The sequence below is a fragment of the Tursiops truncatus genome, chromosome 18 (assembly GCF_011762595.2).
Source record: "Tursiops truncatus isolate mTurTru1 chromosome 18, mTurTru1.mat.Y, whole genome shotgun sequence".
Lineage (NCBI taxonomy): Eukaryota > Metazoa > Chordata > Mammalia > Artiodactyla > Delphinidae > Tursiops > Tursiops truncatus.
The window spans coordinates 69,852,418-69,996,596 of NC_047051.1; the positions used below are offsets into that span (position 1 = coordinate 69,852,418).

The 144,179-nt window shown below is 41.0% G+C and overlaps 1 protein-coding gene and 1 long non-coding RNA gene across 4 annotated transcripts; one reads left to right on the top strand and one right to left on the bottom strand.

Annotated features, from left to right (window-relative positions):
* Positions 1-23,968: 23,968 nt before the first annotated feature.
* On the top strand, positions 23,969-83,256 carry LOC141277071 (uncharacterized). 3 transcript variants are annotated; one of them, XR_012327772.1, is made up of 4 exons: positions 23,969-26,948; positions 27,058-27,360; positions 32,947-33,139; positions 83,021-83,256. It is a non-coding gene; the product is annotated as an uncharacterized lncRNA (long non-coding RNA). The 3 variants fall into 3 exon arrangements; XR_012327771.1 differs by lacking the exon at positions 83,021-83,256 and adding an exon at positions 36,448-38,015; XR_012327770.1 differs by lacking the exon at positions 83,021-83,256 and adding an exon at positions 36,451-38,015 and having other exon boundaries at positions 23,970-26,948.
* A 26,862-nt stretch (positions 83,257-110,118) lies between these two features.
* Positions 110,119-128,067, bottom strand: SLC10A2 (solute carrier family 10 member 2). Its single transcript, XM_004319994.4, has 6 exons — positions 127,691-128,067; positions 120,817-120,935; positions 116,509-116,597; positions 115,141-115,316; positions 112,809-112,966; positions 110,119-110,276 (listed from the first exon to the last, which is right to left on the bottom strand). The coding sequence occupies exons 1-6, from the start codon at positions 128,065-128,067 to the stop codon at positions 110,119-110,121; spliced, it is 1,077 nt and encodes a 358-aa protein (XP_004320042.3).
* Positions 128,068-144,179: the final 16,112 nt, after the last annotated feature.

The following is a 144,179-nucleotide window of genomic DNA, read 5'->3' on the forward strand; positions in this document are numbered from 1 at the left end:
AACTTATCGTCAGCAAAAATAGATGCCAGAATGTAATGGAATAATATTTTCAAAGTGCCAAGGGAAAGCAATAGTTAGTAAAAATTCTATACTCAGTTAAACTGTATCTCAAGAGGCAGGGCAAAATAAAGAGGTTTAGAGATAAAGAAAGCCTGACTAGTTTTCCACCAACAAAACTCCTGATTAAAAACATCAGTATAAATTTACTTTGGGAAAAAGAAGATTGAATCCAGAAGAAAGGCATGAGATGTAAGAAAGAACGGCAATCATGTGGGTAAGTAGGAGGAGGACAAGAAAAATAGCCATGAATTTGAAGGGTGGTAAAGTCAGGATGCATAGTTGTGTAAGATGGGAAGGGGGTGTCTGAACTTAAATTATTCTAAGATCATCTAAGGTTAGATATACTGATTATCTTTGGACCTTAATTCTGCATTTGATTATGCTAAGGTAAACCCTGAAATTTCAGGGTGATTGTCCTTGTAGTGATGACTCAGCAATCCAGGTTTCTTCCAGTCTGGGACACCACTGCCTTTAGCCACGTGTCATTCAACTGGTGGTTGAATGACAGGATTTGCTGCTTAACTGAATATGGGGGTTGAAGGAGGGGGAAGTGGAATGGAAAGTGATGAAAGCCCAGGTGGACAGGGATACTATGGATGGTGAGAATGAAAAGGAGAGAGGAGGGAGTTTGGGCTGAGGGGAGGGTGGTGAGTTCCAATGGGATCTCTTGAGCTTAAAGTGCATTTCCAATAGGAGGCTGAACTTCAGCTCCCTGTGCTTGTTTCCTGTGAGTAATATTCTGGAGCATCTGGCGTTCCATATATACTGGTTCAATAATAACATTGCTGCAGATTCACCCATGTTTAATAGATATTTGTTCGTGGTTGACATGAAAGAATAACCATGTTCTGTTTTTCTTCGGTGCTTAATGCAGAGTGCTTTGTTCTCTGTCTTATCGCATCCTGGGCTTGTTGTTTTAAGGTCTCTATTTCTATGGCGAAGTTTTGAGCTGGGAGCCCTTGGATAGGCTACATGTGTGCAGATATTTTTGTGCTTGTTTTCTGTTAACTCTTTTTCTATGCTTTTTAACTTACTTTCTGCCATCCAGGGAGCCTTTCTGTTCCGTCGTGGGTGAAAAATACAAAATACAATTCCCAAGTGGATTCTGTTCTTTGGGTTGAACTTTGACCAGCGTGTGCAATCTTCTGGGGAGGGGGTCCACAGCTTTCATCGGTTCTTGGAAGAATCCAGAACCTAGCAACATTAAGAACCACTGAACAGAGGGGAGGGGATAGTAGTAGATAAAATGTTTCAAGAAATTATTAGATTTCTCTTTTGCATTTCTACTCTTCCTTTGTGGTTCTCCATTTTTCTCTGTAGAGACCCTGAGGTCAGTTAAGGAGCGATTTATGACTTGGTGAAAGAGCAGAAGAAGGAGAAGTTTCCACTGTTTTATTCTTTTTGTTCGGGAGGAAATACCTGGGTACTAAGTTTTTCTATGGTCTACCAAAGGGATAATGCCCCTAAATATGCCTACTATTTTTTTTTTTTTTTTCGATACGTGGGCCTCTCACTGTTGTGGCCTCTCCCGTTGCGGAGCACAGGCTCTGGACGCGCAGTCTCAGCGGCCATGGCTCAAGGGCCCAGCCGCTCCGCGGCATGTGGGATCCTCCCGGACCGGGGCACGAACCTGCGTCCCCTGCATCGGCAGGCGGACTCCCAACCACTGCGCCACCAGGGAAGCCCCCTACTATTTTTTTAATTAAAGTATAGTTGATTTATAATATTATGTTAGTTTCAGTTGCACAGCACAGTGATTTAGTATTTTTGCAGATTATACTCCATTAAAAGTTATTACAAGATAACAGCTATAATTCCCTGTGCTGTACAATATATCCTTATTGATTATCTATTTAATTTATTTATTAAAAATTTTTAAAAATTTACAAATATTTATTGAATAGCCATAACAGACAAAGAATAGTGGCTAAGAGGATTAAGCCCAGAATGAAAGAATGCTTGTGGAAAAGGAAAAAGACGTCAAGAGTTATTTCTAAATTAACCTCCTCAGAGCAAGAAGATGTGAGAGGAGTGATCACTGCTTGGGAAGATAACAAAAATTATAAGAAGGGAGAAGGCAGAACTACTATACTACCATTGCTTGCCTGGAAAGATCAGAACAGACCTCACAGGTGAGAAGATAGTAAGATTATTTATTTATTTATTTATTTAACATCTTTATTGGAGTATAATTGCTTTACAATGGTGTGTTAGTTTCTGCTTTATAACAAAGTGAATCAGCTATACATATAAGTATATCCCCATATCTCCTCCCTCTTGCGTCTCCCTCCTACCCTCCCTATCCCACCCCTCTAGGTGGTCACAAAGCACCGAGCTGATCTCCCTGTGCTATGCGGCTGCTTCCCACTAGCTATCTGTTTTACATTTGGTAGTGTATATATGTCCATGCCACTCCCTCACTTCGTCCCAGCTTACCCTTCCCCCTCCCTGTGTCCTCAAGTCCATTCTCTACGTCTGCATCTTTATTCCTGTCCTGCCCCTAGGTTCTTCAGAACCTTTTTCTTTTCTTTTTTTTTTTAGATTCCATATATATGTGTTAGCGTACGGTATTTGTTCTTCTCTTTCTGACTTACTTCACTCTGTATGACAGTCTCTAGGTCCATCCACCTCGCTACAAAATAACTCAATTTCGTTTCTTTTTATGGCTGAGTAATATTCCATTGTATATATGTGCCACATCTTCTTTATCCATTCACCTGTTGATGGACACTTAGGTCGCTTCCATGTCCTGGCTATTGTAAATAGAGCTGCAGTGAACACTGTGGTACATGACTCTTTTTTTTTTTTTTTTTAATATTTTCTCTCATTCTGTTGGTTGTCTTCACTTTTTTTTTTTAACATCTTTATTGGAGTATAATTGCTTTACAATGGTATGTTACTTTCAGCTTCACAACAAAATGACTCAGTTATACATATACATATGTTCCCATATCTCTTCCCGCTTGCGTCTCCCTCCCTCCCACCCTCCCTATCCCACCCCTCCAGGCGGTCCCAAAGCACCGAGCTGATCTCCCTGTGCTATGCGGCTGCTTCCCACTAGCTATCTACCTTACGTTTGGTAGTGTATATATGTCCATGCCTCTTTCTCGCTTTGTCACTGTTTACCCTTCCCCCTCCCCATAGCCTCAAGTCCATTCTCTAGTAAGTCTGTGTCTTTATTCCTGTTTCACCCCTAGGTTTTTCATGACATTTTTTTTCTTAAATTCCATATATATGTGTTAGCATACGGTATTTGTCTCTCTCTTTCTGACTTACTTCACTCTGTAGGACAGACTCTAGGTCTATCCACCTCATTACAAATAGCTCAATTTCTTTTCTTTTTATGGCTGAGTAATATTCCATTGTATATATGTGCCACATCTTCTTTATCCATTCATCTGATGATGGACACTTAGGTTGTTTCCATCTCCGGGCTATTGTAAATAGAGCTGCAATGAACATTTTGGTACATGACTCTTTTTGAATTATGGTTTTTTCAGGGTATATGCCCAGTAGTGGGATTGCTGGGTCATATGGTAGTTCTATTTGTAGTTTTTTAAGGAAACTCCGTACTGTTCTCCACAGTGGCTGTATCAAGTTACATTCCCACCAACAGTGTAAGAGGGTTCCCTTTTCTCCACACCCTCTCCAGCATTTATTGTTTCTAGATTTTTTGATGATGGCCATTCTGACTGGTGTGAGATGATATCTCATTGTAGTTCTGATTTGCATTTCTCTAATGATTAGTGATGTTGAGCATTCTTTCATGTGTTTGTTGGCACTCTGTATATCTTCTTTGGAGAAATGTGTATTTAGGTCTTCTGCCCATTTTTGGATTGGGTTGTTTGTTTTTTTTGTTATTGAGCTGCATGAGCACCTTATAAAGTTTGGAGATTAATCCTTTGTCAGTTGCTTCATTTGCAAATATTTTCTCCCATTCTGAGGGTTGTCTTTTGGTCTTCTTTATGGTTTCCTTTGCTGCGCAAAAGCTTTTAAGTTTCATTAGGTCCCATTTGTTTACTTTTGTTTTTATTTCCATTTCTCTAGGAGGTGGGTCAAAAAGGACCTTGCTGTGATTTATGTCATAGAGTGTCCTGCCTATGTTTTCCTCTAAGAGTTTGATAGTTTCTGGCCTTACATTTAGGTCTTTAATCCATTTTGAGCTTATTTTTGTGTATGGTGTTAGGGAGTGATCTAATCTGATACTTTTACATGTAGCTGTCCAGTTTTCCCAGCACCACTTATTGAATAGGCTGTCCTTTCTCCACTGTACATTCCTGCCTCCTTTGTCAAAGATAAGGTGACCATATGTGCGTGGGTTTATCTCTGGACATGACTCTTTTTGAATTATGGTTTCCTCAGGGTATATGCCCAGTAGTGGGAATGCTGTGTCGTATGGAGGTTCTATTTTTAGTGTTTTGAGGAAACTCCATACTGTTCTCCATAGTGGCTGTATCAATTTACATTCCCACCAACAGTGCAAGAGGGTACTCTTTTCTCTACACCCTCTCCAGCATTCATTGTTTGTAGATTTTTTGATGATGGCCATTCTGACCGGTGTGAGGTGATACTTCATTGTAGTTTTGAACTGCATTTCTCTAATGATTAGTGATGTTGAGCATCCTTTCATGTGCTTGTTGGCAATCTGTATATCTTCTCTGGAGAAATATCTATTTAGGTCTTCTGCCCTTTTTGGATTGGGGTTTTGTTTCTTTGATATTGAGCTGCATGAGCTGCTTGTATATTTTGGAGATTGATCCTTTGTCAGTTGCTTCATTTGCAAATATTTTCTCCCATTCTGAGGGGTTTTTTTGGTCTTATTTATGGTTTCCTTTGCTGTGCAAAAGCTTTGAAGTTTCATTAGGTCACATTTGTTTATTTTTGTTTTTATTTCCATTTCTCTAGGAGATGGGTCAAGATGGATCTTGCTGTGATTTATGTCATAGAGTGTCCTGCTTATGTTTTCCTCTAAGAGTTTTATAATTTTGGCCTTACATTTAGGTCTTTAATCCATTTTGACTTTATTTTTGTGTATGGTGTTAGGGAGTGTTCTAATTTCATTCTTTTACATGTAGCTGTCCAGCTTTCCCAGCACCACTTATTGAAGAGGCTGTCTTTTCTCCATTGTATATTCTTGCCTCCTTTATCAAAGATAAGGTGACCATATGTACATGGGTTTATCTCTGGGCTTTCTATCCTGTTCTATTGATCTATATTTCTGTTTTTGTGCCAGTACCATACTGTCTTGATTACTGTAGCATTGTAGTATAGTCTGAAGTCAGGGAGCCTGATTCCTCCAGCTCCGTTTTTCTTTCTCAAGATTGCTTTGGCTTTTCGGGGTCTTCTGTGTTTCCATACAAATTGTGAATTTTTTTGTTCTAGTTCTGTGAAAAATTCCATTGGTAGTTTGATAGGGATTGCATTGAATCTGTTGATTGCTTTGGGTAGTATAGTCATTTTCACAATGTTGATTCTTCCTTGATTATGTATTTTATACCTAGTAGTTTGTACCTGTTAATCCTATATCCCTAATTTGCCCCTCCCCGCCAGCCCTCTCCCCTTTGGTAACCACTAGTTTGTTTTCTATATTTGTGAGTTTGTTTCTGTTTTGAATATACAGTAGTTTGTATTATTTTTTAGATTTCACATATAAGTAATAACATACAGTATTTGTCTTTCTCTGACTTGTTTCACTTATATGCTATACTATTTTTGGTATCTCTAGAATGAAGTACAGATTGTACAAATTCAGCTTCCAAAGGATAAAAGCAATTATAAAATTCCTTACATTTGTTCATTTCTTTATACTTTTCAAATGTCATTTACCTCCATTGGAATGAACACAGGCTAGAAGAGTTGAAAGTGGCTTCCTGCTGCTTTATGCTTCTAGGCCTTAATTCGTTCTCTTCTCTCTATGAGAAATGTTCTCTTCTTTTATTCCACTTGCCAAACTCATTCTGGTCCTCAAGACTGATCTCAATTATCTCTCCTTAAACTTTAATAAGTTCCTGTTATTAAAGGTATAACTGTTTAATGAAAGAACAAACTCAGACCTTCCATCATACATCCCTGGGTATCACTGTCAGACACATCTGCATTTTCAGGACTTTGGGTTGTGTTTGCTTATAGATATCTTACTTTTAGGCTGTAGTATTTTATGTAGGTGCCTAAATAGAACAAAGTCCCTCAGTACCTTTGTTATCTTCCACTGCCTTTCATTAACAATTCCATTTTTCTGTTCTTTGCCTTCTCTCAACTTCATTTAGGATGTAAATATTTTATAAAAAAACATTCCAGATTTGTACAACAGGAAAGAAATGAATCGACCTGAATTTAGTGATGAAGATTTCTTGAGAGCCAGCATTCTGAGTTTTTCTTCAATGACCCAATTTACATCTCTTTGAAAGAGGAAAAGCAAAGAAGTCTCTTTTTCATTCTGTCTCTCTCTTTTTTTTTTTTTTTGCCTGTGCACATAATCACTATGAGTTTCTAGGCCTTTTACCTAATACCAGTACCACAAAGGCATTTTAAGATTGAATTCCACTGACATGATTCTGACTTTCACAAGACCCCGTGGAAATGATCTGTCCATTTTATCTTCTAGAATGATTTGACTCTAGCCCTTTCACTATGGTATGATAGGAGAAATCGAGGATGCTTTGATGGAAGCTTCCTTTTTCCTTCCATTCCTCTCAATGTGTGTCAGACCTTCCCACCTATGACTGGATGGCTGCAACTTCCTTAGGTGACCGCACCCGTGTGAGAAGGTGGGTCAGGTCCATTATGGTCACTGGAAACCCACAGTGCTAGAGAGACAAGTTAAGGTCAGGCAAGCTGAGGTCAGCACGGGTCTCGCTGGAAAGAGAGGTGTGCTGTCCTTAGAATGAGACTGGCAAGTCTGACCTGGGATTTGGCAACTTTGTGGACCTCAAACTTGACCTCAAACTTGACAAGCAGGTGGGAGAAAACTTCAGTAGGGCTGAGTACAGCTTGAAGAATACTCAGAAAGATTAGTAGCTTTGATAAGGAGGCTCTGTAGACTGAGGCCTTTTATCCAGGGCAATTCAGACCTATTTAGTTGGCCCTGTCCCAGGTGAGGACTTGCTGATCTTAAAGGGTCCTTATCAGCTAAGCAGAATCCAGTGCCTTTAAAAGGAAAGGCTTCTCTTTATCTAGTTGTACGTCTTCAGCAAGTGAATAAAGAGAGGAGGAGTACAGAGCTGGACTTGGGATTCTCCCAGGGGTGCTTGTTCTAGGGGATGGGGTGGGATTAGCCCTGGGGAGCGGGGAGACAGTGAGACGGATGGAGGAAGTTCTTTATTTATCCCCTGCTTGGGTTTCTCCCTCTGACACCAAGTCACCAAACGGAGCTAAAGGCAGAGGTTTGGCTGAGGGCACGTTGATACTTCCTATTTTCCAGTTTTCCTCAATCCACCCTGTCCCTCCAAATCTCTTCTGCACATCATTATCAGATAAGCCTTCCTGAAATGTGGTTTTCATGATCTCAAAAGCCTTTAATGACTTCTCATTTCTGTGTGCTAAATTCCAGCTCCCTTAGGCTGACATTCAAGAACCTTTTCTATCTGGCCTCAACCACCCCAATGATCCCCGACACAGACCTTCCACCTGGTGAAGCAGGCGTGCTCTCTGTTGCTTGAATACTCCATGGCAATTCCTGTCTTTCAGATTTGTTCATCCTGCCATCACCCACTTAGAATGCCTTCCTTCCCTGCCTCCACTTTTATGGAAAATCCTAAAGATAAGGGCTCACGTGCTCCCTGGTCCTTATAGCCCCCTCACATCACTCGCGATCTCTCTCAGGCTAGTTGGGTTCTTGGCATTCTTTCCATCCTGCGTAACTGAGTTTGGTGATTTATGGCGAGAGCAAATGAGTGGAAAGAAAGCAAAACATAAAGGACCATGAGGGAGAACTCTACTTTCCAGAAGTAAGCTGTCTAAACTTCCTTTTGCATCTTTGGCTTTGCACTTGTTCAAGATCCCCTGGGGATATTTTTGCACCACTGACTTTGAACAGGCTTCAGGGGCTCACGTGGCAGAACATTCTCAGGGTAGGCTTAGTGTCTGGAGTCTAGGATGTTCTCAGTGAATTGCAGCTATTGGTTTTCTTTCCAAGCATGCAGACACTCCTTATGTAATCTGGGCTCAAAGGTGTTTTCAGGACCCTTGACTCTCAGTGGAATGGCACATAGAGAGCAGAATAAGTCAGAGAGAAGTTCAGACAGTCCATACTCTAATCTCTGACATTCCCAGCTTGAGAGAGACCCGAGACAGAAGGTCTTGGAGGTGTGGGTCAGAAGGGTGGGTTGGCTTGGTGGTAGAAAGTTCTCGAGGAAACACAAGGATATAATTTAAATCCTTAGGCATGTTTGCAATGCACCCTCTGTATACACAGATCTCACGTGTGAAAATGAGAATTGACCAACTTTCCAAAACCTTAAGACAGACGGACTTTGGTCCAGAGAGGTCAGAATCTTCAAAATTGTTCTGAAGGCATTGTATAAATGCTTGCCTTAATGCAGCAGATGTTCTGTGGATAACATCTTCCTGCAGAGTTACATCAAATGGAAATGAGCTGTGTATTTTCTTAGCATCTTAGGCCACGATACCCTGTGTGTTTAACTGAAAACTCTTTAAGCTATAATGGAGTATCCTTAATGGATCATTTGGCATATGTGGTGATGCTTACATGAAACGAACTTCTAAAAAATGTAAACGAAACCTTTCAGAAGTCCCCACTAGGGAGCACAGTTGTATTGAAAGGTAATATAACTTGTGACATGAGACATCTTTTGTTAGTCTCTTATAGAAAGCATTCTTCTTTTTATTTTCCTGACTTCATTTTCTTATCGTTTTTCAAAAGAAATTTTATTATTTAGTTAAATGGAGCATCTTTGGATGTATTTGTTTTTTCCAGAAATCACATAGGAAAATCCGTCATGGTTTCCATCCAGCCCAAGTTATCGATACATATAAGTTATCTTTTATCCAGGTTTTCTCACCCATTATTTTTATAGGTAAAGTTTTATTTAGGGAAGAATGATGTTGTGGTGGCGGAGAGATAGGCTGAGACATTCAAATTAATTTACATTTTAAGGAAATGTTAAGTCTCTAAGTTGTAAACATTGGAAAGAGATTTTTATTCTAAAATTGTTAACTGCAGTAATTAATTTTTAACAGACGCTGGTCCTGACATATTTTTCATTAGTATGACTGAATTTAAAAGTCAGAATTTTGTGTCACATACATGTATATATGCATTTCTTTTAATGTGATAAAATTGGCATATTGTCTTTTTCATTATTTTGAGTAGAGGACAGTAGATTGCCATAGAAATCTCAAACAATTTAGGAAACTGTCCCCCATTTCTATTTGTCTCAATGAGGTTTGTGTGACTCTCATGCCACACAGGCTTAAGTTGAAGACAAAGTGCCACCCAGAGGTTCCTGTAAAATTTTTAATGCTCCATGTAGGAGACTGCAGCTGCAATTATAAGGAATTTCACAGTTCATTTTTCATTTGCTCATATATATACAGCAATTTTAAAAATATACAATCTGGACACATAACTCAGTAATATGACACAGTTACCCCAAAATATCTGGGCTATGTGAATTAAAAAATGTTCTTAATAACCTTGTATGTCTTTCTGAAGAACCTATAAAAAGGAATGATTTCTTTTCAGAGAGGAAAAGGATAATCAGAGAGTCCTGAGGGAAGCAGCTTTTCTCCTGGCTCTGCCTGGGACCCATCCATCTGCTGTCTTTTTCCTTACCTGTCTCCTAAAGCCAAGAGACTCATGTTCAATTTCTGTTGAGGAGCTCAGTACTTACCACCTTTAGGGTACAACCCATAACTTCTTGCGTAAGGTTCAGTTCAATTAAATACATGGGTCAGGACTGGAATTCTTCCTTGAGCAAGCTACTGGGTTAAGATTCTAGACTCAGGAGACCTCAGTGATCCTTGAAGTATCTTTTTGTAAAAAATGGCTCTCTTCAAGCCTGGAATCCAGAGCAAGTACTCTTGATAAAAAGCTGATGTTTTTTTTTTATTTATTTTTTGCAGTATGCGGGCCTCTCACTGTTGTGGCCTCTCCCGCTGCGGAGCACAGGCTCCGGACGCGCAGGCTCAGCGGCCATGGCTCACGGGCCCAGCCGCTCCGCGGCATGTGGGATCTTCCCGGACCGGGGCACGAACCCGTGTCCCCTGCATCGGCAGGCAGACTCTCAACCACAGCGCCACCAGGGAAGCCCAGGGCTGATGTTTTACTTGCCGCAAGCACTGTTTTATTTACCAGGCACTTAAGTAATGCTTACTCTTTGCCTGATGCCTGCAAAATGCCTTACAAATAATTAACTCATTTAATCCTCATAATAACCCTAAGACAGATGCTCTGACTATTCCCATTTTACAGATGAGTAAGTAAAACACCTAAAGTCACAAAGCCAGAAAGGGGCAGAGCCAGGCAATCTGCTCCAGAATCTGGGCCACAGTCTCTGCCGACATTATACCGTTCTGCCCCTCCCAGGCCATCCTTCTGGGCCCTAAAGGGTCACGTGCCCTGGCTGGTATCTCTAAGCCAGTCCTGGAGGATGGTCCTCCAGAATCGTCAGCTCTCCCGGGAGAAACGGACATTTACACCACACCTTTCCCCTTCACGTTACAATCCAGCCGCTGTGAACATCTTGCTGTCCTTTAACTCAGCGGATTTGCTCAGACCGCTGTGCATTTGCGTGCTACTCACTCCCCCCTTACAGGAGGGCTTTTCCCTCCTTATTCATAAGACATCCTCTGAGTCACTTTTCAAGATGTAGCTCACTTGTCACCTCTTCTGATTCTTTCCACCTTCTGGCAAATGTAGGCACAGATGCTGTACACACACACACACACACACACACACACACACACACACACACACACACACACACACACACACACCAACGCTTCCCATTCGATCATGGCCCTTCAGCCTGCTTTGAGTTCTTTCAGGCTGCATCTAGGTTTGAGGACTGGCTCAACAGGCCTTGGAGTCTGATAATTCTGAGTGGTAAGTGTGTGGCCCCTAATGAAACCCTAGAGAATTTCTCGAAAGCTGGCCACCCCTTGAGCAATGCCTCGTTACCATTCTGTGCTTGGCATACTCCTTCTTTGATGGGTCAGCCAATCTGTTGAAATAGCTCTCATAACCATAATAAATTGTTCTGGAATGCAGTCTCCCCAATACATTATATCATGAGGAAGACCTACCTGTGCTAACTTTGAAAGACATTGGTACTTATGAGCATTTGGCCAAAATGCTAAAAACAAAAGCGAAACCAAAAAAACCCAACCATTCCATGGAGAGAATATTAATTTCGTACTAAACATACCTATCATATCTTCATGAATACATAATATTAGTATTTCCATATGGGCTAGAAATACTAAATAGTTAATAGCTTCCCCAGCAATTTGTTTCTTGTTATGACGTCTCCAGTAATGTGTAATAGTTTTGGCAAAGTGCAATAACAATATATTCCTATAACCATAAAACTCTACAATAGTTCTTTAGTTAGCCTGGTTTTGATATTTGAAAAGTAGATATATTAATTTCACATGCAAACAGAGGATAAGAAAATGTCAAAAAATCAGTTTATAAATCAAATGTGTATTATAACAAAGTTGTTAATGTTTTAAAAGATTCTTTCCGTAAGTACCCTTAAGTATACCTAGGTTTACTAATTCCTGATTCTTTTGTTTTATTGAGATATAATTGATGTATAACACTATTAGTTTCAGGTGTAAAACACAATGATTCCTTGTCTGAATATATTGCAAAATGATCACCACAATAAATCTAGTTAACGTCCATCGCCACACAGTTACACATTTTTTTTCTTGTGATGAGAACGTACAAGAACTACTCTCTTAGCGTCTTTCAAATATACACTACGGTATTATTAACTGTAGTTGCCATGTTTATTTATTTTATGGCTAGGAGTTCGTACTTTTTGACTCCCTTTACCCATTTCACTCCTACTCCGTGTTTCTGGCAACTGACTATCTGTTCTGTGTATCTACGAGCTTTGGTTTGTTTGTTTTTACGTTCCACATATAAGTGAGATCATACGGCATTTGTCTTTCTCTGTCTGACTTAACTTCATATAGCATAATGCCCTTAAGGTATATCCAGGTTGTCACAAAAGGCACAATTGTCTCTTTTTTAATGCCATATGCCACATTTTCTTTACCCGTTCATCCATCAATGGACACTTAGGTTCCACATCTTGGCTATTGTAAATAATGCTGCAGTGAACATGGGGGTACAATTCCTCACTCTCTAATATGCTATAGTTAACCTTTTACTTCACTGGGAAATAAAATTTCTTAATAATTGTATAAAAAGGAAAGGAAATAAATATTTTGAGTCAAATAAGCTCCCAGGCTGGAAAATCTTGCCTTAAGGAGAACCTGCCCTCTGAGCCATTCATCTGTATTAAGGGCTTTTCAGGTCAAATCGAAACAAAAGGTGCTGAGAGATGGGAGTGTGGGGAGATTCTGATGTCACCATAGTCAAGTTCTTCTCAGGTGAACGATGTGAAGTGTGCTTGTGTTGTCTGGTAGGGTGATTTCAGAAGCAACTGAAATAACATGGAATTTTCTCTTTTCCTTTGTGAGTGAGTATGGGGCTATCTTCTGAGAAAAACCAAAGGGAATAAATAAATGATCAACTGCAAAGTTTGTAAAGATTACTTGAAGACAGTCTGTCAGAAAAGTTGCCTTTAGCTGAAGAGATTTGGATTTTATTCTTTGCGACTTGCTAAGCAGTTAGTTTTTGTCTTTGTCTTTTTGTTTTTTTCTGTTAAGTGTTTAATTGCAGATTCTGCTGGCTTTGATGAGGCCAGGTTTTAAAAGTAATTTGAAAAGTGGAATGAACACATTACTGTGAAATGAAGCACACAGTTACCAAGGATGGTTGACTTTTAACTTTTACCTTGAATCACTTCACTATTGAATTGAACATAAACTTCTTTTGTCAACAGATGAAATGAAGTGAAAAGGCATCTAGGTACCACATGTTTCTTCCCAGGGAGAAGGAAGCACCCTTACTGGTAACTGATGTAGTAACAAAGGGGCTCACGTTTTATATTTCATTTACTACAGTTCTTGAAAATGAAATTAGTTAAAAAGCTTTTGCAAATACCTCTCTTCTACATGATAAAGGCTTCTGTGGAAATTCAAAAGTTGCTATAGAAGGGAGGTCTGATCTCTTTGCTGGCACTTGCAAATTAGAAATTTTGCACGTACACTAAGTGTAGCCATGCAAAAAACCGCCGCCCATCTCAAGCTGAATTATTTCATCCAGTTCCTACCTGGAGGGCTTTTTTTGTTTTTTTCAGTGCAATTAATTAAGCAAACAGGACCAATGTTGGAACTTTTGACAGATTACAAGAGCAAATGCTCTTGCGTTGGGGCTTTCATGGGTCTTATAAGTAGACAGTCCTCATAAATCTTGCACAACAGGTCTTTTGATTCTCCCTCAAAAGCTTTATCCTCTTCCAATTGGTACTCATCATCATGGGAGGCTTGCTACTTACAAATTTCTCTATTGCTGTTTTCATTTCCTCTTCAGTAATAGAGGCAATCAGTTTCTCATTATCCAGAAGATTCAGTTTTGGCACTTTAATTTTAGCCAGAAGTTTCATAACCTTTCTGTTATCAGCTGCTAACTCTGATGCAAATATCAGTTTGGAGAGGAAAAAAGAAGAGAAACATTTTACATTACTGCTCTCTAATGATCAAATGTAGAACCTGCTGAAATAAGAAACTACGGTATTTCTGATTTTGATTCTTATTAAGATATCTGTTGCTCTTTACATTGGCAAACTTATTTATAAAATTTGCTAAAAAAAATTTAAGAAAATTGTAGCCTAAAACAGTGCTAGCCTTTTAACATTCACTGAATTTCTACTTTGGGTATAGAACCACATCAGGTCTTATCAGGATCATGCGGGACAGGTTTAGGTCCCAGGGGAAAAAATTTAGTTCTTTTCAGCAAGGGAGGAATTTTATTTTTTTAAACATCTTTATTGCAGTATAATTGCTTTACAATGGTGTGTTAATTTCTGCTTTATAACAAAGTGATTCAGTTATACATATACATATGTTCCCATATCTCTTCCCTCTTGCGTCTCCCTCCCTCCTACCCTCCCTATCTCACCCCTCTAGGTGGTCGCAAAGCACCGAGCTGATATCCCTGTGCTATGCGGCTGCTTCCCACTAGCTATTTTACGCTTGGTAGTGTGTAGATGTCCATGCCACTCGGAATTTTACTGATATAAAGCAGACTTGGGCCCCACCTGTAAGCACTGGTCTCTAGTAATTTTGTGCCAAACTCCACCCCTCCACACTGAATCGTTAGCCTGATGTGTTTTGAAGAATAAGAAGAATTACTATTTAGGAGAAGAGATAATATATGTGAAAAACAGGAAACTAGAGGAAAAAACTCAAGTGCTTTATAATTCAAATTATTAGACAAATTGTACGAAAACAAAGAAAGGGCTTTACTGTATACCCCCTTGGTATTCAGTGGTCCAGGGCACAATTTTTTTTTTTTTTTACATCTTTATTGGAGTATAATTGCTTTACAATGGTGCGTTAGTTTCTGCTTTATAACAAAGTGAATCAGTTATACATATACATATGTTCCCATATCTCTTCCCTCTTGCGTCTCCCTCCCTCCCACCCTCCCTATCCCACCCCTCCAGGCGGTCACAAAGCACCGAGCTGATCTCCCTGTGCTACGTGGCTGCTTCCCACTAGCTATCTACCTTACGTTTGGTAGTTTATATATATCCATGCCACTCTCTCGCTTTGTCACAGCTTACCCTTCCCCCTCCCCATATCCTCAAGTCCATCCTCTAGTAGGTCTGTGTCTTTATTCCTGTCTTACCCCTAGGTTCTTCATGACATTTTTTTCCCTTAAATTCCATATATATGTGTTAGCATATGGTATTTGTCTTTCTCTTTCTGACTTACTTCACTCTGTATGACAGACTCTAGGTCTATCTACCTCATTACAAATAGCTCAATTTCTTTTCTTTTTATGGCTGAGTAATATTCCATTGTATATATGTGCCACATCTTCTTTATCTATTCATCCGATGATGGACACTTAGGTTGCTTCCATCTCTGGGCTATTGTACATAGAGCTGCAATGAACATTTTAGTACATGACTCTTTTTGAATTATGGTTTTCTCAGGGTATATGCCCAGTAGTGGGATTGCTGGGTCATATGGTAGTTCTATTTGTAGTTTTCTAAGGAACCTCCATACTGTTCTCCACAGTGGTTGTATCAATTTACATTCCCACCAACAGTGCAAGAGCTTTCCCTTTTCTCCACACCCTCTCCAGCATTTATTTTTTCTAGATTTTTTGATGATGGCCATTCTGACCGGTGTGAGGTGATATCTCATTGTAGTTTTGATTTGCATTTCTCTAATGATTAATGATGTTGAGCATTCTTTCATGTGTTTGTTGGCAGTCTGTATATCTTCTTTGGAGAAATGTCTGTTTAGGTCTTCTGCCCATTTTTGGATTGGGTTGTTTGTTTTTTTTGTTATTGAGCTGCATGAGCACCTTATAAATTTTGGAGATGAATCCTTTGTCAGTTGCTTCATTTGCAAATATTTTCTCCCATTCTGAGGGTTGTCTTTTGGTCTTGTTTATGGTTTCCTTTGCTGTGCAAAAGCTTTGAAGTTTCATTAGGTCCCATTTGTTTATTTTTGTTTTTATTTCCATTTCTCTAGGAGGTGGGTCAAGAAGGATCTTGCTGTGATTTATGTCATAGAGTGTCCTGCCTATGTTTTCCTCTAAGAGTTTGATAGTTTCTGGCCTTACATTTAGGTCTTTAATCCATTTTGAGCTTATTTTTGTGTATGGTGTTAGGGAGTGATCTAATCTGATACTTTTACATGTAGTTGTCCAGTTTTCCCAGCACCACTTATTGAAGAGGCTGTCCTTTCTCCACTGTACATTCCTGCCACCTTTATCAAAATAAGGTGACCATATGTGCATGGGTTTATCTCTGGGCTTTCTATCCTGTTCCATTGATTTATATTTCTGTTTTTGTGCCAGTACCATACTGTCTTGATTACTGTAGCATTGTAGTATAGTCTAAAGTCAGGGAGCCTGATTCCTCCAGCTCCGTTTTTTGTTCTCAATATTGCTTTGGCTATTCGGGGTCTTTTGTGTTTCCATACAAATTGTGAAAGTTTTTGTTCTAGTTCTGTGAAAATGCCAGTGGTAGTTTGATAGGGATTGCATTGAATTTGTAGATTGCTTTGGGTAGTAGAGTCATTTTCACAATGTTGATTCTTCCAATCCAAGAACATGGTATATCTCTCCATCTATTTGTATCATCTTTAATTTCTTTCATCAGTGTCTTATAATTTTCTGCATACAAGTCTTTTGTCTCCTTAGGTAGGTTTATTCCTAGATATTTTATTCTTTTTGTTGCAATGGTAAATGGGAGTGTTTTCTTGATTTCACTTTCAGATTTTTCATCATTAGTGTATAGGAATGCCAGAGATTTCTGTGCATTAATTTTGTATCCTGCTACTTTACCAAATTCATTGATTACCTCTAGTAGTTTTCTGGTAGCATCTTTAGGATTCTCTAGGTATAGTATCATGTCATCTGCAAACAGTGATAGCTTTCCTTCTTCTTTTCCGATTTGGATTCCTTTTATTTCCTTTTCTTCTCTGATTGCTGTGGCTAAAATTTCCAAAACTATGTTGAATAATAGTTGTGAGAGTGGGCAACCTTGTCTTGTTCCTGATCTTAGTGGAAATGCTTTCAGTTTTTCACCATTGAGGACGATGTTGGCTGTGGGTTTGTCATAATTGGCCTTTATTATGTTTAGGAAAGTTCCCTCTATGCCTACTTTCTACAGGGTTTTTAATCATAAGTGGGTGTTGAATTTTGTCAAAAGCTTTCTCTGCATCTATTGAGATGATCATATGGTTTTTCTCCTTCAATTTGTTAATATGGTGTATCACGTTGATTGATTTGCATATATTGAAGAACCCTTGCATTCCTGGAATAAACCCCACTTGATCATGGTGTATGATCCGTTTAATGTGCTGTTGGATTCTGTTTGCTAGTATTTTGTTGAGGATTTTTGCATCTATGTTCATCAGTGATATTGGCTTGTAGTTTTCTTTCTTTGTGACATCCTTGTCTGGCTTTGGTATCAGGGTGATGGTGGCGTCGTAGAATGAGTTTGGGAGTGTTCCTTCCTCTGCTATATTTTGGAAGAGTTTGAAAAGGATAGGTGTTAGCTCTTCTCTAAATGTTTGATAGAATTCGCCTGTGAAGCCATCTGGTCCTGGGCTTTTGTTTGTTGGAAGATTTTTAATCACAGTTTCAATTTCAGTGCTTGTGATTGGTCTGTTTATATTTTCTGTTTCTTCCCGGTTCAGTCTCAGAAGGTTGTGCATTTCTAAGAATTTGTCCATTTCTTCCAGGTTGTCCATTTAATTGGCATAGAGTTGCTTGTAGTAATCACTCATCGTCCTTTGTATTTCTGCAGTGTCAGTTGTTACTTCTCCTTTTTCATTTCTAATTCTATTGATTTGAGTCTTCTCCCTTTTTTTCTTGATAAGTCTGGCTAATGGTTTATCAATTTTGTTTATCTTCTCAAAGAACCAGCTTTTAGTTTTATTGAGCTTTGGTATCGTTTCCTTCATTTCTTTTTCATTTATTTCTGATCTGATCTTTATGATTTCTTTCCTTCTGCTAACTTTGGGGTTTTTTTGTTCTTCTTTCTCTAATTGCTTTAGGTGTAAGATTAGATTGTTTTTTTGAGATGTTTCTTGTTTCTTAAGGTAGGATTGTATAGCTATAAACTCCCTCTTAGAACTGCTTTTGCTGCATCCCATAGGTTTTGGGTCATTGTGTTTTCATTGTCATTTGTTTCTAGGTATTTTTTGATTTCCTCTTTGATTTCTTCAGTGATCACTTCATTATTAAGTAGTGTATTGTTTAGCCTCCATGTGTTTGTATTTTTTACAGATCTTTTCCTGTAATTGATATCTAGTCTCATAGCATTGTTGTCGGAAAAGATACTTGATACAATTTCAGTTTTCTTAAATTTACCAAGGCTTGATTTGTGACCCAAGATATGATCTATCCTGGAGAATGTTCCATGAGCACTTGAGAAAAATGTGTATTCTGTGGTTTTCGGATGGAATGTCCTATAAATATCAATTAAGTCCATCTTGTTTAATGTATCATTTAAAGCTTGTGTCTCCTCATTTATTTTCATTTTGGATGATTTCTCCATTGGTGAAAGTGGGGTGTTAAAGTCCCCTACTATGAATGTGTTACTGTTCATTTCCCCTTTTATGGCTGTTAGTATTTGCCTTATGTATTGAGGTGCTCCTATGTTGGGTGCATAGATATTTACAATTCTTATATCTTCTTCTTGGATTGATCCCTTGATCATTATGTAGTGTCCTTCTTTATCTCTTCTAATAGTCTTTATTTTAAAGTCTATTTTGTCTGATATGGGAATTGCTACTCCAGCTTTCTTTTGGTTTCCATTTGCATGAAATATCTTTTTCCATCCCCTTACTTTCAGTCTGTATGTGTCTCTAGGTCTGAAGTGGGTCTCTTGTAGACAGCAAATATATGGGTCTTGTTTTTGTATCCATTCAGCCAATCTGTGTCTTTTGGAGGGAGCATTTAGTCCACTTACATTTAAGGTAATTATCGATATGTATGTTCCTATTCCCATTTTCTTAATTGTTTTGGGTTCGTTATTGTAGGTCTTTTCCTTCTGTTGTGTTTTTTGCCTAGAGGAGTTCCTTTAGCAGTTGTTGTAAAGCTGGTTTGGTGGTGCTGAACTCTCTCAGCTTTTGCTTGTCTGTAAAGGTTTTAATTTCTCCAACAAATCTGAATGAGATCCTTGCTGGGTAGTGTAATCTTGGTTGCAGGTTTTTCTCCTTCATCACTTTAAATATGTCCTGCCAGTCCCTTCTGGCTTGCAGAGTTTCTGCTGAAAGATCAGCTGTTAACCTTATGGGGATTCCCTTGTGTGTTATTTGTTGTTTTTCCCTTGCTGCTTTTAATATGTTTTCTTTGTGTTTAATTTTTGACAGTTTGATTAATATGTGTCTTGGCATATTTCTCCTTGGATTTATCCTGTATGGGACTCTCTGTGCTTCCTGGACTTGATTAACTATTTCCTTTCCCATATTAGGGAATTTTTCAACTATAATCTCTTCAAATATTTTCTCAGTCCCTTTCTTTTTCTCTTCTTCTTCTGGAACCCCTATGATTCGAATGTTGGTGCGTTTGATGTTGTCCCAGAGGTCTCTGAGACTGTCCTCAGTTCTTTTTATTCTTTTTTGTTTATTCTGCTCTGCAGTAGTTATTTCCACTATTTTATCTTCCAGGTCACTTATCCGTTCTTCTGCCTCAGTTATTCTGCTATTGATCCCATCTAGAGTATTTTTAATTTCATTTATTGTGTTGTTCATCGTTGTTTGTTTCATCTTTAGTTCTTCTAGGTCCTTGTTAAATGTTTCTTGCATTTTGTCTATTCTATTTCCAAGATTTTGGATCATCTTTACTATCATTATTCTGAATTCTTTTTCAGGTAGACTGCCTATTTCCTCTTCATTTGTTAGGTCTGGTGGGTTTTTATCTCGCTCCTTCATCTGCTGTGTTCTTCTGTCTTCTCATTTTGCTTATCTTACTGTGTTTGGGGTCTCCTTTTTGCAGGCTGCAGGTTCGTAGTTCCCGTTGTTTTTGGTGTCTGTCCTCAGTGGCTAAGGTTGGTTCATTGGGTTGTGTAGGCTTCCTGGTGGAGGGGTCTAGTGCCTGTGTTCTGGTGGATGAGGCTGGATCTTGTCTTTCTGGTGGGTAGGTCCACGTCTGGTGGTGTGTTCTGGGGTGTCTGTGGACTTCTTATTATTCTAGGCAGCCTCTCTGCTAATGGGTGGGGTTGCGTTCCTGTCTTGCTAGTTGTTTGGCATAGGATGTCCAGCACTGTAGATTGATGGTCGTTGAGTGAAGCTGGGTGTTGGTGTTGAGATAGAGATCTCTGGGAGATTTTTGCCGTTTGATATTATGTGGAGCTGGGAGGTCTCTTGTGGACCAGTGTTCTAAAGTTGGCTCTCCCTCCTCAGAGGCACAGCACTGACTCCTGGCTGCAGCACCAAGAGCCTTTCATCCACATGGCTCAGAAGAAAAGGGAGAAAAAGTAGAAAGAAAGAATTAGGAGAAGAAAGAAAGAAAGAAAGGAAGGAAGGAAGGAAGAAAGAAAGAAAGAAGAAAGAAAGAAAGAAAGAAAGAAAGAAACGAGGGAGGGAGGGAGGGAGGAAGGAAGGAAGGAGGGAAGGAAGGAAAAAAAGAATGAAAGAAGATATAGTAAAATAAAATAAGATAATATATAATAAAGTTATTAAAGTAAAAGATAATTATTAGGAGAAAAAAGAAAAGAAAAACATTTTAAAAAAAAAGAAAAAGAAAAAACGGACGGATAGAACAGGACAAATGGTGGAAGCAAAGCTATACAGATAAAATCTCACACGGAAGCATACACATACACACTCACAAAAAGAGGAAAAGGGGAAAAAAATCATAAATCTTGCTCTCAAAGTCCATCTCGTTAATTTGGGAGGATTTGTTGTCTATTCATGTATTCCACAGATGCAGGGTATAAGTTGATTGTGGAGCTTTAATCCGCTGCTTCCGAGGCTGCTGGGAGAGATTTCCCTTTTCTCTTCTTTGTTTTCACAGCTACCAGGTGCTCAGCTTTGGATTTGGCCCCGCCTCTGCGTGTAGGTCGCCGAAGGGCGTCTGTTTTTCGCTCAGACAGGACAGGGTTAAAGGAGCCGCTGACTCGGAGGCTCTGGCTCACTCAGGCCGGGGGAGGGAGGGGCACATAGTGTGGGGCGGGCCTAAGGCGTCAGAGGTGGCGTGACGTTGCGGCAGAGGCCGGCGTGACGTAGCGCCGGCGTGACGTTGCACGAGCCTGAGGCGCGCCGTGCGTTCTCCTGGAGGAGTTGACCCTGGATCTCGTGACCGTGGCAGTCGCGAGCTGCACAGGCTCCCCGGAAGTGGGTGTGGAGAGTGACCTGTGCTCGCACACAGGGTTCCTGGTGGCGGCAGCAGCAGCCTTAGCGTCTCATGCCCGTCTCTGGGGTCAGTGCTGTTAGCCGCGGCTCGTGCCCGTTTCTGGAGCTCCTTTAAGTCGCGCTCTCAATCCCTTCTCCTCGCGCACCAGGAAACAAAGAGGTAAGAAAATGTCTCTTGCCTCTTCGGCAGGTCCAGACTTTTTCCCGGACTCCCTCCCGGTTAGCCGTGGTGCACTAATCCCCTGCAGGCTGTGTTCACGCCGCCAACCCCAGTCCTCTCCCGGCACTCCGACCGAAGCCCGAGCCTCAGCTCCCAGCCCCGCCCGCCCCGGCGGGGGAGCAGACAAGCCTCTCGGGCTGGTGAGTGCTGGTCGGCACCGATCCTATGTGTGGGAATCTCGCCGCTTTGCCTTCCGCACCCCTGTGGCTGTGCTCTCCTCCGCGGCCCCGAAGCTTCCCCCCTCCGCCACCCGCAGTCTCCGCCCGCGAAGGGGCTTCCTAGTGTGTGGAAATCTTTCATCCTGCACGGCTCCCTCCCACTGGTGCAGGTACCGTCCCTATCCTTTTGTCTCTGTTTATTCTGTTTTCTTTTGCCCTACCCAGGTATGTGTGTGGGGGGGTTTCTTGCCTTTTGGGAGGTCTGAGGTCTTCTGCCAGCGTTCAGTAGGTGTTCTGTAGGAGTTGTTCCACATGTATTTCTGGTGTATCTGTGGGCAGGAAGGTGATCTCTGCGTCTTACTCTTCCGCCATCTTCCCCAGGGCCCAATTTTTTTTTTTCCTTCGGTACGCGGGCCTCTCACTGTTGTGGCCTCTCCCGCCGCGGAGCACAGGCTCCGGACGCGCAGGCTCAGCGGCCATGGCTCCCGGGCCCAGCGGCTCCGCGGCATGTGGGATCTTCCCGGACCGGGGCACAAACCCGTGTCCCCTGAATCGGCAGGCGGACTCTCAACCACTGCGCCACCAGGGAAGCCCCCCAGGGCCCAATTTTTAAGCTTAGTTTTTAAAAGCAATTTGTGTGAACATGTTTGACTTTCTGTATGACTTATTTGAGGAAATTGATTTTATAATTTGCTCTTATGAATTTGGTTTCTAAGCAATTCATTACTCCTTTCTTGGACCTGTGATCTGATGGTATCTCTGTCTGCTTTGGGGGAGTGTTTCATCGATTCTGAGGGCCAGGAGGAGACTTTGACACGTCAGCCAGGCTAGTGGGGCACCAGCCTCTGGGCTTGGGGCTGGGCAGGGACCACTCCTGTGCTCTCTGTTGGAATCTGTAGCTTTCATTAGTCGGAGAGGAAGCACGGGAACGCTAGAGTTATTAGGAAAAGCAGATGGTTTCCCTTGTCCCCTTGAGGGCTGCAGCTGCTTCATCTCGTCAGCCGGATACAAAGGACACAAGTCAGCGACACAAGGAAATATATTTTACTAAGGGGAGAGAGGCAGTCACCAGTTGTGTTGCCTCCTGTGCTTTTGCCTGTGGCTAAGCTCAAGGTGCCACCTCTTTTGTAATTCTGCTGCAGACAGTCCTGGCTGACCCTCAGCAGGGAGAGCAGGGGTGTGGTCATCTCAGAAAGAAGGTTCTGATGGGGGTGGGAGGTGGAGGGTGGTGACGACAAGGGGACCCAGGGAGTGTGGCCCAGCGGGGCTGCAGGGAGCTGCTGAGTGGAAGCGTGCACGCACATGAATTGGGTTCCCATCGTGGAAAGGCATTGTTGTAGGTGTGGAGGACACAGGTGGGTGGCAGGTGGTCCGCACATGTGCGAGATTCTTCTTGTGGAAATCGGAATAATCATGTGGGTGGCGCTGTAAGGGAGAGTCCCTGTCTGGGGGAGTGAGAGAAAGCTGTGAGCAGAGGTATCCTCTGCCGTGAGCATTCCTGTCGGAGCTCTAAGGACATGCAAAGGCTCGAAGTCCTGGGCATCCAAAATGTATTTGTGAAGTGCAGTGGCAACCTGGTGTGACTTCAGTGTAAGGTGTATCGGAGGGAGGGGTTGGGAAAGGAAGTGGAAATGTGGGTTGGGGTCAGAGAGTACAGAATCTTCTGTGAGTGCTCGTAGGTGTGCATTCTATCTGAAAGGAGTGGGAAACGTTTAAGCAGGGTTGGCACCATCAAATACCTGTTTGGAGAAGCTAACTCCGGTGACGTTGGAGGACAGATTGAAACTGGAGAGAGGCTGGGGGCACGGAGAATTATAAAGGTGTGTGGATGATCGATGCTGAGGGCCTGAACTAGACCATGGTGTTGAGTCGATGTACTGGATTTGAGATAAAATGATGAGTTAGAAGCGACGGGGCTTAGAAAATGGGACAAAAAAAGGAGAGGCTGACTCTGAAGTCTTGAACTTGGGGAACTGGGAGATGCTCCTGGCATGAACAAAAGGAAGGAATTGGACTGGATTAGCATGAAGACGTGATGCCCATTTATGGAGACCATACTCCACCTCAACCCAGATACAAAGACAGGTCAGCTTCCGGGATCTGAGCCTCCCCTGCTGTGACCACTATGTTAGAGCCACAGAAGACATCAGTCTTTTCTGTGCAATGGGTAGGAGGACATTGTCCAGCAAGGGCTAGTTTTTGTTGTTTTTTCCAACGGAAACTTAGGTTTTAGAGTAAGTTTAGATTTACAGAAAATTGAGAAGAAAATACACCGATTTTCCAGATACAGATGATGGTTCCACTTAGGATTTTTCAACTTAACGATGGTGCAAAAACAATACACATTCAGTAGAAACCATACTTTGAATTTTGAATTTTGAAGTTTGATCTTTTCCCAGGCTAGCGACATGCGATCCAACCCTCTCTCATGATGCTGGGCAGCGGTAGTGAGCCCTGGATCGCAGTCAGCCACGCGATCACGCGGGTCAACAACCAATACGCTTACAACCGTTCTGCACCCAGCCAGCCATTCCGATTTTCCCTTTCAGTACAGTGTTCACTAAATTACATGAGATATTGAACACTTTATTATAAAGTAGGCTTTGTGTTAGATGATTTTGCCCAACTGTAGGCTAATGGAAGTGTTCTGAGCACGTTTAAGGTAGGCTAGGCTCACCTGTGATGTTTGGTAGGTTAGACGCGTTAAATACATTTTTCACTTACAATGTTTTCAACTGAGGAGGGGTTTGTTGGGATGTAACCCCATTGTGAGTCGAGGAAGATCTGACTCGTCGCCTGGTTTCTCCTATTATTAACACCTTAGATTACTGTGATACCTTTGTTCCAATGAATGAACCAGTGTTAATGCATTAGTATTACTAAAGTCCATAGTTTATTCAGATTGCCTCAGTTTTTAAAAAAAATCTAATGTCCTTTTTCTGTGCCAGGATCTCACCCAGGACACCACATCATATTTAGTTGTCATGTCTCCTTAGACTCCTCGTGGTTGTGACAGTTTCTCAGGCGTTCCTTATAATTGACGACCTTGAGAGTGTTGAGGAGTATTCATCAAGTGCTCATTCCTCAGGATTTGTATGATGTTTTTCTCATGGTTAGATGGGGTTTATGGATTTGGGGAAGATCAGAGAAGTGAAGCACTATTCCCATCACATCACAGCAAGGGTACATACCATCAACATGACTTACAGCTGTTGACGTTGACCTTGATTACCTGGCTGTGGTGGTGATTGTCAGGTTTCTCCCTTTCCGTATTGTACTCTTCGGAAGGCAGTCACCACGTGCAGCCCATAGTTAAGGAGCGGGGAGTTATGCTCTATTTTTTGAGGGAGGAATATTTACATAAATTATTTGGAATTCTTCTGCACAAGATATTTGTCTCTTCTCCCCCGTTATTAATTTATTCAATGGTTTATTTTATGTCTGTAAGGTGGCATGAATATTTATTTTATAATTTGGGTTATAACCCAGTAGCATTGATACTTTATTCATTTTGTTGCTGGGATTGCTTTAACTTTGCCCACTGGGGGCTCTTTCAGTTGCTCCAGTGAGGGGTACTTGTGAGGGGTACTTGTAAGGACCATGTTGTGCTGTGCTCTGTGCCAGCAAGAGGGCTGGGAGGCCTGTCACAGGACAGCAGAGGTTGCGAGGTCCCAGAGTCCTGAATGCACAGCAGGGGACTTTGGGTAACTCCATGCAGCAACTGAAAGGTCCTCTACATTCTTAAGTACAAGAGTGACATGACGAATAGTGTGTTGGAAGGTTACTTTGGAAGCTTTATGAATTGCATAGTTTCATTTGTTCATTCATTTAACAAACGCTTATGGAAATTATTCTGCCACCTGCTGGGGAGCGAGGGTGGATCATGATGGGGAAAGAATACTAACATTTACGGAGCACCTACCTGCCTGGTACCTGGTTCTTTACACACTGGATTTCATTAGATTCTCACAGCAACCCAATGAGATAGATACTCTTTTCAATATTTTACAGATAAGAACACTGTCTTCAGAGAGGTTAAGTAACTGGTTTAAGGCCACACAGCTGGTAAGTGGCAAAGCTGAGATTTGAACAGAGATCTGTCTCATTCCACATGAGGTTAGTTAAGAAAGTCACCGATTTTTTGCTACTTCTTTCATTGAGAAGTAGAGTTTAATTTGCCTTCCCTGGAATCTGGACTAGTGGTTTCGACTTTATTCGATTTATCTGAATTGAGCAGAAGTGACATTCTGGAATTTACAAGGCTAGATCAAAAGAATCCTAAAGCTTTCTCCCTGGCCTCTTAGAAAGCATGTTTTTGCAGAAGCCAGCTGCCACGTGGCAAGCCCAGCACTACCCTGAGTCTGCCATGCTGTGAGGTGGCCAGAGCAAACCACAAGGACAGGTCTGCCCAGTTCCCACTTGTTCCAGCCACGTTAGTCCAGGCACCAGAAAGGTGAGCGAGGGTGCCTTCTGATGATTCCAGGCCCAGCCAGCACCTGACTGCAATTGCATGAGCGACCCTGAGGAAGAACCACCCAGCTGAGCCCAGTCAACCCTCAGAACCATGAGAGAAGATAATACCTAGTTGTTTTAACCCACAGCGTTATGGGGTAGTTTGCAGCAATGTGTAACTGGAACACCAGCAAACACAGGTGTTCTTTCTCTGTGCTGTCTACCTTCCACAGTGACAGGGTTCCTCCACTGAGGCAAAGAGCATAGGAGACCATTACATTAAAGTATTGAGGACACTGTAGGGGCCTGACTGGAGCTGGGTGCTTGTGGACAAGCAGAGGCAGAGCTGGCAACCACCTTAAGAGAAGAGCTTGCGTTAGAATATAAAGTAGAATTGCATTAGCGCTCGTTGACGCGAAAGAGAATGAGTTCGTTATCAGATAGTCTTGAGTTGCAATTCTACTTTCTCACTTCCAAGATGTCTGACTTTGGGCAAATTACTTTAACTCTCTAAGCCTCAACTTCCTTGTCTTTAAAGTTCAGATGATCTGATGACAATAATATCAGATGCAATGAGGTAACAACAGGTGTTCAATAAATGTGTTCCTGTAGTTTTCTAAGCATATCTGTTTTATAGCACCTGTTCTGCTGCATTCGAATTGTTTATTTTCTAGCCTGTCTCCCAAATAGACTTTGAAATTTCTTAGGGAAACAAGATTATATTATATATTTTTGTATTCTTGGTGGCCAGCAGAGTAAAGAGAGTGGATGTTCAAATAATTGTGGAATGAAAGAAGGGATTGATATCATCGTGGCTGAGGAATGAAAGAAGGATGACTTGCCTCTCTGGTTAGGAAGCCAGAAGTAACATTGGTTAACAGGGGGAGAGCGACGCTGAACAAATCACGAACCAAGTAAATAAGTAATTATTAACTGAAATAAATCCTGTGAAGAGAACATATAATGATAGAATGCCTGAGTTTTTTTGGGGAAACACCGGCAAACGCCTGTTATCTCTTATAGCTTGTCCGAATAACTAAGTTCTGGCCGACGGGATATGAACAGAACTGACTTTTACCGTTTCTGGAGCGTGTCCTGAAGAGAAATCTTTCCTCTGGCCCTTTCCTATTTCCTGCTGGAAGATGATGAGAACTGAAATGGCAGCCTTGGACCTCAAGATGGAAGCTGCATTTTGAGGATGACAGAATCTCCTTATAGCTTTGAACTAATGTGACAGAGAAAATGAACTCCCACCTTGTTTCAGCTGTTGTTTCTTTGGATCTCTTTGTTATTGCAGCTGAAAGAATGCGGGGAACTCTGAAAGAGGTAAGAGGGGAGCCCAATTTAAACGGGAGTGGAGGGGCAAGGAAATCGTCTCCAGCGAGGCAGTCTCTACGAAGTGGGATGATGAAAGAGAGTGCTCAGGGCGGAAGGAACAGCATGTATGCTGTCCCCAAAGTGGGAAAGGACTTGATACATCTGAAGAACAGAATGAATGAATGAGAAGCCTAGGAGAGAGTCTGGAAGTCAAGATCACAGTGATCTTGAAATAGGAAGTCTCCAAAGTGTTTTAAGTACTGAGGTAATACTGCCTGATTTCTTTTTTTTTCTTTTCTTTCTTTTTTTTTTTTTTTTTTTTGGTGGTACGTGGGCCTCTCACTGCTGTGGCCTCTCCCGTTGCAGAGCACAGGCTTCGGACGCGCAGGCTTAGCAGCCATGGCTCACGGGCACAGCTGCTCCGCGGCATGTGGGATCTTCCCGGACCGGGGCACGAACCCGCGTCCCCTGCATCGGCAGGCGGACTCTCAACCACTGCGCCACCAGGGAAGCCCCTGGCCTGCATTTCTTTTTCCAAAAGGTCCCTCTGACTCTGTTGGAGGGTTTGAGTGATGGAGGAGGTCACTTAACCTCAGCCGCAGATGATGGCAACCAGTACTAGGGGTAGGGCTGGGGGTGGAGAGAAGTGATGGTTTTGAGTAATATTTTGAAGGTAGAATTACCAGGTCTCTTTGAAGTGCAAGATGTATGTCACTGAGAGGAAACATGCCTTCAAGATGATCCCCAAATTTTGAGAAGGAGGAGACTGGAGGAAGAAAAGTAGTGGCAGAGGAAGGCCAAATGTTTGGTTTCTTTTGAATGTGGTATGTTGGAAAGAGACAGAAAAATCAAATCCCATCATTCATTGCCAGTTATCAGCCGTGTGTAACTGGGAATGTTACCATTTTACAAATAAGAAAATAAGGTTTAGAGGTTAAGAAACATAAACTCAGCATTTTGAACTTAAAATCCATGGAGGTAACATGACTTAGTAGAAGGACCATGGGCTGTGGAGACAGATGCTCAGTTATATTGCTTCCTTATTGGGTGACCTTGACAAAGTCACTTAAATTCTTAGAACCTCAGCCTTCTCATGCAAAAAAAAAACCACCAAAAAACCAAAGATTTGTCATAGGGATTGAAAATGATAACTTTTTATAAAACACCTAGAAAGGTGTGTGGCATACTAAGCGTACGCACGCTCTCGTACAGATAGCATCTAAATCTAAAATTGCTCCAAGTGGTTTGCAGTTGAAACTTATACTGGGTGTTCAATTTGTGTAGCGATCAGATCATTTAGTCCCATATATATATTTTTAAAGAAGATGTTGGGGGTAGGAGTTTATTAATTAATTAATTAATTTTTGCTGTGTTGAGTCTTTGTTTCTGTGCGAGGGCTTTCTCTAGTTGTGGCAGGCGGGAGCCACTCTTCATCGCGGTGCACGGGCCTCTCACTGTCGCGGCCTCTCTTGTTGCGGAGCACAGGCTCCAGACGCGCAGGCTCAGTAATTGTGGCTCACGCGCTTAGTTGCTACGCGGCATGTGGGATCCTCCTAGACCAGGGCTCGAACCCGTGTCCCCTGCATTAGCAGGCAGATTCACAACCACTGCGCCACCAGGGAAGCCCCCTAGTCCTATATTTTTATACAAAAAGTCAGAAAGAGAGGAGACTGAAAGACAAATCCAGGGCACTTTGCCTGGACCACTATATTCATGTAATGACCCTTTGAATGCTCAGACTGAGGTGAGTCCCTAAAGGACGTTGAACTTGGACTTTGTGAATCATTGCTTAACGTATTCTGTTTTGCACTTTTCTAGAAGGTAAACGTGACCTCCCGGGAAGGTGATTATCACGCTCTAATAGATCGGAATCCAACTTCTACAGATGTCATCACTTTTTAGATTTTTCATTTATAGTAACTCCACCCAGCCTCTTGGCATCTGGGAACATTTATTCAGTGGTCTGCGCCTAAAGCAAGAACACTACTTTCAGAGTAAAACGACTGAATAATTAACAAGGGTACCTTCTCAAGGTGAAATTTGGCCAAGGTGTTAGCATTGGTACTCAGCAAAATGCCTAAGGTATATCATAGGTGTTTGATGAAGGTACTTGATCATCACTGTGAGTTTAAAATTCATTCAGTGACCTGGAAATTCTGAGGGTTTCTAAAAAAGATTTTTTTTTTGGTCACCTCAGGGTGTGTTGGATTGTGCATAATGGATTCCCTCTATAGAATTACCCACAGGCAATGTCCTCCATTGACAGGGGAGGTGGGGCTGGACCCTGAGTTAGGTGGACATATATTTGGAGCTTGGTGAGAGAGCCTGTCCCCTTGGCACTTCAGGAAGTTGAGGGGATAGTGTATAGCTTAGATTGAAATTTTCAGAAGCTCAACACAAGGAAGGTGGCGTGGTGGGAATTTGCCTGTCTGGTGTGTAATTTGATCCGACTGGGAAACAAGGGTTTGCCTTTAACAGAGTTTTGTCTCTATCAGGTTACTATAATGAGTTCCCTCAACATCTCCTTAGGCATCATTCTTGCACCTGTTGATGGCGGGGGTTGAGTTTTTCAATAGACCACGCACCACTTCTACGTCTCATTTCTCGTGTTGGGTTTCAGCAATTCTCACGCAGAAACACTGATATTCTATACCCATAACTATGCATCGTTACTGGAGGAGTGAGACACAAGGAGCAAAAAACTGTTTGCTCTTAGTTACTTTAAGTTTTTTAGAAGAGTAGCTGAACAAATTGAGAGAAATGGGAAGGAAACTAAATTGTACTGAAGAGAAATGCTGTTCTTTTATCCTTTGGACTTTTTTTTTGCACAAGTGGCTCATCCGTAGGTTGAAATAATTATGAAACTTGGAATTTATCCAGTTCTGTAGTGGGTAATTACAAAATTGCTCTGTTTAATTATGCGGTATTTTATAGGAGGGCATTTTTAACCTTTGTCACTAGCGCCAAATGGAAGGAGACACAGCTCTTCATAATAAGTATCATAATTCTAACTGCATCTAAGGTTTACTTAGAAGCGATTCATTTTTAAAGACACGCTCTAATTTGTGTAATTTTTTTTAGTAGGTAAAAACTGCTGAAGTGAATTGTTTTGTGGTAACAAAAGTAAAACAAGAATAACTGCTTGTTAATAGTCTGCTCCACTACTCAAATATCCCGAGTCCATCTCTGGTGAACATAGACACAGCGGGTTCATTTCTGAAACATGAAGCAAAGCTTATATAATCAAGTGGCTCATTAGAGAAGATCAGAGGATTTCAAAGTACACTTTAAAGACTAGAACTAATGTCCTGTATTTAAAGAGGAGATCAAAGTTGACACCACATCCAGAAGATCTTTTGCAAAACATCACTCTTCTGTGTTATTATCAGAAGTGACTTTCGCTGACCTTCGCTGTAAATCTATGTAGGTACTAATGACAGGTTAAACAGTTAAACGACCACATTTATTCATTCAACATGATTATTGAGTGACTTACGTGCAAGGCAATGTAAATCCAATGCTGCCTATAGTGTCTTTTTCGATTCTTTTGTCTTTAAAATGCAACTACTAAGGTAGCACTCTCAAAAAAAAGTGTCATAATATCTTGTATGTTATGTCTTGGGGGTGGGGTAGTTTAAAAGAATTAATAGAAGTAGAAAATATATCAACATTTATAAAAGTTTAAAAATATGAATTTAACTCAGTTCAAACATTTTTGAATACCTCATACATAAGGTACAGGGCTCAACAGAGTGGGTTCTACCATGAAGAGTAAGACATGGTCTCTGTCCTTGAAAAGCCTTTGGACCAATGGGCGAGAGAATATATACAGGTGGATGACATTGCAGGAGCCGTAAGAAAGGGGCAGACAGGTGCTCTGTGGACACAGAGGTGAGGCATTCCTCTGTTCAGGGCCTTAAGGAAGGAGTTGGAGTCAGACCATGATGAGTAGGTTTTGAAGCATGTATTATGAAGGAAGAGCCTTTTCCCTGGACAACACTGTGGATGAAAGCTGGAGGTTGGGGTAGTGTGATGAGTGTTTACTGAACAGAAAGCATTTCAGTTGAGCTGGTGCTCAGTGATGCCTGAGGGTCATCACTTCATCAGCGGAGGAAGAGTGGAACAATGAGCCGGGAAGTTTAAACGAGCTGAAAGGGTGTTATTATAGGTATTGGCTCACACGCTCATGGGGGCTGAGAAGTCCCGCGACGTGCCGTCTGCAAGTTGGAGAATGAGGAAAGCTGGTGGTGTGAGTCTCAGTTCTAGTCTGCCTGGGACCTCGACGAATTGGGTGATGCCCCCCCGTACCGGTGTGGATAATCTTTCCCCAGTCTACTGATTCAAACGTTCATCTTTTCCAGAAACACCCTCACAAGCACACCCAGAAATAGTGTTTCACCAGCTATCTGGGTATCCCTTAGTGCAGTCAAGTTGACCCATAAGATGAACCATCGCAGAGAGTAAAGTCCCGAGTTGACAGTCCTGCTTATTAGCCATGTGAATCTGGATGTCACTTACCATTCAGAATCTTAGTTTTCTCATTTCTAAAAGGATATCAAATTAATTTCGGTCTGCATTGTCAGAATAAATAGCTTACACCACAAAGATAAACCTGGAAATCTCAGTGATTTTAAAGCAATGAAAATCGAGTGTCTCCTAACATCCCAGTCCATTTGGTTTTGGGGGGTGGCGGTGAGGCAGTGTGGGGTAGGGGATGACTTTCAGGCACTCCATCCTGGGATGCTGTCATCCTTAACCTATGACCCCCAAGTTTGCCACAGAAGGGAAGAGAGAGGAAGAGAGTGTGGGAGATCTCTTAGGGACCAGGCCTATACAAAACCCAAATCTGTTCACATTCCATTGGCCAGAACTCGTCACATGGCTCCACCTAGATATTTGGAGCTTAGAAATCAAGTCTTTTGTGTGCCAAGGGGAAAAAGGAAATGTTTGGGGGGAACACACAACAGTGCTCTGTGAATCTCCATTGTTGTCATGGAGTTAGTATACGTGAAAAGGCTCGGGTAATGTACATGAAATGCTATATGCAAAAGGGCTGGTGTCATGTAAATCACTCCTTGATATGTTTGTTTTTTAAGACTGCAAAGATAGATTGGGGCCAAGACAGTGAGGTCCCTAAATTATTGTCAGTTAAGGAATTTATAGTTTACTCCATGGGTTATGGGGTGGAACTAAAAGCTTTTGAAGAGGGGGGTTACTTAAACAAATTTGTGCATTGGGAAGATTGAACAGCTGTCTTTGGGCTGTAGATTTTGGGAAAACTGTAGACAGTAGTCTCTTTCAGTTGTTGAGGAGCTATAGGGCCTGGACTAGGGCAGAACAGAGGTAACGTAAGGGGAGGGAGAAGCCTGCCAGTGGACTGTGGCATTTTATTTGTCTTTGTACCTGTGGTGTCTTCCACAGAACCTGTGCTGTAATATATGTTAAATAAACATTTCTGAATGAATCAATCAAGACTCGAATGGATGAGTTAACGAATTTCATTCTATAGAACGGTTAGTTTTGTATATGACTGTCTTCTCATATAGATAATAAATTCATTGAGGCTGGGAATCCTTTGTTTTCATCTTTCTGTAGGAAAGGTCTCGATGTGAGTCTAATAAGCACTAACAATTAAGGGATGTGTGTGGCAGAGAGTCCTCATACGTGAAATTGATGAAGAGACTTTGCAGCTGAGGATTATCCTGGCTACACCAAGACGTAACAAAGAAACGAAGGAACAAAGCCCATGAACCCAGGAGACCTGGAAGTTACTCAGATATAAGGACAGGTAAGTCACCTGTGTGGTTTCAAATCTTTTATTGATTTCACCATAAATTTCTGACTTCTCTGCATGACATTTAACATGACAGAATTTTACCTTGCTAAAATCCAGAGGATTTATGAAATAAGCACTACTTGCTATAAGAAGCCCAAAGAGCCCAAATAAATGAATATTGTAAAACTGTCAAATAGTTTACTAAAGAAAAACTATAATGACAAACGTGTTTGCTTTTCAATTTAAATGAAACATCTGTATAAGCAGAATATTGTCTATGTTTACTACATTGTTTTGTTTAACTCTCATTTTTTATACACTCAGGATTTCAGTAATTTCATCATTGCTTCTGACAAACCATTTAAACATTTCTTTTACATTTCTCTGTTTTTCTAATGAACTTTTATATCCATTTGAATTAACTGGATTGGTGATAGAGCAGTTCATAGAAATCAACAAATGTACTTAAAATTGTATGATATAGTTATCATATCAATTTCAAGGTGAAAAATTTATTTATGGATTCAATAAATATTGACTGGAGGTCTTCCATATGATAGTTCTACACTAGGGGTGAGGGATTCAGGCGTGACTTTACAGACAGAAGAAAGCCAGCAAATTGAATCTTTGCTCTTCAATAGATCGAAGCTGATGATGACAGAATCTTCCAAATATTTTTGGTCAAGAGAGCTTTTCATTGTGGGAAATACTGATTTTACCTACAACTTTAAGGAAATGATATTTACCTTTATATTGTGGTGTGTGCTTGGAACAATGATTAATCCATTATTTCGGCTGTAAAATGTCTAAAAATCAGAGGGCTATCAACTTTGTCTTCGTAGAGGGCTATCTACTTGGTTTTCTAATCCTCTTAGTTTTAGAGTTGAAAGGACTTGCATAGGTGTTTTCAAAACGGATGTATATGATACAGATACACACATACAATACACACAGTATTTTATATATATTGTATATTTTTCACAGTAAAATAATGTAAGTATACTATGCTCTATTTTCAACGACCTAGAAACTCTTAAGTGCATTCTTTGGCAAAGTATATAGCGTCTGAATTGTACGGGGTAGATCACAACTTGCTGTGTTCGGTTGTGATATATTGACATATACTATATATATTTAGTACTATGTGAATTGATCTTGGAACAGGTTAATTAACTCGAGCGATTAATAGAATGATTTGTTAATTTGTAGGTCATTAGAGCAGAGAACAGATGCACATCAGCCTTTATGAAATTTTAATTTTTTTAGGTCATGAGGGTTTAGGACCACAGAATCCTAACCCCATGGACACATTTTAAAAGAAAATTTGACCAAAGATTAATTTTATTCAATTATAATTTTTGTGTGTTTGCTTATAAGGCTATAGTGATTTTTAAATGGATTAGACAAACATTACTCATATCAGCAGGAAGAGAAAAATCATTCTGGGAAATGTTTAATTGGCGTTCCCTAAACAAAGGACATCTGATCAGATTAGCTTGGGCTAGGCTGTGTGCTAAGTCTTCCCTTTGGTTATTCAAAATATGTATTACCATGTTAAAGTATTGGGGATGCTTCAGTGGAAAAAAAAACTATTGAACTTTGCTTGCAGTTAACAAACTAACTTAATTGTGCAAGGAAAGTCTATTTTTCTTGGAACACCAATTAACACTATACAGAACAGTTTTTCTTTAACATCAGTTTAGGAAGTACTGTGTTAGCTAATTCAAAGACTGTGCTTAATATTATTAAAAATTTCAACTTGAAATGAACCCTAAGCCCAAACTGAATGCATTGATTTAGTTTCATGACTGTGTGTAAAACCCTTGATGATAATCTGGCCAACCTGCTCTACCTGGGTTTTCCTAAATGCGTTGTATGTTATGCTTTCTTGCTTGTCCATGGTGCCCTTCACTTTGTCTTCTAGAATGTCCTTGAGGTTAAATTACACGAAGCCTGCCTGTCTTAGCTCAAGTGGGTGTCAGGACCCACAAAATAGTTCTACGACCCCTTCTAAATGTCGAGAACTGTGAAGGTTCCTACATTTTACCCTTTCAGGCTAACGTTTCAGCCCAGTGCAGTGTCGTGGATGCTGGGAGAAGATACGACACTCCTGGGTAAGAGACAGAGGACTTTACTACTCCCCGCAGAGCAAGCAGCACGAGCTCCATGCCTGTGTCAGCTCCTTTTGTCCCCAAAGTCACAGGGATGGCACAGAGCGGCCTGGACGCTGCACATGGACTGGGTTTGCTTCACAGCTGAGGAACCCTGAGCTTAGGAAACCCCAGTCTTTTGTAATAAATGGACTGTAAGGAAACTTGCCTGATTTTTGCCCAGGAGGGAGACAAGATTTTTATTATTCTGCACAATGAGCATTTTTTAAACTTTTTATTTTATATTGGAGTAGAGCCAATTAACAATGTTGTGATAGTTTCAGGTGAACAGCAAAGTGACCCAGCCATATATACACATGTACCCATTCTTCCCCGAACTCCCCTCCCACCCAGGCTGCCACATAACATTGAGCAAAGTTCCCTGTGCTGTACAGTAGGTCCTCATTGGTTATCCATTTAAAATATATTAGTGTGTACGTGTCAATCCCAAACTCCCTAACTATCCCCTTCCCCCATCTTTCCGCCACTGGTAACCATAATTTTGTTTTCTATGTCTGTGGGTCTGTTTCTGTTTTGTATGTAAGTTCATTTGTACCATTTCTTTTTAGATTCCGCATATAAGCGATATCATATGATATTTCTCCTTCTCTGGCTAACTTACTTCACTCAGTATGACAGTCTCTAGGTCCATCCATGTTGCTGCAAATGGCATTATTTCATTCTTTTTAATGGCTGAGTAATATTCCATCATATATATATATATATATATATATATGTATATATATACACCACACCTTCTTTATCCATTCCTCTGTCGATGGACATTTAGGTGGCTTCCATGTCTTGGCTATGGTAAATAGTGCTGCTGTGAACATTGAGGTGCATGTATCCTTTTAGACCATGCTTTCCTCCAGATGCATGCCCAGGAGTGGGATTGCAGGGTCATATGGTAGTTCTATTTTTAATTTTTTAAGGAACCTCCATACTGTTCTCCGTAGTGGCTGCACCAATGTACATTCCCATAAACAGTGTAGGAGGGTCCCCTTCTCTTCACACCCTCTCCAGCATTTATTGTTTGTGGATTTTTTGATGATGGCCATTTTTACTAGTGTGAGGTGATATCTCATTGTAGTTTTGATTTGCATTTCTCTAATAATTAGCAATGGTGAACATCTTTCATGTGCAAAACATTTCTTCCCCGTGTTCTAGCAGAAGACACCATTTCTATCTTCTGAGGCTGTTAGCTGTACAAACATTCCTGAAAGAAGAAAAGGCTGTCAGCACCTCTATGCAGAAGATGTGCAGAAATGAGAAAGACCCAGGCAGTGTTGTCTCCCGGCACTAAAACCCATGTCACCAGTTGTGTGCTGTTCCTTGAATTCCTGTAACAACCTGTATGTTCTATGATCACAGCACTTCTTGAATTGCTCTAAGCCTTGCTTGTCTGGAGGGGCCGTGTCCTTACTAACATATTTACCATATCCAGCTGGGTACCAGGTACAGAGTAGACATTTGGCAAAGTTTATGAGATATAGGCTTTAAAGATTTTTTACTATCCTTTAAATATTTTCTGGATTGGTTTTCAAGTTTATTGCCCCAACTACCCTGGGAGGAGGGACAGAAGGTCTCAAATGGCTTTAATCACTGGGGGGAAGTTTTCCTTTAATAGGAAAGTGCTAGCAGCTGCAGCAGATAGCTTAGCAATCAATGGCTGTGAAGATAGAGAAGGGCCAGAGCAGCTGGAGTGCTAGTGGCCAAGCAACAAGAGTGTTGAGATGGTGGTGGCAATGAACCACATGTCAGGGACAGAGCCACAATCCCCAACAGCAGATGTGTAAGACTTTAGGCCATGCAGCATCTGGATAGGATTTTAAAAGATGTTTAGGAGGTTTCTGGTCACAAAAATGGAAAGGAGAAATAGAATAGCATGTGAGAGACAGAAATGTATGTTTGGGGAGCACCCAAGTAATTATATATACTTTCAATTTATAATAACTTAATTGTATATACATATTTTAAGTAAATTTATATATATAAAGAGATGAAGAGTTGGGGGAGATTCGACCAGACTACTGCCCATCAGGTCAAGAATCCAGTGAAGGGTCATCTTGTGTTCCCCCAGTGACCCCAGAGTGATCCCATGTTTGATCTGGACTCTCACTTATTTCTCCCCCCACCCCCAATAAACACAGATCTAAGAGAACACTGGCTCATCGGTGATGGATTGAAAGGTGAGCTATTTTGCCAGGTGGTTTTCAAAAGTAAACACTCTGCAGATTTCAAGAAACTTTTTTCTCTTTGTAAATGCTTCTTGAGGTAAATAGTTTCCAGAAATGGAGGTGGGGGAATGGCATTGATCAGAGAGGTGGGAGTTGTTTTTCCTTTCAGGAGTTCTGGAGTGGTTATCATCTATTTGGCTTTTGTCCCATATCTTGCCTTGAATGGCCATTGCCTTATCGACTCTTTGCTGGTATCATTTGCGTACATTTTCAGGTGCCTCATTAAACATTTCTGGGCGGCTGACATCCTTTGTCAATACAGACTTTTATTATTGAGTACCCACAGATAATTTGGTAATGTTTTAGGGGCTTGGGTTTAGTACTGGAAATGCTCCCATGATCTCCTTATCCAATCAAAGGAGAATAAGTGCAAGAATCATGAGTATGCGCTGGGAACGAGAGTTGGTTTATACGATTCTTTGTGTTGATTCTGGAATAATCAGTTGATTTAAGCAGACAGTATGGGTCTTCATTGCCTGGAACCCAGCGCACTAGAAAAGAAACAGCATAGTGAGTGAGAGAGAGAGAGAGAGAGAGAGAGAGAGAGAGAGAGAGAGAGAGAGAGAGTGTGTGTGTGTGTGTGTGTGTGTGTGTGTGTGTGTATTAGTCTGTCGGTTTGTGTTTTACCAATAGAGTACACTTAATAGAACTTCACTGTACTCGTATGTTCTTATTTTCATTACCAAACATCCTTCCATTTTTGTTTTGTTCTCTTTATCTCAACTTAAATTAAGAGAAAGCAAGAGAGTTTGAGATAATGTTCAGTTAATGTCTACATCTTGAAACATACTTCACTTTTCTCTGGCTGTCTAATGATTAGGTTACAGTAATTACATTCAGGCGTTTTTGAGCCAGAGATAGAAGTGAGCTGTGTGTTTAGTTGCAGGCTGTCTGTATTACTTTGCAGTCTTCTTCAATATATTCTAACTGCAGTCACTTTCGTCTAATGGTAAGTCACAGAAAACCAATAACATCCTCAAGAAAAGGGTTAATGACATTTCCTTCTCCTCTGGGGCCCTTAAGATTTTGCTGAATCTCTTTCCAGGACTGGTTAAATCCTATTAATGTCAAAGTAAAAGCAGAATATGCTGCACCCGTCGGCACTCACCCTGTCACTGGTCATGGGTGATGGCAAGTACCTTATTTCCTTCTAGAACTCATCTGAGCAGCTTTGAAATCTAGTCCCATCAAATCCTGGATTTAACCAAAGGAGGGATGTCCCTGTCAACGCTGCCCAGTGAATAATCAAATCCAACCTGCAATTGTTCAGGTTGCCAAACATTTCTGTGGTTGAGTCATGGGGACATTTTCCCCCTTTGAATTAAAATGGGGAGTAGGGGTGGGCAAATAAAGCCAGACAGAGAGACAGAGACAGAGAGAGTGAGTGAGTGCAGGAATTCTTTACAAGTACAAATTTTATAGGTAAGATACCTCCCTCCATTCCTGCCAAGAAAACAAAAGGGCAATACCTGGACAAAGGAGGAGCTGTATCTTTCCAAAAGGTTTTGAGAATAAATAAAACATATACTTCACTCCATTCCTTTTCCTGTTTTATTAATTGCCCTAGAGCAATGCTTCTCAAAATTTTATGAGCACAGAAATTACCTGGGGATGTTGTTAAGCAGTAGCTTCTTGTTCAGTAAGTCTGGGATGAGGCCTGAGATTGTGCATTTCTAACAACTCCTAGGTGATACTGATGCCCTGGGCCACACTTGGTGTAAAAGCCAGAGCAGGAGTTCTCAAAGTGTGGTCTCTTGACCAGCAGCATCACCTAGAAACTTGTTAGAAATGGGAATTCTGGGGGCCCAGCTCAGACTGACTACAGTGGGTAGAATGCCCCCCCCCAAGATGTCTACCCTCTTATCCAAGGATCCTGTGAATGTATTACATACAAAAGGAAGTTTGCAGATGTAATTAAGGTTTATGGACTTTTAAGATAGGGAGATGATTCTGGATTATCCAGGGGGCCCAGTCTAATCACAATGCGTCCGTAAAAGTAGAGAACTTTCTCTGGCTGGAGTCAGAGAGATGCAGCAGAAGGGAAACTTACAGAGATTCAAAGCATGAGAGAGACTGGCCTTGCTGGAAGGGGCCACACGGAAAGCATGGGAAGGAGTGCAGGCCGCCCCTACAGGCCAAGCTTGGCCCTTGACTGAGAGGCAGCAAGGAAAGGGGGACCTCAGTCCTACAACCACAAGGAACTGAATTAGGCCAACAACCTGAATGAGAGCAGAAGCCGATTCTTCCCCAGAGGCTCCAGGAAGGAAGGCAGCCCTGTCAGCCCCTTTGATTTCAGCCCCAGGAGACTCTAAGCAGAGGACCCACTTGAGCTGTGCTGTATCTGAACTTCTGACCCACAGAACGGTGAGATAACGCAATTGTGTTTTGAAGCTACCCAGTTTGTGATGATTTGTTACAGCAGCAGTAGGAAACTAACACACTGACTGAATCAGAAGCTCTGAGTGGGGGCCCACGATCTGCTTTAACAAGCTCTGCAGTCATTCTGATGCAGGGTGTGGAAAGATCATTCTCTAGAACATGCACAGAGCCCAACATAAATGGGGTTCTGCCACGTAACAGCTGTTGCAGCACTGCCCAGTCTCACTAACATCCCTAATCTTTCATTTTCTCCTTTGAAACATGGGGTTAATAAAACAGTGTTGATGTGAGAAATTTGATCTAAATCTCTGGTAGAATATTTCACAGTTCTTATCATAGTAGGTCCTCAAATGTTACCTCCTTTCCTTCCTTCCATTTCCTCCCATGGACACACTAAATGCAAACAGTACTGATGATTCTGATGTCAGCTTTCTGAGGCTTAGGGCTTGGAACTTGACCTTGATTGTCATTGTGTAAATATGATCTGGAAAGGAAAAACAAAATCACAGGAAGGAGATGCAGGTCTAAGATGCAGTTGCCCTGCTCAGCTTCATTGCTACTCTTCAAAAAAGAGAACAATGAAGATGTTTCCCTTGTTTTTAGAAAAAACAATTCAGCACTATGTAAGTCTAGATATAGAACATTTGGTTCTAAACATGACCCTCTGATCATGGCACTAGAGTAAGTCAGTTCTTTACATCATGCAGTCTTTGTAGTGGGATCACAACTGCACAATATGTTTATATTCTGTACATTCTCAATGCAGTGTACTAATTTGCTAGTCTGCCAGAGTGCTCTGATGCTCATTAATTTTAAAAGTTTCAAGTATATATATATATATATTTTTTTTCATTTGTGTCCACCCCTGAGCAGGAAATATTTGCTGATTCTTCCTCCTTTCTCCACTCTGCATGGTGAGCTGCTTCCTTGGATGATTACACGTTCTTCTTCTCCGTGATCGCTACAGCTCTGTCTTTCTCACCATCCATCACTGTGTGATGAAATTTGTTGATTGGGTTTATTTTGCAAATGATGCAGTTTGCAAAGTTCCAGGTTCATAGTCATTTTCCACTGCTGTCTAGAGAAGACTAAAACTCTCAACCAATCAACATTTCTAGATTAATTTTTCCCTCTCTGAGAAATAAAAAAAAGTCAATTAAGAGTTAAACTAGGCTTCCTGGCTTATGTATTTATTAATCAATCAACCTTCCGCATAATACTAATGTTTGTGGTACAATGTCCACATACCTATTTCTGTGTCTGCCAGCTTGAAAACAGTGCTGTGCTGAAGCAAGATTCTATCTGCTGTGAACATTTTTATAATGAGCTGCAGCCCTGGAAACATTGAAACCCATTTAAAAAGTGACCTGAATAATTTCTCAGAGAAAATTAACTGGGTGAAAGATCATGAATAAGAAGTAAATATATATTTAAATAGCATCAAGATGGCATTATTCTTTACTGTGCAGCTTTTTGGTTTTACTCACATAAAACTGCATCTGGGTAATTTGGGGAGGCATTGGGGGATTCCATGACTTCCTTTAAATATACTTAGAGCTCAAATCCCACATCCACATCACATTTCCTATTGTTATGTGTGCTAAATGCTCTTAGTGCCCAGAGAATGATGCTAAATCTCCTTTTGTGTTTCCCCTGTTGATTTTCTCCAACAATGGGGTGTACAACAGAGGTTAGTTTACCTAAAGTGTGGTCTTCAGACCGGAAGCATCAACTTCACCTGGATTCTAACATCACTTGTTAGAACGGCTGAATCTCAGATTGCAGATCTTCTGAATCAGAATCTGCATTTGAACAAAATCCTAGGCAATTTGTTTGTACCTTAGAAGGTGGGAACTGCTGGAGCAAAAAAGGGTCTGGGAGGTGGGATGTGGGGACCATGGAGTGTCAAGGACGGAGGTGGTGAAAGACAGTATTGGACAGAAGTGTGCTTCTCACCTGCTTGTTGTCAAGGCCTGGAGCGTTTGGGAAGAGTCTGCTGTGCTCTTTTTATCCTGGTGTTTGGTAGGATGCTAAATGGTTGAGTAGGTTTGGGGGTATAGTTTATAATTATGCGCTCACAGAGCAGATCTATGTGGCTTGCAGTCCACTTTCTAACGTAGCGTCTTTGAAATTTTAGCATGACTTTTTTTTTTTTTTTTTTTCTTCTGCGGTACGCGGGCCTCTCACTGTTGTGGCCTCTCCTGTTGCGGAGCACAGGCTCTGGACGCGCAGGCTCAGCGGCCATGGCTCACGGGCCCAGCCGCTCTGCGGCATGTGGGATCCTCCCGGACCGGGGCACGAACCCGTGTCCCCTGCATCGGCAGGCGGACTCTCAACCACTGCGCCACCAGGGAAGCCCTAGCATGACTTTTGATGAGAAGCAGCGTGGATAATGGAAAGGCTAAGGGTTTTGTGGCTACCCAGAACTAGGTTTTAACACTAACCCTGATAATATTATTGATTGTGTCGATAGTTTCGGTATGTGTAAAATAGGCAAAATAGTAGTGCTGTCACTGATGGATTACATGAGATGATGCACAGGAAGCTCGAAGTTCGGTGACCAGAAACAAGTAGGCTTCTAACAAATATGTCTTTGCTTCTCCTTTTCTACTGACCATTCATTGGTCCACTGCATCCCTATTGTCACTGAGATATAAATATATGTATACAGCTCTATCTATCCGTGTATCTATCCATCCAACCATCTATCTGTCCACCATCTGTTTATCTATCCTTGTTCTTTTCTTTCTACCTATCTTTTCCTTCTGTCTTCTGGTATCAGTAATTACTTTCTGACTCAGCATCTGGCATGCCCCCTCCAGCATCTCCGCTCCCTTTCCCACCTTGGCAAGTGAAGACATGGGGGTGAGTCAGGTCCTTGGGAAGAAGTGCTCCAAACAGCTGAGCTTGCAAGTTATTGATTGCTGTTGTAGTCTACATAACAAGCATTATGTGTGAGTTATGTCCTGCTTCATGGGCCACTAGTTTCTTTTCTCCAGAAGGTGACTGGCATTTCCCAGAGTCCAGAATTCCTTCTCACCTGTTCTTAGGGGTCCGCTGGCCAAGTGAGATGGGCTTCGATCTGGATTAGATGTTGCCATGCACATTTCTCTCCCAGCCTGTTCCCCATTCCCTACGTACTTCTGTAACAGTGCCGGGTGATCCCATCAATATGTGTAAGGAAGGTGAAAGTCAGTTTAGGCTTCTGCTGGCATTTGGGTTCTGCCAGTACTAGACTCCCCACTTCCTGAGGGTGTGGGAGGAATGAGGTGATCGCACACCTTACGCCGTGTCCTTACAGGGAAGACTCTTGAACCCAGGCGCGTGCAGGTGATCCGTGGTAGGACCCTGGCATTGAGAGAACGAGATTTTGATACTGAAGCGGATCTTTCAGTATGAACTGGAATTATTCCCCGCTGAGCCAAACTGCTCATTTATCTTGGACCTGACAAAAATCTGCTCCGGCATATGGTTTCCCCTTGGATAGGAAAAAGAAAGTCATTTTAATTGCTAGTTAAGACTGCTGGGTTACTTTAATTTGCAGGCTCTTTATTAACTGTGATCTATTTCATTTAAAGGAGCTATAAATGAGGTTTGGTGTGAGCCTCCCAATTATTAAATTTCACAGGCACCGTTAAGAGACTTGAGGTCACCCTTTTTGAGACTCCGAGCCACTTATGTTTAAGAACGTAGCAGACTTGAAGTGTAAGCAGAGTTTGCACACACAGTAGGTTCTTAATAAATGTTTGAAAACTTGAAAAGGAGGATGTCTATATGCTCATTCCCCATTTTCTTTCTTACACTTGTTCCCACCGGTGGGTCAGGGCGTCATTTCTCCTCATTAAATCTCTCAAGTTGAAACATATGGCAACAGTTGCTTAAAATATCTGCTGCAGGGGTTGAAAGCTGTGTTACTTACAGTGAGTTCATCCAGCCAATTTCCTTATTCTAGTTTGATTTAGATGAAGGCAAGTAGGAGTAGTAACAGCTTCAAATGGTATACCTACTGTGCCACAGAGACCGAAGGGTGCGGTTTAGCCTGTGGGATGTAAGTTCTATTAAACTGTTTAAGAAAAGAGTGGATGTTGATGGAAAGAATATAATACTAGCATCTGTGAGACCTGTGTTCTTGTCCCAATTCTACTCATCCCTGACTTGTGACCTGGAGCAAGTCATCTCTCTCTCCAGGTCTCACATATTTCACCTGCAAAACATAAGGCTAGAGATGAAAATCTAGTTCAGGTTCCAGAGTTCTCAGGCTCTGTTATTTCCTCTCACATTCCGGTCAGATCACAGAAACTGGATTCTTGTTTTGGTTTTACCTCCAACTTGTGGTTTAACTCGGGCCAGTTGTTCTGGGTCTTCATTTCCATATGTCGCTGTAATTTATGAGGGATATTCCTGGGCTTTAGCCTTTAAGTGGTTAGTTGAACACATTTTGAAAGAAATGCTGGGAATCTCAAATGTGGTGTATCTGTATGTTGCCTCGGTTACCAGAAGAGACAGAACACAGCTTAACCCCCTTGTGATGACTCAGAGAAGTTAGTTGAACAGGGACTTCCCGCTGAGTCATCTTGGTGTGTTTGTGCCCTTGGGGCTGTGGAGGTGCCTCAGCCTATCACCTCAATCAAGGACATGGGACTGTCATAGTGTTTAGTTTCTCTGTCTTGTCCCCCTTGCTGTCAACTGTCACTTCTTAAGCTGTTGGTTACCAGGGAAATACAGGTAACAAAACTTAAAATCAGTGACCTTAAATTTATACATTACACCAAACCCACAGCTTCTGCCTTGAGGGCGGCTCTCTTTCTTTTCCTTGAGAGTGAAGTGCATTTCATTTGCAACTTAAAGGCCTTAAGCTGACTTATTTGGTTGATGTTGGTGACCTGAATGTCTAGAGTTTGCCAGAAATCTAAGTAAAAGCTGTGGTGGGAGCAGGCATTTCTTATGTGTGGCCGTATGCAAATATGTATTCAGTGATAGATCATGTTCAATATAAAAAAGTAACATTTAAAAAATCTTTTAAATCCCATATAGCACAGTGTCCTGTACATAGTAGACAGCTAGTAAGTTTTGTGAAAATGCAATCTGAACTCGATTGTGTGGGTTCCCAAGTCACATATATCTGATGGTCATTTAATTAAAAAAAACGTATTATGAAGGGATTCTATCTATCTATCTATCTATCTGATCTCCTGAGATTTCTCAGGCCTCCCTGCGTTGTGGGTACAAATGGCAGCACTTTAACAGGAATGACCCAAATTTCACTCGTCCCAAGATGCTCATACAGGATTTTGAATACTTTGGAAAGTCCCCAGATGTGCTTATAAGCGTGTCTATTACTGCCGGATGCTAACACGACCCCTGGGCTTTAACACGGCGTTTTCTGGGTTTTGCTATGTTTGCAGATCGTAGCCCTGGGGTGACGGAAGCTGTGCTACATTTTACTGTGAAATAGGGACTGACTGCTGATCTTCTGTCTCACTCTTCCCCCACCTTGATCATCATCACCATCATCATTATTTTTGATAGGAGGAAGAGGAGTGTTTTCCTAAGCAGTGTGGTTTCAGTGAAACAGCTGCAGTTTCCCCTTGCCCCCTCTCCTCGCCCCATGACACTCTTTCCCTTTCTTCAAGCTGAGGACCTCCACCTGAGGGTTTCCTCTGGGCATGCGCATTCTGCCCACCTTCTCTTCCCTTTGATGAGGTCTCTGAGAGGCAGTTTCTTATGGACTCTTCCAAATAAGATCCTGATGAGCTCACTGTACCCATTCACTAGATGAGCCCAGATACCTGAGACTATCAGCTTAGGTCCCTGCTGGGGCCCCAAATTTATGGAGTCTGGAACATGCTGGATATTGTACACTTCATTTAGGAACCACCCAGGAGGGGATATATCCATAATATGGATTGCCTTTGATGATGCGGGCTTTGAGGGAGAGTTTGTGTATCATTCGGACCTTTATTTTATCTTTGCAGTATCATGTCATGGTGCCTGGCCATAGCGAGTTCATGCTTTTTAAACTCCTTCACCAATAGATGGGCGGAAACAGGGAGAGAAAGGAGCTTAGATATCATTTTAGCAAGGTGTATGGTGAAGGAAGAGGGTAAAATGGTTACATGAAATGAAACGTTTGAAATCAGTGGCAGGTCTCAATTATCCATCAGTTCCTCGATTCCTCTGAGTGTGGGGTTAACAACAGATGGAATCTCTATATGCTTGTATGTCCACATACACACTGGTTGCCAGGTAGAGCATGTTCTTTTCATTCCACCTGGAATATGGTAGAGAGATCAAAGGCTAACTCCTGTTGCTTTTTCATTCCTCAATAGTGGTTGAGAAACTATCTCTGTTATGTTCCACTTTGTAGAATAGACATCATAAAATTTCAAAAGTAAAGCTAAAATGTTAGTGGAAAAGATCTATGTGAGTGTGTGGTATGTGAGTGTAAGTATGTGAGTGTGTTCTATTTTCTATAGCTGTCACCTGCTTTCCAAAGATGTTCTTAAAAGGTATAGACAAATCCAAGGGATTCCCCATGATACACTTAGCCTTGAGCCTTACTCACAATAACCTTCTCAAATCCAATAAACAGTAGCTCTATGACTATTTTATTATATGCTGTGATGCTCACAGTTGTAAGTTGTTACCCTGAACTTTGGCTCCTTTTTGGTTTTTGAAGTTATGACTCCATGAACTTGAAGTGATGGATATAGAGGAAGGCTGCTCTGACCTGCTCTGGAATGATGCACCTTTGTACGTTGTCCTCACCAGAAGTACAAAATTATTCTACAAAATGAATGTAATTCTGTTGTAACTAGTAGAAAAGAAAAGGGAAGAGGAATCATATTTCAAATAAACATCTTTGGGTCCTCATAAAAACACTAGGTTTTGTGATGAAGTGTTGGCTCCCTAAAAATGCCCCCCTGAAAACATCTGATTTTTATGGAGCTTTATCAGTCAATCAACCAGTCAATCAGCTAAGCAATTAGTAAGTGTGTTTGAGTACCTATTATATGTCCAGGATGATTAGATTATATTAATGAACGAATAAATTTACTTACCTGACAAATATTTATTGACAGCCTTCGTCTTAATAAGGCATCAGTTAGGTGTTGTCAAGACAACAAGGCACTAACACTACCCTCAAGAAACTCCTAGTTTATTAAACCATGAATTCACAAATTAAATACTGTAAGTGTAGCAGAAATATTTTCAAGGCATTGTGAAATCATTCATTCATTCAGCTTCTAGCCATTGTGCTAGGGTCTGGAAATACCAATGTTAAACAAGGTAGAACTAGCAACTGCCCTCATGGAGCTTATATTATCAAGGGAGAAAAAAGCCATTAAGCAAAGAAACAAATAAATGCATTAAATAAATGAGTAAATAGATATCTCAAAACTGTGATAGGTGCTATGAAGGAAAGCAGGAGGGTTTATGAGAATGTATAGAGGTACCTAGATCTACTCATACAGTTACGCAAACAACTGCTTTGAGCTACCAGGTATGCATATGCCAGGTGACATGTTCAGGTATGAGTGGGGCTATCAGAATCATAAAGTACATGATGGCTTATTGAAGTCACTGGGTTTGACTGCACAGGACTGGAATGCATGGTGGGAGGGGTGCTAGGAATCAGTTGATCCGGTCTTCAGTCTGGGCTTAGATACTAACATTTACGGGTCTCAGTTTTCTCACTTGTATTGATAGATCGGAAAGAGTTGGACTGGATCATTGGTAAAGCCTCATCTAACCTTCAATTTCAACGTTCCCAGTAGACAGTTTTCCACTTCTCTGCAAAAGGGCCAGCTTCTACATGGAGACAAAATATGTTCTGGTACTTGGTAAAGCTCAGAGCACTAAACAGTATAATTGCTGAAGGAATTAGGCTAGACAGATTAATGTGTATGTGTTCAGACATATAGTACGGGATTTGGAAGCACGCACAGTTCACCAAAGGTAGCCCTGCTCCAAAGACCGTGGGTCTTATATGGCTCCTAGATCTGCCCACTTTTTAAAGGTTGGATGGAGGAATGACCTGTGGGTCTCTCACATTTATACATTTACCAAAATTGGAAAAAATAACATTGGATGTCCCAGGGTGGGAATAGAAAGAAGAAGAAGTAATGGATAAGGTTCAAGCTGTGGTGAGTTTGAGTACAGGACCAGGAATTTGAATACTGGGGTTCCAGTCTAGGTTTTGATACTTTCCAGCCTTGACTTATTGGGCAAGATACTGAATCATCTTGGGCCAGTCCCATCCACATGGAAGTATAAGGTAGGAATTGCCCTGGATTCGTGGTGTTCCAACTTCGTATTTAGCATCAGATACTCTTTCCAATCAAATCATGCATGAAACTCCAGCGTGCCAACCAGATAGAAGAGAAGTCACCTTGGTTAAGGGAAGGACTGAAGACCTGCAGCCCCTCTAGCTGGGTCTCTCTCTCTCTCATTCCTAAAGCAGCTCTGAGACAGGAAGCCAGGGCTTCTGGAAATTCAGTTCCCTGTCTTACTCCTTCCATGTCTACGTGAAAGCTGGCTGGCAGTTAGGGCAATCTGGTGGGTTGATTATGGGCCATACCAGTGATTGAATCCTGCCTTAGGTAAAGACGCTGTAGAGACCGTGGAACACTTGACTTATGCAAATATGGCCTTATGTGGATTGTTCTACGAGGCCCATAATAACATCTCAGAGGTGGAAATTACTGTTGTGCGGTGTGCGCTACAAAGCCAGGGAGCTGGGCAGGCAGCAGCCATCGCAAGGCGAGGGCCTTTAGACTTTGCTTTCCTGTTGTTCTGTTTTGCCCATGGATTTATGCTATGACTGCATTTGTTATTTTAGTATCATTTGTGTTATTACCTCTTTTATGGCATTCTAACCAGGACTGAATGCAATAGCAAGGGGTATATTAGAAGGAAAAACATGAAAGTTTAAAGAGGCTTAAAAGGGCCAAAGCCTTTATTCCATTGTGTGTGGATTTCCTTTGGCTGCCTCAACACTGAAAAATATTTTGCACAAAAGCACATGCATAAAAAAGCACATAAAATTTTCTGCACATGGTGTAATGTTTGAGTCTCGTTCCTGGAGTTAGACAAATGGGGCTTCTGAATTTTATCTCTTAGCTGTGTGACTTTTTGTTAAATGGCTTAATATCTCCCAGCCTCAGTTTCTCATCTGTAATGTGAGTGTGATGACAGCAGCACCTTATAAGATTGTCCTGAAGATTAAATGAGATGGTACATGTAAAGTGCTTTGCTTTCTGCCTGGTACTAACAAAGTCCTACAATTTACTGTTAAATTTCACTCTTCATCCACATTATTGGTAACATTTCCATTTCATAAATAGCTCCTACTTTGGTATAAGGATGGATTTTCTTTTGAGTACTTAAAAAGCAGAATCTAAGTGGAAAATTAGCAATAATGTAGATGAAGGATGAAATGTAAAAATGGATGGGGTACATTCAAATGATAATTAAAACAAATAATTGTTGTAAATTGATGTAAAAGGAAAGTGCAAGAGTTTTAATGCAATGCTGTGTTTAGCCACAGGTGGTCAATAGATTTAAAATCTGTACCAATGTTCAAAGTGGAAAAGGGAGAGGTTCTGAATGGGAAGGCTAGTGTCATCCTAAAAGCGGCAAAAATTATCCTAAAATGGTATGAGTAATTATAAGGAGACAATGGCATTGCACATAGCAAATATTTAGGTGAATAAAATTGGGGTGTTGTAGGGAATCATGGCAAAAAGAGTGTTTTAAAGGTAGGAAAAACACTCAGTATTAAAGACCACCAAAGCTATGCATGCATTCTCTTTTTTCCCTTAAGACTTAATGTGTGAGCTAAAGTTAATATAAGCACTTGCTCATCATTCAGAACATCCACATGTACTTGAAGGTCTTGGCAAGGCTGCTTTGTGTGTTGGAGCCAAATGTGCATTGCGGGACAGCCTGGAGAAGAACGAGTGTGCAAAGGGGTGTGGGGGTGTGGCTTGATGTGATTAAACCCAGGACAGGGCTGGAAGATGCTGTTTTCATCTTTGGAGATCTTTGGCAATAGTCCTAATGGCTTAGTGTTACCTGAGGCTCTCTTTCCATTAAGTGAACTTATGTTTTTATTTTCCTGACTTTCAAATGCTTCTGGGTTCTCCCAAATGGACCTCTTACATTCCTGTTTGGCTTACCTTTATTTGGAGTACACCTGGATACTGATGAGAGAGACCTTACTTAGGTTTGCTAAAATGAAAGTGTTATTTACTTACTTTTAGCCCAGATAACCCATTATTGTCTAGAAGTTGGGCGGTCAAGGTCTCTGAAGTTGTGAATTGGCACTGCCTAGGCCAGTCTACAGTTTCAGAAGCCCATCAGCCACAGTTAGTCTTACACCTGCCTGACTCTGATCACCTGGGATTTCAGTCCCTCTGCCTTGCCCGCTGCCTAGAATGTTCTAGAAGAAACTCAGCACATACCCTTTGGATGAATGGAAAAAAAGGATTACTGTCAAATACACATCTTTTCCAATAAAATCAATTCATGGCTAAATACTAAAGAGTGAAAGATGGTACATGTGACAGTGATTATAACAGCATTAATTTGTAGAGAGTTTACTGCATGGTGGGGATGGTGCTAAGCTTTATATTCATGTAATTCCCTCAGCCCTAGCAGGTAGGTATTCTGGTACTCATTTTACAGATGAATAACAGTCTTATCAAGTTTGGAGAATACCCAGAAAGATAACATTATAGCTGCAGCTGAAGCCCGAGCACTGGAGATCACAGCGTGTTTTGGTAACGGCAATTCAGCTTCTTTCCTTGCCCTGGCGTCTGATAGATGTAGAACAGACCACCGTGGTCACTACCCGGGCAGGCTTTTACCTCAGAGCATTTGTCCACTCATATTTGCTCTTCCCACTCTAGGGGACCTGGTGATTTTAGACATTTCTACATTTTAAATCACACCTCTAGTTAGTTGTTTTTTGCAAAATGAATTTAGTTTACTCAGATACACTTCCTGTTTCTTAGCATGCTCAAGTTCAACCGTCTCAAGCTGATTTACTGTTGAACTTGGACGAATTAACTGTTCTCATGGAATAAGAATTTTGCCTCGTTTTTTTTTTTTTTTTTTTGGCAGTATACGGGCCTCTCACTGTTGTGGCCTCTCCCGTTGCGGAGCACAGGCTCCGGATGCGCAGGCTCAGCAGCCATGGCTCACGGGCCCAGCCACTCCGCGGCATATGGGATCTTCCCGGACCGGGGCATGAACCTGTGTCCCCCGCATCAGCAGGCGGTCTTTCAACCACTGCGCCACCAGGGAAGCCCTGCCTCTTGTTCTTTAAGCAATGCCCTTGAGTGCCCTGCCAGACATAAACAGCCAACATGCATGCTGGCATCCGAGATGACATTTAGAGGTAGGGAGGCAAGATTATTCTAGAATAGTTTCCGTGGGAATGTCGCTTTCTCTCTCTCCTATTTTCTCTATTATTTCTTTGGGAGCACCAATGCCATTAGTAATAAAAAAAAAAAAAATCAATCTCCTTGAAAACAGTTGTAGTCAGAATAACTCTCAGACACAGTTCTTCAAGAAATGCCACTGCATGTCAAAACACAGACTCCGCCAATGGGGCAGGAGTTTACTCCTCCTAAGGTATTCGAATCCACCTTACATCCTCTAGAAGTATATAAATAGAAAGTCTTTTTCCTCCTAATTTTAAACCAGAAATTGTTATTTAGAGTTAATTTTAAGGAATCAGCTCAAGTGTATATGCTGTCATTAATTTCATGCAGGTTTTTAGAGCTTCCTGAAAATTGCTCTGAACTAGGGGACTGTGAAGGAAATTCACCAACAGATGTTCGGTGTAAGTTCAGAGACATTAGGTTTCTAGCAAATGTGTTTCAAACAGTTGGCTCAGGCATAGGCACACCTTTTAATTACACTGAACTTAGGATAGGTCAACATTTCAAGGTTTATCTGAATTGTGCGTTACCTTGAGTACCTGTCATCAAGCTAAGGGCAATCATTGACCTTGAAAGAAGAGAGCTAATCATGGAGAGCAATTCAGCAATTGACCATGTCACTAAATAACTGAGCAGAGGAAGAAGAAAGAGAGAGAGAGAGAGGGAGGGAGAGAGGTATCATGGCTTAAAAATGTGAAGTTAATGATCTTGCACGTCATCTCTGTGCTTTACATTTCTTTCTAAGGTGGGATGGTGTGCACCGAACCATCTATATTTTCTTTTCAGCTCTTCTTGGGCTGCATTTAGGAACTCCGTCTGTGGCCATATCTTTGTTGCGTGGAGTAAACTGGCTTAAATGGGGGTGAAACTTGCCAGCATTGTGCCTGAAGCATACTAGACAGCAAAACCCTGAGTGTCAGATTGGTCTGACATGAATGTCTTTGTGACTGTGCTCCAGAGAAATGTGTTTTGGTTGCATCACCTCTCAGGAACTCAGCTGCATGTTAAAACTTATGACTTTCCCTGTTTTGTTTTGTTTTTTTTAATCCTTAAAAAACAATTTCTTAGTTTCTCTAGGATGAGGCAGTCATCCTTACGTAGAAAGAGAATTGTCTCACCTTATTTTTTTTTAACATCTTTATTAGAGTATAATTGCTTTACAATGGTGTGTTAGTTTCTGCTTTATAACAAAGTGAATCAGCTATACATATACATATGTTCCCATATCCCCTCCCTCTTGCGTCTCCCTCCCACCCTCCTTATCCCACCCCTCTGGGTGGTCACAAAACACCGAACTGATCTCCCTGTGCTATGCGGCTGCTTCCCACTAGCTGTCTATTTTACATTTGGTAATGTGTATATGTCCATGCCACTCTCTCACTTTGTCCCAGCTTGCCCTTCCCCCTCCCCATATCCTCAAGTCCATTCTCTAGTAGGTCTATGTCTTTATTCCTGTCTTCAAATGAGGTTTTTTTTTCATCTTCCTCCCAGCATTGAGAAGTGCTCTTTGTTGTTAAAACTGTGGCTTGTGCAAATGGTCCTTAGATAACATATAAAGTACGGTCTTTGGAAAGTGCATCTCCCAGCATGTACTGAAGGGGCAGGCAGTGCAGGCATCAATCACCTGCCCAGCGCAGGTGTGGTCCGTGTCTCTACGTACTGTCCCATCTGCGTCCCTCTGTCCACTAAAAAGTGCTTGTGAGAGCTCGCTCAATCCCGACCTCACCTTTCCGACACCAGCGTCTGTGAACAGAGCCCTAAGAATTCCTGCCAAGTAAGCTACCGAATGTCAAGTGGTGTATGAATATGTAATAGCAGCCATTATCCGTTGATGTCCCGTCTTTGGAAAGAATCTTTTCATTTACCGTGGAGAGAATGAGGGGCAATTTGAAATGGCCTGAGGTAAGTGGCATTTCATACATTGCCAATCAAATTAACCTTGAACCTTTCTCTGCTACTTAGAATTCTTGCTCTTTTTCTTCTTTCTCCATCACTGAAAATTAAGATGACGTGTATAAAACCACTTTTTCCTCTACAATATTGCACTTGATTCTTGTCTCTCTCCCTGGGGAGGAGAGAGATGAACAGTTCTGTGCATCAATCAAAGTAATTGAGACTTCGAGTGGGGGAACCTGTCACCAAGTCCAGAAGACACTACAGTGAGTCGACTTCACCATAGTAATTGCTTCTCCTTTTCTCCTCTTCCCGCCAGCATTTGATCTGCAAATGTAGCCCGATCTGAGCTAGGAGGTGTGATCCCAGATCAGAGCTGCCAAACTCAGCATAGAATTCTACAGGAGCGTGGATCTGGGGCTATTCCATCTCCCGACTCTCACATGGAATTTGAATCTTTGATGGAGAGTAGGTCCCTGTGGAGCTCCTGCCCGATTTTCTCTCTCTCTGAGCAGGAAGCAGCCATTGTGTGAATGCACGCAGTAGTAGTCTCTTCAATCCCTGCGTTCTGTAAATGAGCATCTAGTAATTGTGTACATTTTCAGTAACATTGTAAACACACTCACACACACACAAATACTATGAATACATATATTTTCCTTTCTCAGTCTGAGCTCCCCAGATATAACAGGCATATCAAAAATCTACCCTTTTATAGACAGGACAAGTCTTACCCCTAAAGAGGCATTCATTCCGCTCTTTTGAATTACTGCTTTATCCCAGTCATACTCTCCACTTTCAACCCCTATTCCTTTATTTGTGCTGATGGGGGTGAAACTGGATGACCCATCCCTCCACCATAATATCTCTGCCATTAGGTAACTTCATCATATAACCAGTTCCAACACTTTCCACTCTCCAGTGCCGATTCTTTTGCCTTATTATCCATTCTCCCCCTCCCCATGGAAATGATTTCTTCCTTCTTTGGAAGCTTAACAGAACTTTGTCTCTATTTCATCGCACTTACTACATCACATTCTGTGCTACACTCTATGGTTTCTGTTTTCCCTATTCTTCTACATTTTAAGATCTATGCAGGCAAGAACCATCTTTGATTTTTCGTGTGTTTCCCACATGGTGGCAGAAGGATTTAAGAAGGCTTACAGGAGTTTACAGCATAAGAAAAGAAATTAAAAAACGGATGAGAAAAAAAGAGGCCAAGGAATTTTCTTTGTAACTTAACAGTATCTAGCACAGTGCCCTTCAAGAAGAGGGGTGGCGATGATGTGAGTTTCCCAGATAGAGGTATCCTTCAGGCCTCTGTAGCCAAAGTGCAATGCAGCTACTGGCCGGCAGCCCGAATTTTCTCAAGCACACCAAGGTTTGGGCGATGTATTTTGCCACTGTTTATCTACATTCAATCCAAGTTATAGCTATTTCTGAGCAAATCAATGTAATAAGCATTAAATAATGTATTTTACCTCTAGGTTCTGTGTCCAGCGAGGTGGAATGAAGTGAGGGTCAGTAAGACCAAGTAAGCAAGTGAGTCTTGGTCTTGGTATTGGATAAGGTGATACATTGATTGGCAAACAACAGCTGATTCTTGTTTGGGGAAGGTTTGGTCAAACACTTAAAGGCAGCACCGGACTATTGAGTGTGTGTGTGTGCGTGTGTGCGTGTGCGTGCGTGTGTGTTTCAGCTGGATTAGAAAGTTCGGGGTGAAGGCTGGTTTTTTACTGGTTACTCTCACCACGACTGAGGAATATCAGAATGAAGGAGGTAGATGAGACGGCTTTAAGATTACACATGTATTTATTACGTCATTATTATTTCCCACTAAGAATTAGGGTCACCGAATAATTAGTTTTCTAAACTGGTACATTTTTTAGAGCAAAAGGTGACACTGTTATTATCCAGGACAGCAGCCAGGACATACAGTGACCTTTTGATAGTGACTGATCTGTGTGGGTAGCAATCATCAGACTGATGTGACACTGACGTTTCTCTTGTACTGAAAGTATTTTAGGTTTATCTTTTTCAGAAAAGTCTGATTTAAAAAAAAACCCATAGCGTCTCAGAACCCCATCTGGCCGATTTCTTTTATTCCATACATTAGGTACACACAGTTGCTTTCCTGTAGTGTCTTCCAGACACCCACAGGCATGTTGAATTACCTCACTGAGTTCTTATGTATTTCCTCTGCGACTTTTTTCTCTGTCTTGACTCCCCTCTAAATAAGAGCTGTGTAATTGTTTTTCTGCTGTCCTAGTTCGTGCAAAGATGATGAGCATTGCTTGAATCTGTGGCTGTGCTGTTGATGACTTACTTTGGCCAGTTAAAATTCAGTAGGGCTTGAGGTGAAGTTGATTAAACCAATCAAGAGGCTAGATGTGGGAAGAGTCTATTTTCACCACCTGTAAGGAAAATTAATAACAATAGTGCAAGGCAGTCCATTAGTTTGGTTTGCTTAGAATATGCTTCTGTAAGAGTAGCAGCTTGAATGGCAGGTATGTCTAATGAAAAAGAAGAAAAGTTTTCTCCTAAAGCTTTGTTCATAGCGACAAAGAGAAATATAGAGTTATTTATCTGGAAAATCCAGGCTGAAAACTTCTACTACCAAGGACTAAAGTTGTACTGTCTTGAATCACCCATATTGATGACTTACATTGATTAAATTCTCTGAATTATTGCCTAAATCTTTATTTCATTTATCTCATGTAGAAAATCATGCAGAAGGGCTCTAATGCTTGGCCGTGTGAATAATGCTACTCAAAGGGTTTCCAGTCTCTTAAAATTTTACCCCCATTTTGGAAGCAGAGAGTGGGAATAGTAGAAGTCAAAAACCTAAGGGTGCAATTTAGAAACGAAGAATATGACCTTTAAAAAATGTTGTGTTAATTTTGAACTGAAAAAATGTTATTTTAACATTTGAGAGCAAGCTGAGAACAACTGAAACTCAGGAACTCCCTGTTTTTTTGTTGCCACCGTTGCTTAGGAAGGGGAGCCAGCTGAACTGGTGTCTTACATGTCAAGAATGCATAATAGCTTGCACATAAATAGCATAGTAGTTGCTTTACAGTATATAATAATCTGTAAATGGATACTGATTTACTGTAAAAACAATTATCCTTGTACAAAATGTCTCAGTAGGTTTATTGTAGTTGCTTCAGATCAAGGATCAAATCTGGTTGCATAAGAGATAGGTATGGTTTGCCTACTTAGGCTATTACTGCCTGAATCTGAGCTTCCCTGACTGCTGAATGTTGGTTGATAATAGACATGTTAGAAATAGGTCAAAGGAAGCAGAGAGATGGGCTCTGACAGCACTTCCTCTTACCAGTAGCAAAGACAAGGGCTGGCAGGAAGACTCCTTCCCTTTTTGTCATTGTGTCTACAGAGCTCCAGCAAAGCATGATGATTTTTGTGCTTTCGTCTTTAAAAGCCAGATGCTCTGAACGTCTCATGCTCAGTTCATAATCAGTTTTCACATTTTCCATTACTCAAAGGAAACGGAAAGCCTGGATTTTAGATACAGACAATCAAAAGTGGTTATTCACTTTTCATATGTTGCTGTTAACTGTTCTTAGTTAATCTTGTACAAAGCCAATGGCACGCCACAGTGAGGAGGGTGGAAGTGGCCTAGGGGGTGATGTCAGCTTGCAAACAATGTGAGAGAGAAAAGCTTCTGTCTTCAATTGGGAGAAAAATTGGCGAGGACTATTCTGTTTGGTTAGGACCATGGTCATCTCTTAGTTGGTTTCCATGCCTCTAATTTCATCCTGTATCAGTTTTGGACAAGTACTAATATCAAAATGGTGGTTTTGATGCCACTTACCCGATCTACGTGGTAAACTCGATTATGCTAATTATCTTTTTCTGAGCAGTTTTCTCTTTTTCTAAGAGTTATGAAGGAATTAAATACTTCTTATATTGTGTTTTGCTTCTTCAGTTGTATGTATCTCCTTACCAAAATCACAATAAACAAAAATAGATTTCAAGCAAGGAAAAAAACTTTAGAATCTCGTTGCTATTCTCTCAACAAATATCTGCCACTTTTTTTTTTAAGGTACCTGATTCCTGTGATGAGATAAGAGGGGAAGTTTGGAACCAGCTTCCCAGGAGGAAGAGGAGGAGGAGGAGGGTGGAGGGGGGAAGGAAGGAGGGGAGGAGGTGGGGGAGGGGGGAGAGGAAGGAGGAGGAGAAGGAGGAGGGGAGGGGGAAGGAAGGAGGAGGAGGAGGAGGGGGGGAAGGAAGGAGGAGGAGGAGGAGGAGGGGGAGGGGGAAGGAAGGAGGGGGAGGGGAGGGGGAAGGAAGGAGGAGGAGGAGGGGGAAGGGGGAAGGAAGGAAGGAGGAGGAGGGGAGGGGGAGGGGGAAGGAAGGAGGAGAAGGAAGAGGGGGAGGAGGGCAGAGTGGAAAGGAAGGAGGAGGGGGAGGAGGGGGAGGGGGGAAAGGAAGGAGGAGGAGGAGGAGCGGGGAGGGGGAAGGAAGGAGGAGGAGCAGGAGGAGGGAGAGGGGGAAGGAAGGAGGAGGAGGAGGGGGAAGGAAGGAGGGGGAGGGGGGAGGGGGAGGGGGATGAGTGTGCTTGAACGATACAGAAGGGGCAGGCAAGCATTTTTCTATATATGGACCCACAAGTGGATGAGCATATCATTAGTGTTAGGGTCAGTTATAAACAGTATAAGTTATGAGCTCCAATCGGGTCTTAAACTAAGACATATTTTTCTGTCATGGATTATGTGGCGATCACAGTGGTGGAAAGTTGGAGCGAACATATTTTTGAAGGTGGGCAGAAGGTTGCATGTAGCACAGAGGACTGGGGATGGCTGTAACTGGTTGGTGGTTGAGAATGGAAATTCTCAAAATGGAAGCTAATTAAGTTTGACAGTTATTGTTTGAGGAGAGGCAATCTGGTGCTGCAGGTACGGAAATCCTTGCAGGCTAGAGGTATACAAGGTACAGAGTGTCAGCGGCAGACAAAAGACGGGTCCCCAGTGTTACGGAGGGGATACAACATGGGTGTGAAAAATAGAATATGGGTAAATCACAGTTCCTATGGTTTGATAAGAAATGACAAGGCCAGCTATCACTAATTCCCCTCTCTCGTATCTAAAACAGTGCCTGGCACATAGGAAGTACTCCATAAATATTTAAAGAATAAAAAGATAGACTCAGCATTTGTTGTAGCATCATGAAGAGCCAGAGAGATCTGATAATATTTTGGAGGAAGGAGAGCAACATTTTCAAATAGGAACAATATACCATTGTTCCAATGAGAACAATATACAAAGTCAAGAGAGCATATTAATTGGAAGGTCGCCAAGATGATGGATTTAACGGTATTTCCCCAAGAGCTGTAGGTGTTTGAGGGTAACAGCCCTGGAGGCAGAATAGAGGATATCTGGGGATGTGAGAAGTAAAGCACCCTCAAGCAGTCATGTTTCCTTCTCGCATCAGTTCTGGAACCCATTTAGATACTTTGACATTCTTACACTTCAGCAGAGACTCAGAGCCAAAGACCTTGAAGTCCTTTGAAGGTTCGTTTCCTATGCTGCGGTAACCTCTAGCACAGTGATCACGTTCCAAGAAATGCTTAATATTTAACGTGCTGCTGATTTCCTCAATCATCTTTCAATATCAGACTCCTGTTCTTTATCAGATAAAGCTTTTTAGCATGTGACAGCTGATACCTTTTCATCCAATCACAAAGCATCCATCTCTGGTAATGTCAGAGTCCTTACTGCTGATTCAGGATCTTTCACATGTCCTGTCCATTGCCCAGGAAGGAAGTTGGAAGGTTACAAGGGGAATATTGATGTGGTATCTCATCCTGAAATTCTGAGATTCCGTCTCTGATAGAATGGCTGTGGATTGCGTCCTATGGTTGGATATGTAACACTGTGGTGTGGCTGTTTGCAGATATTTTCCACCTCCTTAAAAAAAGCTCAAGAAACACTCTACTTTAAAAAAAATTATTCTATGTAGTGTGCAAAAGAGATATCACTGCTGTATCCCTGAGACTTATCCTGTTACTGAATCTGTCCCTTGGGGTGGGCATGCAGAACAGCCTCGGGGATACAGTGGAGTTCAATTTCTGTTATTCACTTTATTGATTAAAAAATAGTGCTTTTAACATTTCATCATGTCCATTTTTATGCAACTGCATAAATACAGAAACATTGAAATGCTTGTGTCAAATTGTCCATATCAGAGCGTTCTGTTTTGTCTCCAGATAAAAAGAGAGACATTAAAAAAGAGCCTCTTTCCTTCTTTAGGACATGAAAGGTTCTAGGACAGTCCCAACTTTTGCTCTATTTTCTAGAGACTCTATAGATTATTTCGATCCAGAACTCATACTCTCACTAGAGCTGGCTTGATTACCAGGATGTCCCAGGTGACTTAGTCATGCAGTCTTGAGCTGGCTTGGTTCCCGTGGTACACAGTCTAGAAAACTCTCTCCACATCACTTTTTCTATCACAGAAGGTTTTGAACTCATGCCTCAGCTACGTGAAGAAAGAGACATGCCCTATTAGCAGCAAACTAGCTTGTCCTCCTGTGTCTTACTGAGCCTGGTCTATCCTGTACGCATAAATAACAGCACTATACGACGCGGCTGCATGATGCTGGTGCTCACCAATATGATCCCATTTAATGTGGGTGGCGTGACAGGAGCGAGGACAATGGGATATCTCCACTCAAACATCTGTACTTGTTAATTGATGCCAATCGACAAGTTTTTATTTGTTAATGAAACAAAATATATCTGATACATAACAAATGATAATCCCGACAATTCGGGCATCTCACTGTCATGAAGAAATTATTGAGGAGTTGGCAGGTGTTCGTAGGTCTTTTCCATTGCTTCAAACCTTCAAGAGCTCGGCTCATGCTGAGCAGGGTTACCTTGACCCTCAGCCTGTTGCCCAGCAGTTATGTGGTGAAGGCCCTGTTGGGGGGGCTCTGGTGGATCTGGGTCCTAGTTCTTCCTTAGCACCAGCCAAACAGAGACAATCCCAGTTTGTACTCTGAAGCACTACGTATGGTAGGAATGTTCAAGATTGAAGAGTGAAATGAGGGACTGTGGCAGCTGGAATGAAGGAAACGTATTCATTTTATTTTTTGTTTTTTTCCCCAGCTCTATTGAGGTATAGCTGACAAATAAACATGATAAATATTGAAGGTGTACATGTGCTGTTTTGATATATGTGCACATGTGAAATGATTGCCGTAGTCAAGCTAATTAACTCATCTACCACCTCATATAGTTACTTTTTTTGTTGTGTGTGTGTACTGAGAACACATAAGTACCCTCTTAGCAACTTTCCAGTATACAGTACAGTGTTATTAACTATAGTCGCCTTACTGGACCTAGATCTCCAGAACTTATTCATTTTACATAACCAAAACTTTGTACTCTTTGCCCAGTGTCACTCCATTTCCCTCTCCCCTCAGCCTCTGGCAACCACCATTCCACTCTCATACTACGAGCTTGACTTTTTTGGATTTCGCACGTAGGTGAGATCATACAGTGATTGCCTTTCTGTGTCTGGCTTATTTCACTTAGCATCATGTCCTCCAGGTTCATCCATGCTGTCACCAACAGGAGGATTTCCTTTTCTTAATTAAACTGAATATTTCATATATATATGTATATATGTGTGTATATATACATATATATATATATATATATATATATATGCCACATTTTCTTTATCCATTTTTCTGTCGACAGACACTTAGGTTGCTTCCATAGCTTGGCTATCGTGAATAATGCTGCAGTGAACATGAAAGTGCAGATACCTTTTTTGATCTACTCGTTTCATTGCATTTGAATGTACACCCAGAAGTGGGATTGCTGGATCATACGGTATACCTTTTTTTAAAATTTTTTGAGGAATCTCCGTACTGTTTTCTTTAATGACTGTGCCACCAGTAGAGTATAACAATTCTCTCCACATCCTTGCCAACACTTGTTACCTTTTGTCTTTTCGATAATAACCATTTAATAGGTAGAGATGATATCTTTTTCTAATTTTATTTTTTTTGAAGTATAGTTGATTTACAATGTTGTGCCAGTCTCTGCTGTACAGCAAAGTGACTCTGTATACGTATATAGACATTCTTTTTTAAATATTCTTTTCTACTGTGGTTTATCACAGGGCACTGAATATAGTTCCCTGTGTTATACAGTAGGACTTCGTTGTTTATCCATCCTGTATATAATAGTTTACACCTGCTCATCCCAAACTTCCAGTCCTTCCCTCCCCCACCCCCCTCACTCTTGGAACCACAAGTCTGTTCTCTATGTTTGTGAGTCTGTTTCTGCTTTGTAGATAGGTTCATTTGTGCCATATTTTAGATTCCACATGTAAGTGATACCATATGGTATTTGTCTTTTTCTGACTTACTTCACTTAGTATGATAATCTCTGGTTGCATCCATGTTGCTGCAAATGGCATTATTTCAATCTTTTTTATGGTTGAGTAGTATTCTATTGTATATATGTACCACATCTTCTTTATCCATTCATCTGTTGATGGACATTTAGGTTGTTTCTATGTTTTGGCTATTGTGAATTGTGCTGCAATGACCATTGGGGTGCATGTATCTTTCCAAATTACACTTTTCTCTGGATTTTTATATGTAGATTTTGTTTCCTAAAATTTTACTGAATTCATTGATTAGATCTAACCATTTTTTGGTGGTGTCTATAGATTTTATATATATATATATATACACACACATATAGATGATATGAATATATACATATATATATATATGTAATGTCATATCATATATAATCATGTCATCTGTGAAGAGGGGCAGTTTTACTTCTTCTTTTCTGATTTGAGTGACTTTTATTTGCTCTTCTTGCCTAATTGCCCAGGTTAGGACTTCCAGCTCTGTGTTGAATAGAAGTGGAGAGAGTGAGCATCCTTGTCTTGTTCCTGGTCTGAGAGGAAAAGCTCTCAGTTGTTCATCATTGAGTGTGATTTTGGCTGTGGGTTGTCATATATAGCCTTTATTATGTTGAGGTGCATTTCTTCTGTACCTAACTTGTTGGAAGCTTTTATCACAAAAGGATGTTGAATTTTGTCAAACGCTTCTTCTGCGTCAATTGAAATGATCATATGACGTTTATTCCTCATTCTGTTAATGTGGTATATCACATTTATCGAGTTGCATACGTTGAGCCACCCTCACACCCCAGGAATTAATCCCACTTGATCATGGTATATGATCCTTTTAATGCGCTATTGAATTGAGTTTGCTGGTATTTTATTGAGGATTTGTCACCTGTTTTTGGAATGGGAAATAAACCAGCAGAAATCATTTTGAGGCCCTTGTTAACTAACATGGAGGATGCAGAACACAAGTCTATTTTATAGTTTGGAAGTGGCTCCTGTGCTGATGATAGCTCAAAAAGTGATTTAGGGATTTAGGAAGTACAGGAACTGGAGATTAAGGCTTACTTACTTTGAGGAGAAACAGCCTCTAATTTTCCAGTGTGGAAGTTCACCTTTAATTGAGGGGCACATTTTGGGCAAGGGAAAGTCAGGGATTTTAGACCTAAAGAGGCCTGGTGGGTGATGATTCTGTGTGATGTTGATTGGATCTTTGGGCAGCTTTCCTAGGCACACAAAAGCCCTTCATTAGACTTCTGGTGTCAAAAGTCACAGCACTTAAAAGTGCTTTTGAGGAAACCATGTTGTCAATCCCAATTCACAATTGGACGTGTATTTGGGGGGCAAATTTAGAACCACATCAACTTTCAGAGATTGGAAGGAGATATATATATATATGTATATATATATATATGTGTGTGTATATATATATATATATGTATATATATATATAATATTGGGAAAACTGGGAAAATGTTCAACAGCTAGTAATATTTTTTAAAACATATTCATTGGAGTGTAATTGCTTTACAATGGTGTGTTAGTTTCTGCTTTATAACAAAGTGAATCAGCTATACATATATCCCCATATCTCTTCCCTCTTGCATCTCCCTCCCTCCCACTCTCCCTATCCCACCCCTCTAGGTGGTCACAAAGCACCGAGCTGATCTCCCTGTGCTATGCGGTTGCTTCTCACTAGCTATCTACCTTACGTTTGGTAGTGTATATGTGTCCATGCCTCTCTCTCACTTTGTCCCAGCTTACCCTTCCCCCTCCCCGTGTCCTCAAGTCCATTCTCTAGTAGGTCTGCGTCTTTATTGCCTCCTGCCCGTAGGTTCTTCATGACCGTTTTTTTTTTTTTAGATTCCATATATATGTGTTAGCACACAGTATTTGTTTTTCTCTTTCTGACTTACTTCACTCTGTATGACAGACTCTAGGTCCACCCACCTCACTACAAATAACTCAATTTCGTTTCTTTTTATGGCTGAGTAATATTCCACTGTATATATGTGCCACATCTTCTTTATCCATTCATCTGTCGATGGACACTTAGGTTGCTTCCATGTCCTGGCTATTGTAAATAGAGCTGCAATGAACATTGTGGTACATGACTCTTTTTGAATTATGGTTTTCTCAGGGTATATGCCCAGTAGTGGGATTGCTGGGTCATATGGTAGTTCTATTTGTAGTTTTGTAAGGAACCTGTAAAGCAATTATACTCCAATAAAGATGTTAAGAAGAAAGAAAAACATTCTGTTTGGGTTCAGCCAAATGATGAGGGGTTGATCTAACAGTCTGGGGACTTCTCTGATCAGTTAAAACAGCTGATATCCTGTTGGGACACCTTACCTGGTGGAGGATTGAGATTAAAAACCTCTGGGATATTGTTAGATTTTCTTCTTAAGTTGTTCACTTTAAAAAATTTTTGCCCAAGTTTTGAATAATTGTCTTGAGACAAATTCCCAGCATTTGAAATACCAAATCTAAGGAGGATAAAGATTTTATTATATCAAGGTGAAAATAAACATTTATTTTTCTGGCTCAAATGAGACACAACCTTGTGTGTCATATTACAACATAACATGTTGTAAAGAGATGCTATGGATATTGAAAAGTATAATGCAATTGACATTGTACATATTAATTACATTATACACAAAATGTAACATATGACCATAGTGTAATGAAATTGGTGTAATAAACATTTTAGTCTCTTGATACTTATTTTCACATTGCTTTCTAGATCAAAGTACATTCTTATATGTGGAATGGATTTTAGTTGATAACAGTAAGGCTTGCAATCATCTCACCCACTTTTTGTAATTGTCTTCATTAGAGGGCATGAATATTCAACAAATATTCACTGAGTGGACACTGCATTTTGGGTACCCCTTAGAAGGCTGGAGACACAGCTATGAATACAGCCAAGATCCTGCACTTATGCAGTTAACATCCTAGCAGGAAATACAGATAACAGTAACAAATATGTATTAATATATAATAGTGATGAGGGCTACACAAAGCAGGGTAAAGCACCGAGAATGATAGAGTAGAGGTTGCAGGTGGATATTTCTGAGAGGGTTGCCAGGAAAGGCCTTTTTCAACGAACGTTTGAGTGGAGATTTCGATGAAGTGAGGGTGTGAGCTGGGTGAATAACTGGGAGAAGAAGAGCACTGTAGTCTGAGTAGGCAAAGCCATTAGTCCACTCAGAGCCAGGTGGTGGATGGATCCTGTGTGTTGTTGTAGGTCAAGGTCAAGGGTTCGGGTTTTGTTCTGAGGGTAATCCAAAAGCTACAGAGGATTTGGTGGGCTAAAGAGCGACATAATCTGAGTTTTTACAAGTTGCTCCTGGCGTTCTGTATCATTTTATCTGAAGGTGGACAAAAGTGGGAGCAGGAAATCTAGTTAGGAAACCATTTCACGGTCAAGGTAAGAGGAGTTGGAATCTTGGAGAAGGATGGTGGAAACGATCTTGAAGGGAGAGCCAGCAGGATTTGCTGAGAGTTGGGTGGGCGCTGTGAGACTAAGTTAGTAGGTTTTTGGCTTGGGCTGACAGTACCTTTTCCTGAGATGTGGAAGATGGAGAAGGAGCATATTTGGAGGCACAGATGAAGAGGTAAGAATCTCTGTTTTGAATGTGCAAAGTTGTTTTTCACCTGATGAAATCAATGCTTTTCCTGAGGAACACAGAGGCGTGAGGTATGTTGATTCTGTCTTAATCTACCACTGTCCTCTTCACTTCCTTGGGAAATAATACTCTGGAATTAATGATAGATACATACGTCTTTTATCAGCTTTTTCTCAGGCTTTGATTTTGTAGGTTTTGGATTAAACTATATAAACTGCGTGAATATAAACCCACAGTTATATTCAAACAGGCTGAGGAATCCTGCCAGATGGAAATGTACAATTTTTAAATGTGTGTTAAAAAAGAATGTTTTCTGTTGTCTTTCAAAGTAGTTTCTTAAAGAGCGTATACGACTTTTGAGTGGATTAGCTAACTTTCCTTCTCCTTTAGAAGACAGAAAGCCTTGCAGGGTGTTAGGTTTTTATCATCTTGAACCAAGAGTGCCTTGAAAAGATGCCTGATGACCCTAATTAAACTCCGCAGTTTTCAAAAGAGCTGTCAGCTTTATCCCCGGTATGATGGGTAAGGCATACAAGGTTGTGCCTAATGAAAAGCACTGTTTGAAGGGGGAATTATCCCAACCCCTACCCTTCCGGAGTTCCTGTGGCTGGACTACTAATGAAATTGACACAGAACAGATTAACACGAGAAAAAGAAACAAATTTTAATTTGTGGGCACCGAGGTTTCATAGAAATGGGGCCTAAGAAGTGGCCAAAGCAGGCAACTTCTATAGTTTTTAGACAAAGAAGCAATAAATTTGTGAAAAATTGACAGGACCAAGAAACTAAGGCTTTGGATGCTTAATTAGTGAAGAATCTAAACAGAGTTTCGGCGTGGGGTAGCCAATTAAAGAAGAAACAACGTTTGTCTATACAGGATTCTCTGCCCCGAATTCCCTCTCTGGTGATGGGTGTCCTTCTACCTCCAGATGCAGGGAGTGGACCTGTCATATAGGAGATTTATTTCCTGCTTTCAGGAAGGCAGAGAGGAGGGTCCAAGTGTCCTTCTTGCATTGGCTGTTTCTTGAGTAACTTTAATTCAGAATAATCAATATGCCACTTTTGGGTGGTCTGCCCTGGGACCCAATAACTCTGACTGCCTTGATATAGGCATCATACGATATTTTCTAGAAACTCAATTAGAAGGTATTTTTGAAGACTGTACAGTCCAGCTGTTCCTTCTGATATTCTCAAATCTGCTAGGTTAAGTCATATCAGCAGAGAGCTGGGTGCTCAGACCTTCTTGTACTGGCCGTCTGTAGAGCTGCTTTACTATACTTTTGGTTTGATGATCTTAGCCTATAATGATGGCCAGCATAAAAGAGAGCCAGTTGAAAGTTACAATTATGCCAACTGTAAGAACCTGGTTGAATGTTTAATATAGCACAAAGCACTTTCCATGACCCCTGTGTTCTGCCCAGCCCCCACAGCCAAGGTTATTCCCTAATTTCTCAGGAGATTGAACAGATTCCAGGCTACAATCTGCCTTCAACCAAATACTTTCAGTTCTCCAATTCTATTAATTAAAAAATTATTGTTCCTCAGAAATTCTCTCTTCCATAACTTACTGATGTGGATTTTTCCTCCCATTTTGTTGCTGTACTTGGGTGATAAAGGAACGATTTGTTTCTTTACTTCACTTGTAAGATTCATACAAAAAAGATTGTACTTCCTCAGTTCTCATTAAAAATGTCTTGGCTAAATTGCTAAATTAAATTTTTGTTCCTGTTGTTGCTCTTTTAATGTTCATTTCTTTGATTAATTACTGAGGTTAATTTTTTCAAATATTTATAAACTATTATCTGTCCTCATTTGTGAATGTCCTGTTCGTGTACCATTTATCTACTGGGTCCTTGTGTCTTATCATAACATAACCTCATCATATATCAAGGAGATTATCCTTGGTGTATCTTAATAATACATATTTTTCACTTTGTTGTTTATCATCTGATAAACTTGTGTTTTGAGAAATAGAAGGTTTGCATTTTCATGCAGTCAAGTCAGTCTATCTTTTCCTTTGTGATTTCTTCCATTGCTTTTATGCTAGTTATCTTTTTATGCAAATTAAAAAAAATTTACTCCTTGGGGGTTTGGACATGGTGATATATAAGTTTTACTAGTTTGGTTCCGTAAACAGGCCTAGTATATTATGTTTAGGGCACAAAAAATGCACAATGAATATTTGTTGATATGTTGATAAGCTTTACTTGATTAATCTACGGGCTTTATGATTCCTACAAGGTTACATGGTGAATTTGTAACAGAAACACAGAATATTCATTTACATCAGCATTTCCTTTTGGACACTTACAGAGAATTGAAACAAAGTCATACTTTTGGGCAACATTAGCAGAAAACTGCTGCCTTATCAATATTCTTGGTTGAATAGAGGGAGATATCATATCTTTCGATTTGCCTGGCTTTCCAAAAATCACGTCTCTTTTGTACTGAGATTCTTGAGTCCAGCTTTACTACATGCAGCCCCTGGCAGAGAGATGGGAAAGGATTAAACTGTAACATGATTTCCCATCTAGCGAATAGATTTCTATCAGTTTTTTGTGCATGACTGTGAGATCGTTGAGCCAGTTTGTATTACATTTGGGGTCCTAGAAGACTAACTCCCAGAGAGGAGAGAAATCTGAATTTAGACAGGAGACTTGAGTCTGAACAGAATTACGATTCACTGGGTGGGGATGGAGAGTGGGGCCCGAAGGGACCGAGTGGCAATAATCCAGAAGTAAAGAAGGAAAAATGTATTTTGCAGTGAAAACCGATCACATCATTGTTCTTTTCCCTCACTTAAATGTTCTAGTGAGATGCGAAGAAATGGCAGTTTTACAGAAATCAGGATCACTACTTCTTACCACATCTTACTAAGGATTGGAGGCAGAGTAAGCTGACCTATGCATTTTGATAAATATAAGTAGATGTCCAAAACAGTGCATCATTTCCCCTACTACCGATTAGTTGATCCTAATAACCTCTAAGTTGGAGAAATGACTGGATACAAAACAAAGAGGAGCTCCTATGGGTGCCCTGTCTTGCCCTCGACTTCTCCATAGATGTTCGGTTCTGGTCTCCCACCAGCCTCCTCAGCTCCCCCTTTAGGCCATCGCTACAGTGACAAAGGGCATCTTCCCCAGCTCAGTTTGTTGACCCCAACGGTGCAGATGTCCTTAAGTACCTTACGTGGTGAATCTGCCCCTTATGCTCTTCCTAGCTTTCGAATGAATTTTTTGCTCCCGGAGGCCACCCTAACTGGGATCTGGCCTTTGGTTTTCCTTTGGAGTTTGGGGGCCGTTTTTCTGACTCCTACTTCAGACCTCACCTCTTGTTGGAGTCTCAGCTTCCAACATGATGGAAGCAGGGTTTTCTCAAGGCCTTATGCATGTCCCGGGGCCTCAAAGATGGTGCCGTCAGGTGGCCTCTGCTCCTAGGCTGTCCTGTAGTTCTGAATCCCATTCGAACAAAATCGGGGACCGGGTGAAAGTTGTTCACGGGCAAAGGAGACATCCGGACTTTTTGTCCGGAGTCGGCCCACCTGCCCCTTGCTCTAGTGTACTAACTGCAGTGGCCAATTGCAAAAGAGCAGGGGCTTCCAGTGCAGTGTGGATTGTGGCCCCTTCTCTCTTATTCACTCAAATGACTGACCCCTGTGGGGTGGCGCCCACCTTCAGCCGGAGAAGCTGCCATCAATCAGGATGGGCATCAGCTGCTCCACCACAGACCCAAAGACCCTATTCTCCCCACATCTGTGCTCTTGAAAGTGAGTTTATGTCAGTTCATTTGATGTGCCAGATTTGTGCGTGATGTGCAGCGCTTAGGGTTACTTTCTTGAACTGGCCTTCACGGAGGAACTGGGATGTGGGCAACCGGGGTGTGGCTAGAGCTGAAGAAGCATGGTCAGCTCGGCGGTCTCAGCCCCAGGAATTATGAAATGAGTGGAAGTGAACTTCTTTTTGAGTTTTCAGAATTTTATTTATTTTCTTTTCCCGCCTTATTGAGGTATGATTTCATACAAAGTGAAGTAAGTCAGACAGAGAAAAACAAGTATCGTATGTTAGTGCATATGTGTGGAATCTAAAAAAGTGGTACAGATGAACCTATTTGTGGGGGATAGAGATGCAGGCGTAGAGAATGGACATGTGGACATGGGGTGCAGGGAAGAGGAGGGTGCGGTGAACTGGGAGATTAGGATTGACATATATACACCACCACGTGTAAATAGATAGCTAGTGGGAACATGCTGTATAGCTCAGGGAGCTCAGCTTGGTGCTCTGTGATGACCTAGATGGGTGGGATGGGGGGGTGGAGGGAGGCCCAAGAGGGAGGGGAGAGATGTATACGTATAGCTGATTCATTTTGTTGTACGGCAGAAACACAACATTGTAAAGCAATTGTACTCCAACAACAACAAAAAAGAATTGTATATGTCTTGGTTGTACAATGTGATTTTTTTAACATACACAATGTGACGGTTTGATACATGTACACACTGCGAAACGATTAACGCAATCACATTAATTAACATCTGCCTCATCTCACATGGTTACAATTTGTGTGTGTGTGTGTGTGCATCCGTGTGTGTGTGGTGAGAACACAAGATTTACTCTCTTAGCAAATATCAGTATATAATACAGTATTATTAACTATAATAGTCACGTAGTACATTAGATTCCCGGAACTTATCCATCCTATAAATGAGAGTTTGAGCTTCTGAATCCAAACCCGTCCCTTCCCCCAGCCACTGGAGGACAGAGCTGTGGCTGTCAACACACTCTCGTTGACAAGCCTGGGAGGGAGGCTAAGTGACTGAATAGACCCTGGTCTGGGAATCCTAAACCGTGTATTAATTTCTCCTACAAGGTGATCCAGTAAACAGTAGAGAATTGCCTACTGTCAAAGCTGCTTTTGAGCTATAGAGACAGGACAAGAACAGTTGACATTCAGTGGCAGTGCACCGCCTGTCATGGCTGCAGCAAGAGGGAACACACGGTTCATTACGAAGAGAGGCACCTTTCCTACTGCTCTGAGTTTCCAACATGTGTGTCCTTCCAAGCAGCCCAAAGGAACAGGTGGCCACCTCTGCAGAGATGACCTCTGTCCTGTGTTGAGTGGCGCTCCTTCAAAACTCATGTCTAGAACCTCTGAATGTCACCGTCTTTGTAAATAGGGTCTTTGCAGATGTAATCCAGTTAGGACAGGTCATGCTGGAGCAGGCTGACCACTGAATCTGACATGACTGGTGTCCTTACAAGAAGAGGAAAACGTGGACGCACAGACATCGACGCATGTGCCAGCCACGAACCCCAAAGATTTCCAGGGACTACCAGAGGCTGGAAGAGTCAGGGAAGGATTCTTGTTTAGAGCCTTCAGAGGGAGCGTGGTCATGCTGACAGCTCGGTTTCAGACTTTCAGCCCCAAGAACTGTGAAGAATACATTTCTGTCATTTAAAGCCACGCAGTCAGTGGCGGTTTGTTGTGGCTGCCCGAGGAAGTGAATACAGCCTTTCTCAGCCGATGCTCATCGGGGGAACTGCGGCTGTTCAGTTCAACTACAGATAATAAAACCCATCCAGGTGGTTGGCGTGATCAGCTGTAGGGTCCCACGTAGCCCCTGGGGAGAGAGGGGCAGGGTGCAGGCAAGGCCTGCTGGGTGAGGTGGGTGATTATAAACCTGGCCAGTAACTGTGGCCCATTCAAGGCCACGGATATTCGTGGCCGTGTGGAGTTTTATTGGCCTCATATTAGGGCAAATCAAGGATGTTGCCTTATATGCCACCTGTGACACCTGTGTCCAAGTTAAGGACCTCTCCTGAGGAAATCTGACTTTCAAAGCACCTCTGGAATATTGTTAATCTGGACTTCTGCTCTGGTCCATCCCTTTTCTATATAGCTGAATATTCGTTTATTTATTTTCGCTCTTGGTTTTTCCCTTCCCCTCCCACGATATCCTAGCATAGAGTTTGCCTACCTTTGTGTTTCTTGCCCCAGGAAAATTTTGTGGCAGAGTGGAAAGCAGAAGCTGTCTGCAAAATTTTTTTTTTTTTTCCAAAAGCGGAAGTCCCGGGGTGGGGAGGTATGTGGAATGCCTTACAGAAAGCAACACAGTGTCTTGGAAGAAACATGACCAGAGAAGAATTTTCCCCCGACTAAAAGAAGTTTCAGAAGTGGGTGGGTGAAAGGGTGAGAAAAGCATTGGGAACTTTCATGGTTCCCCAGGGTAGCCCCCAGAGGATGGGGTCAGTTTCCTAAAAGGAACAGCTGCCTGGTGCATCCTGGCAGAGAGAATTCACAAACAGCTTCCTCAGATATGCCTCTGCCCCGGGTGGGCACAGGGCTGCAGAAATCTGCTGGAGGATCGGGCAGAAATGAAGGGAACATCTCAGTGCGTTTCCTGTGTAAAGCACTGAACTGTGCATAGCCCTGGATTGGTGGGATGGGACCCCAGGAATGACTGAGGCTTCCTGCAAATATGAAAGAAGGTAGGCTCACGACTGCGATTAAATTGATTTATAGAAAGTAAAGATGTGTGTCGTTTCCTGCACCTTTGAGTTTGTGGACTGAAAGTCATACCCCCATATGGTACTTTTTCTAAAGGAAGAGATACCTACCAGGAAGGCACACTTCATCTGCCCTGTGCTCAATCAGAGCAGATCCGTTCTCCTAGAGTTCTTCCTCGCCCCTGGACTGCACCACCAGGTTTCCGACAGCAGCCCCCATTTATCTCTTGATGTTGGAGGGCACTCTTTGAAGCCTCCCACATTTATACTTATTTCACCACCCACTACCCACAAACCAATGGCCAAAAAAAAGCACTTGACACATCCCATTAAATCCCCATACTGCTTAAAATCCCTGTAATGCTTATACCTTTGAACCCCCTACCGACTTGTAGGTAGCATTTTAGCTGCACCCCATCCACGTAGAATATTGTTTTGGCATGACATCCCATTCCTTCTTTCTACTTCATAGTACTATCACCATCCTGCAGGGCAGCCAGTGTCTCAGTGAAATACAGGTGTCTTAGAAGGATCCTGAAGTCCATAAAGGGGAGACCCAATGTACAGAGGTCATGGAATCATGTCTGATTCTCTCAATACATCAACTTCCCCTGCCTATGCCAGAAGTTTTAGAATGTTCTCTGGGACCCTTCAAGGTGAAAAGAGATCGTCTCTGTGGCCTGTAGATTTCCATTGCCCCTCTTGTTGACTCCTTTCTGCTTTCCCTGATGTACCAAGATGCTGCCATTCTCTTTGACTCACGTGATTGGCTTGATGAAAGAGAGAAAAGTCCAGGCAGAACTAGACTCTCAGAAATGCAGCATGGACCGTCCAACAGGAAGAGTACTTCCCTGAAGGGATTAGGAATCCTGCAAGGCTTTCCCCTAAGTGGCTTACAGAAACCCAGATCGTGTTTTGCTATGTGATGGTGGAGTGGGCTGGTGGCGGTGATACTTGAACGAACACTCCTTAACCAACAACTCCTCTTTCTTCAGTCGTCACAGAGGGCATGCTACACAGAGGAGATTTCATTCTGTTTTGTACCCAAACACATGCAATTGCTCACATTTCCTGAATCGCTACATTTTGGATCTCATTCATTCATTGATCAGTTATTGGATTGCCTATTATGTACCAGGCACTTTTCTAGGCAATGAGGAAGCACTAATAAAACACATACATGTTGCCTTATCTCTTCCTTATGGGTTTGGCATATTTGAACAATTTCTTACTTTCTGAGGCCACCTTATTCAGACTTGCCTTTTCCTTTCCCCTCTGTGAAGAAGACAAGGTTAGCTCCTGGGACCCCATCCTGGGGTAGAGCCCCAGGTCTTCCCTAAGTTTCAGAGGAAATGTTTGACAGAACCTAAAGCAGACTCAAATAAATAGTACTTGAAGGCACTGATAAGGCATCATTTTTGCCCTGGTTTAGGGACGAAGCTAGAGTCTGAATAGTGCTATTTAATTTATTTTTCTGGAGAAGAACGCCTAGGAGTGGGGCAAGGACTTGCAGAAGGATCCTTGCTGAAAGTTAACAAAGCCTTCCTTCCGTTGAAGCTTGAGAGCCAAAAGCATTAATTCTTTTCTCCTCAGTGTGTCTGTCACCTTAGCACTTAGATGATTTATATAAAAGCCTTTTGTTGTTTCTCATAATATCACAGAATTTTAAAACCAAAAAGAAAAAGGGAAAGAATAACAAGGATGCTTCTTGGTGAGATGGTGAGACCACCCAGCCTGCCTTCTCCACCTTCACCCAGATGAGATTTTTTTTTTTTTCCTTTTAAGAAAGGGTATGTACTTTCCCAGTCTTTCAACAGAAAAAAAAAAAAAAAACCATGGATGTTCCCTTGGGTAAAATTTCTGCTAGAAAAGCAAATAACTAAAGTAGGCCTCTGATTTGAGAAAAGATTTTGTAAATACTTCCAGAAAGTCCTGCCATACTGGGGAGAGAGAATGAAAATGTGCAATTTTGTGGGAAAGGAAAGCATTGCTTGTCTGCCGAGTTTTCTCACAGAAACACCTGTCTCATCTGAGTCTGTGTCCTGGCTTCTCTTTTTTACTGGGTGAAAGAGAGGCTGTAAATACCACTGGGGATAGTTGATAGGCTTGTCTGTGCCTCTTCTCCATCATGTCTAATATCTAAGTCTGTCTGATAAGTCCATTTTACTTTTACTCAACAATTATTTATTGAGCAACTACTGTGTTCCAGGCTTAGTGCAGCTGGTAATTTTCAAGGCAAGGCTTTTTTCTCATTATGGTTTATGAGCATATATAAAGTGAGTGTTGAAGATAGTGCAGATGTTTAAAACTGAATTATTGAATCTGAGATAGGAGGGTTTTTAAGTATCAAATGGACACTTTGTTCAACAACCTACTCAAATCTTCAGGTGAAGTACCTGAATAGATTCAAGTGCTCACGTAGACCAAAGAAATAATGCTGGATCAGAGACAAAAGAAATGATTGTGGAATAACAGACCCAACACTTTCCAAAGGAGCCAGTGGTCAATAGCCCTCTGGTACTGTGGTACACATTTTATAATACATCTGTTTTGAGGTGTGTGACACGTTCATAAGGTCATGAGTATTTTTCTCTATAATGAGTGCATTATGAGCATACAATCTGTAGGTGGCCACTTGGAGGCAGTCCACTTTAAGATCGATGTCAAGGTGCAGTTTCAGTATTGCTGAAGAAGTCATTTGTTGATTTGTTTGTGTTTATTCTTTAATTGTCTGGAAGTCTCCTTATAAGGAGGAGATAGAGTCACAGATCCTGGCTATGAAGAGGATGAATGTCATTGGCAGTATTTATGGGCCATGAGAGCACCCCAGATTATATGAAGGACGTTTACTTAGCCTTTCCTGCCCACAGTGGATGGGTCTCAGAAGATCTTGGGTCAGAAGGCATCCAATCCAGGAAGGTTCATTCTTTATCCTTCCGCTAATGCTGACAGAAAAGTGTTCTAGGAAGTCCCCAAGTGCAGAGCTGAAAGCGGCAGAGCTAGGTAAAGGATTTGGGAGAGGATTCTCACTCTCCTTAAACCTCCTTACTCACCCCTGTTCTTAGAGATAAACCCATAGAATCACAGGAAGCACCTGGTTTCTTTACCTTTCCTTATGAAATGATAGGCTAAAGGGATTCTTACTATGTGAGTCATGTTCGCCAATGTTCCTTAGTCGGAAAGATGATGACTTGATAAGCAGACAACTTGTTCAGTGTGGACTTTCTGTTTCATATTTATGATCATGTGAGCAGATTGAATAAACCAGTGTTCTTTCCTAAGAAAGAATGTATAATAATAAATGTCCATGGGATGGAAAGTGTGGGAAGCAGCTAAAGTGATGGAATCAAAATCTGTGGACCAGAAACCACAATACTTACCTCCCCTCTTTCTGCTGCTCTCCTTCCCAGGGCCCTTTGAGAGTGAACAGAAAGGGGTGGGATGATCTTGTCAGTGGAAACTAGCCCAACTGTAAGTGAGCTGACTGACGAGAAAGACCAAGGTCGGCCACTGCTTTACAACAAAAAGTACTCCATGCAATTGAAGGTCTTCATTGAACTTGCAGAGCTTAAAAGCCCATCCCGTATTCCATTACCCTGTAACCTGCAGAAGAACGACACATGGTTATGTAAAAAGAGAAAGATGCATGTAGTGGAAAAAATCTCTCAAGATTAGGAATAAAAGAAATCTGACTTGTAATCTTAGTCACTTGTTGATTGTATGTTCTTGGGCAAGTCACATCACCACTATGAGCCCCAGTTTTCTTCTCTGTGAAATGAAGTTATTAATAACATCAATTTCACGATTTTTTTTTTAAAGCATTGAATATATGTGTGCAGTGCTTTGTAACATAAAATGTCCTTAGCTATTCCTATTCTTTTTTTTGTTTGTTTTGCGGTACGCGGGCCTCTCACTGTTGTGGCCTTTCCCGTTGTGGAGCACAGGCTCCGGACGTGCAGGCTCAGCGGCCATGGCTCACGGGCCCAGCCACTCCGCAGCATATGGGATCTTCCCGGACCGGGGCACGAACCCGTGTACCCTGCATCGGCAGGCGGACTCTCAACCACTGCGCTACCAGGGAAGCCCTATTCCTATTCTTAATAAGCATAATGATAAGACCTGATCAAGAGAGTCTTTGAGACACACGTAGTCTTGGTGAGCAATGGAAGTGTCTGTTCTTTTTTTTTGGCCGTGCAGTGGGGCATGTGGGACCCTAGTTCCCGACCAGGGGTAGAACTTGCGCCCCCTGCATTGGAAGCATGGAGTCTTAACCACTGGATCACCAGGGAAGTGCCCACGTCTGTTCTTTTAGGCTGCTGTTTTGTTCAGACCAAACAAACACCAACATCCATTTCTTGAGAAGTTTAATCTCTTCCACTTGTTAGCTTTGTGCAAAGCTCAGTTTAACATTGATGTCATCCTAGTTGTGTGCAGTCGGCACAAGAGCAGGGTTTAGGGCAGCCATAGTATAACTGCAAGTATTCAGCTTGATCAAGATCAGACAAAAATATGCACGTGAAAGCCAGTACCAATCAGAAATGTGAATTAAGAAAGATCCCCCATTTAGGAGCTATGTCCAATAACACGTCAAGATAAACTACTGTGTGGAGCCAAGTGGCAGAACTGCTCGCAGGTGTATATCATTCTAAGGCAAGAGGATTCTGGTTGGGAGGAACCCTCGGGTCGCTGGCATCAGTCTGAAGTTCAGGTGCGTTGGAGGAAATGACATTCTAATACTGGGCTCCACAGCGTCAGTCTTCAGGCAGTACACTGGGTTTACTTAAACAACGAGCATTTTTAATGTCTTTAGATGTCCCCGACTGTATTTCATGTTTATAAGGACCATATTAGTTCCCTCAGCTATTGGCTGGGACCCATCTTTTAGTAGATAAGATAAATAAGGAAAACCCCATTTTTGTATACTAGGTCTTGGCACATATACTAGTAATCAAGTACATTTCAGGGTCAGCTGAAGAATTTATTTTTACATCTATGGATTCCACTTGGATAACGCTGGCTACCCGAGAACCAAGACTGATCCTCTAAAATGTCAGTGTATCTGTTCTGTCATTTACCATCAGCTTTCCATGTTTTTATTTCCACAGAATGGTCTATTAATAAGAACATACCATGGCCTTAGAAGGGGTTAAAGTAAAATATTTTGCATCTGACATAGATGATCGACTAATTTAATAATGTTCTTCTGTTAACACATGGAGCTAATTGTGCATCTTCTTGAGACAAAGTTTGTTTTCTTTAGCCAGACTTCTGTGTTTGGCTGTAACATTTTTGTCACCAGCACCTCCACCACCACTATTAAGCAGAAACCCCAGCCATGGTACTCAACAAAGAAGTGGCAAGCCTCCAAGAAATATATTTCCCACAAATACACAGCTGAGAGCATTGAAAACTGCATAGGTCTGGTTTATGTTTGGTTCACCTCCAACATCTCATGCATACATTCTGAGTTGAATGAACTGGTGACAATCTCGCAGAATCACTCATGAACTCTGAAATTTCTGTTCTGACATCTACCACCTCAGCCTTTGTCTTATGTGATAGTCAAGTGTTTGCGGACAGAGTCCATCAAAGAATGGTGACCAAGCTGAGGACGGTTTGCACTGTTTTTAATCTTTTGGTGTAACCTCAGGAGGATTTGCTCAAATTCAGTGAAGGAAAAATCCTCCACTCACCACTTCGCTCAGGCATTATGAGAACCAGATGGGTTTCCACATGCTGCCCGATTGCTACTGTCTGATGTCGACAACTGGAGTTCTGCACATCTGTGCCCTGACATCACGGAATGCCCTAGCCCTTCATTTTGCTCAGTAGACTACACTAGAGCATTTTTTTTTCTAATTCCTGTAGGAATGAAACCATCATTCAAAAGGCACCTTGTCCTAGCCATTTGTAAATTAATTTGTTAATGAAACATTACATCAGGATAGTACTTTACAGTGTACAAAGTGCTTTCACTTCCTCATTTAATCCTTAAAATAACCTTGTGAAATAAGCAGGGCTGTTGAAAGAGGCTAAACAGTTGAGGAGAATTCCAGTGTGCTACTATTCCTGTCTTTAAAAATTGGGTCTTAACATATATGGACTAACGTTGAATTATGGCCAAGTATAAAACATGTATCAGCTCCCTAGAATGTGTTTCTTCCTAAGGCAACATAATTTCCATACATAATTTATGGAGGACTGGATTCTCAGACATTTACACTGATGCCCATAACTGTATCCAAGAATGGTTTTGTCCCCTGGGAGTGGGAGTGGGGATGGGCATTCGGGAGGAGTTTGAACTGCAGGTTACAACGTTTTGAAGTCACATTTCTTCATCTTAGAATATCATGTTTTAGAAAAATATCTACATGTTTATTTTTGCCACACGATGTTGAGCAAAATTGACACACCTGGAAGATACACCATACTCTTATCTAACTGTATATCCCGGTTTGAGAAATTTAGGTTGTTTAGCACATACTATCTGTTCAAACAAGGATTTCCTTAGTTCTTTTTCATAGTCTACAAGTGTCCAGCTAAAAATATTGGAATAGTATTGGGATAGATTTTTCCTGAGATTGTTTGGGTCTTCATTCAGGCGTTGTAGTTAAGATGACCATGCTGATACTGTGGCTATGGAAGCAATGCCTAGCTGGCATTTCCCCATGGAGAAATGCTCTGTAGGCTCTGATATGGAGATGCAGGCTCTGATGATGGAGATGCAGTTTTCTTGAGCCAGGGGCTTGAGCTAAGCCTCAAAGCAGCTCCTCATAAGCAAATAAGCTAAGGATGTACCTCTTCTCTCAATTCTTGGCCTATGGAATCAAGTCCAAATTTATCTGCAGGGAAAACAAGGGCCTTTGCCATCTGACCCCATCCCATGCATCTGTTTCTTCTTCTGCTTCTTGCACTTTTCTCTTCCCCAGTACTTGGGTTCTTGTAGTCTCTGAATACAGGAGAACTTCTTGTGTTTTGCACTTTTGCACATTTGCACACACTGTTCTCTCAGACGCTCTCTTGTCCTGTTGATGAGAATGACTAAGTCCTTTTCCTTCAAGTGTTTCCACAAGGATTACTTCTTTCTATTAATCTTTCTCATGCCCTAAAGCAGACTGAGGGTGTGATTTTATGTCTTTTATGTCTCCTCTACATTTGCAAATCTCACCATGGTCCCAAGCACCACAAATTTATTGCTTGTCTGTCTGTCTCCCAAATAGATTATAACATACTTGAAAGCAGGAGCCATCTGTTGTGGTGCCTGGCACGGAGTGTGTACTCAAGTGGTCGGTGAAAGAATGAACAAAGGACCATGTGATTCTGCAGCAGTCATTTTAAAGTGGCTTTTTTCAGATGTCATCCCAAAATAGCAGTATAGAGGGAAATATACCTTGTTTTTCTCTTTAAGTTACAGAATATATTATCCACTTTGAAAATTATAATCTTAAAAAGTGATTTGATGGTACTTTTGGGGTTTACTAGAAGCATTATTTTGATGAAATGCCGTTAGGAATGTTGTATAAGGATGGAGGATAGTAAATGTCCCTATAAAACACTAAGTTATAAAAAATCATATGTACTCACTAAGTTATCAATTAAGCGGCTTCATTGACAATAAGATTTATAGGTTAAGTTACAGTGGGAGAAAGTTGTAGTGGCTCTAGTATCATATAAATAATAATGGGTTATTTTGCCCAGATTATTACAGTAAGTCCCCTACACACGAACGAGTTCTGTTTCGAGAGTGCATTCGTTAAGTCCAACAAAATTAGCCTAGGTACCCAACTAATAATCGGCTATACAGTACTGTACTGTGATAGGTTTATAATGCTCTTCACACATATAAGACATAAAAAACAAATACAAAAAATAAAGAAAACATTTTTAATCTTACAGTACAGTACCTTGAAAAGTACAGTAGTCCAGGACAACAGCTGGCATGCAAGGGCTGGTATTGAGTGAAAAGGCAAGAAATAAAGATACTGTACTACTATACTCTACACAGTACCGCACAGTAAAGTACACAAAAGCACAACCACTTGTAGAGGATGCACGCACGTGACAAAGTACGCCAGACACGTGAACTAACTTACGTGATTGGACATGCAAATGCACGTTCGCATCTTTGAAAGTTCACAATTTGAAAGCTTGTATGTAGGGGACTTACTACTTCGCTTTGTTGTTGTTGGTAAGGATGGAGCCTTTGTAGTAACTGCTTGTTCTCAATTCTTCTGAGCTATGTTGTGAACTCAGTGACTTGTCACAGGCTTTAACGTGTGACTACATTATTGCAACCAAGAAAGCAGGATAATTAGAAGGTCAGGGTTGTGGATGAAGGGCCAGAGCCTGAGTCTGTGACTCTCTGTTTGAGTTATTATTGTTAGAGGGTGTTGCAGCTTTTGTTACACGACGCTCCAAAGTTAGGATTTATCAGTTATGCTGATCAGATGAGCCTCTCCAGTTTTACTCTTTTTCTTTCTCTCTCTTCTCTTTCTTTGCTATGGATCAAGGTGAACACCATTTAGAGCACTCTCCCCCTTCCCCATATTGGACCAGGCAAACGTAAGTGAAAATAGTAAGATAAACCAGGATGGGGCGCATCTATAGGGTGGTCTAGGAGTCACAAGGACACATGAACCCTGTCTACTTCAGAGGATTATTGAGAAAAGCAAGTGACCTAAGTAAGTGAGATACCTGGAATCAAATTAAAGAAGGGAATTTATGTGTTCAGGAATAGCATTGTGTCTTAGTCTGTTCAGACACTATAACAAAATACGACCCACTGGGCGGCTTATAAACAGGAGCAATGTATCTCTCACCGTTCTAGAGGCTGGTAGTCCGCGATACGGGTGCCAGCATGGTCAGGTGAGGCCGTCTTTTGAGTTGCAGATTTCTTGTATTAGCATTGCAACATATGAATTTGAGGGGCAGAGGACTCAAGTGTTCAGACCACAGTGTATTGGAAAACACACGTTGTGTTTACACTTTCATTTCTTCTTTCTTAACAGCTAATTATATTTCAAAATCAAGAAAGGAGTTTGAGGTTACAGAGGACACTCATAATCTTAGTTCATAAGCAGAGATAGATCCTCAGTCAAATTCCTCGTGACCATACACTGTGTGCACAGTGTGCATCTGAAGTATGCCAGTGGAATAATATCCTCCTGCCAAATGATTCTGATTCTTCTTATTATGAGGAATGATAATGTATGTGATGTTACAAGTTCTCCCTTTTAATGGCTTTGATCAGCAGAATCACTTTCCTACTGATATAGTAATGCTATGTGGCATCAAGTCTCCAAAGACAGCCCCGTGAACTACGCTTCTTTGTGTTGTATCCACTCCTTTGTGTTGTCTTCTCCTCCAGTAGGTGTGGGCTGGTCTGTGGCTCATGTTGACCATGGAATGCAAAGGGAAGGACACTGTGTCAGTTCCAGCTCTAGCTTTTAAGAGACCAGCAGCTTCTGTCTCTCTCTTGGAACAGTCCCTTTTCGGGAGTGCAAGAAGTCTGGCTATCTTGTTGAAGAAACCATGCAGAGAGGCCCTGAGCCCCTAAGGGGAGGGAGAAGGGCTCAGTCTCCCAACGTCCCAGTTGAGCCTCCAGATGACTCCAGCCCCTGCCAACATCTGGTTACAATCTCATGAAGGACTCCAAGGGAGACAGACCATCAGAGTGATTTGTTCTGCAGCAGCAGATAACTAAAATAGCATCAAAATATCAAAATCATATCACAGAATCTCTGATAGAACATACATGTTGGAAAACACTTGATTCTTGGTTTCCAGGAGGGTCCAACTGCTATTGGACAGGCTGATGTTGCTGGAAGACTGGTTCAACTCTGATTTAAGGTGAAGCTTACATTGAAAAGATCCAATGACTTACTTTTGAGGATCCTTAGAATTCCAAGATGACCCGTATAATTCAGACATGAAGGATGCTTTCAGAGACTCTCCTCACACCCCCCACCATCCACCCACCCACCCAGAAGTTTAGCCTCAGAAATCAAAATATTTTCCAACACTATTTTGTCTTCTCCAGCCCTCATACTTGCAACCAAATTCTTAACTTGTTCTAATATTCGTAGCCTCAGTCTTTGTCAGACGTAAAAAGCATAGAGGAAAGGGTAAGATATACGAAGATTATGATTTTGTAAGAAGACGGAACCTGCAAAGACCTAGGGCTGGGTGGATGGGTGAGAAAGGAAGAAAAAGGAAAGGCATAATTTAAATGAATTAGCTCTTTCTTAAATCTCAGATCTTCCAAAAATTTCTTATGATTTTGGTGATGCTTTATACGTATAAAGCCCTTGGTGGTTTTCAAAACCTGTTTTCACTTACAGTAGATCATTTGATTCTTGTACCGATTCTGTGAAGTAAGCAAGACATTATTCCTCTTAGTTTAGAGATTGATTTTAAAAGTATTTTAAGCGGTGGAAGCTCCCTTTTTGGTAAACTCGTATATGGAGCCACAGTACCTAAAAGTGATACCAGTGGATCTATTCTGGTTCAGTTGGAGGATTGAAGGGGTGGGTTGGCCTTGCTCTCTGTTTCCTCTTCATCAGCCTGTGGCAAACCCTGGGGCATGTTTGTAGAACTAAAGCAGCACTTAATCCTGAATTTTGATTTAATCCCAAACTTGGTGAAACAAACAAGCTTTGTTTACCTGAAGATTTCTTCCAGCTAACACTACTCATTTCCAATCCAGCGTAGTTCTTCCTTCTTTCTCTATGGATTTTCTATTTTCCCAGCTGGAGCTCCCAGTAGGTGTCATTTGAGATTCTTCCTCTTTGTGGACTCATTTATGGCATAAAATGACATCTTGGGTCATGATGAGCAGTGCCATCCATCCATTTATCCACCCACTCACCTCTCCACCATGCATTTTCCAATCATCCACCATCCATTCATCCATCCTTCCATATATATAGCCTACATCCATTCATTCACCTCTTCATCTGCCCATCCATTCATCCAATTTTTCCATTCATTTTTGTCAGAAATAAAACAAATGGGGAAAAGAATAAAATATACCAAGAATATGGTATATATTTACTTATCCATCTATCCATCCATCCAGTAAACATTGTAAAATATCTGCCCTCATAAAACCTAAATGTCAGGAACAGACCATGACTCTTGTTTGATTACGAAGTTATAAATAGGTAGGCATCTTACTATAGTGGGTAGGATGAAGCACATATTTTAAAAAGTAGATTAATCATCGTGGTACTTTTATTTCCTAGGGCTTCTGTGAGAATTCAAGAGATGAGACACTGAACAGTATTGCCCAGAGTTGTCTGAAGAAAGATGCCAGGGGAACAAAAGAACACCACAATTAATGCTCTCAGTAACTTACAATTATGGCCCTAAAGCAAAAGCCAAAGCTGATAATGCAAGTCCAGGCTACTAAATTTTCCGTAATGATCCTCCAGGGAGGAAGGAATGGAAGCAAAGTTGTGCCACAAATGATTTATTCTAAATAAAAAAAAGAAAATAGTTTTTGGCTATGAACGTTTCTCTCTGTCTGTCCCAAGGAATGGGGGTGGTTGGCCATTATTGGTTGACAGGAAGAAACTGACGCAAGCTGCTGAATTTACAAGTCACTTTTTAGAATAAGTTTTACAGAGCAGGGAATTGGAGTAGTTGGTCTGCTATTCATGGTCACTGTTGAAACTTGGATCCTTATAAGTACTGGGAAAAGGCGGGGAAATGAAGCAGGTTTTTAGGCTGAGATTCAGGAAGGAAGTCTACCCAGACTCTGGATGTAACGTTTGATAGGAAATAGAGTATTCCCTTGCTACTTGTGGAAATGCCACTTGATAATGAGTTTTGACCCAATTTCTTTCCTCGTAGCAGCATGATAATTTAAAATCACCAGGGACACATTCTGCCACCTCTTAAAAAAAAGTTATGCTCCTTGACTAAACAAGGATAGCCCCCCTTAATCTGACCTAATCTTACACAACATCCCATTCTCACAGTGTATTTTACTTAGGATTTTAGTGGTCTTGACTCTCAAAATATTAACCTTTAGACCAGTTGTCTTTTAGGGTTTCCTGAGGCTTATTCCTGGATATGATACATAGTCATGAAAATTCTGTTAGCGTATTATTTGCAGAGCATTTGTATACATTCTCCTAGATTGATCGCCCACCCGCTTCAGGGTACTTTCCACTTAAAATGTGATCAATGGTATTATTCTTAAGGCCATTATTTCCTAACTGAAATTTGTTGAAGTTTTCATTCATCCATTCATTTTTATTTTTATTTTTGTTTTCCCCAAATAGTAGAGACAGACACAGCACAGAAACTAAATATCTTCACTGATTTGTGTTTTTTATAAGCTGTTTTTTCAGAATGTGCAATGAGATTCCCATTTACGAGAGGGTGGCAAGGTGAAATTGTGTGAACAGTCTCCAGTTTCAATATGGATTCATTTGGAAGGAAGAATTGGAAAGGACAAAAAGAGTACAAATGGGGAATGTTATCAGAACCAGTGGATCCAGTGAAAAATGGTAGGATCTAAAGCCACATGAGAGTTCAGTACTGGTGCTAATTCTTATTACCTGTGCGAGTAACGACGTCTCAACCGCTCTGAGCCTCCTTTCCTTACCTGTAAAATGAAAGTGATAACGAAATGGGCTTGGAAAAACCACAGAAATGTTCCCAGTTTGCAGATGCATAAGGGTGATGAATCAGATTGCTTTCATATTGGTTGATTACCAAACCGGCGAAAGAGCAGAGCAAAGGATAGATGCTGATATTCAGAACACAAGTGAGAGGAGCTAGGTCTCCGATGTCATGCCCTTGGTCCCCAGGGAAACCTGCAAAAATTCGAGGTCCCACCTGTCTACACCATGTGAGGAATCTCTCCTCCCACTCAGGCTAGCAGTGTGGGCGACCCACCTGAGAAACACCACTGTCATCTTGGTTCCCTAGCTCTTTCAGAAACTGTCATCTTGGTTCCCTAGCTCTTTCAGAAACACCACTGTCATCTTGGTTCCCTAGCTCTTTCAGAAACTGTCATCTTGGTTCCCTAGCTCTTTCAGAAACACCATTGTCATCTTAGTTCTCTAGCTCTTTCAGAAACACCATTGTCATCTTGGTTCCCTAGCTCTTTCAGAAACACCTCTGTCATCTTGGTTCCCTAGCTCTTTCAGAAACTGTCATCTTGGTTCCCTAGCTCTTTCAGAAACACCACTGTCAACTTGGTTCCCTAGCTCTTTCAGAAACACCATTGTCATCTTGGTTCCCTAGCTCTTTCTGGACTACTCAACTGTTGTGTATTTCCTTTTTGCTTCCTGCCTAGTGGGTGTCAGCATTGCCTAGAGTTCCTCCTGCCTCTTTCTTCTCCTCTCCCTTTTCGTGATCTCCTTTGGATGATCTGACACCATTTGACAAACTCCTGTTTCCACATGGCGTCCACTGCTACCTACATCCAGAAAATACTCAAATTGGTCTCCAGCCTCAGTCTCCAGCCTTAACCTCCTACTGGACACCTCTACTTGAATACCCCATAGGCAACCTGAAATTACTTAGCTCAAACTCAATCCTCTACAGACATGTTCTCTTTTAGTCAATAGAACATTCAGCTCCTCATTCTTCAAAGCCGGAATTTGGGAGATCGCCCTACATTTATTGCCACTCTGTCCTGGGAGCGCAGGCTCCCTGTTTCCACACCGACTCTACTCCAGTTACCCCTCTAGTGCTGTGGCAATCATCTTCGTCATATTCAAATTAAATGATATGATTTCTTTGTCTGAAATGCTACTATGACTCTCCACTGCCCTAAGGTGAGAGTCCAGGTTTCTTTGTAGGATGCATCAGACCCTCCATGGTTGGGTGGCTGCCTCCTGTCTTGTCATTGTTCCCTGGCATACCCGTGGGCCACAGATGCTCACTTCATGACTAGGAACCCAGGGCCCTGGGCTCAGCAGTTTCCCCGTCACTTCTGAGCCTTTAATCCCCTGCTCTCTCTGGCATAAATGGTTTTCTCTCTTTTATCCACATGATAAACGTTTTCTTGTCTTCAAAGCTCACCTCAGGGTCTCTTTCTTATTTTCTAGACTCTTCTTGGCTGGACTTTCTGTTTTCCTACAGCGCTCTTGAAATACTTCCTTCAAAGCATTTGTAGAAGTCTATGCTGTCGCGTAGGTGCTAGTTCATTTTTCTCCCTCTCTCCCTGGACCTTCAGTGAGCACTTTGACAGCAGGAACTCTTCTTTAATTCATACCTAGCCCCGCGCATATTGCCTGGCACAAAGTAGGAGCTAAATAACGCTTTTCTGGAATAAAAAAAGTGAATGTATTGAATAAAAGATCATCCTGAGACATTGCTTGCCTTGTTGTTTTGCAACTGTGTCCTTAACATTTTGTTTGTTATACAGTGGTGCACCCAGCTACATTGCAGATTCGGTGAGAAATAATCCTGGGTTGTGATTCTTCATATGCCCTTGTCATGAGAAAAGTACGCCCTCCATTTCTCTCTCTTTTTTTTAAAACTTTTTCTTTTTTAAAAAAAATTAATTAATTTATTTTATTTATTTATTTTTGGCTGCATTGGGTCTTCGTTGCCGCGTGCAGGCTTTCTCTAGTTGCGGTGAGCAGGGGTTACTCTTCGTTGTTGTGCGCGGGCTTCTCATTGCAGTGGCTTCTCTTGTTGCAGAGCACGGGCTTTAGGCGCACAGGCTTCAGTAGCTGTGGCATGAGGGCTCAGTAGTTGTGGCTCATGGGCTCTAGAGCGCAGGCTCAGTAGTTGTGGCGCACGGGCTTAGTTGCTCCGAGGCATGTGGGATCTTCCAGGATCAGGGCTCGAACCCGTGTCCCCTGCATTGACAGGCAGATTCTTAACCACTGCACCACCAGGGAAGCCCCCATTTTTCTTTTGAAGGATGAGTGAATGTTAGGTGACTGAGGAGGATGCAGACAGACAAAATCATGAGCTGGTCTGAAGCTTCAACAAGCCATTGTCAGTCTCCAGTCCCACTGCTTCAGATGGGGCTACCTTAGAAGGAATTTTCTCTATTTATCCTCCAACTCACCCGCTGCTGCAGCCGCAGCAGAACATGAGTAGTAGATGGAGTAACCGACAGGCTCAGACAGTGGACAATAAACGTAGGAGCGGGAGAAACAGAAGTACAGGCTAGTGTGGGCTGTGGTCAATCCATCACTGACTATAAAGAAAACGTTTGAAGCAACATCATTTCCAGAGAGGTGGTGGAGCATCCGTGAAGGGAGATGGGTATTCCTGAGGTGAGTCAGTCAGGCTTTACTTGGCTCAGTTGGAGCAAGTTGTTGAGAGGATGTTGAGAGGGAAGACCACCCTTTGGTCTGAGTCCCGCAGGAAGCTGTGGGAGCCGTTACCTAGAGCACAGACAGTGCAGATAATTCACATGGTGGGCACTCTTTTCCTAGATCTTTTCAAGCACAATTAGGTGGGTCTGAAATAGAATTTGAAGCTCTCACAACACCTTGACATCAGCGAACCATGAATAAATAAAATTACAAAACCCAAACTCAATTCAAAAGGATTCCATGTGATGATGCCTTTTTCAATAAATGCTGCAGAAAGAAAACTGTGTGATAAACTGTGTCGTTTCAATTTTATCCTCAGGGCTTTTTGGATCTGTGTGCTTTTATGCAGAAAAATGTGATTAAAACAGAAAAGCTCTACCGCCATGACTCCTGAACCCCTGGTAGGTGTTCATGGTGGGAGTAGGCATGGAGGTGCCTCTGGGGACCTGGGCTAGGCTGGCTGCATTTCCTGATGACATTTCCTAGGGCTGGAAAGACTGTCACTCTCTGCTCCCTCAAAGGACTGTCAATTGTATTAGATTCTCCCTCCGGGAATTGTTCCTTTGGGTTAAGGTATATTTCTAGGAAGTTTAAGTTAAATCACAAATACATTAGCAGGTATAAGTCATATGCTAATCCAATTACAGGCATAAAGACTTTAATGCAAATTTTCCTAAAACACATTTCACAGAATATTATTTTTGAGAAATTATGCAAACAAAGAGGTCTACGGTCAGATGAGCGTGGCAAACACTGGGTTAAATAGAAACAAATTCTTCTCCCCCATTTCCTCCTGCATCTCTTTTTCTTCTCTTTTTTCTATTTTTAGCTATGAATTTCCCCAAAGCTTTAATATGTTTAGAGTGAATTCCCAAGAAGGGAATATAGTCAACCAAGTTTGCAAAACTTATTTGAACTTGAAAAGCTGTTTATGTGTGTGTTTAGAGAAACAGTTTGGAAAATTCTGTTTTGTAGCAATTAGGTTGCCACATCAGGAACCCGAGAGAGCAGAGGTGGGAAAGCAAGCTTCTGATTTCAGGCACCGGAGGGGACACACTCATGGAGCTCAGAGTGGGGACCTGAGTGCTTCTAAAGCAGAAGGTACACGGGAGGGGGCGTAGGTAGAGTTCAGAGGGCAAAAAGGCAAGCCTCCCAAGCGAAGCCAGGGGAAGGGCAGGTCAAAGGAAACAGGGGTTATGTATTTGTTCTGAACTCCAGTTCAGCTCTGGTTTTGAGCTTAACTCAGTAACTGCATGAGAAATCAGATCTCAGCAGACCTGGTTAAGGACGAGTTTGGCTCTTCTCCAAATTGACTGGCTCTCTTGGGTGTTTTTAGGCCCAGAGTGACTTCCTCTGGTTCTCTTAGGATGGCTTTGGGTTCTGAATGTTGCCTCCTGGATTACAGGCTGGGAAGAAGACAGGCCGGCGGGATGACAAAATGAAAAGATCATGAGTTTGGGCTTTGGAAAGGACAGGTTCTGAATCCCAGACATGTGCTTTAGTCTGAGCGTGGCCACTCACCCAAGAGACGATCGTTTTGCTCAATTATTTTAACTCTCTTGCCTCAGTTTCTTTTTCTTTGTGACATGTGAACACAGTGGTGCCTCAGTATCCACAGGTATTGGTTCCAGTGCCCCCAGAGGATACCAAAATCTGAGGATGCTTAAGTCCCTTACATAACATGGTGGGGTGTTTGCATGTAACCTATGCAATCCTCCCGACTGCTTTAAATTATCCCTAGATTACTTCATAATACCTAATACAGTGTAAATGGTATGCAAATGGGTGCCAGTATAGGGCAAACTCAAATTTTACTTCTTGGAAATTTCCGGAATTAAAAAAAATTTTTTCGATCTTTGGTTGGTCGAAACTGTGGATGTGGAATCCGTGGACTGTATACAGGCAGACTTTGGAGATATTGCCCGTTTGATTCCAGACCACAACAATAAAGCGACTATCGCAGTAAAGGAATATTGCAATAAAGCGAGTCACACAAAATTTTTGGTTCCCTAATGCGCATAAAAGTTATGTTTACACTATACTGTAGTCTATTAAGTGTGCAATGGCCTTATTTCAAATGTACGTATCTTTTTAAAATTAATTTTTATTGGAGTACCCTTGATTATAATGTATTATTTCTGCTGTACAGCAAAGTGAATCAGTTATACACGTATCCACTCTTTTTTAGCTTCTTTCCCCATATAGGTTGTTACCGAGTACTGAGTAGAGTTCCCTGTGCTACACAATAGGTGCTTATTAGTTATCCATTTTATATATAGTCACGTGTACAGGTCTGTCCCAATCTCCCAGTTTATGCCTCCCCCCCTTACCCCGTAAAAAATGTATGTATCTCTTAATTAAAAATTACTTTATTGTTAAAAAATGTTAACCGTCATTTGAGCCTTCAGCGAATTGTAATCTTTTTGCAATAGTAGCATCAAAGATCACTGATCACAGATCTCCATAATTAATATAACACAAATGGAAAAGTTTGAAATATTGTAAGAATTACCAAAATGTGACACAGAGACACGAAGTGAGAAAATGCTATTGAAAACATGGCGCCCACAGACTTGCTCGACACAGGGTTGTCACAGACTTTCAATTTGTAGAAAACACAGTGTCTGTGAACTGCAAAAAAGCAAAGTGCAGTAAAATGAGGTATGTCTGTACGAGCTTGGGTCTCAGTGGTTTCACCTGTTAAATAAAAGCATTACATTAGATGACCTGTAAAATTATTGCTAGTTCTAATGTTCTGAATTAGATTCTATATATCTGTATCTAGAATCTCTTCCTATCTATCTATCTATGAACAATTCACAATTTCTTAGTAATGAAGAAATGTCTAAAATAATTTCTTTGGTCTGATGTCGTATTTTCTTCCGCTTACATCTCTGGAATATTTTGAATGACTATAACAAAAAGGTAGACTCTCGGAAGGAAAGAAGCAACTTCATAAACTTGAGATAATATCTATTAAGATAATTTTATTGAGCACGAAACTTTTAGGAATTAGATATCTAAATTATAACTTTATTCTTTGAGTAACTATGAATGAAATTCCAATGATGAAATTCCAATGATGAAATTCCAAGTTATGATTCTGGAAGTTCCTGATGGAAAACATTGAATTTTTAAAGGTTGGCTGTTCCGTGGGCCATGAATACTTGTTATAATGGCTGTGTGTCTCCGCATACTAATTTTTATGTTTGAGTGGCAGTGTTTTTGCAGGGCTCCATATTATTCACAAATGCTAGCTCACTCATTCACAGATGAACTTATCAGGTAAAGGAAGGAGTGCTGGCTAGTCCTGTTTCTCTCGATGTGGACGCAGGGGGATGTAGCAGCAACTTTCTTGGAAACTTGGAACTAAGCCAAACTGAGATAGTCCTTCTAGCATCTGATCTTTGATTGGCCAACCCATGAGCAAAGGCTTAGGGCTCTATATTAATAATGAAGAAGATGGATAGTAATAATAATTGAGTCTCTTATTTTGAGCAATTCAGCCTGCTCGTTCCAAGCCCCTCAACCATTTTTTAAAAAAGCACAAGGATGAGAGCCAAAATTAGGATTTAGGCTAACTCTTCCCACTCTTTTATTCCCAGTCTCTGGATACTGTTGTTTAAGTTCTACACGTGCCCGTGAGATTCAGTCTCTCCACCCTCACTGCTACGTTTCCAATCATTGTCATCGCACTCTCATCTCTCTGCTTTCAGCCTCATTTCTTTCCGTTTCACCCTGCTCACCATTACCAAGACCATCTTCCAAAGACGCCCCTTTCATTTCGTCATGCCGCTCAGGAACCTACAGCCCACTGTATTCAGCCTCCTCTCGGGCTGCTTTTTGAGGCTTTCCATATTAGGAGCTTGTCTTAGCCAGCTTGGGCCGCTATGACCAGCTACCATAGACGGCGCCACTTAGTCAAGTGAAATCTATTGCTAATGGTTTTGAAGGCTGGGAAGTCCAAGATCAAGGGTGCCAGCGAGGTAGGTTTTTATTCTGAGGCCTTTTCTCTTGGCTTGTAGGAGGCCGTGTCTCTTTGAGTGCACTCAAGACCTCTTAATTATTCCCTAACGCTTTTTCTTTTGAATTTTCTTTTATTATTTTTTTGATACAGCAGGTTCTTATTAGTTACCTATTTTATACATATTAGTGTATATATGTCAATCCCAATCTCCCAGTTTATCCTCCCCCACTTCGCTTTTCCCCCTTGGTGTCCATACGTTTGTTGTCTACATCTGCGTCTCTATTTCTGCCTTGCAAACCAGTTCACCTGTACCATTTTTCTAGATTCCACATATAGACGTTAATATGTGATATTTCTTTTTCTCTTTCTGACTTACTTAACTCTGTATGACTTTCTCTAGGTCCATCCACGTCTCTACAAATGACCCAATTTCGTTCCTTTTTTATGGCTGAATAATATTCCATTGTATATATGTATCCTAATTCTTTTATAATATTAGTGACTCTCCTTACAAAGCTCTAATCCTATCAGGCCAGGGCCCTGCCCTCGTGACCTCTTCTAACCCTAATTATCTCCTAAAGACTCCTTCTCCAAATACTATTACACTGGGAGTCAGGGATTCAACAAATTTGGGGAGGACACAAATACTCTGTCTACAACAGTACTCTTACTCATTTCTGTCCTCCTGGGTGCCCATCCTCAGCTCCAGTGTTCTCACCACGAGCACCCCTTCCCCATGCTGTGACTGTCACTGCTTTTGCATCTGCTACCCTCCAGCCTCACTTCTCCCCCAACCTCCTTCCTACTCCTGTCACCCAGAAGACTTTCTTCCTCCCTTGTACTTTCTCAAATTAGACTGATCCTCAAGGCCCACCTCAAATTACACCTGCTCCAAAGAACCCATTTCTAACCTTCTTCGATTCAATTCTATCCCCTTGCTATGAACCCTTACAGCTAGAGTCCCACCATATCTTAACGGTTATTCTCTACTTCTTTTATAATGTTAGTGAAATACCTTATTGGGATTTATACTCTGTAGGGTACTTTTACATCTACAGTCTCATGTGAGTCTCTTAAAAACCCAGTGAGGTAGAAATTAGTATAGTTTCTATTTTACACATAAGAAAATTGAGGCTCCACGAGGTGAAATGGCTTAGAAAGCTAATAAGTCTGGATTCCAACGCTGTTTTCTGCCTCTGACATTCGTGATCCATCTACTCATTTCTCGCTCCATTTCATGAATCTTCTTTCTAAATTATTTTCATTTAGGTTTTCTAGTGTTTTATGTGTCTCTGTAGGCTGAAGTTTCTTTTTTTTTTTTTGGCGGTACGTGGGCCTCCCACCGCTGTGGCCTCTCCCGTTGTGGAGCACAGGCTCCGGACGCGCAGGCTCAGCGGCCATGGCTCACGGGCCCAGCCGCTCTGCGGCATGTGGGACCTTCCCGGACCGGGGCACGAACCCGTGTCCCCTGCATCGGCAGGCGGGCTCTCAACCACTGCGCCACCAGGGAAGCCCTGAAGTTAATTCTTTCTTGGGGAAAGAAACAAATACAGTGCATTTCCATGAAGGAATTCAGAGTTTATTCCATTTGAGTTTCTTCCCACTAAATCATACACTAGATAATCCTGTGAGAAATAGTAGGCTCTCCATTTAATAAATGAAGAAACAGACAGAAACAAGGACATAATTTCTGCCTTCTATCTGCTGGATTAAGCAATTCCTCTTTATTTTTTTCCAAGTAAAAAGTGTTAATGAGAAGCCCTTGGTAAAGAAAACACATTTATTCTACAAAGCCATCTATCATTTTTGTTTTGTTGCAACTGCAATGTGTACATCCAGCTTCTTTAGTGTCTGATCTCAGAATATCTTGGCCTCCCACCCAGAAGATGAACTCCGAGCTTTCAGCTGTTAGGCGGGGGTGAGGGAGTGTGAAATAATTTAATAGTGGAAACCTACCAATCACACTTGACCCCAATCTGTCCAGACGTTAGTGCAAAGAAACCACTTACACATTCTTTTAGAGTGATACCAAATCAGAAACATTTAATGGGCCCTGAAAAAGCCAAGTTAAGAATCAAGTTCCGACACGTAGAGGTGTGATATCTCCAACTAGAGCCAAGTTAGAAAAGAGTCAGCCCTTTAAATGGCCAAATTAAACGAGACACAATTGAGGGCAACTCATCCCTCTAGGCCCTTATAAACCTACACGTGGGAACTTTTTGAAAATGAGGTTAGCAGTGTGTCTTATTTTGTTTGGCCATTTAATGGGCTCACCCTTTAGGAATTTGGCTGTGACTGGGGAGATCACACTTTTATGTGTCTGACCTCGTCCCTCAAGTCTCCCTTTTTTGTGTGTATACATAGAATTTAAAAAATAACATATGGTGTTAGATTATTAAGTTTAGCAAGAGTGAAAGATCAAAAAATATAATAAAAGAACAGAATGTGCTGCAGGTAATGTAATTAGATGACCAAGGACACGCTGCTTTCTGTCTGGTCTACTTTACATGTAAGGGCTGAGTTGATTAGTACTGGTTAAGATCAACAGTGAAGCCACTTGTTTGGGGCAAGGTGGACGTGGGGTTCCTGAACCCAGCCTCACCGACTCAGAAGCAGGCTGCTTGAGAGGGGATAGCTGAGGACACACACACAAAAAGGCATGTGTTGAGAGTCACACGGTAGACAGAGGATATAGTTAAGTCCGAAGACGGTTCCCATCCAACTTCTTGCAGGGTTTGAAGCCAGCAGATTGTGTGTCACGACTCAAAAGCTGCATTTCCTGGGACTGGTTGCAGAGGTAGGGCATAGGATGTTAAGAACTTGAAAAAAATTGCTTTCGCGGGTGTTTTCCTCCTAAGACGGTCTGTGTCCTACCTGTCAGCAAACTTCCCCTGCTTGGAAGCTGTAAATTTAAACAGCTACTCGCCGATACAGTGTTGGCTGCATAGATTAGCAAGGAAAAATTTCATTGCATTTGATTAACTTGTACGTTTGTATTGCAATGTCATAAAGAAGGCATCTCTGCTGAAATCCCTTCAGCACCCAATTCTGAGTCACTGTCTCAAGTGACTGCGTATTGAGATACACTTAGACAGAAAACTATATTTTGGAACCAATAACCAAGCAATGATTCTTTCCCACTCCTTTAATAAGGCATTCAATGGAAAAGAACATCAAGTTTAATAAGTTAAGCTATATATATATGTGTATATATACATATATATATTATATATATTTATATAATACATATTATATAAATAATATTCTGTTTTCTCAGTTTAGGTCCTGCAAACTGCTATTTTCCCTTTTAACATTCATGTTCCTCAGCATTGCTGTGCCTACGTGAGAAATAGCCTCAACCACTTATCATGCTTTGACTTAAGGTCTTATCGTGGGGTTGATTCTGACACAAAACGGGTGAAATAATATTTTCTATTGTCAGATATTAGGCAAGAGTCAATGCTCTGAGCTCAGGAGAGATATGTTAAGAAGATGCGTTCTCATCCTTGCTCAGCCCTCTGACTGTTGTGTAGTTAATTCTCTTAAAATTTTGGTGGTGTTTTGTATTTGGCAGTTCCATGCTGAGGTCAATGTTGGCTTCTGTTCCAGCTTCCCTATGGTTCTGTGCCAGGTCAGTCCCAGGATTCTGGCCTAATTTGAGAAGTTTCTATGGGCCTCCACCATTTCTGGCCAAGGAGACCTTGGGGAGTCCAGCTTAGAACTGTAACTGCTTTGCTGATCTACATCCATTGGGTGACTAACATGGAAATCTATTTTTCTCTGTGCAAATTCCCTGGATCTGTCTATTCATTACTGAAATTTCTGTATAAAAGACACCACTTATGATTTGACCAGTCATTGTGTAATGTGTTCTTAGAAAACTGGGGCTAACTTGTTAAGCACCTCTTCTGTTCATCTTAGTCTACGTTTCCCAGGACTCACTTCTAAAAATCAAAGGCCCCTTTGAAGTGGCTCATACTACTACATGACTAAACCTTTACTTTTCTCTTTACGCGAACCCCACACGTTTTTTTTAAGTATCTCTAATGGTCTTTATAACTTTGTGATTGGTTTCTCTTCGTAACAAAACTGTCGATGTGCCAAAATGTACACTAATAGAGATTGATGATATATTGGAAAGACTCTTCATGCAGAGAGATGAGAAATTGAAGGAAATTTTATGCATTCATTAGATATTAATTTACAGCTGCTCTGTGCAAGGTGCATAGTAAATGCATATTTACACTTATATTTTAGAAAAATCTAGATACTGTGTGAGATTGAGTGGAATGTCCTTTATTCGAGTGAACATCGTGACTGAAACTCGGCGTAAAAGGATTTTCTAGAAGAAATGATTCTGTTTGATTGAATTTGAGAAAAGCAGCCTCGATTTGATAGACACAGAGTAGAAAAAAGTATTTTCCAAGGAGGGAGAGGATGGCAAAAAACAGTGGAATAAAAGTTTAAAAAGGCTAAATCGAGTATGCATTTATAGCACAGAGCCTATGACTAACTTACTTTAGCTCAGATAATATATTTCATGGCTTGAAAGAGTGCAGGGGGTTACATAATGAAGTTGGAGAGGCGCTCTTATGGAAGACCTTTAAAGACCATGGCCAGGAAGTTAATTTGACCGTCTCACATTGTTGAGAGGTTGATTTTAAATTCTTTCTTGTGTTCAGATGGATCTTCTGGAATGGTAACGTTTCTCTCTTTGATTTGCTAATCAGATCATCTTAATTACGAATTGCAAATACAAAGGACAATATATGGGATCCTAAAGCAAGGAAATTGATGGACTCCCAATGCGGAGCACAGTGCCTGTAAGACAAGGTTTGCACAAGAGATAAGTGATGCTCCAATGAATGAGAGGTCCAGAGTCAGCTCACTTCCTGGGCACGTGCCTCATCGCACACACTCACGGTTGATCGTCAATGCCTCTTTTACTGAATAATGACTACTTTTTATATTTTGAAATCTCACTCTTAATCAATTCACAGAAACTCAGAAACTTTTCTAAATAGAAACAGTCCATCTGAGCGGTGGTAAACAAGATGTTGAAGTCTGCAAAATGGAAAACAAATTATGCAGAGGAATTGTGTGCAATGACTTAGAAAGAAAAAAAAAAAAAAAGGACACTTTTTAACCCACTCCTGCTTCTTTAATTGTTTTGGCATGTGAGAATCAGAGAGTCACGCAGGTAAGCAAAGGTTAAGTTTCCAGAAACCTGCCACTTGGAGGCTCAGATCCGTTTTTGGTGTAGCTCCGTGTTGCAGCCAAGCCGCAATAGCGCAAAGCAAGTACGTGTTGTTATGTGTGAAATGACTGAACGTGGTTCTGAACTTTTCACTGAAGTGAGTGTCATGGGTTAAAGACTTCCACCAAGACTGCAGTGAACCACAAAACCGTCTCTAGAATTCAGCCTATCGCTCCTAACTGAGCTTGGATACCCCTAGAGGATTACAAAGTGATATTTGACAGCAAAGTCTTTTGCAGTATCATTTGTTTGGGTTATTGAGAGTGAACATATATATTATAAATGTTTCCTTTTTTTTTATTGCCTTCCCATACCTTTACGAGTTTGGAAGGAAAACTTCAGAAAAATACTGTGATAAGAGTCAGTAAATTTTCTTCAGAGAGTTTAATGGGATAGTTAAAATTTCTTAAATAAAGCACTGTCTCTCACCGCAGACATGGCCATTCTCCCAGTTATGGATGGAAGGAGACCGCTAAAAGCACCACAACCCTGGGAATACCCAAGACAGTACCGAAAATCACTGATGCTGTTATGTGTCACAGATGCAGCTGCTGAGGCTGGTGGAGGATAAATAACAACCCCCAGGTCACACTGCACTGGTAGTAAGTGACAGAACCATACTTAGATTCCAAATGCTCAAACTCCAAACCACTATGTTACATTTATTAAACAGATATTTCCAGAGTTCCCAGTTATTTCTTAGTCCGTGTATGACAGTGCCCATATTGGTGGTTGAATCGTACAATATCAGACATAGCTCTGCTCTCAAGATGCGTCTCCTGTTGTCGGGGGAGATACGACATGTTTCCACAAAAGCTCACCAAAATAGAAGGCAGTAAACAAGATGTGAAGACTTAAGAGGTGGGCATTTTAAACAAGGTAGGCTCATGTTCTGGGTCCCAGTCACTTGTCTTTTGAAGCATAAAACATGATATTGATAAAAGAAATGTTCACATGTTGAAGTATGGGGAAGTCTTTCTGGCTTATACATGAGTTAACTTGAATTTTATGCTAACTAAAACAGCCTGTTTGTGGCCTATCAAACGTACATTGTACATCTGCTGGAATTATTAAAGGAAAGGGCGCATTGACCAGAGGTAAAAAACGTCCATGTTAAAAGTGAAGATCAAATGCCTTCCTTCCTGGGATGCCAAGGCTGGGACTCCTTCGATGATGACCCCCTTCCCAGGGGCCAAGGCCATCCTGACTCACTGTGTAGGTTCTTATCTGTTTTGTTGAAACCTTGAAGGAATGTATCTCTGACTTGTTTGGTGTTATTTGTTCTGACAAGACTTAAAACTGTGCTGAAACCGTGCTTCCCTGGAGCAGTTCCTCAGAGTTATATGAGAGGCTGGCTTCCAGGCTACAGTCCTCAGCTTGGCTGAAATAAAACTCCTGTCTGTCTACTCCTATTATAGATTGTTGACTGATTATTTTCGTCGACAGTATCATTCCACCAGGACAGGCAAACCTACTTGAGGAGAGAAGATACAGCATTTGTATGAATGTTGCAGCTCTGCTGCATTTCTGAAGACCCTGATGTGATCAGGGAGGACTCCACAGAGGAGGTGAGACTCGAGTGGAACCTCCAAGGATGATGAAACTTGGATATCTGGAGAGGCGAGAAGAAGGTGTCAGAGGCTACAGAAATGGTTCACATTAAGGTGTGGAGTCAAGTGTATATGAGGAGTGATGGTAAAATATTGAAGAGGGTCAGCCTTATTGGAGAATAAGTTTTCTGGGGAAGGAATGCCAGATAAGACTAGAAACTTCTAACGACCCACGGTGAGCACCTGGTAGGAAGAGGAAGCAGAATGCAGGGGGAAAAGGAGATGCACAATTCATCTCACAGAATGGCCTGGGGTTGCTCTGTTTACGTATTAGTCTTTTTGTCTAGAATCTTTCCCCTGAAACTCTTATTATTAAGCAACAAAGCTAAATGAATACTGAAATAATTATCTGAAAAAACAAGGGATAAAGATTGGGGAATTATTTCCATAAACAGCAGGGTATTTCCTGAGGCCAAAACATGTGAGTTATTTCCTTTATTATTTTTAATACTTTACTAAATGCCTGCTAGTCCTTGGAGGGTCAAAAATAAACTCTTATCTTCAGTTATTCTTCTTATCTTTGAAACTTATCCGATAAGAGCATTTTCAACTTTTGAGTTGTAGGAACAACATCCTTAATAAAATTATATGGTACTTTCTTTGAAATCTGATTTTGGTCTCTGTTTATTCTCTGTCTTTTGACTTTACTATTACTGGATGCTTTTAAAAACCAGGTTGTACAGTTTGTTATTCTTAAGCAATAGAAAACCATCACATTAAATAAATTTCTCTAGATAGTTATTCCACAACAGCAGGAATAAGTTTATATATATATATATTTCCCATTTCATCCTACTGCTAATAAATAGTAAGCTAATTTGGGCATTTCAGAAAGCAATAATAAAAACAATAAAATATTCTGCTTCTAATTCTGATTTTCTTTTCTGTGTTTCTCAGTTTCATGGCTGTAGATGGAAGCCTTTAGGAAGTTCTGCTTATAAAAAGGTCTCTTGAGTTATATGCTCCATATTAATTAACTGGTGTAGAACATGTGGTTTCCTCTCCTTTCAGGAGCCTGTTATGTATAGATTTTTTTTTTTTTTTTGCTTTAAAGTTTGTTTCCTTTTTATTCTTTGCAGGAAGTATACAAAGGTAAAAATGAAGCCTGTTGAGAGTTAAAGAAATGCATAGTCCTTTAAATCATCATAGTCAGTTGAGCAAAGACCTTAAGATGTAGCATCCGTCTTCCAAGATTATGTAAATCTAGCTGAAGAAAAAAGACATGGGAAAGAAAGAGTGCAGTGCCATTGCAGATAGAATGCCAACATTTATCACTATTGGATGGGGGGTGTTATAGGAATTCTGAGAAGATGGACGGCTAGTGAGGGGCACAAGCCATTCTAGACATCTGTTCATGGAGGTTTGGGGCGAAGTTTGCATGTGTAAAGAGGGATGGGTGCTTTTTAAAGCCAGAGAAACTTGATTCTGGCCTGCTTAGGGAAAACTACCTGGGATGGTGGGGTAGTTTGGAAATAGTAGACAAAAGTTGGAGTCAGATTGTAGACTACAATGAACTAAAGATCTAAGGCACTTTATATACTAGAGCATTTATTCATGAATCCATTCTTCCATTCATTCATTGAACAAATCATAGTCGACTCAATATTTGTTGGAGATGCTGTCAAAGGCTGGGTGGACGGGAATTCGGCAGGAAGAGAAACTGGAGGAAGGGAAACCAAGAGGCTAATGAAGTTGTCCAGATATGAGAAAATGAGGGGCAGTATTGGAGTATGGGGATGAAAGCAAGGAGGAGGGGCTGGAGTTAGGAGGCTTTTTGAATTCATACTGGACCCGTCATTTAACTGGTTGGCTATAGGAGATAAAGGAAAGGGAAGAGAAGATGACTCCAGATTTTCAAGCTGGGCTGACTTGGAGAATGCTATTGATAGAAAAAATGAAATTAGGTAAGTGGAGACAACGTTGGTACAAAGAGGATAGATGTTATTTTAAAGTAGCAATGCCCTGCATGCAATTAGTTACAGGACTAGAGCTGAAACGAGAGATCAAGGCTGGATATATGTCATTAACAGTGTAAAGTTAAACCATTAATTCTATTTTAATGGGATGCATTATAGTTGGCTCTCGCTATCTGCAGGTTCCACATCCAAGGACTCAAGCAACCTTAGATCAAAAATATTCAGAAAAAAAAATTCCAGAAAGTTCCAAAAACCAAAACTTGAATTGGCTGCACATCGGCAACTATTAACATAGCATTTACATTGTATTTACAACTATTAGCATAGCATTTACATTGTACTAGGTATTATAAATAATCTAGAGATGACTTAAAGTATAGGGGAGGATGTGCATAGATCATATGCAAATACTACCACATTTTATATGAGACTTGAGCATCCTGAGTTTGGCATCTCTGGGGGTTTTGGATATCCAGATATCCCACGGATATCGAGGGATGACTGTACTTATACTGTAGTTGAAGAGCATAGAGCCAAGAAGTAAATAATGGAGATGGTCACGGATGGTATAAGGGATTATTGAAAGATGAGAAGATTGATAAGGAGATTTATAATTGGAAGAAAATGGGAGAAGAAAAATGTTTCATGTGTCAATATTTTCAACAATAGATTTTCATACTTCTGTTTAACAAATATCATTGAGCCCCTGTTATGAGCTAGGCACTATATTAGGTGCCAAGGTTATGTAGGATTGAGTATAAGTGTCCCTGACCACATGGAAGTTATATACTGGGGGGGGGGGGAATGCAAGAGAGGTTGGAATACTCTCATGCTGTGTGATACAACGCAGACATTTTAAAGAACTGCTGTGCAACATGTGATGAAGCTTCGAAGTATGGGTGTAAATCCCCCAATAGTATAGAACATATTTTTAAATGGAACATTTTTCTTCCTAGGTTTATGATTCAGTAATCCCAATAACAATAAAATAGAGTTATAAAAAAAAGAGATAAGATGGAGTGTGGAAGGAACAGAACTTTAGGTAAATGACAGATGTACATCGTCATCATCTGATATCACACAGTTTTTTACAAGTCTATAAAATGCTCAAGTCCTTGAAGAAGGGAGTTGTAGAAGAGGTGGGGCAGTGTCCTTAAGGCACGTTCTCTCAGGAAATGAAGCTGCTGAGTAGATGTTAACTGCTAGAAACGGCCTTTTCTGAATTGTCAGAAATTAGTGCAATAAACAAAGGCAAGCAAGGTTCATAAGGCGGCCAACACACCCTAACGTTATAGTCAAAGGTCTCTCCCTTGCAAAGATGCATCCTACCTTTGCAAGCATAGGGCAGTTTCTCACGGAAAACATCTTCCCTGTAAATAATCAGGATCCTGTTTGCACTAATTAGACACACAAAACGTGTGTGAGTGCAAGAATGCACGCACACAGGCATAATCGCAGTGTGCCCTTTGGTAACTGCCCTCATCATTGAAGGTCTTTCCAAGGATTTTGTAATTCAGCGAAGTGTGAGCCTTAGGTAAATGTCTGTGAGCCTGGAAACACTAGGTAGGAACAGGAAGGTGTAACTACAAGTGGGCTACTGATACCTACGTGTGGAACCAATGTATATTTCGTGAGTTATGAAATAATACGTTGTAGGACTAATGACTTTTTGAAACACAAGAATAAGAAAATTTTGGCCAGGTGGCATGAAAAAGGAATAAAGACACTTTGAGTGTTTTAAAGATCTATAGTACTTTAAAATAGCCGTTATTCAATGAATCTTCATCAAACCCTTTTTACGAGGCTTGGGGAAGGAGAAAGAAAACTAACCACATAAGCCTTTGGGAAGTGCCAAGTGATAGTGCAGATATAAAATCTATGGGTAGAGAATAATAAGGAGATCACCAGATCTGAAAATTAAATCATTCTCAGCATTTTGGTCAATGTGGTATGTGCTATGTAAGATAAAATGATATATATATTTTTAGAGATACCAGTTCATGCTGGACAAGTGATTCTATTCTCACCTCCTCAGGCTCTAAACCAATGGAGCCTGGATTTAGGAGAAGCCCCAGGCAGTGGACCTTGGCTGGTGGTCTGGGGGAAGCATCAGCTTTCAGGAAATTTCTCAGGTTCAACCGTAGAATCTCCAGGTAAAGAAGAAAGAGATCAAAGTTTCTAAGGTGAATGGAGACTGTGGGTTGGAAGTTTGGGAAGACATCATATAGGGAGCTTAGAGACCAAAGGTAACGAAATTCTTTATAATGTTGGTGATTCATTCATGGTCCTTTACATCATGAGAATTAACACCTGGCTTATAAAGTTAATCGTATTATATCACTTCAGCATTTTGGAGAACATCACTTGCAACGGTCCATTAAAAATCCCTGGCATAATGAATATGTTACCTTGTGATTCTAATGAGGTCTAATGAATAAATATAACATTTAAGCATATTCCTAAGAACCTAGTCTAGATTCACTTGATAAACCAGATAAGCTCACTGTTAATGGGTTTGTTCTGGTTGGATGAGTTAATGATGAGTGCTTAAAATTGCACCTAATGCATATTTACTCAGTAAAAGAACCGTCTGAGTCATGACTCTATGTGCAGTTGGAAACCCAATGTAATAAGTATGTATTTGAAAGCTTTAAATGCTATACTACACATTAGAATTATATAATTTGAATTTTTGTTTTGTCTTTCTAATCCCATCCGATCACTGTAGGGTAGGACTTTTGTTTACATTCGAGCAAATGAGTAGTGTAAATATACTTTAAAGAAATTCGCATGGTCTGGGAAGAATTAATAAGAATTATAATTGTGCTATGTAGTACAAAGTGAGATATTCCAACACATAGCTTGGCAGTAGCTACTTGGAAATAATATAAAATATTCATAGTCCTTATATCTGTAACTTCCGTGTTTATTACTTTTAATTTTAAGTCTACGGGGAGATTCTTTTGGCTTGAAAATGTGCAACATTTTCCATAATCTGACTCAGAGCCAATGTATTCAATGTTGCAAATATGTACTGAGTTTCTTTTGTGATAAGAGATAGGCAAACTAAATGTTATAGTTATTGCCTTTACTGGGAATTCTCTGGCGGTCCAGGGGTGAGGACTCAGTGCTGTCACTGCTGTGGTCCTGGGCTCGATACCTGTTTGGGGAACTAAGATCCTGCAAGCCTCGTGGTAAGGCCAAAAAAAAAAAAAATTCATTGCCTTTACAGAACTTGTCAGCTTGTTGTGCCCCGAACAAAATTGTATTTGGAGGAACTTTGTCTTGACTGTCCCCCTACGACTTTCAGCCTCTTCTTGTCCACCTTCACTGTGTCCTCAGATGTTTGTGTGGAAGTCTTATACCCGAGACAGCTCCACTTACAGTAATTACCAGGTCTATACGTTAGGAATGCTTCTAGTTGCAAGTAATGACATGTCAGGGTAATAGCAGCTTTAAAAAGTAGGTTTTATTCTTCTCAGATATCAGTAAGTCCGGAGGCAGGTGGATGGTGGCATTGGTTCAGTGGCTCAGCGGTCCTAGGGCTGGTGTGTGTGCGGGTCCCTGTTTGTTCCCTCCTAGTCACTAGAGTGGCATCAGGCATCCATTTGTCTTGAAGGCAGAAGGATGTGGAAGAAGGAGCAATGCCGGATGCATCTGCTACTTCACAGCAACATCAACAAAAATTACCAGAGGCTTTACTACAATCTCCCTGGACATTTCTGCTGACATGTAATTGTCTAGAACTGTGGCATATGGCCACCTAGCTGCAAATAAAAGTGGGAGCAGGGCTTCCCTGGTGGCGCAGTGGTTGGGAGTACGCCTGCCGATGCAGGGGACATGGGTTCGTGCCCCGGTCCGGGAAGATACCACGTGCCGCGGAGCGGCTGGGCCCGTGAGCCATGGCCGCTGAGCCTGCGCGTCCGGAGCCTGTGCTCCGCAACGGGAGAGGCCGCGACAGTGAGAGGCCCGCGTACCGCAAAAAAAAAAAAAAAAAAAAAAAAAAAAAAAAAAAAAAAAGTGGGATGGTGAGTTTTTAGTTGAGAGGGTGGATGGGAGAAGGGAATCGGAAATGGGTGTTGGGTTAACCAGACGATAGTGTTGGCCACACCTGGAGAGCCTGTGCTCCACTGGTTAGGAACAGAGACTTATGGGGACCTGCTGGGAAGAGAAAAGACACAGGCGGCAGAAGATGTTAAAACCAGTAGAGGCGTGTATTTCTCCCCCTCCAGCCACATTCACCCAGATCCGTATATTGCCATGTGCGAACCTAGGTTATCCTTCGAGGCGATTCTTAATGTTTCTTTCTTTCCCTCTTGAGTTTATCTGGTTCTCACATATTATATACTAATAAAGAAATATACTGAAAAATCATCTCTCACTTCCATTTCCTTAGACAGTTTTCGTGTTTCCATTTTCCTTTTGACCCGTATCATTTGCATGTACTTCAGTGTAAAGATAATTAAATACTAATTTATTTTTTTACTTAACGTTATGTCATAACCCTGTCCACCTTGCTGTTTCATTTTGTCCTTAATGAATATCTGTATTGTCCTTACTGATTCCTTTAAAGGATAGACATTTAGTAGTCATTATAACGTTCCTTAGTTCCAAGAGACTACTTGCAAAAAAGTCATTAAATCCACAGTAGCAGAAGGACTGAATCATATTTGTTATTTTTGAAAAGCTATTCTTTTAAATTCTCCTGGTTTGAGAATGATGTAACCATGGTGACTTAAGAACTTTTATAATGAAGTGAACATCAGTATAATTCAATATAATGAATGAACATCAGTAAGTCAGCTGAAAACCCTGCTGGTTCAACATGCAAGTAATCTTTGTGTTTAAACATCCCAAGCCACTATTTTAATTTTGAATAATGATACTATCTTTTTTATTACTTCTTGCACTATATGTGTGTGTGCGTGTGTGTGTGTGTGTGTTTGTGTCTGTATTATTTTATTTGCAGAAAAAATGATCTTTCTTCAGCTTCACTTACCACCTCTATAACACTGACCAGGCTTTTAAATGCAATACTCAGCAAGTTAATAGATGGCTAGAACACTAGAATTAAAAAAAAGAAAACTAGATTTCATACCCCCCAAATAACTTTTAAAACCTATGAATACCTTATACATTTTTAGGTGCTATTTGCCATTTGTCATCATAAGATTAATTATAAATTCAATTTCTGACTATAGTTGCAAACACAGTTTTGTAAATACTGAACTTTTTAAATTAAATTGTTACATCACTTTTAAATGTATCCAATGGAATTTGCATACATCATAGGCATGATACCCATTGTCAATTAAAAAAAATATGGACAAGTTCTGCCTTCAATTGACATTCAACCAATGACTGGATAAATAAAATTTGGGGTATCCATGCAATAGAATATTATCTGGCCATTAAAAAGGAACAAAGTATTGGTATACGTGGAAGGTTGGATAAACCTTGAAAACATTATGCTAAGTGAAAGGAAACCATCATAAAAAAATCTAAATATTACCTGACTTAATTCATATGAAAATCTAGAATAAGAAAATCTGTGGAGACAAAAAACTAGATTAAGTGTTTGCTTATGGCTGGGAGGGATGAAGGAATAGGTGGGCGACAGATAAAATGCATAATGTTTATTTTTGAAGTGGTGAAATTGTTTCAAAATAGGGAGATAACTTCACTGGTCTGTAAATATAGTAAACATCGTAAAACTGTATATTTTAAATGGATGAATTTTATGGTAAATAAATTATATCTCAATAAAGCTGTTTAAAAAGGAAAAAAACATGGACAAGTTCTGCGTTCATATTTGGGAATTTCACATTGTTTTTCTTTCTACTTGAATTTATATTTTAATTTAATTTCCACTGAAGAGTATTATTCTAATCTAAAGAATTTGTGAAAACTGTGAGATTCCATGTACCTGTGGATGAATATGTTGTAGGTTAGCAGTGGGGTCAGCAGCACAGAATGTGGAGCTGGGTTTCTTGAGTTCAAGTTTTGCCACTTGCCAGCTGTGTGATATTGAGAAAGTTACTGAACTCTCTGTGCCTAAATTTCCTCTTCTGTAAAAGGGAGAAAACATTACTTGTGCTGTAGGATTGCTGTGCAGGTGAAATCAGTGCACGTAGTGTGGAAGTTAAAGGAAACCTGGAACACAATGGCACCAGGTAAACTTTTGTTGTTATTGTTAGACTGAGATGGGGTTCAGCATCCACTTTGCTCCTTTTTTAAAAAAAAAAAATGAAAAGAAATGGATTTAAGTGCTGATCAACCTGTTTCACATAAAGAGAGAGACAACAGCGAAAGGACTTTGGTATGTATTATTGTGCCTCGAATCTGAACTCCTTCCAAGTTACCTGCCAAAGAAATCACAGCGGTCTATCAAGGAAACTATGCAAGATTGACAACTTGATCAGAACCTCTCAGTTTTGTTGAAAGCAAAGAATTGGACATACCTGGTTTTCAAAATGTCTCTGGAACTTGCGCTATTCACTGTTTCAATTCCTAGGAAATAGACTGCAGAAAGCTTGGCTAGCCCTATCGAATAGCTCTTAGAGCCTATTACTCTTTCACTTACGGGCTTCAAATTTAACTCAGTATTCTCAGAGAGGATTGGGAATGGAATAAGTTTACCTGCTTCATCTTGACCAATAACATTTCTAATCAGTTTTATTAATGGTGTAATTTACATAGAATACAATTCACCAGTTTTACGTGTACAGTTCCGTGCATTTTGACAAATGTTTTAAGGTTGTATAACCACCACCATCATGATATAGAGCATCTCCGCCACCAAAAATGTTCCCTCATTCCTGTCTCAGTCCATGCCTTCTACAGGTTTCGGGCCTCTTATCTTTCTGTTAGTATGTTTTACTTCTAGTATCTGGGCAAAAACCTAGGAGTGAGATTGCTGAGTTATACAGTTAGTGTGTGTTTAACTTTATAAAACACTGCAAATTGGTTTTGAAGCGACCCTACCGCCAGCAATCTCTGAGTGTTTATATCGTCAGCAATACTTGCTATCATCAGTAATCTTTACATTTTAGCGATTTTATTGGGATGCAGTGGTGCCTCATTGTGGTTTTGATTTGAAGTTATCTGACTCTTCATGGTGTTGAGCATCGTTTCATGTATTTGTTTGCCATGGCCACGTGCTTATTTGCTTCATTGCTTTGCTCAAGAATCTGTTCAGATTTTTTGCTCATTTTTAATCGTCCTTTTCCTTCTTACTGTTGGGTTGTAAGAGTCTTTATATATTCTACATTAATCATTTTGTAATGTACTTTTTACATTATCACATTTTTAACTATAGTTTTAAAAACCCTGGTGCTACAGATTTTGCTCATCTAATTCATGGAAAAATGCCCTTCGAGTTTCCTAACAGGCAAAGCAAGGGCCGTTGTCAAACCAATTGGCTAAATCACACTTTCTGTCAGAAAAAAAAAGTTTGACTTCAATTCTAACAAATAACATCAGTATGGGTCCCTGTGTCAATCCCCTCACATTTGAATTCCAACTTCAAGATAGATAGATACAGTTCGGATATTTGCCATAAGTTTGTCATCTCTTGGATGAAAAACAAGTGTCTTCTGTCAATGTTTCTAAAAATTGAGAAAGATGAGAAGCCTTTCTTAGACACTAATATTCTGAATTGTTCCTTTAGTTTGTGTTCAAAATGCTTCTACCCTGGGCCGATGCACCACAGTAAGATGAGGGCTGGTGAGAATAAGGCTTTCCTTTTTCAAGGGGGAGTGTCTTGCCAGGAAGGAGGAGGTAGAAAGGGAGAACATCTCAAGCATTGGGGCATTTAAGCAGGGTAGTTTTGGGAAAGTGTACGTATGCAGGTTGAAGAAATGGGACCTGCTTCCCCTCCATGCCTGCAGACTCCTGGGAAATTTCATGAACTGGGAGTATCCATACCACAGACCTGAAGACCCTTGTTCTAAGCTAATGTGGTTTTTGAGAAATAAAGGCTTAATAGGCAATGGGATGCCAAATATTCCCAGAAAGATAAGTTGTTTCCTTCTGGAAGAGAATGAGAGTTTCCTAGATGGAGAACAGAGTGATGTCTTTGAGTAGTCAAATGAGGTTCATAACCTGAATTTCTTCTTCTTTTTAATGAGAGATTTTAATGCACCAGGACCATAATTGAAGTATCTCTGTCTCTCTGTATCTCTGCATCTCTCTGTCTGCCTGTCTCTGTCTCTCTCTCTCTATATATATATATATTTTTTTTTTTCATAGAAGACGGTGATGGCCTTATAAGTACACATAATACTTTTACCATTATTTAAAATCAGGTATCGTCACATTGTCTTTAAGAATATTTGATTAATGTTCCCCCAGTATGATTTTCTTGGGGACCACCTCAGTCTGTATCAGTGGGAGACCTAATTATTAGAGTATTTAATTAAGAGTTTCTTTCAGGCACCTTTCAAAAAGCAATTTAACATTTAAAAATATTCACCTTATTTATATCTCTCGAACTGAAGAGTGAAGACATTTTGACAGTTGTCAAAAAGACCCAAATAGACCAACCATTACAAAAATTATTTTCATTTATTCAAGCCTTTAAAATAATTCATTTAATAGGATACTCACAGAGGTAATAAAATACATAATTTAATCAGCTTTTCAAACTCATTTAAAAATAGAGAGTTTTCATTTGAAAAAGCTCATCTATTTTTCTTCCCTCTAGCACATTAGGAAAAAAAAAAACCGCTCACAAGATACCACGTTGTATAGCGAGCCAGATTCTGTTTGACTTACGCATCTGGATCAACAGGGAGGAAAAAACTGCTTGCTGCAGCTGTTGGCATCCAGGCCCTTGACTTTGGGTGTCTTGAAATTATGATATGAATTCACAGTGTGCCTTTAATGAACCTGCCTGTTTTCCATTTGGTGAGGAAAGTATAGGAGGGACTTGACAGATAGATTGAAAAATCTTCCTTTTGCACTGTTGGAAGCATAGTCTTTGACCCTCCCTAGTGGGAAGATCGGTACCACCTCTCTACTAGCCTTTAAAAAATCCTCAGTTCCTTTTAATGTATTTGTCTAATGATGAAAAAATATAGAGGCCTTATTCAATTGTAAATGTGAACGTGGTATAAAAAGGCATAAATGCTACAACATTTAAACGCAGAATCCCTCCCCTTCGGTATTGGAAGAACTAAGTTTAGAGCTGATATTCATGTTCCTGTAATGTTGAGGGGCACCAGCTGGACCTGAACTCACACCAACCAAGTGCAAAAGGCCCTTGGAAACCAACGCATTGGAAAGGGAATGGGTGAGTTAGTGAAAATGTCTGAATAGCAAATGGAACTAGACCACTCTGAACTGAATTAAGGAGGTACCACATCTTGCTGTGGAATGAGGGAAAGGAGATTAAATTAGCCCCGTAATGGAGACACCCAACTGTCGGCCAGCTGCTTCCCCGTTGCCATGAGACTCCGCTGCCATTGGCCAAATCCTCTTTGCTTCCTCCTGTTAGACCGGCTCACAGAATCCCAGGGACTCACTTGGTGATGCTCTTCCCATTTCTGGGCCCTGGGCTTGTCCTCTTCTTCCTGAAACACTGTTTGATACTTACTCACTTCCCGCGTGGCCCCCTGACTTCATTCTTACCCGCTACTTTTGCACACCTAATTGACTCTTGTCTTGCATTGCAAGCAAGTTTTTGTTATCTGTGCTTTTCCATGTATTTCCCATGATCTCCCATGGAATGGAGTTCACCCACTAGAGCAGTCGAGTTTCTTCCAATACTTCTGTCTTTGTGTCTTCCACCACCTCCCTGCTCTATGTTGCCTACTGTGGGAGCTTTGCATGAACCAAATGGCTGTCATAGTAGCCAGTGTCACACAGGCAAGCCTAGAGGAAGTCTCTCTCCAGGGCTTGAAGAGCGGCCAAATTCAAGCCATTTGAAAGAATTCTGTTTTTCCTAAAAAGGTCAAGTGGGCATCATTGGACTCCCACGTCAGAGCAACGCTTATACAAAACCCTTGACGAGTTATGGGCTTGATTCTAATTTGGTTATTAAATTCTCAGTGTTTCTTATGTTGGGTTTAGTCTGAGGTTTGAGGATATTTTGGGGGCATATTCAAAGACAGAATATATATATATATATATATATATGTATAAATATTTGTCACATTAAGGATTTGGACCACCAGTCACATGGTACCAAAACCAATACATGAATTCAGTTCAAACTTAAATTTTCTCCTTAACGTTTTTTCTGCCAAATATCCCATCAAAACAAATAATTAAATATTGTTATAGCTGATGCGTATTCTTTAGAATTTTTCCTTTTGGTCCACTGGTGTGTGCTTTTCATCTGGTTGAAATCCTTCATTCTCCTTTTGGAATGATGACTCAGGGACTGGTTCATTGCCTTTGCCCTCTGGAAGTTCCATATTGTTTTTTCTGTAATATTTCTTGTATGCTATATAGACTAGAAAACAATACACAGCAGGTTAAGCAAATTTCATAATAATAAGCTGCAAACTTACTTTGGACAGTGATTATAATCTATGTCTCAAAAAGCAGTTGGCATTTTCTGTGGGCTGGAGGCTACTTAGAGAGCGTGATCACCATTCTTAGTTCCATGATCGCTCATGGTAAGAGGGGTGACTGCACTTCAGAAGGACCTAGCACACAGTTAAGGGCTATTTGCTCCCCTGATTTCTGCAGGCATAAGCCCTGTAGGTGGTACTCACCAATAACAACAACAGCAGACGTTTATTCTGTCCCTACTGTCTCCCAGTTATGCACTAGTCCTCAATAATATGCTACAAGCTAAGGGGTGTTGTCAGGACCTTGGTCTACTGGTCTGTGTTGGAGGACTTGAGCTGGAATAACTCTCTCCCAGCCTTCACTCTCTTTCCTATGATGGGGGAGCCTTGGCTGATGGGTGATTCTTCCATGAAGCTGCTAGTCTCTGGTGGCAGCCATTTCTCAGCATATATTTGAGGTCAGCTCACACCTGGACAGACTGGCCTGCAGTTGATGTGTGTATGCGTGTGCTACATGCACATGTAGGAAGCAGTGGAGAGGGACGGTATTACCAAGCCCATGTGGTCGTTGTTTTGAGCCATATTTTTTAATTAAGCTTGATCTATAATAAAAGGGCTATTTTGTTATCTAAATATCTGATTCTTTTTTCTTCCACTTCTCATCTGGTTCCAAAGTCTACAGGGGAAAAGAAAGTGTTTTTATTGGCACCTTCAGTTCCCAATACCTCACACTTAAACTTGGTATAATAATACTGTCTATCTCATAGGGCAACTGTGAGATAAAATGGTAAAGGGCCTAGCACAGCCCTGCGAGAGTAGTAAGTGCTGAGTAAACAGTAACTCTTGTGATGATACACAGCTGAGAGAGACAATAGCCTGCTTCCAAGGTCTTAATATGTCAAGGTCAATATCCCCTTGGTTGGTCTCTGCCCTTCTACTAATATATTAGTTTTGAAGCCACTGAGCTATTGACTCTATTGAATTGAGCTTGTGGTTAATTACAATATCCCAACACTTTTATTATAAACTGTTTTGAGCCGGGAATCCCTCAACTTATCACTGATTTTATTTAACCAAACTATTTATTTCCCTCCCTTCCTTCTTCCCTTCCTTCTTTCCTTTTCTTGTCCCCCAAAGTATTTAGACTTCTAATCCTTACACCAAAATATGTTTCCCGGCATTGCATATCCTTGTTTTCATTCTTGCTGCTAAAACTGTGGGAAAATACAAGAGCAATACTATTGCCCACTTTTCCATTATTCCTTCAGCTTATCTACTAATCCCTTTTGAATTAGTTATTTAACTAGTAAATCTATGTAATTGTCCTATCACCAATCTACTTTCTCTGGTTTGGCTAGTAGACACCACTAGTATTATTTGGGAAAATCCCACAGTGTACCAAACCTGGTACATCTCCATCATACAGGTAAACAAGGTAATTAGGCCGTGGAGCCCTCCCTCCTGTGCCAGTGATAAGTCAGTGGAACGTTTCTAATGGGTCCAGAGGGTCCTGTACTGGAAAGGACAACTCTGCTTCGAGAATGACATTCAAGATGATAGCACAGAGAGTGATTAACTCCTATGGGCCAGTTAAACATCTGTTGGAGCTAAGTGAAAAACCAAACCTCAGCCTATACAAAACTGTACCTCTGGTCATTGTGTCACTTAAGAGTCACATTATTTTTTCATTCACTTTCACTATACAATCCTCATTAAAATGCCACTAAGCTTTAAGAGGAAGTTTCTTTATTAAACCAACCCCCCCCCCAAAAAAAATCCCCAGAATTTGAAAATAAAGGTCAAATATGACCAGTACTTAGAAAACAAAATATAAAGAAAAGTTTCAAGTAGGTGAAAGCCAGCAGGTGGCAGGGGCTAATGGATCAAAGCTATATGCTACATTAGAGTGAAATTAAAAATCAAGTTGGCTATTCTTAGTACTTGAAATAAAGAACATGTTTGCTTCAACTATTTCAATTGTATGGTTATTATAAAAAATATATATATACACACATATATGCACATACATACATGTCTTCCAATATAACTTAGCCTGACAAACATCCCTTGTATACTAATTTTCTGATAAATATCCTACATATATACTAAGCATATCAAGATGATGATTTGAGAAAAATGACCAGTTCAGGGTTCCTGGAAGCAGGTAGGAAGGCACACTATAAAATGGTCCTAACAGGTTAATATGCTCCTTAATTACTGAGAAAAAGAAAGTCAGTGGAGAGAATCAACCTCCCTTACTTTTCACTTAAAAATACCCTTTGCTAGAACGTTTTGGTAAGATTATAATTTTTTTCATCAGCAGTCGGGAAGTCGTGATAATATTATCGGTGGCCTTTCCCACCTGTTGATTTCACTACCAGAAAAAGGGAATTAAAAAATGCCGTACTAGCAACTCCAGGATTTCTCAAAGAAGCACATCACAATGAAATGTGATGATCAGTGTTCCTTACGTGCTAAGAATATTGCTGCCATGATGAGCTGGAAGATGCTGTAGATGAGTGGGAAGGTGAATGTGAGGTTGAGCTCCTCGGTAGTGAAGGAGAGCTGGACGATGGTGGAGCACAGCTGTGTATTCTGCATCCCTGTTTCCAAAGCAACTGTTCGACACCTGAAAGAAATGTTCCGAGAACCTATGTTTTCATTGGTTTGTTTGGAGTGTACTTGTTTTGCTTTGTTATTGTATAACATTAAAAGCAGATATGTATGTGTTAGCATATGGTATTTGTCTTTCTCCTTCTGACTTAGTTCACTCTGTATGACAGACATGAAGAACCTAGGGGTAAGACAGGAATAAAGACACAGACCTACTAGAGAATGGACTTGAGGATATGGGGAGGGGGGAAGGGTAAGCTGTGACAAAGCGAGAGAGTGGCATGGACATATATACACTACCAAACGTAAAATAGATAGCTAGTGGGAAGCAGCCACATAGCACAGGGAGATAAGCTTGGTGCTTTGTGACCACCTAGAGGGGTGGGATAGGGAGGGTGGGAGGGAGGGAGACGCAAGAGGGAAGAGATATGGGAACATATGTATATGTATAACTGATTCACTTTGTTACAAAGCAGAAACTAACACACCAATGTAAAGCAATTATACTCCAATAAAGATGTTTAAAAAAAAAAAAAGCAGATATGAACGTAGAAAACTTACCCTTACCAAAGGGGATAGCGGGGGGTGGGGAGGGATAAATTAGGAGTTTGGGATTAATAGATACACAAACTATATATAAAATAGGTGAACAGCAAGGGGACCTACTGTCTAGAACAGGGAGCTATATTCAATATCTCGTAATAACCTATAAAGGAAAAGAATCTGAAAAATAATATGCATATGTGTATAACGATCACTTTGCTGTACACTTGAATCTAACACAACATTGTCAATTAAGCCTCAATTTAAAAAAATATTTACTCCGGAAAAAAAGCAGATATGAGAACAAGTACATGTGTATGTGCGTATACATATATCTGTTTTTAATGTATGTATTCACTATATAGTTTTATTTATATTAAACAAATATGTAACTCATTAACATATTATTAGATAATACATTATAATATAAATAAATGTTTTATCACTTTTTCTCTACATATACATAGATAAAATCTTGCTCTAGTCACCCTTATGATCATTATGATAATGAGAAAATGGACATAAACCTCTACAAAAGTTAAAAAGCTTTATGTAAACAAAAGCCGCTGTTACTGTTTTCTCCTTTTCAAATTAAAAAAATTGGGGATTATAATATTTTCTTGTCCAGAGGAACAAGGAACACCAATTAACTTATTTTGCCCTCTGAGCAGTGGAAGTATCTGTGTCATCTATTTCTATATGTGCATATATACACAGAGATTATTTATATTATATTTAGTATATGGATAGCATTTATTAATAAGCAATATATCCTTATTAAATACAATATTGATTAAATATTTCTTTATAAAATAAAATTAAATGTTGATTCCGATGCTCTAGTCAGAGAGGAAAGCCCATACACGCTAAAACAAGTTCTGATACCCAGCGCTTTGTGGATCATGAGTGCATCCTGTTTCTGGCCTGAGGAACCCTTGTGGATCACAAGGCCAACCTGGGTGCTTCGGCTGAAGTCACTTTGTTTGGAGAATAAGGACGCGTGACAATGGAAGAGGCCAACTTGCACCTGGGGGAATGGTCCAGGAGGATCTGAATAGAGGCAGTCAGTGTTTTCTTTCTGGGGGACTTGCATAATTTAGGGATGAATGAGTCTGTATAGAATGATATATTCAGAAATAGGGTAATGTTATTACAGGTGAGAAACTTTGAATCTGCATCAGTATGTACAGCTGTTGTAGGTTGAATTGTATTTTCCCAAATGCATATGCTGAAGTCCTAACCCTCAGTACCTCAGATTGTGCCCTTGTTTGGAAATAGGGTCACTAAAGATACGATTAGTTAAGACAAGGTGATTCAGATGCACCCTAATTCAATATGACTGGTGTCCTTATAAAAAGGGGAAGTTTGGACACAGAGACATGCACAGAAGGAAGGCAATGTGGAGAGAAATAGCTAGAAGATGGTCATCTACCAGCCAAGGAGAGAGGCTGGAACGGATCCCCTTTATCCCTCCGAAAGGGCCAATCCTGCTGACATTGATTTTGGACATCTAGCCTCCAGAACTGGGAGACACATTTCTGTTGTTTAAACCACTGTTTGTGGTGCTTTGTTACAGCAGCCCTAGCAAACAAATACAGCAGCTATTACAGAAGAAGATTGCTAGTCTGATTTACCAAAACACCATACCTGTGCCAGGACTGACCAGCTATTCTGGCCAGAAAAAACCCTAGGGAGTAACCGGCCAAGGGAAATAGGGTTCCTATAACCCAGAGTTTGGGCTCAATGATCCAGGCACTCTGGTACAGTACTCCTCCGACCACAGCTATGAGCACAATAAGCAAGATGCCTGTGATGGACCCAACCTGCAAGAAAGACATAAGCAGATGCAGCAATCGTGAGGCAATGCAAATCCAAATATTCTTGTCAGAGAAGAAGCCTAAGCATCTCTTTCTCTCTGGGAAAGTGAGAATAAGTGACCTTTCTGTGTAACCCTTGCCCGACGGCCGCGGTAGACCCACCAGAAATGCTGGGGCTTTTCCCACGGTTTAATCTTTAAGAAGCTTAACAGGACCAATTGAGAGTCCGTACTCAGCCTGAAGAAGATGTTCTAGTTGCAAATTATCCTTGTCAGAGAGGAAGAAAACCCACTCCAATAAGAACTAGAAGAGCTGGCTTCCAGATTCAAGTCCTCCTGCCTGCCTTCCTTAGGTCAATCATGAAACCTCTCTGAGTCGTAGATGTTTCATCTGTAATTGAGGATGAAATCTTACCTGAGTCACATTTTATGATTGTTATGATAATGAGAAAATGGAGATAAAATTCTATAAAAGTTAAAAAGGCATGGACAAACAAAACACTGTTATTGCTTTCTCCTTTTCACATTAAAAAAAAATCGGGGATGTTAACATTTTTTTTTCTGGTCCAGAGAAACAGAGGACACCAAGTGTCTTATTTTGCCCCCATGAGAAGTGGAATCTATCCATGTCTATATTTGTCTATATCATCTATATTGTCTATCTCCATCAGGTGGCTAGAATATAGTTGGTAAAACAGAATGAATTGTTGCTAATTATGTATATCATCATTTATATATATAGTTATATATTATTATTTTTATGTATATATAAATGTGTATATAAAATCTACCAATTGCCAGGTACAGATGGCCGTATAGATACAGGGATAAGAAAGATACGATTTCTTTTCTAAGACAGCTGTCTAGATATATTTTATAATACAAACCCACATAACAGAGATAAAAGCAAAGTGCCGTCGGTGTACAGAGTAGAATAAAACCAAGAGGTAAAGTTTGAATTGGGAATCTCAAAGCGCGGATAGAAACTTGCCCTGTGGTTGTGGTAAGACAATTCCTGTCTTACCCCTAGATTCAAGGGTGTTCTAGAAGAGTGGGCTGCATGTCGAATAACTTTAAGACCCTCTAGAAGGGGCTTTATAATACAGTGAGTAAAACCAGTTCAGTAGATGGAGAGACCCATCGCTGCAGTGCACACTCTGGGCCACTTGACCATGCTGCCTGTGGCATGGGACACTTACCTTAAGTATGATCTTGGCTTTATCGGGCCATCTGTGATTAATAAACATTCCAATGGAAACAGGAGCAATAAGAGCCACCAAAGATATACCTGCAGGTGACAGAGGGCAATTTGATCAACAGAATACAGCACAGGAAAGAGCAAAACGAGAGTAAGCGGCCCCAAAAAATGTTTAGGAGGTAGATCAGGCTCCCTTCCTGAATACACTAAATAATTTAAAAAACAACTCACCCCCCAAACTCTGCTTCTTTACCTACTCCAGTAAATAATTCAGTATTTCTGGTGGAAAATGGATAATATCGATGATATAAGTCCTTTCCCTAAATCCTGGATTAATTTTTTTTAGAGTTCTTTATGCTGCCAATCAATATCTTTTAGTTTCCATTTGTCAGAATCTTGGCTTATGTGGCCTTGGGATCTTGATATCCTAGGAAAAATACCTTTTCAAAGTATGTGTGTGTGTGTGTGTGTGTGTGTGTGTGCGCGCGTGCGTGCGCGCGTGTATTCTTGGGGTGTACAAAGATGATATTTAACATCTGTCTGTTACTTCACGGTAGTAGAAATAAAAGAAAAAAGTTCAGAATTCTCCAGGCATCCTGTGGCTAATGACTTCCGGTTAAGACTGACTTGGGTGATTCAGATCTGCGGCAGGGAAGTGAAAGAATAGGTTGAAAAAGCGTGCTTTAAATTTTCCGTGAGATAATAGATTTGTCGACCTCTCAAGTAATTATAATTCTTTGCAGGAATGTGCTCACCCAGCCAGATAAAAGAGTCATACTTCAGATTCTCTGCGTTAAACTTACTGCTGTTCCTGTGACCTGTGGTTTGTTTCTCCATGTTGTTTAACACTCATTTGTCCGGTGGCTGCTTTTATATAATATGGCACTAAACAACTTCTAACTTCTCACAGGCTGTTTCTTTTTCAAACATCCTTTTAAAGTAGTAGGAGAAAGTGGAATTGAAGAATGAAATTCTGAGAGTGGTTGTTGTCTGGTACTGGAGTAGATTGAACTAGGACTGGGAAATGGATTCTAGATTCCAGGGCTGTAAATATCAATTTAGAATGAATATAATAGTGATGAAGACATAATGTCTTTGTAGCCTTCTGGCCCTCCTGGGGATAGAAGGGTCTGCAATTACTTTTTCCCAGAAATTACTCAATGGGATTAAGTAATAGCTAAGGGTACCAAGAGCAGGAAAAGAAAAAAAAAAAATTTAGGGATGAAAGAGTAAGGAGAAAACGGTGGAATAAAGGAAATGAACAAGGTCACTGATACATGTACTGGTCAGAGCCCACAGAAGAATCCCCTTTGGGTATCCTTACATCCTGCTACTTTGGGAGGAGACTTCCTCCTCTGGGTGTCCAGACTGTTCCCTGAATGGATGTTTGTAGGCCTTAAAGGAAAGCCGTCTTGATACAAATTGGTTGCACTGCGGTCGCTTAAATCTAGGTGCCAATACTGTGATTGGAATGTGAGTGCGGTTAGGTTTTGGTAATGTATTTGTCATGGGTTGGATCTGTGCAAAGGCAGCCCAGCCCGTGTTCGGCCCCTCTCTGCTGAGTCGTAATCTCTTGGGGGCAGCCCAGGGCTACCAGATAAACACACAAGCGGGACCAGTGGCCAAAGGTAATGGCAGAATTGCATTTCCCCTCTTGACCAGACGAGACCGGATAAAGATTTTCCGGGACTCAACGTTGGCTGGAAAAGACACTCTTTGCCCTTCATCCCACTCAGAGTGTGTGACTCCCCCCTGGAATTCTTTACTCTCCAGAGGCCTAGAGATTTGTGTTTCTTATTCCCCACGTGCCTGAGCTCTCTGTGGCAAATGCCTGTCCTTCGAGACGAGAGAGCATCGCTTTCAGTTGCACTGTTCGAACCATAGCTTGGTCTGTAATCAAGGTTACACGGCAGGTACAGGAGGGAAGAAAGAGACAAAGAAAAAAGAAGAAAAGCGAGTGGGAAACAGAGTCGCGGAGTAGAACTTGGAGCCAGACAGACTCGGAGCTGAACCTTATTCGCAAACTGTGAGAACCAGGTGAATCATTTAAGCCTCCCAGCCTCAGTTTCCTCATTTGTGAAGTGGCCAGAATTATGTCTAATGCATGGTGCAGTTGTGAGAATCAGATGGGGAAGTGGATACATGGGTTGTGGTCCTAGACATGCAGGGGATGGAAGAGGTGGCATGGGAGCTTTCTGCAGTGTTTGCAGTGGTACCAGCTGCGCAAGCTGCCTCCCTCCTCCATCCAGATGTCACCATCTGAAGGGGCTCAGGGGGTGTTTATTGAATCATCAGAACGTGATGAGCACCGTACGGAAACTGGGCCCAATAGGCCGGCCAACGGAGCAGAGTGGAGAGCAGGCCGAGGGTTATTTCCAGCTCCCTGGTCATCTTGGACAAATTAAACACATACCCCGAGCCTTACTTAATTGCCTCATTGAAAAGTATCAAAAACATCTTGTGAATTAATCAGGTTGTGTGTTTTCTACATTAAAGGGTAGCAAGATGGTTAGGTTGGAAAAAGGACAAGGACAAAATGGTGACTAAGCAGAGTTAATACTTTTGTTTTTTCAAACTCTCATTTTAAAACTTTTTATCTTTTCCTCTTCACTTCTCTCTCCTTCTGTTTTCTTTTTTCTTTTCTTTTTGCCCTTTATGCCTTGTAGGATGACCTTTTCCTCCTTTCAGGTACTAATGACTCACTTTCTCTTCTTTTCAAAATTTATTCACATTGAAGAAGGTGCTATCAGTCATTCACACTGTAGTTAGAATTTCCCAATATCGCCATGGGGCATTTTCCAGGAGGGAATGACTATCAAGAGGAGACTATTTTAAGGCTTACATTTTTTTCTTCAACGACAAATAATATAGAATTAAAACTCCTCATTCAGCAGACACGTTCTGTGAGAGGCCTACAGTGCACACCACTCAAGCAGACTGCGCTCTTTTCCTTGAAGGAAGGTGTCCTCCCAGGGAGCAGACGGAGAGTTGAGCAGCATGAGGCACAGGCAGGTGGCTGTACAGGGTCACCCTAAAGCCTGCTTGCAGGAGATGACATCTGATAGGAAGGAGCTCCCTGGGGTCTGTAGAAGGACCACGTGAGGAGAAATCCCACACTGAACAAGGTGTGCCAGAAAGGACCACTTTTTTGTATGTGTGGGGAGGATGTCTAATGGCCATGGTAGGAATAGAGTAGACTCTGTGAGAAAATATTGCAAAACAGATTGTCCCCTGTGAGTGTTCCAGAGTTTGTTCTAACTCAGTTGTGTAGACCCGAATCATGTTTTTATCACAGAAACAGTTTTTCTTAGAAATGGAAGCCATCCAGCCCAGCTTCCCGTGTCAACAGGAATCCTGTTTACAAACATCTTTCTGAGGCACTGTTCAGTCTTTGCTCACATGTTCCCTTCCACGGGACCCCTGCACCTCTTTGAGGCAGCCCATCAGGGAGACACTGGTCTGCAAGGTCAGCTGAAAAAAGACTGTTTAGCATGTCAAGTAGCTGGCCATTGGTACTGAGGTACTAGTTCACTTACATCTCATCTTTGATTACCGTGGTTCTAGCGGATGCTTGGTTTGGGTAGACCAGGAACTGTCTTGTCCTGCCCTTGACCCCATGTTCCACCAATGACTTAACCTCCCACCAATATCTGTTCTCCCAGAAACAGGAAATAAAGCCCTTTGGGGCTGGGGGTGACCATCTGGGAGCTGAGTGGAGACAGAGATATAACTTGCACATTTGACTCCCAGGGCCTGGTACACAAGCTGGGCCAGTAGATCAACTTCTGAATCACGACGTGGTTCCCAGTGGAGGGTTATAAATAGTGTGTTTCTCATGGAACTCACTATTTATATGTGGAGGGTTCTCATGGCCATTGCTTACCGGGTGCCCTATTTTGAAACCATAAATAGAATGCTTTTTGTATTTGTTCAATATGAGTGTTCCGGAGCGCCCTGGACCCGTTGTGCCCTGGGATAAGGGAAGGACAGAGCCTCCTGTGCGTCGGCAGCCCCAGCCTCCTCAGGTCCACACGGCTGTGTACGGGGGTCCATTCCGTCAGCCCCCTCCCTGGTGATTTCAGTGGAGGACAAAACCAGTTCTCCCACGGCGTCAAGCTTTAGAATTCACATGCGGCCAGTCCTCATTCAAACGCAGGCGAGACTTGTCCTGAAATCCTAACTGGGCACAAACTACTGCTGGTGTGAGAAGTAAGGTCTAGCTGGGTCTGAGCCTGGCCCGAGGATCTACCCAGGGACAAGCAGAGGGGAGGAGGGCCGGGTTAAGCAATCTGGTGGAGGAATGACTTACCTATTTTATCATAGGGAATTATGATTATCCCAGAGTCGACCCACATTTTGGTATAGATTAAGAGGCACAGCGGCATCATCCCCAGGGCAAGCAGCGTGGAGCATGTGGTCATGCTGATGCTGAAAGGAAACGGGCAGGGTGATACAGCCAACTGGGTTTTCTACGGGAGAGGTTGTTTCATTTTTCGGTGCGTGATTAGAAAGTCCTGCCAAAGACCCTCCGCCGGCAGCACCATCCGGTCCGATGGACAGAAATACACATGTACCCTGGTCTGTGCGGGGCCACACCGGGGAAAAGATGGTGAGATCTGTATTTCGTGTCTTTCTACTTTGTCTTGTGCCACCCCTCCCTCCCCATTGGTTCTCAAGGATCAGAGAAGATATTTTGTGACTGTATAAACTCATTGTTAAAACAAGGTACAAGGTGCTTGGACATGCCACCCTTCGAACCTCCAATCAGAGAACAGCAGACACATTTATACCCGCCAAGACGTCAGGGGCTTTGCTCTGTCTGCTCGGGGTGAGACGGGCCTCCGTGGCCCCTGGAGGAGAATGCACGTCCAAGGGAGGAAGCCTCAATGTCTTTCCTTAAAGCAGACAAATTACTCCCCTAACGCCCGAAGCTTGAGAGAAGGAGAGGAAGCTGACTTCAAAAACCAAGGAAAACATGCAAGCAGGCAGGGTGGGCCTGGGTTCTAGTTCTGCTAAGAAATTTAGCAGATGGTGCCCAGTAGCACCAGGGTCTGGTAGCGCTCCTCCTGAAGCATCAGTGTTTGAGTGAGTGGACACGGTTGAGCAAGTGGACTTTGGCTTTGGAGTGGAGGGCATGGAATGATGCTATTTTTAGCACTACTGCAGTGGATGGAGGAGAGGTTTTGGGTAGCGGGTCTTTTGGTCCCTGAAAAGTGCCCTGTGTATGGGGGCATATTCTCTTCCTGGGAAACGGAGCCCTTAAACGGCTGGGCCAGACACCGGCTGGCTTGGAAGCAGGCGTGGCCACGTTTATGACTATGGGTAATTTACTTGAGTTCCCTTTGCCAGTTTCCTTATCTGTGAAATGAAGAAAATCGTAATCATCACTACCTCACAGGCTGTGAGGACTAAGGGACCCAATGAGTCCAGTACTTAGAATAACGCAAGGCGCTCATTAAAAGCCAGTTAACTGTAACCCTAACCCTAACCCTATCCAGCCATTGTGTGTGTGTGTGTGTCTCTGTTGTGTTTCAGCATAATACAGAATCAGGAAGCTAGAGAGATTTTTCTGAAAGGCCCTTTCTCTAATAGCCGTAGCACTATCAGAGTAGTAAGTTCTTAAAGGAATTGTATGTGGACTTCAAGGAAGTATTAAGTTATTTACAACACCTGCCTCCCCTCCGGAAAAACAACCCAAAACCACAAACCACCCTACACATTGCTAAGGAAAACAGCTGGAGGTGAGGAAGCTTGTTTCATTGCATCTAACTAAGCAGTTTTGGCAAAATGAAGGATGGGGTGGTGTTTATCCGGCGGCTTACCTTGCATAATAATCATTTTTTTAAAAACCAGAATGAAGTCGCTTAAGACATGTTTAAAGGATTTAGAAAAAAATACTTGTCTTAGTAGAGCTAAAATTGTGTAACAATAACCAGTGCTGGGGATGTATGTAAAGCATTGCCAAGAAGTTCGATCTGTTATGGTGACACGTTAACTTAATTTAGATATGCAATAGGATGCTAAAGGCAGAGTTCCACACCAGAATAAGAAGTTAATTTGTTACGAATAGTGCTTTGTCCTACTTATAAGTAAGATCCTGGAGTTTGATTTTCCCCTCTCTCTCTTCCTTTGCCATTCTCTTTTTCATCTTTTATTTAAAGAAATAAATTAGGATGGATTTAAAGTTATCCCCATAATAAAATTACTTTTATTCCAGTGCATCCAATATGCTTTCCAGAGTGGAGATGATGGGATGGGGGTGGAGAAGGGGGCAGTGTTCATTACCTGCATCACAATGAAGAGATGGCTGACCATTTTTTGTTTTAAACCATGAGAACAACTGTTAGAAGGAAGTCTGCTCCTCCCCTTGTTTTTCTTTCAAATTTCCTTCTGAAAGCTTCAATTCTGTCTCATTGCTAAGACAACTTATGAAGTTGTGTCCTGGCTTGAGTTTGGCAAGAATGGTTCCTTAAAGCCCACGAGAAGCGACAAAACAGGAGTTGGAGAAGGGAGTGGTTCAGATTTAGTGGCCACCTTGACCATGAGATGCTGCAGAGAGGCAAGAGAAAAGATGGCCAGAGCCACTCAAAATGAGATGAAAACCAACTCAGATAAACGATTTTAAGGAACAATGTAGGAGAATAAATTAGCAAGGAAAAATCATTTTACATAAAAAATTTGAAGTTCTACAAAGAGCAAAGATGTCAACAATGGAAACACTATACCCTGCATTTATATTGGAATAAGAGAAAACATCAGAAAAAAATCTCTTGGTTTAAATTCTTTCCTTAGTCCTATTCATTGCCAGGGAGAATAGTTTTCCTTCTTTTTTCTTTTCGGAAGCAATAAATGAGAATTCAGTGAATGTTGAGGAATTTGGTGAAGTCCGTGATAAGGAATGCAAAGATTATAATCATATTAGAAATGAAACACCAAGTTTGAAAGATCAAAAGAAGTGTATACAGGTGGGGCTAGAAGGCGGAGACATGATGATTGTTAGAAATAGTGTTGAACAGAGGTTAAGAGTCCGGACAGGGCTAAGTGAATAGGTCTGGATTCCGATTCTGACTCTCACGTGTACTGACTATGACCTCTGTCAAGGATAGGAGCCTTAATTTTATCATCTATTAAATGCAGAAAATAATAGTACTAACCTCAGAGGATTAGTTTGAGGATTAAAATACACCTAGAGGACTTATACTGTGAGTGGCCCCTAACAGTGTCCACTAAATGTTAGCTAGTAAATAAAAAGAAATGCTGCAGAGCAAAACAAAGCTTGGTTCCTCTGAGGGAAAATAAAGGGGAATTCAAATAGTGTTGGATTAATTCTTAGATTAGAGAGGAGCTGGACATTTGTGTCATTGAAATGGGAAGAACTGCTTTGAATTTGTGATAAGCCAGAGGGTCAGGGATTTTGAACAACTAAAATAACAGTGAACACAAAGTTGGAAGATGAAAAATGTAACAACATTTGGCAAAAGAACAAAGGTTGTAGTAAGAAAACTTAGAAACTCTTAAATCTAGAAAATAATCAAAGGGAGTGTAGACAGTGCATAGCAGTGAAGGAATTGGGGGAACCTGAAGAAAGGATGCAGAGGCAGGGATTCCCCAAAGAAGAAGTCAGAGAAAGGAAAATGGATTCCACATGTAAGCGATATCATATGATATTTGTCTTTCAGTGTCTGACTTACTTCGCTCAGTATGACAATCTCTAGAAAGGATTCAAATGAACTTATTTATGAAAAAGAAGTAGAGTCATGGATGTAGAAAACAAACTTAGGGTTACCAGGGGTTAAGGGGTTGGGGAGGGATAAATTGGGAGATCGGGACTGACATATCCACACGAGTATATATAAAATAGATAACTAATAGGGACCTACTGTGTAGTACAGGGAACTCCACTCAATCCTCTGTATGGGAAGAGAATCCAAAGAAAAAAAGTGGATATATGTGTATGTATAACTGATTCACTTTGCTGTACACCTTAAACTAACACAACATTGTAAATCAACTCTACTCCAACAAAAATTTAAAAAAATAAAGAAAGGAAAATCCTTGTGTGGTGTGACCGAGGCCATTGCTAAAGAAAGGAAACATTAAAAAGTGGGGAGTCTTTGGGTATACAGAAGACACAAGGGGGTGGAAGCCTCTGTGTTTGTTCCCCAAACTGTGGGCCACCAGCAAATTCACCTGAGAGCACCACCTTCCTTTCTCCCTGAGACATTTTTTTCATAACGCGCCCACGGCAGAGCTAGAACAGGTGAAAATACTTGTTCACGGATCAGATTCCCACAACTTTCTAGGCTGGAGTGGTCTAAGAAGGAGCTGAAATATTACTTGCTGTATTACAATGAGCAAGGATTCCATTAGTAAGGTCTGCTTTTTTTGCTGTGTGTGTGTGTGTGTGTGTGTGTGTGTGTGTGTGTGTCTGTGTGTGTGTCTGTGTGTGTGTGTGTGTCTGTGTCTGTGTGTGTGTGTGTATCTGTGTCTGTGTTTGTGTTGAAGTCACCAGAGACTGCAGAATGCAATGGTTTCCCAGGTTTGGGAAGAGATGACAGCGTGAAGGGGAGATGATTCAGTTTCTCCCAGGAACCACATCCAGGAAGTTAAAGCCAGATGGAGTTGTTTTGCCGGTGTTATATGGTATCTGCTCAACTAGTGCAGATACCTGTTGGTATAAACAGTCATGTCTTCGCTGCCATTGCTAGAGTTCAAGTGGAAATGGAGAAGGTAAAGTTCCAAGAGGACAGAATCGGAAATATAAAGGGTAGATAGAATTGTATCTACATAAATGATCATGAGACTTTAGTTATCCACTGCTCACTCCAGAAGAATAAAAAGTGTTGGAAAACTGTTTCCCAATAGCTGAGGTGTCACTTTCTTAATTTGCTCTGAAGAAATATTTCAACAGTTTTTCCTCTAACATATGCAATGCATAATGTCATGATCTTCCTAGAGGCATAATTTAACGTCCTTTCAGTGATCATGGGTTATCGTTATTACTTGTTCCACTAAAATGTGGTGATGTCTTCTGGGTGATACGCTTACAGAGCTGTGTGTCCCTAAAATAGTGATGCAGAGCTGCTGTGCTTTCTGACTTAGCTTCTTCTCTTTGGAGGCATTTTGATCTTTTCCTTTGCAGTCAGGCTTTTGGGGCCACTGGCTGCTGTGGGACATAGGCCTGCCCCTTCTAACAACTTGCTCCACCCTACTTCTTGTTTTTCATCCTCTGTGCTGGGAAAAAGTTTTAGAGCTTTACAATCGGGAGAGTAAGTGGGTGCTGTGTGAGGAACGTCTATGAGATGAAGAATGATTTACTTTGGGTGTGCAGAGTCTTTCACTGGGTCTTGTTTGAGTTCCGGATAGGTGAAGTTGCTAGAGAGGTGATGACTGCACTGGATGTGTGCTGGTGTTGTTTACAAGACAAGGGAGATCTGTGGAGTGCGCACTTTCTAGAATGAAAATTAACAATTTTCAGTGGCACGTGTCCCATTAGAGGAGCTGCTGAAGGATTCACCTATACTGATTCAGCTGGGGGTTTTCCACCAAGGTTTCAAATTCTAATTCTGGTTCTTACGTCTTACAGGCATTGTTATGTGAGGGAGATAAGATTACATAATCATCTCCTGTTTCCAGAGAAACAAGATTTCCTTAAAACCACAGGAAAGTGTAACTTGGAGTTTGTAGGTTAGGTTTTTACAGTTTCAGCCCCCGGAAGGGAATCTGCCCCAGTAGCTGCTCAGCTCAGCATCACACACACTTTTCTGTCTTACAGAATGATGACACGTGTGGCATTTCGTGGAGGCACAAGACTCTCCTGTTTTCTTAAAAAGTTACAAATATTATGTAAAAGATGTTTGGTGGCAAAGTCCTGTATTCAGTTCAGTTCACTCCCCTCAACTTGCCTGTAGAATTTTAACCCTGTGCTTTCACCCAGGTCACACCAAGTTGAAATCTAGCAAGGCCTTATCTCTGTAGGGTGGTTCACAGATTAACTAAACCTGAAGCGCACTTGCCATCCTTTGCTCCTCACAAGACTTTCCTTAGAAAAAAAATCCATTGCAAGGAAGAGATGGTATTTCCTTATGGGAGAGAGATGTCACGTGAAGGTATATTGTTTGTATGGCTTTTCTAAAGCTTCTGGAGAAATCCTCACCAGCCGGGCTCAGGTGGCAGGCTTCCAGTTGCCCACTAGGCACTGGATCAACCTGGAATCCAGTCTGACATTTTGCTCTGGTTACATTTCTACACATGAGCTTCTTGCTTCGGAGTGTTATAACGTGATGCACAGAGCCCATTGCCTACTGTACAGTATTTAATAAGCACTCGTTACACTGACACCTGGCAGGTTTGCAGAAAGGCATACCTTTCACAGGAAATGAGGAATGGTGAGGGAAGGAAAAAGACATTTGTCTATTCAACTTGCAGCGTTAAAATTCTTGGTGTCCTTGCATTACTGCTTTGTCTTATTCCTATTACTTTTTTTTTTTTTTTCCAATGCTAGTTCAGACTGGCACAGGATGAATTGGGCAAGCATTGCAATTTAGATTACTCTGTGGGAAGCAGAGAAACCACTTTCTGTTTATTTTATAGGAAGGTAAGCATAATTTTAAAAAAGCTGTTGTAGAGGTTTTCTTTTCTTTTCTTTTGTTTAATGCCAGTAGAAGTGAAGCAAATGTACAAAATCTTTCTTACACCTTATACCAAGAAAAAGCTTGTCCAAAAAACTGGCTGTGCTTGGCCATTGTCTCATCCTAGGGTCTAACTTTTAATGAACAACTTAGTTTCACGATTGCATTCAAAGCTCCTGATCACCACAAAGAAAGTGTTTCTTGTTTTTCTTTTTTTCTGATACCAACAAGGAAAACTTTCTCAGCTGCAGCTTGTGGCTTGGAAAGGATTTCTTTTTTGAAAAACTTTGACTTTTTTCCCAAAGAGAAACAGCAATTATACAACTCCTTGTTAACTGAGTTAGATTTTAAAACGCAAACACAAAAGAGAACCCCTAAATTCGCAGAGCTAAGCAGCTGCATAGGAAGGCGAGTAAAGGCATTTCGTCTCCTGTTTCAATTCTTAGCTGGACCCTAGATCAGTGGCAGATCAGACGGCCATTCACAACGCCACAGGCTTCTGAGAAGATTAATTCAAGGTGATTGCAGTACTGGGAGGTTTAGATATCTTACCTCAGGTCCATGTCGCCATCAACCCAATAGGCCAAGATGTTGGAGGTGGTTCCTCCCGGACAGCATCCCATGATGAGCACCACTACAGCTTGGATGGGGAGGATGTCAAAGGTCACTGAGAGGATGAATCCTGTGAGGGGCATGATTCCAAACTGACAGAGGAAGCCAACACATATGCCCCATGGCCGCTTTATGTGCCCTAGGAATTTCTCGATTTCCACATTGCATCCCATGGAGAACATCACCAGAGACAACAGGATGGTCAAGACCGTGCTCAGGACCACACTTAGAGTGGTGTTGAAATCATCCTCCGGCAGCACACAGGACGCGCCATCGCAGACTGTTGCGTTGGCCAAACAGACCGTTGAATTATTCATTGCTGGCTTTTCTGCTCAAATTCTCACAGAAGTCCACAGAAGCGCTTGTCCTCTACTCCTCACTAGATGAGGACTGTCTACTCCAACTGCATCAAACTTTTAAACCCTTTTTAAACATATGTCACCTGGTGTCTCCTTCAAAAGCCACCTCAGAGAGGCAATAAAAAACAATAAATGCTAGTATGTCAGTTTCGAGAGGTAACCTTACAACACAGCACAAATTATGGATCATAAAAGTCCTGCCAAATTATTGGTCCAGACAGAGAATTCTAATTAATCATTTATTGACATGATAATGAACTGTGCCATATAAAAAGAGCTGTGTTAATGTTTAATGCTGGGAAGCTTTGTTCAATAATCTCAGTTAAATGACGCTTAAAATCAACTCCGACTATTACAGAACATTGTAGGGGTTAAGCCGCAGGAAAGCATCTCCTTGCAATGGGGGCGATTGGGTCCTGAGAAGTCCAGTGCCTTGTGACAAATCAAATTGCCGATTAGTATCAGACTCTGAGCTGGAACCCAGGCCATCAATTTACTCCCCTACTAGTTTTCCTACTGTATTATTCTGTCTGTGTGTATTGGTCTGTAGTGTGCATAAAGAATATTTACGTTTGAGAAACTTGTAGGGTTTTGATGCAAACCTATGGGAGAGTAGCATGCAGGAGGGTAGGATGCTTTCTGTACTGTCTGGTGGGAAGGCGGCCAGGAAAGCCCCCCTCAGTTACTTACACACACAATTATGTATGTGTTGCCATGGTAACAAAGTGCTGCATAGCAAGAGACAATACAATTATTTGGAGGGATGAACCTCAGAGGATTAGGTCAAAGTGATGGGAGCTCTTTGTGCTTGACATCAGGAATGGAAATTAGAAATTTTTTTTGCGGTGGGGGGGGAATCTGAGGTTCCAAGGGAGGTTGATTTCTGTGCATGTCAAATGGTCAAACGTATTATGAGCAGAAAGCTGTCCTCAGCATATAAGGAAGATAAAAAAGAAGTAGAGGAGAGATTCTTCCTATTCTTAGGAGTTTATAATCCAATTTTTGGGTCAGGATGCGGCATAAGAATAAAATTGAATATTTGGGGCTCCCCTGGTGGCGCAGTGGTTGAGAGTCTGTCGCCGATGCAGGGGACACGGGTTCGTGCCCCGGTCCGGGAAGATCCCACATGCCGCGGAGCGGCTGGGCCTGTGAGCCATGGCCGCTGGGCCTGTGCGTCCGGAGACTGTGCTCTGCAACGGGAGAGGCCACAACAGTTAGAGGCCTGCGTACCGCAAAAAAACAAAACAAAGCAAAACAAAACAAAGCAAAACAAAACAAATTGAATATTTGGATCATGATTCACAATTTATAGGACAAATTCTAATTTATTATTCAGTTTAATCACCTTAAATAGGGTTAGCATCCCCATTTCACAGATGAGGACTTGAGAGCCTAGGAAATGAAGCGCTTTATTCAAGGTTACCCAGCAGATAACTGGAAATACTGGAACTCAGTCTGGCTTGGAGGCGATTGAGAGAAATACCTTAGAAAGGAGCTGCTCCAAACTCAGCGTGCTCACAGCTCCCGGGTGGGTCTTGTTAAAAGGCAGATTCTGAATCTGGAAGTCTGGGGTGGGCCTCAGGCGTCCGCGTTTCTGACAAGCTCACAGGTCACGGTGACGATGCTGACCCAGGGACCACACTGGTCTCAGGATACTGACATCAGGGTGACCCTAAGTGCACCCAAGCTGGTAAAAATTGAATTTACTGGTCACTTACTTACTGAAGAACTTCCTGAAAACAGCGTTTCCAGAGCAACTTGATTCCATAACTTGAATGAACATGAGCTATGGGCAGCAGGGGGGCCACCAAGCAAAGGAGCCAATTGAGCCAAAAGCCTCAGCCCCTGGGGTCCCTGACGATGGCCTCTTCATCTTGGATTAAGCTGCTGGGAAAACCTTGAGTCCCGTCCACAAAGGGTGACAGTGACTCACGCTCACTGCTGGTGCAGCCCCCTGTCCCAGGAGCACTCTTCCTCAGCTGCCTTCCCCGCATGGGTGGGCTGCCATCAGCTCTGCCTGACTGCTTGCTAGATCCTGGAGATCCTCTGTCTCTCCCATCACCCTTCTCACTCCCACAGCTAAATGATTAGCTAGCTCGTTCCCGTCAGGGCTCCCTTCCCACTCCTAGGCGTGGAGTGACTTGGCCCTGCCCTGCTGGCTGGCTCCAAGCATCTCCTGATCTCTGACCCACTTCTTGGCGCACGTGCCAGCCAGCCAAGGGCGCATGAGCTGAACGCGCCCCCTGCCGCTGCACCTTGGCACCTGCTGTGCTGGCTCTTCTCCAGCCAAGCTGGGGGGCGGTGAGGGGCAGCCTGGTGCAGAGCTGCAGAATCATGCACTTGATACATACATACCCAGGGTCCGTCAGCTTTCCAAGCAGCTGCCCTACTCTGACCTCCAGCATCACCCGAGAGTCTGAAAGCTAGCCCAGGCCCTGCCCGCAAACAGCCTCTTTTACTTCACTGGGTCTGGTCTGGAAAGGGAAATTGGGGTCCTGTCGGGTGGGGTGAAGGATTAGGATTTTTCCCGGGAGGGGCTTCATGTTCTGGCCGTGCCTGGAGGTGCCAGGTGAAAGCCTACTGAGCCTCTGGTCCGCAGGAGAGAAAGTGAAGGGAGAGAGAGAGGGTAGGATCAGAACAAAGCTCTGCTCAAATTTCAGATGACTTGCTAAGGAGATTTGAGGCTCCCAGGGGCAGAATGCTTTGCATATAGACAACTTGCAAATGAGCAGTCTGTTGGACTAGACAGAGTGCTACAGTTCTGGTTAAAACAAATGTGCCAATGCATTTCTAATTTTCACATTGTTTTTGCATAAATTTGCACATTAAGGCTCGAGAGGCCTTCTATTCAAGTATCGGAGAGATTCACAATTAATTAATACCCTGAACTTCAGCTGCATTCAAATTCAGGCATCAGACCAGGATGAATAGGAAAGATCTAAATATGAAAAAAAAATCATTTGCTTTCATTACGACACAGAATCGGGGAACAGATGCACACCTGAGTGGGCCGTCAGGAGGCTGGGGCTTGATTTCCACTGTCATCTTTTTCCATCTTTTCTGCTCAGTTTCTTCATGCCCTGGGCTCAGCTATAGGCAGTCTTCAAGAAACCAGCAGCAGATTTCTGTTCCTAGCTCCCTGGGTGGAGAAACCAAGGGCTGTGAGTCAACTCGACAGCTCAGGCTTCCCTCTGGTTCTGGTGTATCGCTCTGGAGAAATGAGGATTTAATAGCTTTTCAAGGTGTTTGCTCTGAAGTTCATATGATAAAAGATGAGCTTTCAATTTTCTATTGTGTTTCATCAGGGATGGCTCTCTTCAGACCAACAGTCTTTTGGGACTTGAGAGATTCCGGAGAACTGTTCTCTCTGACTGAAATGACCTTCCTCTCTCCTTTCTCCCATCCTTTTGTGGAACCTGCAAGTCCACAATTAGAGTTGTTATTTGGAGTCTCCAAGGACCCTCTTTGAGGCAAAAATACCCTGGGGAGAATAGCCTATGAATGACTAGCTGTCCACGCATCTGAGTTGCATTAAAGGAAAAAAACAGCAAAGTATTGGTGAGAGGAAGTAGTATGAAGGGTTTAAAATTTACTGAATGTGAAAAGCACTGGACTTGGAATCAGAAGATCTGAGTTTTAGGTCTTCTTCTGTGGGAAACACTGGGCCAACTTTTAAGGCTTTTATGAATGGACGTGAAACCTTATTAAAAGTCTGGAGGAGGTGCAACCATTTTCAAAAACGATTAAAGCTAAATTATACACGTGGGCTCTGACCCAGTCATTCCAGTCCCAGGTAAGGACCTAAACAGATGCATAAATTGAGTTCCTTGAAAGACATGGACTAGAATGTTCATGGTAGCCCTATTCATAATAGCTCCAAACTGGAAACTATTCAAAAGTCCATCAGGAGTAGAATGGGTACATAAATTGTGATCTGTTCACACAGTGTAATTTTATACATCAATTAGGATGGATGATCTACCGTGACAAGGTTAATGTTGAGTGAAAGAGACCAGACTCACAAGAGCCCATACAAAAACAGGCAGCGCTAATCTATGGTGTTAGAGGTCAGGATGGTATTACCCTTGGATGCAGGAGAAAAGAGACTGAAGAGGTCAGAAGTATGCCATACTTCAATAGGAAGTTAAAAATAACAATGCTTCTATCCTGGTAGGAACAGCCTGGGAGGAGATATACGTCCTGTCCTAGGGAAGTCAAGTGACAGAAGATAACACTAGACTTGAGATGATTTCGTGTGAGAATAAAGCAGGGGGTAGAAGTGGGGGGTTTGGGGAGGATCAAGATTAGGAGGGAGGTAGGGAGATGGATGTTTTGCTCTTACCATTTAGCAAGGATTGGTTCTGTTAACCATCCTCTGGTTACTAACTAAGTAACTATGGCTTAGTAACTTCGTGGTGGTCAATTAAACATTTTCTAAATGTCTAAAAACATGAATCTCTGTGAATCTTTAATAAAGTACTTTTGGGTTAATTCTAGATAAACCTCCAAGCAAATTCTCTTTATAGAAGGCAATGCTTCTGTCCTTTTTGCTTCCTCAGTGACCCATAATATTAAAAAAAATTATTTTATTGAAGTTTAGTTGATTTACAATGTTGTGTTAGTTTTCGGTGTACAGCACAGTGATTCATTTATACACATATACATATATATTTTTTTCAGATTCTTTTTTGTTATAGGTTATTGCAAAATATTGAGTAGAGTTCTCTGTGCTATACAGTGAGTCCTTGTTTGTTATCTATTTTATATATAGTAGTGCGTGTATGTGTTAACCCCAAACTCCTAATTTATCCCTCCCCCACCCCCTTTCCCCTTTGGTAACCATAAGTTTGTTTTCTGGGTCATGTCCTCTCTTATTAGGAGGATGACCATCGCTATTTCTTGGGTATGCTTTTTAGTTTTTAATGGTTCAAACCTGCAAACATTTTTATACAAATACAGCTAATCACACACTGCAACCCACACAATGATTTCAAAGTGGTACTAAACTTGAAAGTTGACACTATCTTTAAAAGAAATGGAGAACTTGTGTTCCTACCTGAGCCAGATTCTCTGAGAATCTTCAACCATGTGATCACATCATCAAGAGCTGGTGGAAACGTAGATGCGTAATTTCAGGGAATGGTTTCATAATCTCAGCTCTTCAATCATTTACTCTCTGTAAATTTGTATACCATCAATAGATTAAGTGAAATTTGGCTTCTTAGAGAAGGTCACCAAGGTCTTAAATTATTCAGTTATCATCTGTCAAGTTTGGAACAGTAAGATCATGACATTGTAACATAGAATAATAATCTATCTCCTTGTAAGGAAGGTATTATCACCCCCAATTTACAGATGAAGTAACTGAGGCTCAGAGGAAGTAAGCCTTCCTTATGCTCAGATCACACAAGCAGATGTGGAAGACCTGGGAGTATCAGCTCCTTTTTTTTTTTTTTTAATCTTTATTGGAGTATAATTGCTTTACAATACTGTGTTAGTTTCTGTTGTACACCAAAGTGAATCAGCCATATGCACACACGTGTCCCCATATTCCCTCCCTCTTGAGCCTCCCTCCCACCCTCCTTATCCCACCCCTCTAGGTCATTGCAAAGCACCGAGCTGATCTCCCTGTGCTATACCCTGTGCTGTGCTGCTTCCCACTAGCTAACTATTTTACATTTGGTAATGTATATATGTCAACGCTACTCTCACTTCGACCCAACTTCCCCCTCCCACCCCGTGTCCTCAAGTCCATTCTCTATGTCTACATCTTTATTCCTGCCCTGCAACTAGGTTCATCAGTACTATTTTTTGTTTTTTTTTAGATTCCACATATATATGTTAGAATATGGTGTTTGTTTTTATGTTTCTGACTTACTTCACTCTGTATGACAGACTCTAGGTCCATCCACCTCACTACAAATAACTCAACTTCATTTCTTTTTATGGCTGAGTAATATTCCATTGTATATATGTTTCACATCTGTCAATGGACATTTAGGTTGTTTCCATGTCCTGGCTATTGTAATAGTGCTGCAGTGAACATGGTGGTACATGTCTCCTTTTGAATCATGGTTTTCTCAGGGTATATGCCCAGGAGTGGGATTGCTGGGTCATATGGTAGCTCTACTTTTAGTTTTTTAAGGAACCTCCATACTGTTTTCCATAATGCTTGTATCAATTTACATTCCCACCAAAGGTGCAGGAGGGTTCCCTTTTCACCACACCCTTTCCAGCATTTATTGTTTCCAGAGATTTTGATAATGGCCATTGTGACTGGTGTGAGGTGATACCTCACTGTAGTTTTTTTATTTTTTTATTTTTGAGGTATGCGGGCCTCTCACTGTTGTGGCCTCTCCCGTTGCGGAGCACAGGCTCCGGACGTGCAGGTTCAGTGGCCATGGCTCACGGGCCCAGCCGCTCCGCGGCATGTGGGATCCTCCCAGACCAGGGCACGAACCCGCGTCCCCTGCATCGGCAGGCGGACTCTCAACCACTGCGCCACCAGGGAAGCCCCCTCACTGTAGTTTTGATTTGCATTTCTCTAATAATTAGTGATGCTGAGCATCTTTTCGTGTGCCTCTTGGCCATCTGTATGTCTTCCTTGGTGAAATGTCTATTTAGGTCTTCTGCCCATTTTTTAATTAGATTGTTTGTTTTTTTGATATTGAGCTCCATGTGCTGTTTGTATATTTTGGAGATTAATCCTTTGTCTGTTGTTTCATTTGCAAATATTTTCTCCCATTTTGAGTGTTGTCTTTTTGTCCTATTTACGGTTTCCTTTGCTGTGCAAAAGCTGTTAAGTTTAATTAAGTCCCATTTGTTTATTTTAGTTTTTATTTACATTACTCTAGGAGGTGGGTCAAAAAAAATCTTGCTGTAGTTTATGTCAAAGAGTGTTTTTCCTATGTTTTCCTCTGAGAGTTTTATAGTGTCTGGTCTTACATTTAGGTCTTTAAGCCATTTGGAGTTTATTTTTGTGTATGGTGTTAGGGAGTGTTCTAATTTCATTCTTTTACATGTATCTGTCCAGTTTTCCCGGAACCACTTATTGAAGAGGCTGTCCTTTCTCCTTTGTATGTTCTTGCCTCCCTTGTCATAAATTAGGTGACCATAGGTGCATGGGTTTACCTCTGGGCTTTCTATCCTGTTCCATCGATCTATATTTCTGTTTTTGTGCAAGTACCATACTGTCTTGATTACTATAGCTTTGTGGTATAGTTTGAAGGCTGGGAGCCTGATTCCTCCAACTCCATTTTTCTTTCTCAAGATTGCTCTGGCCATTCGGGGTCTTTTGTGTTTCCATACGAATTGTAAAATTTTTGTTGTAATTCTGTGAAGAACGGCATTGGTAGTTTGATAGGGATTGCGTTGAATCTGTAGATTGCTTTGGATAGTATAGTCATTTTCACAATATTGATTGTTCCAATCCAAGAACATGGTATATTTCTCCATCTGTTTATGTTATCTTACATTTCTTTCATCAGTGTTTTATAGTTTTCTGAGTACAAGTCTTTTGCTCCTTAGGCAGGTTTATTCCTAGGTATTTTATTCTTTTTGTTGTGATGGTAAATGGGATTGTTTCCTTAATTTCTCTTTATGGTTTTTTGTTGTTGGTGTATAGGAATGCCAGAGACTTCTGTGCATTAATTTTGTATCCTGAAACCTTACCAAATTCATTGATTAGTTCTAGTAGTTTTCTGGTGGCATCTTTAGGATTTTCTATGTATAGCAACATGTCATCTGCAAACAGTGACGGTTTTACTTCTTCTTTTCCAATTTGTATTCCTTTTATTTCTTTTTCTTCTCTGATTACCGTGGCTAGGACTTCCAAAACTATGTTGAATAAGGGTGGCAAGAGTGGACATCCTTGTCTTGTTCTTGATCTTCGTGGAAATGCTTTCAGTTTTTCACCATTGAGTATGATGCTTGCTGTGGGTTTGTCATATATGGCCTTTATTATGTTGAGGTAGGTTCCCTCTATGCCCATTTTCTGGAGAGTTTTTATCATAAATGGGTGTTGAATTTTGTCAAAAGCTTTTTCTGCATCTATTGAGATGATCTTATGTTTTTTATTCCTTAATTTGTTAATGTGGTGTATCACATTGATTGATTTGCATATACTGAAGAATCCTTGCATCCCTGGGATAAATACCACTTGATCATGGTGCATGATCCTTTTAATGTGTTGCTGGATTCTGTTTGCTAGTATTTTGTTCAGGAGTTTTGCATCTATGTTCATCAGAGATATTGGTCTCTAATTTTCTTTTTTTGTGATATCTTTTTCTGGTTTTGGTATCAGGGTGATGGTGGCTTCGTAGAATGAATTTGAGAGTGTTTCTCCCTCTGCAATTTTTTGGAAGAATTTGAGAAGGATCAGTGTTAGCTATTCTCTAAATGTTTGATAGAATTCACCTGTGAAGTCATCTGGTCCTGGACTTTTGTTTGTGGGAAGATTTGTAATTATGGTTTCAATTTCATTACTTGTGATAGGTCTGTTTATATTTTCTAATTATTACTGGTTCAGTCTTTGAAAATTGTACCTTTCCAGGAATTTGTCCATTTCTTCATGGTTGTCCAATTTATTGGCATATAGTTATTTGTAGTAGTCTCTTATAATCCTCTGTATTTCTGTGGTGTCAGTTGTGATTTCTCCTTTTTTATTTCTAACTTTATTGATTTGCATCCTCTTCCTTTTTTTCTTGATGAGTCTGGCTAAGGGTTTATCAATTTATTTTATCTTCTCAAAGAAGCAGCTTTTAGTTTTATTGATCTTTGCTATTGTTTTCTTTGTTTGTTTCATTTATTTCTGCTCTGATTTTTATGATTTCTTTCCTTCTACTGACTTTGGGTTTTCTTTGTTCTTCTTTCTCTAGTTATTTAAGTGTAGGGTTAGATTGTTTATTTGAGATTTTTCTTGTTTCTTGAGGTGAGATTGAATTGCTGTAAACTTTCCTCTTAGAACTGCTTTTGCTGTGTTCCATAGGTTTTGAGTCATCATGTTTTCATTTTCATTTGTTTCTATGTATTTTTTATAATTTCTTCTGTGATTTCTTTAATCTCTTGGTTATTTACTAGCACACTGTTTAGATTCCATGTATTTGTGTTTTTTACATTTTTTTTTTCCTGTAATTGATTTCCAATCTCAGAGTGTTGTGGTTAGAAAAGATGTTTGATATGATTTCAATTTTCTTAAATTTTCCAAGGCTTGATTTGTGACCCAGGATGTGATCTATCCTGGAGAATGTTCTGTGTGCACTTGAGAAGAAAGTGTATTCTGCCACTTTTGGATGGAATGTTCTATAAATATCAACTAAACCTATCTGGTCTATTGTATCATTTAAAGCATGTGTTTCCTTATTTATTTTGTTTGGATGACCTGTCCATTGGTGTAAGTGGCGTGTCCCCTACTGTCATTGTGATACTGTTGATTTCTCCTTTCATGGTTGTTAACATTTGCCTTATGTATTGAGGTGCTCTTATGTTGGGTGCAAAAACATACATAATTGTTGTATCTTCTTCTTGGGTTGATCCCTTGATTATCAAGTAGTGTCCTTCCTTATCTCTTGTAACAGTCTTTATTTTAAAGTCTATTTTATTGGATACGAGTATTGCTACTCCAGCTTCCTTGTAATTTCCGTTTGCATGGAATATCTTTTTCCATCCCTTCATCTTCAATCTGTACGTGTCCCTAGGTCTGAAGTGGGTCTCTTGTAGACAGCATATATATGGGTCTTGTTTTTGTATCCATTCAGCCAGTCCGTGTCTTTTGGTTGGGGCATGTAATATATTTATTTATTTTTATCTTTTTGTTTGTTTTTAACATCTTTATTGGAATATAATTGCTTTATAATGGTGTGTTAGTTTCTGCTTTATAACAAAGTGAATCAGTTATACATATACGTATGTCCCCATATCTCTTCCCTCTTGCGTCTCCCTTCCTCCCACTCTCCCTATCCCACCCCTCTAGGTGGTCACAAAGCACCAAGCTGATCTCCCCGTGCTATGTGGCTGCTTCCCATTAGCTATCTATTTCACGTTTGGTAGTGTATATATGTCCATGTCACTCTCTCACTTTGTCCCAGCTTACCCTTCCCCCTCCCCATATCCTCAAGTCCATTCTCTAGTAGGTCTGCGTCTTTATTGCCATCTTGCCCCTAGGTTCTTCATGACCATTTTTTTGTTTGTTTGTTTTTTAGATTCCGTATATATATGTTAGCATACAGTATTTGTTTTTCTCTTTCTGACTTACTTCCCTCTGTATGACAGTCTCTAGGTCCATCCACCTCACTACAAATAACTCAATTTCGTTTCTTTTAATGGCTGAGTAATATTCCATTGTATATATATGTGCCACAACTTCTTTATCCATTCTTCTGTTGATGGACGCTTAGATTGCTTCCATGTCCTGGCTATTGTAAGTAGAGCTGCAATGAACGTTTTGGTACATGACTCTTTTTGAATTATGGTTTTCTCAGGACATATGCCCAGTAGTGGGAATGCTGGGTCCCATGGTAGTTCTATTTTTAGTTTTTAAAGGGACCTCCATACTGTTCTCCATAGTGGCTGTATCAATTTACATTACCACCAACAGTGCAAGAGGGCTCCCTTTTCTCCACACCCTCTCCAGCAGTTATTGTTTGTAGATTTTTTGATGATGGCCATTCTAACCGGTGTGAGATGATATCTCATTGTAGTTTTTTTTTTTTTTTTGCGGTACGTGTGCCTCTCCCATTGTGGAGCACAGGCTCCGGACGTGCAGGCTCAGTGGCCATGGCTTATGGGCCCAGCCGCTCTGCGACATGTGGGATCTTCCCGGACCGGGGCACAAACCTGTGTCCCCTGCATCAGCAGGCAGACTGTCAACCACTGCACCACTAGGGAAGCCCAAAATAGATAACTAATAAGAACCTCAATACTCTATAATGGCCTATATGGGAGTAGGATCTAAAAAAGAGTGGATATACATATATGTATAACTGATTCACTTTGCTGTATACCTGAAACTAACACAACATTGTAAATCAACTCTACTGCAATAAAACATAATTAAAAAGTAAAAAAATAAAACTTGAAATGAGACCTAAAAATAAATTGTATTAGACTAGGCTCCACCCTAATGACCTCATCTTAAATTGATCATCTGTAGAGACTGTATGTCCAAAAAAGGCCACATTCTGAGGTACTGGGGGTTAGAACTTCAACACACAAATTTTGGGGGGGACGCAATTTAATCCATAGCACCGACCCTATGAGTTCCTTCTGGAGAATGGCTCCTGCTTACTCACTACTGTATATTTGGAACCAGAATGGTGTCAGGAAGGATGTCCTTGCTAACTAAATGCATGAGAATATTCTCTGCCTGCACACATTCAGCTGGACCTTTGGTTAGTGCTTTGTGTCAGGCTGTGATAACCCCTGTCATGGGGGTTTCCATGGTCGATGTGCATATGCAGCTTCCTGTGTCCTGACTGTATCAGTCATCTCCACCTTTCCTCCCTGCCTCGCCTATCAGTTTGCTACGTGACTGGGACCTACTGTCCTTGCTCAGCAACTCTCCTCCACCCCTCTTTGACCTCAGCTTTATTGCCAGCCCCAACCTCACAAGTCCTTGAACATTGTTTTGCTTTGACTTCCGATGCTTCTCTACAAGTGCCTGGATTACCGTTGTCTCTCCTGGTCCTCAAAGAACTGGTCATGTCCACCACAGCTTGACCTCTGACCCATGAGAGATGATGCCCTAGGAGGTGGCTTCACCGCTGCCTGGACCTCAGAGAGGACCCAGGGCCTGGCCGTTGCATGCCAGTTATATGTCAGTCATGTCAGGAGGCCATGTTCAATTGTACTTTGAAAAACAAAGTTCAGGGTACCAAGCTTTCTAATAAAACACACACCCACCAAACCTGGAGCAGTGGTATCCAGGCAACAGACCTCTCCAAGTGGCAGGGGCAGCTAATTAAGCAGATGACGCTAACACTGGAATATGCCCTTTGATGTGTCTTCTTTCTCAGATTTTCTCCCTTTGGTTCCCCACCTCTTCACCATCTTCATGTACTCTAGCTCCTGTCAAACTTCTGGGTTGGGGGGAAACCAAGACAACAAAACAGACAGACAATCTTTGCTTGTTTTCCTTTGCACTTTGAAACACTCGACTTTCCGAAGGATACTTGAGTAAATACAAAGAGAGGAGAAAACAAAACTAATAAAATACAGGAAAGCCTACCTATAGGCAAATTGTCCAGGCTTTTAAGAATTCAGGAGGGGTGCTTAGGCTGGGGAGAGACAATGACAGAGAGGAAAAGCTATTAAGGACAAATGATCAGATATTTCAGTGATGTATGAAGGAATTTGGACTGCTTCCTGCACAGGGGTTTTGATCACAGCAATGGAATTGAGGAGCAGACATGGATCTGAGACACTAATTAAAATTATAAACAAAGAACGCTTGGTAACTAGGTGCCTTGTTAAGACAGAGTCAAAGAGAGATTTAAATTTCAAGTTGCAATTTGATAAGCAGGCCTCATCCTCAATGAAGCACAAGAAAACAAGCTTGGGGTAAATAGGATGAGGATAGTCAATTTTTTTGGTACATGTTGAATATGAGCTACCTTGGGGACATTTGGGTACCGATACTTCATTAAGCAGTAAGTAATTTATCTTTTAAATTTAACTTTATAATTTTTACAACTGATAAATATTTATTATAAAGAATTCGATTAATGCAAACAGGTTCAAAGAAGGAAGTAAGAAAAATGTCCAAATACCAGCCTCCAGAAATAACCTTTGTTAATATTAAATGAGCATCAGGTCAAATGTGTCCCCATGCAGATAAGCTGAGGGAAGGGTAAGGTCTTTCAGTTGGCACAGAAAGAGATAAGCTTATAAAAATGAGATCATGTATGCACACTCTTGTAAAAATTAGATGCATTAAAGTGATTTCATATGAGTTTATCAGAAAAATGTAAAATAAAGGATTTCAAGTAAATATTGAGAGAGTATTATGGAAAGCATAAGACATTGAATGCATTTAAAAACTCATAATGATTTTTATGCAATTTTGACTCCCTAGCATAAAAGATAGGAAAAATCAGCATTCTCACATTTCTTCTCAATCTGCCAGCTTCCGACTATATTACTTAATATATATTTGATCACCTACTATCAGCCAGGAACTGTTCTAGGTGTTTGGGATACGTCCATGAATAGAATGAATAGATTTTTGTCCTTGTGGAGCTTGTAGTATGGTCAGAGGGAGAGAGAAGATAAATAATGAAATTAAACATGATGATAATTTAGTAAATAAAAATAGAAAAACAAAGGGTAAGAAGGAGTTGGAGTGCCAGGTATGGGTGTTGAGAGAAGGCTATTCTCTTGAATAATTCGTTTTGAAGGCAAGATTGCAGAAAAGATGTGAGTGGAGTCAGATAGCTGGTGTACCCATTCTAGCCATAGGAAACTATTAGTTATATAGAGAGGTACGTTAAAATATCCTATGATAATTGTGAATATACTTACACCTTCTTAAAGTTCTATCAGCTTTGGTTTAATGTATTGTGAGCTATTTTATTAAATTATAGAAATCTCAAATTATGTCTTCTGGGCTTCCCTGGTGGCGCAGTGGTTGAGAGTCTGCCTGCCGATGCAGGGGACACAGGTGCATGCCCTGGTCTGGGAAGATCCCACATGCCGCGGAGCGGCTGGGCCCGTGAGCCATGGCCGCTGAGCCAACGGGAGAGGCCACAACAGTGAGAGGCTCGCGTACCACAAAAAAAAAAAAAAATTATGTCTTCTTAATGATTTAAACATTTCTTTATTACAGCTGTTTCTATCTCTGGTAATACGTTTTGTCAAAAAATAAATTTTCTCAATTTTTAATATGACTATGATGAATTTCTTCTCGTTACTGCTTGCATAGTACATCTTTTTGTATTCTTTTATTTGTAATCTTTCTATTTACTTTTTTTTTTTTACATTTCTGAGCTTCCATCTGGGATGATTTTCTTTCTGCCTGCAAACAGCACTCAACATTTTCTTTAAGGAGGAGCTTCTAACAAAATTCTTCTAGTTTTGATTTTCATCTTCGTTCTCGCAGGATATTTAAACTAGATGTGAAATTCTATTTCAGCAGTTACCTGCTTTCAGAGCTTTGAAATTATTCCATTTTCTTCTGAATTTCATTGCGCTTGTTGAGAATTAACTGTAAATCTTATTGTTGCACTTTTGAAAGTATTTGCCTTTTTCCCTCCCCCATCTCCCTGATTTTAATATTTTCTCTTTGTCTTTGATTGTCAGCATTTTATATGTTGTATTTACATATATTTTTTATTTATCTTGCCTGGGCTTTATAGTATTCTTAAATATGTTGTTTGACATCTTTCCTCAATTTTGGCAAGCTGTCAGCCGTTGTCTTTTGCAAATATTACTTCTGTCTTATTTTTTCTCAGACACAAATTACATATATTTTAGGTCTTGTTATTGTACCTTCTGAATTGCTTATTCTCTCATATATTTTCTATAACATTTTCTCTATCCTTTATTTTGAATCTTCTCTTCTGGTCTATCTACCAGTTCACCAATTCTCTTTTCATTTAGCTGTGTTTGTTCTGTTGCTAAACTGATTCATATCTACCTAATTTCAGTTATTGTGCCTTTTATTTTTAGAATTTTCATTATCTTGAAATTGGCCAGTTCTCAGATCATAACCATCAATTGTTTGCAATCTTGTTGAAAACAGTAGTCATACTTCTTTTAAAATACAGACTCTCCAATATTTGGAACCACCATGCGTCTGATTCTGGTGCCTTTTTTTTCTCCCACTGGGCTTTAGTTTGTCCTGTATTCTTAAGTTCTTGATTATTTTTTGTGTGCTAGACTCTGAGGACAGTGTTCCATCCCTAAAAAGTGTCAACCGTGCAACTAATCCTTTCTATGCCCTCTTTTAGAATTCCAACCTTGGGGGAATGTGATCACCCATACTTGTTTAACCTCCTTGCAGCTCTACATTCCTTGTCTTATCAGCTCTCTTATCCTCAAGCAGATTTTAAAAAGGTGTTGACACTTATTTTAATCTCTTTGGAATGTTGTTCAAAATTGCTTACTTTGTGGTAACATTGGTACATTTATGTTGACAAATTATTAAATATTTATTTACTTCTCCCTTCTTTTTGTTCTCTTTTATTGATTAATATTTGTATGTGAATTTATTTCTGTCAATGAATTAGTCTATTTGGAGTTAGTAATTCATGTGTAAACTTTATTCTGAAAATAATGTGGCAGAGTGTGTTGTACTAACCTGAATCCTCACACTATAGTTTATTGCTGTTTGCTTTCTGTCTTGCACTCTTAACATGGTATTTTCCTCATGCTTATGAATCCACTAAATATTATAGGCATGATTGTACTTAGATTTTATTTTATTTTATACTTCTTATTTGACAGAACTGGAGGTTGCTATTACATAGCTTGAGGAATATTATATTTCATCTTTTCAGACTACTCTTCTCTCATCCTCAAAGGTGATCTCTTCCAGGAAGCTTAATTCCAACAAGGCAATTGACAAGAAAGAGGGGTTGGATATGGAAACTTCTCACTTCTATTATGAGTTGGTTTTTCTGTCTTCATACTATGTAATCTACTAGTGAACTTGTCTTTAAAATATGTCGCAATGTATGACCCACTACAAGAAACCATAATTCTCAAGGTTCCTAGAAAGAAAAATTAGAGAAGTAAAGAGGCATATGATATGTAATTCGATGTTATGGAGAGCAAACATTTTAATTTTTATGCATTAACTGTACTAAATGTTGTTACTATTGCCAACCCCTCTGACATTTGGGACATGTTAATTGAATCTAATTATAGAGTGACTGAAGCTGATGATACTGTGTGAGAAAGCCTTGTTTAAAACATTCCTGAGTTCTGGTTAAATGTATACGTTCAAAAAATCAATGGATGTCAATTCCCATAAAGAAATGTGAGACACCATAGTTTACTCACATATGAGTTTGATTTTCCTGTGGCATATCTTGTTTCCATAAACAGAAAAATCTCATTGATTTGGAAGTCACCCA

Excerpts from the sequence above, each read along its gene's own strand:
- SLC10A2 (XM_004319994.4), bottom strand. The coding sequence starts at position 128,067 with ATGAATAATTCAACGGTCTGTTTGGCCAACGCAACAGTCTGCGATGGC. Across the intron at positions 116,598-120,816 it reads AATTCCCTATGATAAAATAG|GTATATCTTTGGTGGCTCTT; the intron begins GTAAGTCATTCC and ends TGTCACCTGCAG. Across the intron at positions 110,277-112,808 it reads GGCAGCAATATTCTTAGCAC|TCTATATAGCATACAAGAAA; the intron begins GTAAGGAACACT and ends ATTGTTTTCTAG.